This window comes from Netta rufina (genome assembly GCF_964035555.1).
Source record: "Netta rufina genome assembly, chromosome: 21".
Classification (NCBI taxonomy): domain Eukaryota; kingdom Metazoa; phylum Chordata; class Aves; order Anseriformes; family Anatidae; genus Netta; species Netta rufina.
Window position 1 is genome coordinate 10705104 of NC_140145.1, and position 128190 is coordinate 10833293.

A 128190-nucleotide genomic window follows, 5' to 3' on the forward strand; every position below is an offset into this window, starting at 1 on the left:
CCTACCAGCACTGCTTTTTCTATTTAATGCAGTCAAAAGCAGGCTTGTGCCAACCGGCCCTGTGGAGGGCAGTGGAGAAGTTACTTTATTACCTTGTAACCGTGCCAGCCAAAATCCTCAGAAGTATTGGAAAACAAAAGCCTGCTTGCTGGGGTGCTGCATGATTTACTAGCTAGCCACAGAGCTGGGCAGAAGCAGCTCATCTCCCTTAATAAGTTCAGCCAAAAAATACATTACAAAGCAGGGAAGTCCTGGAGTTGTTCTTTATCCTCAGGCAAAGAAGCTATTCAGCACGACAGCTTCTCAGTACTTCACAGAGTAAATTCTAAGCAGCATAGTGCTTAAGCTTCAATATGCTACTGGTTAGGGTCAGAAAACACTAAAATCAAACCCAGTCTGAGCAAAACATCTAGGTGAGAGCTGAAACTTTGATTTCATAACCAAATCCCCCCAAAGAGTCATCATCTTTCTACACAACTGGAATTACACCCAGCTAGGCAAGAAAAAGATGCTCATGAGCAAAAGCTGTTTTCCCTCTTCCCGCCACTACTAGAATAAGCACATGCATTATATATGTTAGCAGTACCTTTTCAAGCAATTTCTTACTCAAATTGTAATATATATTCCACATCCCATCTATCATCATTACCTTGCAGCAAATGACTTGGTATTTATGAGAACATATGACTGAAGTTTTAGTTAGATACACAGGCAAATTCATTCATAGATGTCAAAATGAAGGTGTTTCCTGTGTAACCCAAATATAAGGTGCAATCCTGCAGACAAAGTGAAAGCAATTTAGCTTTTCTTATTAAACTTTAATGTATTTAGCAAGCTCTGTCTGAATAAACAATTAAGAGTACTCTGCTATAAGTGATTTAAACAGAGCTGGAATCCATTTCCAAAATGGATTAAGTATGAGAAAACGACAATACTAACAGGACTGTTTGCTTAAAGAATTATAGTTGCAAAGGAGAAGCCATTCCTGCATTACTGGACTTCTGACACGACAAGGAGGACTAAGAACACAGATGAGGTAGGTGGAGCCTGACCTTTTTACACAGCAGAATGAGGAATAATGTATGCAGACTTGTCCCATCAAGGTTATATAAACAAGTCTCTGTATTAAAGTATTCAATGACCTTATTTATTCTGTTCTGAGGCTTAAATATGAAATAACACAAAGTTAGTTGGAGTTATAGGCACGTAAAAAACAAAGTCATTTTTTGCTTATTAGATATTTCAAAAGTAGTATGAACGGAGACTTTACTTCCACATGGTGGTGTATTTTTTTGTCTGTTTTATAAAAAAAAAAAAATGTTCACCGTGTCTTCTGCAAATTTATTAGGGATCACCTGACCACAAAACTAACAGTATTTCCAACTAGCAATGCAAAACTAAGTGACAGTAACGGATGTTATTTTTGAACTATCGTTCAGAAACATAAGGTATTTATGGCAAGACCACATTGTCCAGCTTCTATAAGAAGCATTCAGGAATCCTCTGCAGGCATTTCAGTAGATACTTTCTTGCATGTAAACATTTCCCTTCCCCTTTGCCATCACCTTCGTTCTTCTGTTCTTCAGCGTGGACTGGGGCATCAGTCCCAGCTCAAGAGCAGTCACTGCTCAGCTTTTTGAAGCAGTCTTTAACTTCCCAGCATCTGTAACTTGGTTAGCTTTCTTTTTTTCCATAATGTTCTCCTTTGCAGTTCCCCTACAAGAAACACATTGGAGATTAAGACAGCTGAACATTGCATATGGAAAAAAAAAGTACGTAGCGACATCCCAGACATCAGTCTTTTTATGTTTTACTGCAACTGAACATAAATCCTTCAGTTGCAAGTCTGCAGCACACGTAATTGTGCTCTTCACAACCACTGTCCACCACACTGAACCGCTGCACCCCAGACAGCCTAATTCTGGGAGCTCTAGTCATTACAATTTAAGATCTATTTTTTGTATTAACAATTCATGCACTAAAAGAAAGCCAGCCCTTAGCCAGAAGAGGAGCAGGTAAGGTCTAGCATTCTGCTAGGACTGCTAGTCTGAAGTCTGGCTTTACAGCCGGTGGTTGAAACTCAGCTCGTTACAGAGCTGCCTGAAATGCTGCCGCCTCATGTGGCACCACATAAGGTGAACTGATGGCATTTATCCAAGCTCCAGTAAGCAGATACTGACACTAAAACTTCACCATCACTACAAGCATTATGACTCAGTGGTGCGTTCAAACAAGATGTTGGTTACTGCGGAGGAAGCTCGCTTGCCTTTCCTGTAGAAAAGCCATCTTGAAAGGAGGAAAAAAAAAAAAAAAAAAAACTTACTTTTTACTTTTCTTCTTTTTTAAGAAGCACTGAGGAGTGGTACAAATTGCTTCTCTCGTTAGTGGTTTCTTAATGAATTTCTTCTTTTCTTTGCTGAGAACAATATTTAGTGAAGAAGGATTAAGTGTCTTCAACAGACAAACATTAATATTCAAAGTAAATAAAACAGACAATGAAAACCTGTACTGGTTGTTAGGGATTTACAGGTCTGAAGGTATTTTCAGTGTTTATTCCAAGATCAGTTCAGCTACTTATCCATGACATTTACCATATCTTCATTGATCCATGACTTCATCTCCATGATATTCCAACTTTATTTTAAGACACAGGTTTTATGTTTAAGACACAGATTTCTAACTTTGAAAACTATTACAAGTTAATCAGTTCTGCACAAAAAAAAACATTACAAAGCACTAATTATAAATCTATCTATATGCATACACCCCTACATTATTTTAAGGTAACTTTTTCAACGTGTCAGAAGTCTGATTCCTAACTGTGAGCCTAGGCAATCTAGGGCATATTTCAGGGAGCTCATGTTTTTCCTGGAGTTAACTGCTTAAAACACCACCCCCATCTAAAATTCCTTTTGCCGGTGAACTGTACCTTTTGCAACCCTTTTATCCCAAGCACCCCTCATGCAAGCTTTTGAAATGGACGACAAATCATAAACTACTCAAATGAACGTACCTCTGAAGTTTGGGAAAATGTTTTATGTAGCTGGGCACAGGACAGCCAGCTCGCTGAATAACGTTAGCTATACTGGAAAGGAAAGAAGGGAAGAGATTAACTCTGGCAGTAAGCGATTGGAGAAGAGAGAAGAAGGTCCCATGGACCAGACAGAACCCTACGGTTCAATAATACACTATACAAAACGTAACGCGGATTTTTGCTGTATCATTTTTGATTTACCTTCGTAATAAAGGTTTATCATCTTCTGTAAAGAAAGTGACTGCTTTTCCCGTGTGCCCTGCTCTTCCTGTACGACCTGTCAAACAAATTTAACAGAGTAGAAGAGATTTTACTTCAAATACCTTTCTTTATTCTATTCCTCTTCACAGCCCCAGCCTCCCAGCATATGATGTTAATATACTAAGCATACTACGAAGCAGCTGATCCCCAAAGATTGTTTCTACTGCACAAAAGCACACATCTGAAAGAATCAAGTGTCCAAGGTTCATAGAAGCTTGAAAAAAAACAACCTCAGTTTTACTGAAAGTTGAGGCCAGGTAAAACTAGCTCTAGTGAGCTAGTGCTATAGCAACAGAGGAGTCTTGGTTCTACGATTTTCACTTTTGCACAGGAGAATCTCCATTAAAGATTTAAGAACTAAGAAAAAGGACACACTCTGTGAACAAGCACTCACCTATCCGATGGATGTACTCCACTGCACTTGTTGGCAAATCGTAATTAATGACCATATTTACTCCTTTGAAGTCAATCCCTCGAGCTAGTAAGGCTGTGCAGATGAGCACCCAGATCTTCCCAGATCTGAAACCGTGTACTACGTTATCTCTCTAAGGAAAGAAAAGAAACATACTTGGGAACAGTCTGATTAGAAGTCCAAGAAAGGAGATGAATTTACTTCCTAAAAGGTGTCATGTGAACAAGCAAAACCAAACCTCTCAACCAAAACCTGCAGTAAATTACTGTCAAACTTACCTGCAACAACATTAGAAAGAAAGGTTAAAAAACAGGTGTTGTCAAGTATCATAAAAAATTAAAAAGAAAAGAAGTTATATCCTCCTACCTGTTGCTGAGTTTTGTCTGCATGGATGACATCCACATTGATGCCTTCATAAATCAGTTCATGGAAAAGCTCTTTAGCCCTCTCAATAGACTGCACAAAAACAAGTACTGGAGGAGAAAAACCCTGCAAAATAGTAAGTTGTATAAGGTTCAAGTCCTTTTTCTACTGTTCTTGGTTGCAGACTACGTCACTACAGACCTAGTTAGCCCCAGTATTTTACATTTTAGAGGATAACTATTTCTTTTCTAACCAGCAAAAATCTTTGGGAGTCAGATATAAGCACGTTCAACCCCAGTACTTTTGAATCAGTCTTCACTTAATCATCAGGCTGCATTTTAATCCACAGAAACTTTTTTTTGTTCCCCTCCCTAGGTAAGCAATCCTACTCACTGCCAACTAAAATTAAGCAGACCATTAATACAAAACGCTCCCAAGACTCAAACATATAAGCAAGAAGAGGGAACCCTCTCAGTTTTCACAGGGAGAGTAATTTCTATTCCTCTTATACAGTCTTGGATGCTCTTTAGCATATACCACATAGAAGCCTTTGACCTAGGGAATTACATGTTCCTGACAGACACATGGCTTGGCTCAGAAGTACGCAAGATGTGCTCGATCACTCCAAAATACCTTTTTAACAAGCTCTCTCATTGCCGTTAGTTTTCCTGTCTCAGATCCAACAAACAACAGCTCTTGTTCTACTGTCTCCGCTGCAGAGTTTCTGAAACCAGAAAACAAAATCATACACATGTATTTTACCTGGTGGGTGAGAAACACTGCATGGCTTATTTCACCAGTACACACTCCCAAAGTTTATTTGATGACAAAAGAATGGGCAAACAACATTTTCCCTAGTGTGCGAGAGAGATCTATATGCGTAAACAAATCTTGAGACAAAGAGCCTGTAGTACTAAGGTTAACAACACACACCAAGCAGGCTGGTGAGACGAAGAAAGGAAATAGGTCACCCAAGAAAGGAAAAAAGCATGAGAGAGACAGAGCACAACTGCACACCTACCTTGCTCCAACAGACACCAGAACAACACTGTCGAGGTGGAGTTTACACCATTCCTCCACATCCCGTGCAAAGGTTGCACTGAACAAGGCCCTTTTCACAACGTGGGACGTGCACGCCAGGAAGATAGAGGCCAGCTGGTCTCGGAATCCCGTCTTCCCATCTTCAAACAGTTTGTCGGACTCATCCACCACCAGCCACTCCACACTAGGAACAAAGAGGGTTTCTTTTCAGTAAGAGTCACTTGCAGAGAAGGCAAAAGTTCTAAACAGTCATCAAAGACACAAGAATTACGCACACATACACTTTTAAGTGGCAAAGCTAGCAGCAAAGCCGGATATGATAAAGATTCTCCCTACCTGGTCAAGTCTATTGCTGGAGGATCCTGTTTCAACAAATAAATGAGTCTGTTTGGAGTAGTAACTAGTATATCTAAAGGAAAAAAAAATAAATAAATAAACAACCAAAGCATTAGATGAGACGTGGACTTTAAAAAGAATGTTAAGAATCATTTTCCAAGCCAATCTGACAGAGGTTTGTTGGTTTGGGGTTAGGACAAGGCACTTCATTGTTGCAGTTCATTTGGGGGAGTATTTAAGCAGCAGAAGATATTGCAAAAAAGTCGTGGATTTTTCTCTCACCTCAAGACTTTATGTAAATGGTTCTTAAAATCAATCAGGAATAGTTTAGATACAAAAATCATTCTACCGTGCTCTCCTTCAGAGCCCTATATTCTGTGATGTTCGCCTTTTATTAAGCCTACAACTTGGCAAAGTTCTTCTGTCAGGCTCACTTCCTATTTCTTCCATGAAATCTACCTGTTTTTTTTAAGCATTGAGCAATGATTACATGACTTGGGTGGTATTAACCAATCTCCTCACAACCACACAACCCAGAAAAGTCAGGGACACTTCTTATGTTTTCAGAACGCACTTCAGTAGGGAAAACAATTACCAAATTTCTTAGATGACTTGGGCCCAAACTTCTTCGCTGCTTCAACTGCCTTCTGGATCATGTGTATCCTGAAGCCTGTCCCCTCAGCCAACTTCACCAGCTCCCGATGTGTCTGAGAAGACAGCAACACAGACTACATTTACAGAAGCTGATCAGCTTTGAAACCAGAAAAAAACAAACAAACAGGCATTCCTGAAGGAACAGTTTCAAACATCACGCAGATTTCAGCATTAGAGAGAGCTGTCCAGTCTTCTTAGCATAATAAACATACAAATACACAAATATGACAACCCTTTCCCCACAGCACACACCTGGCTAGCAAGTTCTCGGGTAGGCGCTATGATCAGAGCTCTGAATCCTTTGTTCATAGGTTGTTTCAGGTGTGTTAAGAGAGGAATACAAAATGCCAGTGTTTTTCCAGACCCGGTAGGAGCAGAAGCTAGGAGTTCCCGCCCCTACAAGAGAAAAGGGCGTTATTTTACTAGAAAAAAAAACAAACATAAAACCAAAAAAAAAAAGTCACATGCATGTAAAGGTTAATGCTACAAACCAACCCCAAATACCTTAGTAAAAGCACAAATAAAAAAAGTCTTATAACAAGGGCATTTTGAACCATGGTGCACTGGATGTCTCTTAACGACACGCGATACCAGAAGGCTTACATGAAGCATGACGGGAATGGCCTGCATCTGGATTGGTGTTGGGACCTGGAAGCCAGCAGCTCGGACGTTCTCCATGATTTTGGGGTGGATTTTGTACTCCTTTTGGAGTTGTTCAAACGTGGCAATTGGGTCAGGAAGATCTGTACCTTGAACATTAATCTTGTGCTGATTTCTGAAGCGGTTTATCTGAAAGGCAGGAGGCAAACTTTTTATTTTCACAGCATAAAACTAAATACATACGGATTAATCTTCTGATTACTTTCCCAGACTCAGTCACCCTCCTCCCAAGGGGAACTGCCAGAAGTGAGCACCAACTTCAGATGAAACACCCACAGAAAGCAGATAATCAGTGGCTACGTTAGAATGCTGGGGTCCTACCTTTTCTCTTCTCAAGCGCTCAAGCTTTTCCGCGGTAGGTTTTTTGTCTTTTGTGCCTTTGATTTTTGCTTCCAGCGAGGACATCCACATTATTCCATTATTTTCTGACAGCTCTGGAATTGACGCTGCTTCTAGAGGTTTGAAGAAACAAACTTTCTGTTAGTGAAATGTAATAAAAAAAAATTACATGGTAAAAAAAGGACAACTCAAAACCATTTTTGTCTAATTCGCACCTTAGTTAAAGAACAGTAATCACATCCCCATGCCTTAATATTGTAACATGGCCCAAACGATTATCAGCTCTGATACAACACAGCTGAAGTACCCTGAAGTCTCTTTTTTTTTTTTTTCAGAGTAAAGTGACTTACGGTACCTGCAGATTTAAAGTAAACTCAAACAAGAAGCACAAACTCTGTCAAGGCACTCCACCGCATGTATGCATACACAAATACCTTGCATCTTTTTCCTTTTTCTCTTCCCTCTTCCATTTTCTGCCGTTCTTTTTCTCTTCCCCGGCACCTCCTCGCCTTTCTCCCCTGCTCCATCCTCCTCCAGCAACCCTCCTCGCTCCGCAGACCCCTGAGGGGCTCCCTCCTTGCTCCCGAAGAAGTCGAGGCCCCCCTGCGAGCAGCCGCCGCCGCCGCCCCCCTTTATCACCTGCGGGCAGCAGAGGGGAAAACGCTGACGGGGCGCCCAGCGCCGCCAGGCCGCGGCGGGACCGGGCCCTGCCGCGGGGCCGGGACGGGCCGGGAGCAGCCCCAGGGCCCGGCCCCAACCCCCCGAGGCTCCCCCGGGGGTTCCCCCGCCGAGCCCCGCACCCCGAAGCGCCTCGCGTCGCGCCCGAAGCGCCGCACATCGAAACGGGCCCCGGCGCCCAGGCGGCGAAACAGCTCCTGCGCCTCCATGCTGCCGCCCGGCCGGAAGCACAAGGCACTTCCGGGGCGCGGGGCCCATAGCAACGGGCCCATAGCAACGGGCCCGGCCAGGCCCCGCCTGTTTTTTGTTTTCTTTTTTGTTTGTTTTCTTTTTTTTTTTTTTTTTTTTCTCCCATAATTCTAAGTGTGATCCAACCACATGCACACTTTCCCTCAGTATTTACAAGCACGACACAGCTTTGGGTGGGAGGGGGGAATAAGGAAAACTGTGCGAAACCCATATATTTACTTCCTGGAGCAATTTCAAGCATCGCTCAAGGCTTCAGTCACCTGCGTGATATGTAAACGGATCAGAAATACCGAATCTGGTATATGAGCCGTAAAACTGTTCTACATCTTTATAGGCTCATCGCGGCATTTTGTGCTTTTGTGTATTCCTGATGGCAAGTTAATTACACTGACTGCTGCACCTATTTTAAAGGCACAGCTCATTTAAATGAAAGGACAAAAGCTTTTATAAGAAGTTTTTGTTCGTGCGTGTCTGCGCTTTCATGATTTACAGTATCATTAGCTGGTCTCAAAGGGCTGACGGGGGAATCGCTCTTCTATCAATCACAGTGCCAGCAAGCACAGATTATCAGCTCCGCTGGGCACAAACACGCTGCCTCCCAGGGATGTAAACTTGGGCCCTAGGTATTTCTGAGGAGGAAAACCAGTGGTTTATTAACATGTTCTGACCTTTTCATTGTCAGGATCGTCCCTGGTTTTACATTCTCTTCATCAATTGACTGGGAAGTCCCTTTGTGATCTGCTACAAGTGGCTCTGCCTTGCTCTGTGAAAGTTTAAGAATGTTTCTCTTGGTCTGATTTAAATCCATTGCAGTCAAAAATATGGGGGGCTCAAATCTTCACTAGCCTCTTGATTTTAAGACCCATTTTAAGACCCACGCTGACAAAGATTTCTGTGTGCATTTGACGTGAAGCACCTCAGGAGTTCCAGTGACAACTAAACTGAAGTCAGGCACATGCAGGTTATTTGTTTAATCCTTGATGTACACTGATGCAATACAGCTTCACATGCATGCAACTGTGCTTAAAGAAATAATTTTAGAGGCAAAGATAGGAGCAAGAGAGCAACTGGCTCAGCTGTTCAGGACAATCAGAGAAAGATCAGAACTCATTTAATTAATCTATTTATTCATTATGATAAACTGAGAGGCAGAGTAGTAAAGGTAAGTCTCCTTGTACTCTGTATCAGATCAAACTACTGATACCGTGCCTGGTGTTCTTGAGGCAGAACAAACAAATCCAATTAAGCAACATAACATCAGCATTACAAAAACTATTTCATGTAATAAAATTCTCAAGGGCCAAACATCTACATTACCGAAGTCTGAGAGCCCCAAGACATACAGGCAACGGTTGTTCTTCCTGTAACATTCACTACTTTAATTACAAGCTTTGAGATGAAAAATGGCATAAACGAGATTCTCCCCACAGTCCGTATCTGCCTGATTTATAGCACTTTTCCTTTGCCAAACTTCTGACTTCCTAGCAGAGGGGATGTAAGCAGACGCACAGAAACTGCGGGTGGGCACAGAGCTCCACCACTGCTGTGTCCCTCGTTGGTGTCCATGTCCAGCCGCTGCCACCTGTGCATGCAAAGTGAGTAAAGCCAGCACAGAAGAGAGACGAAGCCGCGTCCTTCAGGGCCAATCCTGGGCTGAGGCTCTTGGTTTTCTGCTGGGAGAGGTGGCTAATGGTTGCTGTGCAAGGATGGGGAAGAATGTGGAGGAATTTGTGTAACAAAGAACTATAAATCACCTCCAGTATCCATCACTCCCCAAGAGATGCTGTCAGCAGATTCAAGAGTGAGGAAACGGGAAATGCTCTCTTCATCAATCGACTGGGAAGTGCTTTTGTGGCTGGGCAAAGGAGCTCTGCACCGAGGTGGGACAGGGACCCTCTGGCAGGAGCAGCACCAGAAGCACATTCCCAACTCCTGGCACCAAGCCGCCTCTCCACGAGGTCGATCTGCCCTGACGGCGAGGCCAGCACCAGGATTGGGGCTGCGAGGGGCCATGTTGTGCACGAGGGCAAAAGGGAGAAGTTGGTGAAATACAAAGTCAGAACAATCTGAATGAATGCAAAGCAAAAGTGCTCTTGTCACAGCAGCGGGCTTAGCTTTGCTTCCCTGGTGCTGCTCTATCAATTACTTGGCACTAATTGCCAAGTCAGCGCTGACAGCAGATGACCAGCAAGGGTTTTGCAGGGTGTGTGGGTGGGGTGTACAGGGTACTCAGCCCACTGCTGTTGCAGGGTTTAAGCATTTCAAGCAGCATCATGTACCAGGACAGTCCTGTCTTATCATCGGAGCTTGCCGGACTGGGTCTTGGCTCCACATAATTCTGTTCAAAACCCCTCCTGACCCCCAAAACTGATCCCATATCTGGCTCATGTAAAGCCACTGCAGAATAGGAGCATGGGCAGCCAAAGCAGCTGGCAGGGTCCCCACGAGTTCATCAGACGTCTCTCTTCAATGTCAGTCAGGGCACGGGGCCACGCCCCACAGGTAGGAACGAAGTAAAAACTACAGAATTTAGTTCTGTAGTTCTGAAACTGCAGTGATTTAGTTCACTGCATGCACAGTCAGGAATGGTCACCTATAGCTGTGGCATCCCTTCCAGAGGAAAGCCCACTGAGGCCAGTATCTCTTTTTTTATATGCTTTTTTAACTGGTGTAACACAGGACAGCATTTGTCAGTGGCACTTCTGCATATCTGCTCCCCACGTCCCACTATCCTACTAAATTATCATCACTAATATGCACATAACAGTCAATTAGCCTGGCTGAGCGCACTCGTGACCTCTGATCCCTGCTGTGTCCCCCAATCCATTAACAGGCCCTTGTCCTTTAGCTCCCAGTATGAATTGATGTTGCATCTATTCTCTTTCGGCAAAGAAACATGCTCCCTCATTCATCTGTCCATTTCCACTTTCTGTTCTTTTGTCTCCTCCTTCTGTTCCCTGTGTTGCTAACCTGGTCACAACTTCTTGACCCCACATCCTTGTCCCTCCCGAGGGTGCTGTAATCCCAGTCACTACCAAAAAACTTTTACTTTTTTTTTCCCCCTTTACCCACATCTTATTTAGCAAAAATGGTTTCCAGCAGTGTGGGAGCTTTGATCCCCTATTCAAGAAATCCTTGCAAAGTTTTTTTTTTTTAAAGGACTTTCTTTCTAAAGCAAATGAATTCTTCATAAAAGGGGAAATGGTGTGCTAGCTGGTCTCTGTTCATCTGAGGAAGACAAATGATCTCTTTTATTACTTGAAAAGCATAGCAGTTGAGTGTGTAGATTTGTGATTTATATGTAATTAAGAATCCATTTGAGCATCATATTAATTACAGAAAGGAGAATTAATTTTGCAGGATATACGAGTAAAAACCAAAGTTCCTGGAAGGAGAAGATAAAAATTCTGAGGTTCACATTTTGTGTGGTTCTGCATTAAAACCAATATTGGGCTGGGGCAGCTCTGTGGTGCACGTTGAGGTTTTTCACTTGTAAGTTTGATCCCTGGGTTGAAGAAATAAAGGCAAATGTCAGAGCTCTCCCCTGAAGCTGTAGTGCTCCCATTCCTGGCTCTGCTGAGCCCTTGGTGGCAGAGCAGACCTCTCCTTGGCCCTGTGCTGGACCTGCTGGCATTTCAACGCTTCCAAGGTGTCTACAGACCAAGGAGCCCCCGGATTTGCAGGTCCTCAGGTAAAATGAGCAATGGGGGACATGCTGGAGCAGCAGGGATTGATGTTTTCTTTGGCTGCTGACAGAGATCTTCACAACCTGTCTTTCCCCATCAAACCCTTGCACATTTTCACAGGCTTTGAAGACCTCCTGCAAACCCACTGCAGAAACTCCACGTTGGAGGGGCATGGGATCAGTGCATGCTGCCAGAGCTGCCTCCTGCCTGCCACAAAAACCCCTCGAGCTCTACATACCTGTGCCCAGGGATCCAGCAACGCATGCAGACAGCGCCGGCAAGCTCCACCGTCCTCCCGGTGTGCTCGACAAACTGCTGCCACCCAACCAAGTCCATGCAGGGACTTCAAAGGGTGGTGGCTCCTTTCCGAGCGTCACGCGGGGCGGCAGTGCCCAGGCTGCGGGGTTCACAGCCCTGGTTTTCCTGCCCAGGTTTCCAGCAGATGCGGCCGTCTGGCTGGACTGGCAGAGCAAGTCTGGAAAGACGGCACATTTTGAGCCAGGCGCTCTTGTGCAACCTGGCATTGCTTCTACGTGTGTGCCAAGCAGCATTTCTGGCGTTGCTGAAATAGCTTCTCTGCATTTCGGTGTCCATCCTGTTGCCTCTGTGGCCAGCAGCTCGGTGGCTCCTCTGCAGGGATGCTGGGGCTTTCCCTAGCAAGCCACCCGCTCAGGGCCAGGGGTCACGCACGTGAGGATTCAGCACCGGGGCACCCCGACCCTCCGGCATGCAGGCTTTGGCCATGGTCAGGGTTTCCCTGGCTCTGTCCTGCCCACGATCACAGGGGTGATAAGGGCCAGCAGCCCCGCTCCCCACCACAGCCCCACACAGAGGGCTCGTGCTCGCCATCTGATAAAGCCGTAACACGGCGAGGGCAGCACTAACCGGGGTATGACCCAGTGGCTTTGCAGGCAGCGTGCTGCAGTGCAAAGAGCAGGGGTCTCTGGCAGTTGGCAGCAGGCTGCGCTCTCCTCCGGAGCTAAAGGAGAAGCCACGCTCAATTACAGCCCTCCTGCATCCCACCTCCGCACCCTGGGGTCCCTCCAGCCCCATCCCTGCAGCCTGTGTGCCCTGGCCGGGAAAGGAGCACAAACACAGCAAGCGGTCCTCGTGCTGTGGAGAGCCAAAACAGCCTGGAGTTGATAGTCCTGGGATCAGGGAGGGAGGGATTTTCCTTTGCACTTTAAGTTACCTCCAGTGATGCGGCTTCACTCTGAGATGAAGGAGGCCGCGGGCTGTTACGGGTATGAAGCAGACCTGTAAAGCCTCGTGGCAGCCCATGGAGCCTCACGTGCTGGAATTCCCCTGTAAAACAGCTTTGGTCTGCAGGATTATCACCCAGCCTTGTAAAACTGCACTGCTAGTAAAGGAGCTTTGCCATGCTTCTGGTAGGTGTCTGCGCTTTGCTACATGACAACTGTCACCAAACACAGCCCCAACAGCAACAGGAGGAAAAAAAAAACGCCCTGCAGGAGCCTCCTTTGCCGTTAAGTGGCATTTCCCAGCCAAGTGGTACTTCCCAGCAGCACAGGGTGTAGCAGGAGCTGGGGCACTGGGCGAGGTGTGGGCCAGGCAGGGCTCCAGCCCCAGGCAGTGGCAGCAGAGGCTGCTCAGGGAGTTTGGGGCAATACCTCTCTCAGCTGGAGGTTAAACCCGCATCTTGGAAACCTTCCCCTTGCAGTGATCACATTTGTAAGAGCGCCCACAGCATCCTGCAAACCATCACGCTGCCTTCCTCCCGGCCTGTTGGTCCCCAGGGGTGGGGGACAGCACCCAAGCAGCTCTTTGGCAGCTTCGTGCATTCACACCTCTTGGGTAAACACTTTCTCTTCTTAATCATTTGTGCTATATTCATATTATTGACTTTATCCTGCCTGCTTTATCACACTCTCTCAGCTCCATGGTTGCTGCCTTCTCCATCTGTGCCTTTGTTTGGATGTGCCCCGTGCCCGTTTCCCAGTTCCTTTTGGCTTGCTCCCTCCTGTCACCACCCGGCCCCTCTCCCGTGGGGTTGTCCCTCAGAGCCTCCACCCCCTGAGATTTTCTCATACCTTCTCTGCAGGGCTTTCTGCAGAGCAGTGCTGATAGGAGACCACTTACCAGGCGATGCTTTACCCATATTGTTCACACCCCAAGCCCCGTGCCTCTCAGCCCACATCTGCCAGAGAGCTGAAATCACACCCCAACAGGCGCTGCCCCCTTGGAGCCTCAGCTCTCAGCTGCATCAAAAGGGAATTGCTGAGCAGGGAGGGCAGTGGGGATTTTAGAGCGTAAATCCTGCATCTTTTCTCTGCAAACTTTGCTAAAAGAGTGTCTCTTCCAGCTCCCTGTGAAAGGGACCACGCAGTCCTCATGCCTTCCATCCTCCTCCAGCTTTGCGCTTCCAGTTTTTGATCTGGGGCAGCAAAAAATCACAGAAACTCCAAATGAGGGTTTCTATTGGGGTGTCCTGCTCCGGCCCTAAACGCAAGCACCACATCGCTGTGCTGAAGGCCCTTCCCACAGCAGCCCACACTCAAATGATGAAAAGAAACAGGATCCGAGCCAAACACAGGCACTTCTGAACACAATTCAAACCGAAGCCCTGCACTGTGTCTGCAGAGGAGCCACCCTTTGCTACCGGTGTGCTCCGAGCCTCAGCTCTTGGCAGTCACAGACCCCCAAAAGCCTCAGAGCAAAACTCTGTGTACCCTCCTGCCTCCCCAGCTGGTGGGCTCGGCCCCCAGAACCGCAGGGAGGCAGCGGGGTGGCACTGCCCATACCGCAGGAGCCCCAGGTCCCCACTGCCCCCCCGTCCACCCCAGCAGCACCTCCCACTGCGGCAGGATTCACAGATCACACAGCACCGAGTAGGAAGAAATGGTGTTTAATTATGGTATACATTAAATTAGACGTCATTCTGAATATTGGTCTCCAATTCGTGGTGACTTATTCACCGTAGGGCAGCTCCCGTCAGTCCCAGCAAAGGGTCCCACCGTGCCAGACACTGTACAGACACACAGTAAAAGTCTTTCTTGCCCCAAAGAAAGCATCCAGTGTTTTTCTGAGCAGTCATCATCTGTCCACAGGCACCTCCTCTGCTCTTCACCTCTCTAAAGCACCCTCAGCGGTTGGCACACGTGGCAAAGATAAGAAAAAAAAAGAACAACTGGGAAGCATGAGATCCATTTCCGAAGGGATGTGTGCACGGAGGTGCTTCTGTCCCGTGGGAAGTGAGACGATGCCGTGTGCGGCTCCCACAGTTCTGGAAAGTTGGGCACCTAAACCACACCAGTGGGTGCAGAGCTGGGACGTGCCCTCGCTGTGGAGCTGGGCTGAGCCACAAGCTGGAGATCTTCCTTCGAAGCTCTGGGAGCCACCGCAAGCAGGGGGAGGCAGCCCTGGGACTGGCGGTCTGAGGCTGCCGGGGTGCAGGAAACATCCCGTGCCCTCAATCCGGAGTGAGCAGGGAGGAATTTGGGTCTGTGGGAACTCAGGGCTCTTCCAGCCTGCTTCTTCAGCACCTCTCGGAGGCGACGCTGCCACAGCGAGAGCACCGTGGTTACTGCTGAGGGGGGAGCCAGCCAGGCTCGTCAGCAGCAGCGGAAAATAAGGCACCTACACTGGCTGCTTTCTGGGCAGGAGACGAGGCAGTGACCGGGCACCCATCCCAGCAGCATCCCATGGAGAGGAGGAGAGGCAGAGGGTCTCCAAACCCCATCTGAGGACGATCCCACCAGCACCTCCTGCCGCCACATCCCCTCGCACAGCACAAGAGCCACGGGCTCCCCTGGCAGCCGCCGGTGCTCTGAGCTTCCCGGCAGTGTGGTTGTGTGGCTGGGGCTGCTGAGTGCTTCCCCACCCCACAGCAGCCCACTTTAGTGCCCCCCAAATCAGGCAGCCCCCGAGCTTTTGGGGTTGCCATCAGCAGCCAGCTGCTGGGGCTCTGCTCAGCACCAGCACCGTGCCGGGGGGGGGACACACGTGTGGACTGGTGCTGCTGGACCGGTGTCCTCACACAGGCACAGGGCTTTCCTTGTGGGCTGGCTCATTGAAAGGAAGAAGGGAAATACAAAACCAACAGCATACTCAGCTCTGACCTTTACCAAAAAAAAAAAAAAAAAAAAAAGGGAGAGAGGAGGTTCAGGACCAATATATACAGATGGGGGAATTGCACTTAATTACAGTAGTTTACATCCATTGGACAAAATTTACTTCTTTTATATAAATCTTTATGTATAGGAGTGGGGACAGGTGAGGATGGAGCAGACTGTACCTATATTTACAGTTTAACTGGCTCAGTTCAACAGCTCACACGATTCCTCCTTCCGAGCGCCAAGTAACAGACCCAAGTCCCTCTCAGTCCGTCGGGCAGAGGAGTGTAACTTAAATACGATCCGTCCTCCCCTGCTGCCACCTCTCAGGGCAGCTCCTTCCTATTTCCTCTGGAGATCCAACGGCCTCTTGGAAGGCAAATACTTCAGAAAAAAAAAAATTAAAAAAATGATAAAAAATAAAAAAAAAAAATCCTCAAGACACATCTCGGAAATACTGCGCGGAGGGGAGGAGAGGCGCGGTCCCTGGGCAGGTGCCCACGGTTGGGGCTCGGGCCGGTCCTGGCGGGGTGCTGAGCCTCCGGCTCCGTGTCGGGGCAGTGGGCTCCTCGCTGCGGCGCTGGGCTTCTCTGCGGCTCGGCGCGCGGGTCGCCCGCGGGATGTTGTGGAAAATAAAGTTCCCGTTGCTATGTGCAAAGGCAGCGAGGTGTGGAGCATCACCAGGCTTGCAGGGGACACTGGGGAGGGAGAGAGCAGCACGGTGACGGGAGGGTGAGGGCAGGAGGCTCCCCAGGGGGACCTCCTCCAGGCCCCCCGAGCTTGGTGGCACAAACCCCAAGCAAGCCCTGCAGCACCCCCAAAGGTAAAGCAGATTGAAAGCACATTGAGCCAGATATTGCCACCCCCAAAATAATACTCTAAGAGGAAAAAAAAAGGGGCCTGTTTCAGCGATTGTTCTAACAGCCCCTGCCCCGTTCCTGGGGTCCCCCGGTCACCGGTGGGGTGGGGGCCGGCAGCCGCGGGTGACCTTGTGGGCTGGAGCGAACAGCAAACATCGTAACGCGGAGATAAGGAGACGCCAGGAGCCTCCCGTGACATGTCATTAGGGACGGGCTGCGGCTATCAGGTGTTTGCTCACGTAATAAAAATGGTGGCTCGGCCTCGAGCGTTGTCAGAGGAACCGAGAGCTGCGCGCCCCTCTTGCACGGAGGGGACAGCTCGGGGAGGAGCAGCGCAAACGGCCACCACCAAAACCCAAACCCTGCCAGGGCTGGGTGCCACACCAACCATCGCTGGGGGAGTTTTGCACCCATCCCAGCCCCATCTCCCCGCTCCTGCACGGAGAGCCCTTCTCCTGCTTTAATTAAATCGTGAGGGCAGGATGGAGGGAGGAAAACGAGCGAGCCCCGGGCAGCGCCACGTCAAGGTAGGCTGACCGCAGCCCGGCGGCGGGGCTGCCCAGGCGCTATTCCCATGCGAGGGACATTTCCTGTGTGCGGCGGGCTCGTTTCGGCAAGCCGGCATCAAAGCCAGCCCGTGGCAGGAGAGCACGATTAATCAGGGGGAGTTCGGGCTGAGCGCACAGCAGATGGGCCGATAAGGCCGCGCGGAGGAAATGGAGCTCCCGAGGAGCCCGGCCGCGCCTCGCCGCCCCCACGCCGCCACGCGCAGGGCAGCGCTCGCCCCACGGAGAGCAGGAGCCTGCAGCGAGCCCCGCCGGAGCACCCGGTGCCATCACACTTCTGCCTTCCCCCATGGGACACCCCGGGCACCCCGAGCCCCCTCGGTGGCCCCAGCCCCTTCCTTTGCCCCCCGAGCAGCAAGCGGTGCCGAGCATCCGCAGGGAGGTCCCGCAGCAATCCCACGCTGTATTTACTCTGCGCTCATTGCAGGCATTTTTTTCCTCTCCACTGTCAAAGCTGGGTAAGAAAGTTTATCTGCATACAAGTTCAAGGCTCTCTCTTATTTATCTAGCAATCAATAAGGGCCGCATATTTCCCACAGTCCCCAGAGCCGGCTGGTAGAAAGGGGCCATTGTCTGAGGAAGGCCTCGCGCACCTGATTTGAGCCGGGATAAGTCCTGTGCCGGCACGGGGCAGATAAAGTTTGGGGCTGGGGCCGCCACGCACCCAGCTCCAACCGATCCCAGCTCACCCCGGCCACGAAGGGCTGGAGCCAAACCCCCGGAGGATGCCCCAGCCCCTGCAGCTGAGCGTGGCCTCAGCCAAGCGCTCACTATCCATCACGGCCACTTATCACACGTGTCCCCATCACGCTTGCCATCCGCAATAGGGTTTTTTTGCAGCCCACTGAAGGTGTTTGGCACCGCAGGGCTCGTCCTCAGCCAGGACACGCAGCGCAGGTGGGACCCGAGGAGCAAACACCCCGAATTACCCCAGCCCCGGCCATTACCTGCTTACTGGAAGACATGTTGGTGAGCGTGCTGATGCTGCTGGTGTCCGTCACCACCATCGCCGAGGGGAAGCGGGAGGTGTGGGAATACTGGGGAGGCTCCTGCTTGTGTGCATACACTGCGGAGAGAAGGGGGACAAGCGGCCGTCACGGAAAAGCCACCCAGAGCCTTGGAAGAGGAGCAAAGCAGGCAGACCCTGCACTGCACAGAGGGGTGCGTGGGGATGGATGCTGTGCGGACAGGGACACGATAAAACAAGTGGGAGGAAACTGCTGTGCGCCTCTAAATGGCCACTTTCTCGGGTACCAGCTCACCCAGGGAAAACACCGTGGACTAAAGGATGGGTGAAAAGGCCGAGCTCAGCACAGCCAGGTGCTGGAGCAGTGCCGGGACAACAGGGGAGCCAGAAGGGGAAGGTTTGGCTTCTGCTGACCACCTCCTCCAGCAAGACCGGAGCAATAAGCAATTCGTAGCTACATGAATCCAGAAGGAAAAATAATCTTTGCACAAAGTGCTGGCAGGGAGCACGGCCAGCCCGGGAGCAGTGCGGGTGATGCAGCACAGCGGGTGGCATGGGGGCAGAAGGGGACGGAGCAGGGCGCATACACCCCACCCCGGCTGGCACCCAGGGGAGCGAGCAGCACATGATCAGGGGCAGGGGCACGCAGGAGGAGGCAGAAACCCGTTTCCCATCAATTTAATCTTCCAGGTGCTCCCCAGGGCAGCCGCCCGGCCGGCCCCTTACTGTGCGAGTTGGGCAGCTGGGTGACGGTGGCCATGAAGGGCTGCTGGGCCATGTGGCTGGGCGACTGCTGCATGAGCGGCTGCTGGTGCGGGCTGTGCAGCTGCTGGGAGAACTGGACGGGCTGCAGGGCCGCCAAGCTGCCGGCCACGCTGTTGATGACCGGGACGCTCTGCGCCTGCGAGGTGTTCAGACCTGGAGGAAGGGACAGAGAGGGGACGGTGAGCGCCGGGGTCCCCAGCGCGCCGCGGGAGGGGGTGCGGAGGTGTCCCGGGGGTGTGCTTACTCTGTGCGATGGCCATGACTCCCGAGAGCGGCGTCATGATGAGGTTCTGGGACTGCTGCGCGTTGTGGTGGGACAGGCTGTGGATGTTGGTCAGGGTGCTCACCGGGGGCAGCCCGCCGCCCGACACGGAGATCTGCCAAGGAGCAACACAGAAAGAGACATCAGGCACACGGCGAGGGCTGCTCCCGGCTCCCCGACGCGACCCGGACGCAGCAACCCCAAAAAACAGGGATGGGGGGGGTGGAAAAAGCGCCTAAGAGCTAAGCAGGCTGTGGCCACACTGGGCACCTTTCAGTGAGGCACCCTGGGGCTGCAGACCCTGGCTGGGACTCCTGAACACCGCGTTAATAAATAGCAAAGCAGCAGCGGTGCAAAGCTCCCCTGGAAGCGGCTGCCAGCGCTCCAGCAGAGCACAGCGCCGGGCACAGGACGCGTCCCAGGCGTTTGCCATTGTGCTGGCCAGGTCCAAGTTCCTGCAGCTGGGGACAACTGAGGACTCTCAGCACTCATTAACTTCCAGCCGTCACGGTTGTAGAGGGAAGTGGGAAATATAAACCTGGGAATCTTACAAGAAAAGACAAAAAAAAGACCTGGGTGATCTTCTTAGTCATCACTTTTATGGAAAAAAATCCTGGTTTAGGGTCTGCAGCCACAGCGTGCAGATGGGCAGTGCAGGTGAGGTGGCCAGAGCCGGCTCCCTGGGTTTGGGGTTGGTGCGTGATGGTCAGACACACACAGAGATCCTTGGAGCGTGCTGGGAGGGCTGTGTCAGTCCCTGGTATAAACAGGGGCACAGCAGTGCTTAAGTATTGCTGAATTACTGAGTCGCTGCTTTACTGAGCTCTCCTAACCCCTCTGATGGAACCTCTTGCACCGAGCAGCTTCGATCCAGGTCTCGGAGCCATCCTTTGGGCTCTCCGTGTGACACTCCTCGACACCGGTCCCAGCGCCTTGTTTATTTTGCCCATTGAATTTGAGATAGCCTCATTGCGATTGAAACATCAATAAATTCCAGAGCACGAGGGTGACTCATGCTTCCTTATCCAGTACTTTCCACTTTCAGAGTTTCTTCAAGGCCAGGTCACACCACGCCGCGGTGCACGAGCCGCTCACCTGCAGCCTGGGCACATTTCAGGGGGAGTTGGGCAAAAGAGCTGCTCCCAAAAGAGGTCACCTGGAGAGGGCAGGACTGGAAAAGATCCGCCAAGCACTGGACCATTGCAGGGGGCTCTCTGGGGCTACAGGAGCAACACAAAAGCATGAAGGAGGGAAACACCACAGCTGTCTGCACCCTCCGTAGCACTCCTCCCTAAAACACGACTGCCTTCAGATGCAGCGATTTCCTTGGCAGCTTTTGGTTTCATGCGGGGTATTAAAGGCACATGTTTACTTACTAGAAACCACAGCCTACAGCATATTTTTATTAAATAACTTGCAAGCACTAGCTAGCCTTGCTTAAAGATCAGAGATAAGCTGGCAGAGCTGCTGGGGAACCAGAGCAGCCCCAGACGGCACTGTGCAGTGGGGATAATTCAGCAGGGCTCTGCCTGCCTGTGCCTTTAGCAGGCTGCTTCACCCCCCTGGAACCCACTGCACTTCCGAGCAGCCTTCTGCCACGCGAGGGAAGCTCCCCTCCCCGGGGGGCTCCTGTCCACCCCAAAAAAAAGGGGCTCCAGCAGAAGGAGCTGGCTGGGGTGTGCCGAGAGCTCTGCGTCACCGCGCTCCTCGCACGGCTTTGTCCTCTCGCCCCCCACCCTGCACTGTCGGTGCCTGCTGCTGCCTTCAGTCGTGACTCATTTTATGACTTCAAGGCTCAGGGTTACGAGGCTCAACACACCCCGAGGGAGGCATGGGTGTGCTCAGGGCGCATGGCAAGGGAGCGTGCTGCGGGGCTTGGGATGGCCCTGCAACGCTTCCTCTGCCTGGAGAAGGGCGCTCGGCGTCCCCGGAGCTGCACCCGAGCCGTGGGGCTGCAAGGAGCCCCTGGTGGGGGCGAGCAGAGGGAAAGGCAGAGCAGGGAGCTGCAAGAAGAAGGAGCCCAGGCTGCAGGAGGTAGCGCCCAGCCAGCAGGCTTGTGGGGACGCACAGCCGACGGCCCAGGAGGGACAGTCCTGCGAAAATGGAAGTGAAAACCGGGGCAGAGCAGGGCTGGCCCCGCTGCCAAGGGCCATGCGTGACTTTCACTTTCAGCAGGAAAACCTCCTCCCGGAAGAGCCGCAGGGCAGCCAGGCAGCACAAAGCTGCACCAGCCCGCTGCGAGGGAGCGCCGTGCTCCTGTCCCATCCCGTCCCGTCCCATCCCATCCCATCCCATCACATCCCATCTTGTCCCGTCCCGTCCTGTCCCTGCCCGCATGGCCCGGCACCAGCACACGGCCACGCACAGCACCGGGGGCTGGCACCGTCCTGGCACGGCCGGGCAGGAAAGAGCTTCCCAACAAAGCTCCGAACCCGGGAGGGCTTAAGGAAAAGTAATGAATGAGCATTTTATCAACGCCCGTGTCATCGGCAGGGGAAAGCAAACAGTGATCCACCCAGAGCGCAGCCAGTCAGCGAGGCATGCGATCGATGGGAGCGGAGCGGGCTCTGTCAGGTTTATGGGCTGTGTTTGGGGAACATGCGGGGCCACGGGGCCGCGCACCGCGCTCGAGGCGGGCGCTGGGGACGGGCACGCGCCCGCGCCACGGCCCCAGCCCCACAATGCCCCATTGTTCGGCGCAGGCCGCGTGTGAAACCCGGGGAAAGCGTGTTTGCTTTGCCCGCTGGGCCCTCTTATCTTATCAGCGCCGCCGCCACAATCAGCCAGGTGTACTCACCATTTTACCGTCGGGAGAGAGCAAACCATGGCCTGGGTCCAAGCCGGCCGGGGAGACCTGCTGCAGGACCGCCTGGCTGGTGGTGACCATGGCACCGCTGCCGTGGTGGCTGATGGCCCCCGAGGATGCCGCCTCGCCGCCGGCCGCCTGGCTGTACCGGACCCCTGCAAAACAGCATCAGGTGTTGGCATCACCCGCGGGCACCCCGGTGAGGGCACCCCCCGCCCGTGCTGCCCCCCAGCCCTCCCAGGGTGTGCAGTGCAAGGATGCAGCACACAGAGGTGCGAGCCCGCTGAGTGATGAGCAGGAGGGGGGCAGCAGGCGATGTGCCCCCTCCTCCTGTGCTGCTTTCCAGCCTCTCCCCAGCCCCATCTCCTGAGGTTGTCCAGGGAAAATGAAGCTGAGGGATACCAAGCGCCCAGAGAGTGCTGCAGCTCCCCGAGGAACCCAGCCATCCCTGATGCCCACGGGGCAGAAAGGGGCTGCCCCCATCTGACCCATCCAGCCCACAACAGGCACCCTTCTGCACCCATCCACGCCCCTCGTGCACAGTGCACACCCATGTGCAACCTCTGCCGTGCCCGAACGACGATTGCCCTCACTTTTTTCTCAGCCTCTCCTGCATCCCATTTCCCTCTCGACTTGCTCTTGACAAGTGCATGATTAACAGAGAGCCGCAGGAGGACAGAGGGACCAGAAATGCAAACCTCCAAACCAGAGCGCAGCCTGACACCGCCAAGGAGTGAAATCTGGCTTGAGCGCAGGTCTTCAATATAAATATATTTAATTTGGCTAAAAAGCCCTGCACTGATAACCATATGATCAGCCGTGTGTCATGGAAAGGCATCTACAGATCACAAATAATTAACCGAGGAAAACCCGCGGGAAACAAAAGCGTCTTTTACACGGGTGCCCTGACAACTCTGGTGAGAAGCCATTCATTACGAGGAGCCCAGCACCGGGCTCGCAGCCGGGTTCACTGAACTCCCCAGAGATCGAAGCGAGGGCCCAAATCTCTCCTGGGACTGAAAATCACCAGCAGCAACCTCTGTGAGCATCATCTGCCCCAGCCAGAGCCAGGCATGAATGGTGACCCCAGCCACCACGTGGGCACCTTGAGGACCTGTCCCCAAACTGACAGCTCCACGCGCCCAGGTCGAGGGTCTTTGTCCTGGGGTCTTGGGGCTCTTTCTGCCAGGTGCCAGGAGCCCTTTTGGCACGGTGGCCAAAGCCCTGAGGACCTGGAGCTTCAGAGGCAGCTCCGTGCAGGCTGGCAGGTTGCAGGTCTGCAAGGATGCTCCAAGGGCTGCTCTAAAACCTCTGAGTAAAGGAAGAAGAAACATCTGAAATAACCCATAACTTGAGTCTGGCCGCTTTGTGCACGAGGCCCCAAAAGCAGCAGATAGAGCACCGCAGGCTACCTGCTGCCATCACCAAAAGCACGGAAAAGTCACCCTTTAATTGCCTCCAAATTTTCAACGTCAGCTGGTTAAACATGTCCCGCAGATAGGAATCTCCCCGCGATGTCTGGTTCCTGATCATTTCCCAGCAAACCCCTTTATCCCTGATAATACAAGAATGTCCTCTGGCAGGTGGATATTTGCCGGTACGAGTGGACGTCCCAGCCATGAGCAGGGTAAACATTACTCAACCGGGGCACTGTCACCACATTCTTCCCCGCGGCCCCGGCCTCGTGCAAAGTGTGCTTCAGCCGCTGCCGGTCTGAGATCCTGCAGCGCTGCTCAAACAATGGGAGGGGAGATAAAATAAAGCCCTTTCTTCTCACAATGGTCTTAAAGATAGACGAGGAGCGCAGGCGGCTCCGGCTGGAGATTAAATTATAGTTTCTGCGCCGATGAAATAGTGATTGAATTGGCTACGGAAGAAACCCGAGGCGTGTTTGAGAAATGCAGGACCGGGTGAGACCTCGCCCCTGAGGGTGAGGGTCTGTAAGGTTTCAAGCAGTGACACCGCGAGGGAGGGATGCCGAGGTCTGCTAAGTGCCAGGGCGATCTTCCCCCCTTTTGGCTTTTGTGAAGCTTTCAGTAAGGACAAAATTTGACACCCCAAATCACGCCGTACCCACTTCAGCCAAGACTCACAGAATTACAAAGCTGTCTTTAAAAAGTAGGCGATGTTAAAAGCTGATTTTCTAGCTTTTCCCTGCAATCCTAAGGACGAGACTGCTGTTTGAGAAGCGATAACCACCGCCGAGGTGTCTGAGTAGTCTGGCGGCCGAGGCTTGGGCAGGGTAAGGGCTTTCCCGTCTGCTGCAGCTAACTTGCAAGGCTTTGGGAAGCCACCAACTATTTTTTTATTTTTATTTTTTCATTCCTAGAGCGGGATGGCTATTACTGCTGGTTGTATGCCCTCGCTGTCGGGCTGGATTTTGGCAGATTTTGGTTGGCATCGGGAGGCTCCCGCTGCTCGGTTCCAACAGCGCTCTGGGCGATGGAGGTGCCGTTTTGCTCTGCTCCCCGCTGACCTCCTGCCCAGTCCCACCTCAACCATGGCCATGGGGAGATGGTGGGGCCGTCCTGTGGCTCTGAACATAGGATCTGTCCCCTGACACCACGCCGGCCCCATTTGCTGCCCCCACTGGGGCGCACAGCTCCCTGCTGGGGGGCTTCACGTCCCGCCTAAGCTCAGGGTTTATGGCACGGCGGGCCAGGCGGCTGCACAGAGCTGGGCACGATTGTTGTCCTGCCGCTCTCCTGTGCTTGAAGCAGCCCCAGCACAAGATTTATTCCTCCTCAGCCTCTCCCCATCCAGCTCTGCGCAGCCGCCCCGGAGAGGAGCCTGCCCGTGAATCACTGTTAATGGGCCTGCCCGCGGAGCCTGCGCCCTTAAAGTCTTTTTTTTTTTTTTTTTTCCTCCAACTGGAGCTACAGCCATAATATAAAAGTCTGTTTATGGGACCCGGCTATTGTTTGGCCCCCGAGCTGCACAGCCCGTGAAACGTTTTACTGCTTTCCCATGTTTCCAGACAAACCGCGGGGTCTGGCTCCCGTAGCCTTAACCCTGTGTTTCAGCCCCGCGGCCGGCACCCCCGGCTCTGCGGGGTGCCAGAGCCCGTCCCCGAGCCAGCACATCCCGAGGCACATCCCCAGGAGCATCCCAAAGAGCATTCCGAGGCACATCCCGAGGCACAACCCCTGGCAGCAGCTCACACCGGCTGTGTTTTCACCCGGAGCCTCGCCGACACCCCGCAAATCGCCGATTTTGGGGCTGCCACTCAAATTGTCCCTAAAGTGTTAATCTTGCTCAGTTACAGAGGTGCATAGTTTATATCCATTATAAACCTGTTTATTGGGACTGGACCCTCCCATTTTGCTGCTGTCATAAAGCCCTAATTACCCCCCATAAAACCGGGAAAAGCTCCTAACAGCACACCGTACCCACCGAGCTGCACAATGAGCGCAACAGTAAAGAATTACAACGGCTGGCACCGGGTCCACAGCCAGAACCAGCACGTACCCCACGGCTATCAAAGAGCAACTTGAAAGATCCAGATATAAACTGATGTACCTCTGGACCAGGGTTTTATGGACAGGCTTTTCTTTAAGGAAAAAATAAAAATAAAAAATTAAAATCACCCAAATTGCCCTCGCGGTTCACCGAGAACCTGAGGGCGTGGGACTGAGTTATTTTTATATTTGTACGTAGGTCTGTAGAGATATCTAAAATCTGTATCGTGTATATTCAGATATATATAACATTTTTTATTATACGCATGCATGTGAAGGATGTCTGCTGTGTGGGCACTGCCAGACGGATGGGGCGGGCGGGGGAGATGCTGCGGGGCCGGGGCTTTGCGGGGCACCCCGGGGCCCTTTGTATGCAGTGGGAACACTGGGGAGGGGGGGGACAGCACGTCACCTAATCTCGTCAATGCACTGATTGTCTTTGGGGCTCTTGAAGATAAAAATGGCATAAGCCAGAGTCTATGGCATGGCACCGAGGCAGCGAGATAAAGCCCTGAGTGACCTTCAAGTCAAACAGGGAACCGAGATCACTGATAATGCCCTATAGGAAGGGAAAAGTCCAGAGTCTGAGAAGCCTCCGAGATAGGCTTGAAGTATTTACCTCCAAATAGTTAAAAACTCCGGCCTGAGACCTGGCTCGGGGTCCCCAGGAAGAGGCTGGGAGGATGCCCGACTTTTCCAGCTCTTTCCCCATGCCCCTGGCCGTCACCCTGCCCTTTTTGGCCGGGCAACCCCCAGGCGATGCTGGTGCCCGGTTTTTGGAGCTGTTCTGAGCTGCCCCTTGCAGCCAGCCCCACCGTTCCTTTCCCTGGCAGAGGGGCAGGACGCGGGGCAGCATCCCCACGCTGTCATTAAGCTGTTAAGGAGGCTCTGAGGGCTCCAGACAGCGCCACACAGGGTGCAAGGGCAGTTCAAATCCCAGCACGCGCAGCCACGGACGGGGCCAGCACCTCTCGGAGGACCCGGAGCTGCTTTGGGGGCTGCAAGCCAGCTGCCACGCAGCTTGTAGGGCCCGAAATGCCACCGGCTCTGATGGACCCCAACACAGGCACTGGCTGAGATCCATCCCAGCCTCCTGCTCCAAAAGCTGCCTGCAAAACCCCTGGACAGCCCTCGCCGTGCCCACCTCCTCCTCCTCCTCGGTGAGGCTGATGCGCAGCAGCGCTGGCCGCCAGCAAATCCCCGCGGCCGAGCCCTCCTGACCCCTCCGTGGCCATCACTCCTGCCCGGCTCAAAAGCCCCTCCGAATGGGCTGTCATCGGCCCTATAGCCGCGGCCGGCTCCTGCTGGCCCAAGCTCGGGTGGGAAAATAAAGGTTTGGGCTTAACGGCCCCGCAGCCCCGAGATAAATGCCCGCGGGTGCAATAATTGCTGTCCCCTAATAGAAGGAAACAAAGGCTCTCGCGGGGCGCCTGCATGCGCGCTGGCAGGACGGGGGCACATCAAAGGCAGCGGGGTTCGTTCAAAGCCCCGGCTTAATTGTCAATTAAGCATGCACGGGGGGGACAACGCCATGACAACGCGGGGCTGCATGCTGGTGCGGTATTGTAAAGCCCGGCGGCCGACACAGAAAACAGCTGATTTTGCTGACAATGTGCTTGTAGGGCACCTTGTAAGCAATCAGCCGGTGACAGGAGGGCAAACGTCCGCCCGGTCCCGCCATTGTGCGGGGCATTCCTGGGGCAGGGTCACGCCGTGGTCACCGCGGGGAGAGCTGCGCCGGGAGCCGGGGCTGCCAGCGGGGCAGGTGGGACGTGGGATGTGGGGTGCTCTGCGCCCCATGGGCGTCCCCACACGTGGAGCCTGCCTGGGGGTCCCACAGCACCTGGGACGGTCCCGTCCCCAGCTCTCAGCACCCTCTCCCCATGCCTGTGGGACTCTCCGGACACCACTTCATTTAATTCTGCTCCGGGATGAGGCTGGGGGCTTGCAGGGACAGCTCCAAGAAGGGGCTGGTTTTTGGCTCCCCAGCCGGGCTGTGCGGGTGCCACCCCAAGAGGGTGCCGGCGGTGTTTGGGGTGCATCGCCCCCAGCCCCACGGCCCCGCGCTGACCCCTCACCGCCCGCTCTTGTTTGCCGGGGCTGGCGGCTTTGGAGTGCAGATTGCAGGTAGCGGCACAATGGGGATTGTTCTCCCAACAATGCCTCTTGCCCCACGCTGCGGCCGCCGCCGGGCCCTCCCTGATTACCCTCCCGGCGGCGTTATCTCCTGCTTCAATCCCCCCGGCTGCACACACCGGGGGCAGAGGGGAGCCCGGCCGCGGGGCTTGGCGCAGACCACCCGTGCCATTAGCGTGCCCCCAGGGCGAGCCCTGTGCCCCCCGGGGCAGTTTTCCTCCCCCCAGCCCTCCCCGCCCGCATCCCCGCCCCTGCCCAGCCCAGCCCAGCCCGTTTGGGGACGCTGTCAAATTGAGCCAGCCAAGCAAACACCCATCTGTCCTCAGCAGGATGGCAAGCCAGCCCTCGCCACGTGGCTCGCCCGGCCACAGGGCTGCAGGGACAGCGTTCGCTCCTCTCCACACCCAGCGAGGCTGCGGAGGGACCGGGCTGTCCCCGTACCGGGTGCTGAGCAGGGTCCCACCCCACGGCCGAAGTGTCTGTGGCCCGTTTGCCAACTGGGAAACTGCACCAAGAGCTCAGCTACGTCGCTGCCCCGTGGCCAACGTGGGCAGCACGGACCATCCTCCCTCCGAGGCCATCACCACCGTGGCTGTGCACGGCCCCAAGGGTCCAGCACCCCTTTCTCCAGGAGAAACGGGGGCCAGCGCGGCGACTGCTCAGCGCCACCACCCCGGGGCTTACCTGGCATCTTGCTAGGGGGCGAGGCGCTGGGCTGGTTGTGGTGGGGGGAGCCGTGGGACAGCAGCAGGTTCATGCTGTGCGGGGGCTGGCCCGAGCTGTAGGCGTCCATGGCCAGCTTCTGGCGGAAAGCCTCCTCCTTCCGCCGGTTGGCGAACCAGTTGTAGACGCGCACCTCCGTCACCAGGTTGGAGCCGAGCCCGTGAGCCTTGGAGGGAGACACCCCTCGCTGCAGACACTCGGCCCTGCGTGTGCGAGGGGACACGTTGGAACAAGGCTGCTGCTGGGGAGCCCCCCAATGCACGGGGGGCCTCGAGTGGAAGGGTGAATTTGGGGGTGTTTGAGCCCTCCCTCAGTGCCTGCCCGCGCTTCCCGATTGCATCCACGGCACAAAAGCCACCCCACCTCCCTCTGACCTCGTGGCATCCCCAGCTGTAGCAGGGAGCTTTCTCAAGTCTGCACGCTGCCCCCGGGGGGGGCCAAAGCAAGGTGAAAACAGTGCTGGTGGCTCAGCGACACCGTGCCACTGGGGCTGCTGTGGGTCTGCGAGCCGTGAGCCCGGCACCACGCGTGGTTTTTGGAGGAGAGGCTGCGGGGAGGCAGAGGAGCAGCGGGCGGCCGTTACCTGTTGCACTCCTCCACCAGCGCCTCTCGCTCCTCCTTGCTGGGGTTCTTTTGGCGGTCGTAGGCTTGGTACAAGATTTGCTGGGAGGCCGGCCCCCACTTGAAGCGGTTGCGGCGCATCTTCTTGCTGGGGGTTTCGGAGCAGGCGTCGTCGAGCTGGCCAGCCCCCTGGTTCTGCTGATTGAACTCTGGAAAGAGAAACAGCAGCTGATCCTGACTGCTTTTGTCTGTCCTATTTCCACAACCCTGGACTGTCTGGTTGAACTCTGAAAGAGAAAGGAGCAGACGTCACCCGGCCTGTAGCCGCCGCTCAGAGTCACCGTCACGCGCGGCGGCAGCCCCCGGACCCCTCCCTGCTCCCCAGACCCCCTCCTGCCACCCCCAGCCCCCGGCCCCGGTGTTTTTTGGTGCCGGTTTGGGGCACCCCGGCACCGGCCATGCACGCAGGCAGGGGCAGCGGGGTTACGACCGACCCGGACGGGTGTTTAATGGGGAGGCATGCGCAGGGCATGCATATTCATGGTGGGGCTCTGCCGGCCTGCGCTTGTTCCGGGAGGAATTTTGCAAGCCAGGAGCCAGGCAGGGCACACCGAAGCCCCCCAAAATGAGCTTTCGGCCACCACAGAGCCCCCTCCTCACACGCTCGCCCTACCCCTGGCTCGGGGAGCTGGGGGCTCAGCCCTGCGCCCCCGAGGTGTGCGCCAGGGGTGACCTTCCCCGCGTCCAGCCGGGCACTTGTCACCGTGGCAGTAAAGGGAGATTAATGGCAGGGTTTTATTATTCTCAAGGTTTGCGGGGGAATTCTCCCTCTTTTTGTAATGGCTTTTCCCCTTGTGACAACAGAGTCCCAGGCTGGAGCGGGCTCTGTTTGCTTTCACATCTCCAGGTGCGCTTTCAAAGCGGCAGCGCTTGGTGCTGAACCCTTTTCTGCACTTTTTCTTGCTGCATTTTGCATCCTTTTGGAGGAGCAGGGCTGGCGGGGGGCTCTGTCATGCTGGACAGGGCCCTGGGGGATTAAAGGAGCCCTGCTCTGGGTGCTTGGTCAAAACGGGCTGTTTTAAGTAACTCCGACTGCCCGAGACCATGCTGCAGGTACAAATCATTTATTATTTTTTTTTTCTTTCCTCTCTCTTTACTTTTTTGCCAAGGAGTTGCAGAAAACGAGCGCGCTCGAGAAGCACAGAGAGGAAAAAGGGGGCAGAGGTGGGAAACGGATCGAATGGTGTGCGACCATCAGTCGCTTTCCCAGCTCTGAGGAACGCAGATACGCAGAAACCGAGACGTTCAGAGGAGCTCAGGGCAGCGTCACTGCGACCGAGGGGGGCTCCCACCCGCTTTTCCTGCAGCCCAAATGGATTTATCTCATAATAAACGTGTCGGGGAGGACCTGGCGAGGGTGGGGGGAGCCCAGGGCTGCCCTCTCCCAGCACCGGGGAGCCCCCCGCCCCGCGGCGCTCGCCCCAGCCCCGTCCCCGCCGGGTACTTACGCCGCAGGATCTCCCGCTGCTTGCGGACGTACCACGTGTAGAGGGCGGCCCTCTTCTGCGTCTTCATGGGGGTGCCCTTGTTGAGGTGCTGCGAGAGGTGCGACTGGTTGAGGCCCGTGACGTCCACCACCTCCCGCTGCGGGATGTTGTGCTGCTGCATGTAGCCCTTGATCATCTTCGCCGCCCGCCACGGGTCCTCGCTGCGGGGTGGAGGAAACGAAGGGTTAAGCTTCCCCCAAATTTGCCTTTTTTTTTTTTTTTTCTTCAACAGAAGCCTGTTATGATCACCACAAACCCACTGGTATTGGTGGTAGACAAATGTTCTTGCTGCTTGCCCTGGGCTGAATCCTCTTTTAGGAGGGCACAAAATCCCCCAGCCGTGTCCTTCGGGGGAGGCACCCACTGGCCTCCATCCCCCCCCCCCCCCGGGCTGAGGCTGAGGAGCAGAAAGCCAAAGCAAGAGAGCAAACCCAGGGGGCCCCCAGGATGGAAAACCCCAAGCGAGTAATTTTAAGTCAGTCTCGAATATTTTTCACCACTTGGATTTGGCTCCGGCACGATCCAGTTGCAAAATGGCTCTTCCCTAAATATGCGTTCCTTTGGTGTCCTTGTGCTAGCTGGCACCAGTTTAGGGAACAAACCAAATTATGGCCAAAAATAAAAATGCTGCATGCGTTCTTTCAGCTCCGATGAAAGCAAAATGCAGTGGGAGGCAAACAGGCCGACACACCTGCACCGAGAGCCCCGGGTTTAGGACCCCCGGGTTTGTCCTGCAGCCCTCGAGGACGCTGGGCTAAAAGGAACTGCTTTAAAACTGAAAAATCGGCGTGGAACCTAAACCTGGTCACAGTCGTGCACTCAAATAATGAGATATTCTAAGGCTGTACTTGGAATAACCGTCCAAATGCTTTTCCAATTCATTAGTTATTTTGGATCCTTCAACTTGTCAAGGGGAAAAAACCCAACGAGGAGATTTCTTACTTTTTGTCCCGAACGCGGCACAAAAACAAAGCTGTTTGGACCCAAAGCAAAAGCACCCAACTGCAAGCAGCCCGCTGGGTGGAGGGGCACTTTGTCGGCTCCCCGGCCCTGGGGCAGGAGGGCACGGACCCTTTTGGAGGACGTTCCCGTGCCCAAAGCCCATTGCCCCGCTGAGCGCAGCGGGCTCGGGCTGCGGCACCTTTTGTCCAGGTGCCTCCAGGGGCTTTTTCACCTGGAGGAGGACCCGGAGACCCTTCTCCTTCCCACACACGGTGTCCTCAGTACGGCCCTGGCTGCATTATGGACCCATGGAGCTGTAGGGGCGCACAGCGGCGCTGCCCTCGGTGGGCTCCCCCAGCACGGACATTACCCAGGTGGGCACGACACAGCCTGCAGCCCCTTCCCGCATTAAATTACCCACCAAGACATCACCAAAGCAGCACGGAGACAGGGCAGCGTGTTTTTTGGGGCCACGCACAAGGAGAACTCCTCTCACCGCAGGTTTCCTGCGGGCGCTCGGCCCCGCTCCCAGCAGGGAGCGAAGCAGGGCACGAGCCGAGGGGCTGCACGTGGGCTTCCCTCCCCAGCAGCTCACCATGCCCACCTGATCCTACTAATTACTGGTTACTAATAAGTTAATGGGACAGAGCTCGTCACCCTTTCAGGACAGCAGGCTGGCCCACGGCTGCACTGAGGGCATCGCTTTTACAGAGCTAAATCCTGAGCCAGCGCAACAGAGCGCACTACCAAAAGGGAAAGAGAGAGATTTTAGGTTACAGGCGTGACTTCCGAATTGAAATTAAATTTGGCAACGTTTTGGCTGAAAAAAAAAAAAAAAGATAATAATAATAATTACGTGAGCATGAGAAAAAAAAGTCCACAAATTTCCTTTCATTTTACAACTTCATTGAGGGCTTCCCTCGGGTATTTCTGGTGTGTTTCTCACTTACGCTTTCAAAGCAATTTTTCAGCTCTTAATTTCTGAGCAACGTTTTTCTTTACAAATCAATTTGACCGTATGCAAAAGGGTTAAACAACCTGAAACCAAACCCAAACATTTTGTTTCATGTTAAACAAAATGTTTGGACTTGACCCAAAATGAAACGTTTGAGTGTTTGTTTGCCTCTTTTCCCTTTTTTTTTTTTTTTCGGTTAACCTAAAAAGGCAGAGAGGAAAACATTTTGATTCAACACAAACCCTTTTTTTTTTTTTTTGTTCCGTCACCAAAATGAAAATCTCATTAATTGCCCAATCTTCATCAGGACTTTACACGCAGGAAAAACAACGACCCAGAAGCGCTTGGTAATACTGGAGAAGCAGTTCGTAGCCCTCGCTCCGCAGCCCTTCTCCACCCTGTGCTGCCCCTGGCATCAAGGAGAAGCTTTTTTTTTTTTTTTTTCCTGCCCAGAATTAACCAGGATGAAGCCCGGCTGCGAACGCCGACCCAGGGCAGGCACTTCCCAACCCAGCCTCGTGCCCGTCCCTCTCCCCAGGACCCCCCACCCGCTCGCCCTCTTTGTCAGCCTTGAAAACAGGTAAATACACTCAACATCCTCGGAGAAATATGCCAAGAATTTATACACATGGATTATAAACCCGGCTCCCTACATCGGTGATCTATCTAATCTGCATCTCCCTGTGCACACAGCGCGGAGCAGAGCTCAGAGGCGGGGGGTCCACAGCCACCCCTTCCCCTCTGCCCCGGGCACGTTTTGGAGAGGGTTTTGGCCTCCCCACCTGGGGGACTCCCCCCGGTTCCCCTGCGGCACCATCCCCATTTTTTTTCGGGTGCTGCAGTGATCGATCTCTTGCCCTGTGCACCCAGCAGGGCCACTGGAGCCTGGCCGGGAGGGAGCCGTGGGGCATCTCGCCCCGGAGCTGGGCTCTGCACCCCCGGCACCACTCTCTAGGCTCTGCGAGGAGCCAGGCTCGGTGCTGCCCTCAGTGCCACGCTGCCCCGGCACAGAGCTGAGGACATTTGGGCCCCCCGAACGGGCCGTAGGGACGCCCAAGCGAACGTGGTGCAGGTGGGCAGCCAAGCCCAGGGCACGCTGCTGTCCCCAAAACGAGCCCTGGGGCTGAGCACCCCGAGGGGCACGGGGACAGCCCGTGACCGAGCCGAACCCAGGGCCAGGAGGCTGGGGCTGCGGGGTGGCAGCAGAGCAGGGTTTCGCCCCAGCGTGGGGCTGAAACCGATGGCTCCCGACGCCTCTACCTTGGCTGCCTCTCCAAGTACAAAGGGCTCTCTTAGAGCAAACACAAGCTCTTTGCAAAAGGCTCCTCAGGGACATGTGCCTGCTCTTGTTTGCACCAAAGGCAAACTTTGCACAGGAACACCTGTGGGAGAGCAGCGACGCGGGGCAGAGCCCTCCCTGCGCCTCCGGTGCCACCCGGGCACCCCAGGGCCGGGCACAGCGGCAGGCGGAGGGGAATTGGGGACAGGCAGAGCACCCAGCGGCACGCAGGAGGGGTGGGTGGGTGCCCGGGTGGGTGCCCGGGTGGGTGGGCACCCAGCTGAACAGCCCTACAGTGCTGTGCCCCTCAGCAAACTTTGGGGCCAAGCAGAGCCCTGGCACAGGTGCCACCACCCAGCCCCGTCCCCAAAAAGCTGGGGGCTGCCCAGCCTCACACTGGGGCAGGCTCCGAGCACCGAGCACGGCACCCACGGCACCTCCAGCACCCACCACAGCGCTGGCTCTGTCCCGGTCCCTCCTGAAACACCCGGGCATTGGGGGCTGGCGGAGGGGCACACGGCGGCACAGCCCCCGGGGGGAAAGGCTCAGCGCGGCCCGTCGGGACCCCTGGGGACGGGAGGGACCCGGGGATGGCCCCGCGGGGCTCCCAGCGCGGTTCCACCGGCCCCGGGTGCGCAGAGGGGGCAGCCCCGAGCGGCACAGCCCCGCTGCCCCCCTCCGGCACGCTCCCTGCCCGTGCCCCCACGGGCCCGGGGCTGCTCCGCCGTGCCCCGACGGCTCGGCACGGCTCGGCACGGCAAGACACGGCACGGCTCGGCTCGGTTTAGCTCGGCTCGGTTGGGCTCGGCCCGGAGCCGCATCCCCGGGCCGTGCCGGGTCGGGTTTGGGGGTTTCCTCCTTCCCCCCTCCCCGCCTGGTTTACAACTCGGGCAATGAATAACCCGCCTCTCCGCTCACCCTAATCGCGGCCCTTTGTGTATCTTTCTGTTGATGATTTATAGAAATAAATTAATAACGCCCCGGGCTCCACGTGCTGCAGTTTATGTTTCATCTCTCGGCGCGGATGCAGGACGGAGCCCGGCACCCCCGGCCCCGCCGCTCGGGGCGGCCGCGACCACCCGACGGCGGCCCCGAGGTGTCCCCGAGGAGTCCCCGGGGGTGTCCCCGCCGTGTCCCCGCGATGTCCCCGCGCTGTCCCCGCGCTGCCCCCGCCCCGCCCGCCCCCCCGGCGGTACCTGATCATCCTCTCCACCTCCGCCCGCTGCTCCACGGCCTCCTCGGTGTTGAGCGTCTGCAGCTCGCGGAGGATGGGCGGCGTGTCGAAGTCGTCGCCGTCCTCCGAGCCCTCGTCGCCGGACAGCTTGCCCTTGCCGTGCCCGTTGGCGAGCGGCGGGTAGGCTGCCTTGCCGTCGGGGGGCCCGCCGGGGGACAGCGGCAGGCTCTCCAGCTTGACGCCGAAACCGGCGGCGGGCACCATGTCCTCCAGGGCGCGGATCAGCCCCTCCTTGGTGGCCCCGGAGCTGAGCAGGGCGCCCAGGAGCTCCCGCTGCAGGGCGCTCAGCTGGGACACCATGGTCCCGGGGGGCTCCCGGGGGCTCCCGCCGCTCTCCCCGCTTTCGGCCCGGCCCGGCCCGGCCCGGTCCGGCCCGGCCCGGCCCGGCTGCCCCCGGCACCTGCCGCTCCGCCGCAGCTCCGCTCCGCCCCGGCCGCCCTCTACCAAGCCATGCCGGCCTCCATTAGGCAATATACCTTATGCAAATCAGCGCCGGGAGGCCTCTCCTCCGGCAGCCGCGGGGGCGGCCGCCGCCCGGACCCCGCGTCCCCGCCCGCCCGCCCGTCGCGGCCCGGCCCCCGCGCCCGGCTCGGCTCGGCCCGGCCCTTATCGGCCGCGTTGGGACGGACTTTGCCCGGAGAGGCAAAGACGGAGGCCCCGGAGCAGCGGAGCGGCCGCGGGGAGGGCGGCGGAGAGGGCCCGGGGAGCCCCGACGGCGCGGCCGGCAGCGGGAGGGCCGGAGCCACGGCGGCCGTCGGGGTGCCGAGCCCTGTGCCCGCCGTCGGGGCGGCCCCGGCCGCGCTCCGCAACGCCCCGACGGCGGCCCCGGGCCCCCTCCGTCCTCGTCCGGGGCTCTGCGGTCTCCCCCGGGCCCCCCCCGGGCTGCGGGACCCCAGGGCTCTCCGCCGCGGGGGTCCCGTCGGGGTGCCGCCGGCCGGCAGGAGGGGCTGGGTGCGGACACGCCGCCCTTCTGATGGGGTTTTTGGGGGGGACCCGCGGCGGGTTAGCGGATGGGACGGTGCGGGGATGGGGTGCTCGGGGACACGGAGCCCCCACGGAGCCCTGAGAGCCGCGGGGGGAGCAGGGGGCAGGTCTGGGAGTGGGCAGAGGGGGAAACCCAAACTCCGGGACCTGAGCGCAAGGTGCTGTCCTCACCCGGTGAACACACAGTGCCAAAAGCTCAACAAATTCACCTAACCCAAAGCAGACGGGAGGGCAGGAGAGGCACCACCACACCACCGAGCACGATGTGCAGGGCTCCTGGACCCCGCAGGGAGGGCCAAGCAATGTCCCAAACCTCCCCCTGTCACCCCCTGCCCCACCAAAGTGCTGTCAGCCTGGTCCCTTCGGCTCTGGCTTGGCTGGGACCTGGACGTGAGCCCCTGCGGAGGAGGAGGGCTCCAGTCCCACCACTTCCAGCCCAGATTCAGACTTTTGCGGGGTGTGCAAAGCTGTAGCTGCCCTGGGAGTCCCAGAAAGCCCTGGCAGCCCCCAGGTAATAGCAGGGGGCTCTGCTCCCAGTGGATTCCACCAGGAAAAAATGCCCCTGGGAACTGTGTGGCTCCCAGCAGAGACAGGAGGAGGGAAAGGAGAAGCCCTGAGCTGGGAACGCGCCGTGCCCATGTCCAGGAGCGTGCACGTTGGGAGCTGCTCTGGTGCGTCAGGGGACGAGGCCGTGGGGCAGTTTTGGCCCCAAAGGTGCAGGAGCAGCCTGGGGGTGGGAGTCGGGGGCCAGGAGGGCAGCACAGCACCTTGGCAGCCAAGGGCTGGGGGCAGCAGGGCTGGGGGTCGAGGGTGTCCCCAAATGGAGCAGGAAACCTCCCTGCGTGCCTGGGGGATGTGTGTGCCATGGCTCTGTGGAGTTTCTCCGCAGGCACGCAGCACGCTGAGCACAGCTATGGAAGGGAGGACTGAAAAGACCCCAAAAGCCCCGTCCCAGCTCCAGGCAGCTCCGAGGGGCTCAGCACCCCACTGCGGGAGCCTCCCTGGCTTTACAGGGTGCAGGGACCAGGGGACTGGGCGACTGACCCCACTCTGCCCCACTCTGGGAGGTACCCGCCAGGTCTCCCATCCCAGGTTCTCATCACCAGGATTTGGGCTTAGACCCGGTGCCCCCAGCCAAAGGCTCAGTGGAGGAGCCGTGCTGAGCACCCAGGGCCGTGCCCACCTGCCCACGACCCAGACCCAGCCTGGGAACAGCCTGGCTCGGGCTCCGGGAAGGTCCCCTCATCTCTTTCAAGTGGGCTAGTGAGCTTTGACTTGGTCTTTGCACAGCTTCATGGCATCGCATGATAATAATGTCCTGTCACAGTGGGTGACCTGGACCTTGTCCTATTTCCACACATTTGGAAGCACCTGGCTAATGAAGTGGATATTGTTTTCTGGTCCATCTCTCTCACCCTATTGCTCTTCCCCCTTCCTCCACGCCCAGCTCCTCCGAGCGGTGTCAGGAGCCTTATTGCAATCGGCCCGTTCCCATCGTTGTCCGGCACAGCTCATTAACTCCTCTCAGCAGAAGATCGTGGTCATTACGGCTCGGGGGGCCGCCGGGTGCCCCGCGGGGCTGGGAGCACATAGTTTCCCAGCCAGGGGAAGGCACTGGCCCGGTGTGAGCATCACCCCGAGCTCTCACGTGGAGCTGACCAGGGCTGGGAACAGAGGACAGCTCTCCCCGCTGCAGCCCAGCTCCGTGGCCACCTCCACGCCATCCTGCACACAATTTTTCAAGCCAGCCACACCGCTCGGTGCCCACGAGCCCCCTGAAACCACCCACAGGCAGCCAGCCTGTGTGCCACAGGAGGCTCAGGGTGACCTGGGGGGGCTGCCAGCCTCGCCACCCGCTCCCCCAATATTTGCAGCACCACCCAGGCTCCCAGTATGGAGCCTGAAGCCCCACGGGGTCGGGCGTGGGCAGGGCTGTGGCACAGGGGACTTTGCTCCCGGCTCCCTGTGACCACGTCTCATGGTCCCCCCAGCACAGCCCCGCGCCCACCCTCGCCCACGCACCCTGGGGACGTGGGGGCTGTGCCCCCGGGACCGTCCTCGGTCCCCAGCGCCGCCGGGCGGGGATTTCTCCGACACGACGGGCGAGCCGGGCGCAGCGCCGTGACTCACGGGGCGCCGGGGGAATTCTGCCATGGACGCGCTTACGCATTTTGTATATGCCTCTCATTTTTTCTTCCAGTTTCATTTAACGCCTGAGCGCGTGCAGACACACCGCCTCTGACCTCGTGGGCAGTGGGCAAAAGAGTTCCCACCAAAACAAGGCCATTAAGTCCCCTCGCCGATATTTTTTTCTCCTCTGCCCCCACTTGCGCCGAGATTTTCGCATTCCCTGCCTGCCTCCGCCTCCCCCACAGCGAGGGTGACGTAATGTTTTGTAGCCTTCTCCCATCCCCACCTTTATTAAATATGACCCGCGTTTGATCCCCGCGCAGCGGCGAGGGGAAGCTGTGGTTTCGGGAGGGCTCAGACATGAAAGGCAGAGCTGTGCGCCCTGCCCGGCGCTGGGTGCTGGAGAGGTGCAGAGGTGGTGACAGCCACCGGGACGGTGGCACAGGCACTGCCGCCCCTGCTGCCAGCCTCCAAGGGGCACCCAGGGCTGCTGGCACTTTGGGTTGGGAGGGAAATGTGCTTGCTCCTCGTCCTCTCCCTCCCAGGTGGCCGATGAAGCCACCTCTGTGCTCACGCTTCCCTTTTGGGGACTGTGCTCAGTCAGAGGGGTCTGGTGGGTGCCCAGCTCCGCACTGAGCCCTGCCTGCTGTCCTCTTCCCCATCCCTGTCCCCTTCCACAGCCCGGCCACCAGCTGCATGCTCGTGGTCCCCAGGGCAGAGCAAACCCTGAGGCCACCAAGCCAGATGAGGGGAGCAGACGTGGCTGAGGGGGTGCTGAGCCAGGCGCCAGGTCAAGCGCGTAGAAATGATCCTGGTGCCACCCACGCACACCCCACTCCGAGCGGGGTCAGGGACCCGCAACCAACCCTCCCCTGCCTGGCTTTGGCTTCCACCATGGCCTTGCCTCTCCCAAGGGGGGAGCTGGGGACGTGGTGGCAGCGGGGCCACGGCCGCGAGCCCGTGGGCACGGGGAGGTGGCGGAGGGGTGGGCAGGGGGACAGCCGGCAGCAGCGTTTGTCTGCACTCCCATAATTAATGCTTCTCCCTTACGCTTTGCAAATAACTCGCGACTCTCTTTGTCTGGTGATAAATGGGCCCCTTTGAAGTTCTCCTTTCTCAAAAGCAAAGCAAAGAAACACTTTCATAATCCAGCTTCGCCCCCCTGTCCTTCGCAGGGGCTTTGGTGCTCTCAGGGGGGCACAGCGGCGCTCCTCGCAGACAGCCACCCCCCCCCGGCACTGCTCGGCATCCCCCCGTGCTGTGCCACGCTCACAGCCCGGCCACGTGCCCCCTGCCTTCTTTTGGGGTCCCCGGGGCTGGGATCCCCCTTTTTGGAGCCCAGGGGCTTCCCACAGCCTCCCCAGGGCTCGAGCTGGAGGTGGGTGCTGCATCTGAGCACCCCCGGGGGAGCGGGGACCCTCGGTGGCACGGGTGGGTGCGAACGTGACCGAGCACCCATCCCAAACTACACTCGTGTCCCCTGCAGCTCCCAGCCCACACTCGGGTTATGCTTCACTGGTACAGCAAAACAAGTTCTGCGGGGCTATAAAAAGACATTGAAACCGGGGCGAGCTAGGAGAGCTCGGAGCAGTGCAAATGAAATCAGTGCCAGAGCCCTTGCATATTGTCACCGGGCTTACGTGTCACAGCAAACAATGCTATCTCCCGAGGAATCGCGGCACAAAGAACACCACAACAGCGGCCTAAACCCCAAACAGGGGGTCACGAGGCTGAGCCCATGTCCGAGAGGCTCCCCAAGAGGAGCCCTGGCCCCGAGTGTGGCCGAGCAGCCCCGTGGTGTGTGGCACAGCCCGGCCTCGGCACGGCCCCACCGTCACGGCAGGGTCCCGAGACCCCGTGCCGGGCAGGGAGGCATCCTTGCTTCCCAAAGCACTGTGTCCCCACGCGGGGCACACATTTTGAGCGTGCCATTCTGCTTTATCGAGCAGCCCCTCGTCTGCTGACTTTTTATTAATTTTAAGACAAAGAGGAGGGAAGCGAGCTGGAACCAGCGCGGGAGGAGGGCTTGTTTGCTGGGAAAACAAAAGCAACGGCACCGTGCCTCCGCCGGGGGATGCCGGAGGAGCACCAAGGGCCCCCCTAGCCCGAGCCCCAGTCCCTGGGTGCCCCCGAGCCCCCCCAGCTGTGCCGTGCCCGTGTCACCAGCCCCTCGGCACATGCTGGTGGTGCCCCTTTTGGGCAGGCAAGGGTCCTGGGAGGAGGATGAGCGTGGCTGCGATGGAAAAAGGAAAATAAATCCCAGCGGCCCGTGGGCAGCGTGGGGAAGCACAGCTGGGGGGGCTGCAGCAGGGCCCCAGCCCGGCCACGCACCGAGCCCACCCCAGACCCTTTTCTCCCCAGGACGGGGGTGGCCCCAGGTCCCAGCCCCCAGCGGGGTCCGTGCCGGGCCGTGGGGGAGAGGGGAGGGCAAAAATCAAAAGAAAATTGCAGCGGTCAATGGCGCGGAACCGCGGCGGCCTCGGCGGCTGCAGCGTGACTTTGATTCCCCTATCATAACCCCGAATTAAAAATTCAAGCAATTACTTGCATGGCTTCCCTCCGATTAGGCTGGGCCTCGCGTTCATTAATGCGGGCGCACAGAGAAAAGCCATTAGGGCCGGCGGAGGGGAATGTTTCTCTGAGAACAGTTCCGCTTCAGGAAGAAGCCCGGCGAAAGCCGAATTTCACACATTTCAGAGGCCGCCCAAGCAAGGCCGGCCCCGTGGGGTCCCTGAAAGCCGCCTTTGTCCGCGGGTTTGGGGCCGGGGCTCGGAGCTGGGAGGGTCCGGAGCGCACCGGGGCAGGTGGCGAGCGACGGCACCGTCCTGGGGCCGAGGGCAGCGGCCTCCCGGTGCTCGGCGTCGCCGCCGGGCCTGGTGCTGAGCCCTGAGGCACCGCGACGTTTCCGGCAGCACCGAGCCGGGCTCCTCGCAGTATTTACCCAGCCCAACCCCGCCGGGTGCACGGCCCCGGGTAGCGGCGAAGGCAGCGGCTGCGGAGCGAAGCTCCTCACGCGAGCCCGTCCCCGGTCCCATGCGGCCCAGGCCAATGCTCAAGCAAGATGCGGCAAGTTTCCCACCCAGCGAGCCTGTTTTTATGAGTAGATTTCACGTTTCGCATAGTTTTCTCTCCCCCCTCTCGGCGCAAACCTTTCTCCTGCCCCCAAGGGAGCGGGCACCGGGCTCCTTGGTCGCTCCCTCTCCCGGCCCCCCGTGGCCTCTCCGCGTCTGCCCCCGGTGCTTCTGCCCCCACGGAGCCCCCACCTGGCACCGACCCCGTGCCAGCGCACCCGGCATGCCCGGGCCATCGCGGAAATCTGCGGGACTGAAAAAATGCCAGCACGTCTAGACTGAAATACCAGACTGGGCTCCCGGGGAGCTGCAGGACCCCCCAGGGCAGCGAGGGCTACCGGCATGTGGGAGAGGCACGGGGAGGAGACGTGGCCTCGGCTCCTCGGGGATCTCCGAGCCCTGCCTGGTGCTGCCCGTTCCCGGGGTCCCGGCTGCCCCCCTGGGGTCTCGTCCTGCTGGGGGCCATCCATCAGCAGCGACCCCGGGGCTGCCCCGAGGAGGACTGACAGAGGTTGCAGCAGGGCAGGGAGGGAGAGAAGGAAAAACAGACAGGATAAAAATCACCGAATTAGCGGGTCCCGGGGAGGGACGGCCTGCGAGATAGCACGGAACCATTTTTTAACAGGACAGACAGCGGGCGTGAACCGAGGACCAGCCTCTGCCCTTTGAGCCTGCCACTGGAAGCCACCCCGTTACCACAGCCCCCGTGCCCCACGGTGCTTGGCACTGCCGCTGTGACCCCACCACCCCGGCACCCTGGAACAACGGAGGGGCCGAGAGCCCCCTTTTCCCTCGCAGGGAGAGGAGCAGCGAGGCCACGGGCAGCCCTCCTGCTCTCGGGCCTCTCGGAGCACCCGCGCTCCCCAAGGGGCATCCTGGTGGCTCCCCGCAGCGGGTGCCTTCCTGCCGCCCCGTGGCTTGTGATCCCCGGGGCCCCGGCGATAAGGATCTGCCCCACCCCGGGGGTTTTACACGGGGAGAAGAAAGGTGCCGTTTATTACACGCGGGAAAACGCCCGCGCCCTCGCAGCGGCCCCGCTTGGATCCTGGCGTGCCCAGCGTGGGCCCCAGGGGGGATCTCCAAGGGGGGGGACACGGGCAAGCAGCACCCGCACCCTGCGAGGGGTCCTGCACCCTGCAGGGGGTCCTGCACCCCATGCACCCTACAAAGGGGGTCCCCCTGCACAGCCACCAGCCCTGTAAGGGGGACCCCTGCACCCCACGCGCCCACCACGCCCTGCAAGGGGGACCCCCGCGCGTCCCCATAGCCCCGAAGGGGGGACCCCCACGCCCCTCGTGCGCCCCCGGCTGCTGCCCGTGGCCGCGCTGCTCGTGCCCGTGGCGCCACCTCGCGGCCCGGGGGCTGGGGGGGGGGCGCGCTCCGGCCGCCCCCCGGTTTTTGGGAGCGTTGGGCACAGCCCCGCGGGGACCCCGGCCTTGGGAGGGGGCAGCGGTGGCCCCCAGGCACCCCCCGGGGCCAGCCCCAGGCGCGCTGGCACAGGCAGGATCCCCTCCGTGGTGCAGGAGGGGGCAGCTCAGGGGTTGCTTTGCTCTGAGGTTACTGGAAATGGGATAAAAAGCCTGAAAGTGGAGGGGAAGCCTGGCACAGAGCTCACGGTTGCTCCCCAATCAGCCCAGGGCAGCTGCAAGGAGCTCGGTGTGCCAAGGGCCCAGGGCAGACACGGGTCTGGTGCCACCACGGGGTGCCCGCTGCCATGGGGGCTGTGCAAACTCCAGGGCAGGAGGCTGGGTGGTCACTTACCAGGTAATGCAAGTCAAAAAAAATATAAAATTAAAAAAAAATAAAGGGGAGGGAAGGGCTGTGCTGCCTGAGCTGCACGCTGAGCTTTGAACGCGCTGGGTCGCTGCTCCTGGGGCACGGCGAGGAAAAGGGAAAAAAAAAAAGGTCCTGGTGCTGGGACTCAGGGGCTCAGGCACGGGAGGTCCCGGGGGGCTCAGCCCCTGGAGCCCCCTTGTTCTCCCCCAGCCCCTGACCCCGCGGCGGGTCACCTTTCAAACAGAGCCCGTGTGGAGCTCCAATGTCCCTCGCCACCTCGGCTGTAAATCAGGCTGCGTGCGATAAGGTAATTGCCTTCTCCTTGAAACTATTCGTAGGAAAACATATAAAGCGCCTGGCTTGTAAACACAACAATAAAGAGGCAGCACCATAAATCCCTGGCCCTGGTGGGGAAGGTGCTGCCTCTCGCCGGCACCGAGCACCTCGTGCTCTGCCAGGCCCTGGTCGAGGACCGACGGTGAGCAGGAGGCACAGGGCGAGCGGGGCCCTCCCCACAGCACCAGGGGACACGAAAGGACGCAGCGAGACACCGCTGACCTCTGACTGCAGCGGGACCCGGCAGGAGAAACCACCCAGCTCTGCTCCTGCACCCTCAGGGCTGCACCCGGGCACCACCAGAAGTCAAAGACAGCCCGAGGGGCTGGGGCCAGGCACAGCTGAGCCCTGTAATCAACCCCTGCCCAGCCCACACAGCAGCTTTTTAGCTGTTACCCACAAATTAGACCCAAATCCCTGCAGCTGCTCCACCCTCCCATTGCGTGTGCCTCCCCAGCTCCCCCTGGAAGGCTCTTTGCAGGTGCAGGGGGGATGCTCCAGCTTTTGCTTTGCCCCCATCGCTCGCACAGGGCTGCTCAGAGCACAAGTCCACGTCTCAGATGCCAGGAGGTGTTTTGGGATGCAGACGAACCTCACAATTTTTAATAAAAAAGCAAAGCTCTAGGGCTCCCACCAAGCCGTGGCAAGCAACCCTGCCACCACCCTGATGTCAACGGTGACAAAGCACAGCTGCAGAGCGCAGGCTCTACCACACTCCTCCTCAGCCTCCAGCCCAGGCTCCTGCTCAGCACTTCAAAGCACGGGGACTGCTCCTGCTGCACGGGGAGGAGCAGCCACTTCTCGGCACATCCAGTGAAAAAGGCTCCTAGACGGGGCTCCATTAATCTGAAGGGGTTTCAGATACTCAAATACTTGAGACCCACTGAAACCTGTGGCAAGAGCGAGGATGGAAAACACAAAGCGGACAAATTGTGTATCCCAAAGAGCTTTTATGACAGCTAGGGCTTGCACTGAACTCTGTTCAAACATCCATGCAGAGGTTAGGACAGCAGAGGCACTTAACTCTCCCAAGTGCCTCACAGACGGGCTAATTCCTGGAGGTATTGATTTGTCCCTGGCAACATCACAGAGCTCCGTCCTCCACCGGCTATCAGCGCAGTAAGCACAGATCAAACAAAGTCACATAATCCTGAAGGAAGGGGAAGAACAGAACTTCAGCAACACACACAAAGCCACCCGAGGTTTAGAACATCACAACACATCCCACAAAAAGGTGACAGACCCCGATGGTAGCTGGTTTAAGAGTGAAAACTCCAGCCTCTGATCAGCTCAGAGGAGCTAGTTTGAGTTTTCTGGCCTAGGCAGTGCAGTACCACCCACCTGGAGCCACGGAGCTGAGGTTTGGGAAGACAGGAGGAGCGAAGGCAGCAGGGAGGGGGAGGCCAGGTGTAAGACACCAGGAATAGACAGTTAAAGGCAAAGCGTGTTTGCTCTAAGCTGTTATTCAAATATTGGCGTATTCGGGTTTATTGCAGTGCTTAGAAAAACAAAATTCTGCCAGATCCCTCCCTTCCAAATGTGATTTTGAATATAGCAGCAACAGTAACAAAAGGCTTTCAGGTAAGCTCACAGAAGAGGCTGTTTTTATAAAACATACAAAGAAAGGACATTTGTTTCCCCAGAGGTAACACTGTAACAGGTACAAACAAAACCAAGTGAGGATGATTTCAAGAGTCCGTTCAAAACAAAAGTTTAAAAAATGTTTTATGAGGTGTTATGAATGAATAAAGTTCAAAACAAATTGTTTAACACCACCAACAGGAAACTTTTCTTTTGGATGACCTGTGCAATTCCAGCCCCTGTGTTTCTTCTGTGTGCAATCAGATGTGCAAGTTACCAGCCACTGAAACAGGTGTTCCTGTTTAGCTCTTTGTTAACTCAGTGGCATTGGCATGGTTCGTCAAGATGCCTTCTAGATAAACACACACTCTCAGGCCAGCTTTGCCCTCCACCTGTTTCTCTATCCCACTGAGATGTTCAATAGCTCCTTTTAACTTTCGCTCTCTCTCGCACAAGTCTGTGCGCGTTCCTGCTTCATTTTCTTCAATTCCACATTTCATATATTGCAAGACATAGGATTTGATTGCATCCCCGTTTTCTGTTATGGTTCTCCAAATTAATGGCAGGTCCGTGCTCTTTGCCAGACTTAGTAAGTGAAGCAGAGCCTGGCAGATCTGTGTTCTGAGGCTGGCACTGTACTTGAATTCCAGAAAGTCCTCAGTGTCTTCACTTTTCTGCAAGGCTTCCACCAAGGCATCCCAGATCTGGCAGAACTGCTCAGTGGGTCCGTAGCACTCCCTCTTGCTAGGGATGGAGAGGGCCATGGCTGATTTGATTCGGATTTTAAAATTCTTGCATGACTTCACTACTGAGGAAAGTGCATTATATGCTTGTGTAGTCCAAGGAGCCTCTCCTAATAGTAATAGAAATAAACACAACAACAACACAAACCCTTTTCAATCACTCAAAATACACAAAACTGTAAATATATCTCCCAAATATTTAATGGGCTTACATTTACTGCATTTATGCTGGTCTAATGAGAGAAGCGGGGCTTATGAAAAAGAAAATAGTTTTAGAAAAGTTAATCTGGAGTGTTAATGAAGAGGAAAAGCAACACTTTGCATCTAATCACAGCTGTAAACCTGTTCTTTTCCAACATGACACATCCAACTGAACACAGCACACTTGTGACTGTATCAGCACTTCCAGGATCTGAACCTATTTCACTGGCTAGAGGTCTGGGAAAGACATCCTTCTGGATATGACAACATGATTCAGCTCAGGTTGCTTTCTCCCCTCTTCCCCGGCACATTTCTAACAGAGACTAGTTAAAACCACACCTGCAGTACAAATCCAAACCCAGGGGACCAGTCTACTCACCAAGTGGCAAGGCAGTGTTCTTAAACACATTCCCCAGCGCGTAACAAGCATTCCAGCGCACCTTCATGGTGGCCTCACTCAGAACAGTAGAAATGAGGGCCTGAAGAGATTCCTCGATGGCTTCCTTAAACCTGGGGTTTGCTACATGATACGGTTGAAGGAAATGAAGCAGATTCCCAAGGGCCCGGACTGCATTGCTCTTTACCTAAAGGGGGAAAAAAAAAAAAAAAAAAAAAAAAAAAAAGTTCGCACAACAGCATTTTGGCTTGCAGTTTATGGGCAAAGCCTTTTGACAAGCCTGCTACGTAATCATGCACAGAGTCAACAAGGAACCCATCTGGAATTAAGCTGGTGTCTTTTCAGATGCAACTTGCTAAATACCATCAGAAAGATCATTCTCTGCAAATGATCATTCCAAAACAATTAACAATCCTCATGCTGTGGACAAGTACAAAATCAAGTGCCCTGCAGGCCACAGACATGGGAAACATCCCACACATCGACCCTCAAGAGAGGATGCTGACCAGCAGCTCCCTGTCTGTTGGGGCAGAACACCCTAAAAGCAAGTAAATGGTGCCTTTTCTTTAAATGAAAATGTCAGAGCTAACTACACCACAATCCTCTACCCTCTTTCCCCCTCCTACCTTGTCTTTGTCCTTGGATGCTTCGGTTGCAGACCGTAACATTTTCAACAGGAGAAGATCAGAAAATTCCTCTTGAAAACTTTGTCCCATTGTTTCCCTAGCAGAAGGATTACATTGTGAAAGACTGGCTCAGTTAATCCACTCTCAAAGATGTGATACAATCCTTTATAAAGTCATTTGAACAACCTTCACTCTTTAGAAGGCTAATATGTAAGGCAGACCTTACTACATGTGACCACTATGTTTATTAATTTAAAACCAAGCTATCAATGCAAGAAAGCCTGTTAGCAATGCATTACGTCTGTAATAAAAGACAGAGGGCAATGAATTGCTCAGAGGCAATTCATTAGCAGGAATATATGATAACTATTTCTCCTGTTAAAAATGTAACAGCAGGCTGGGCGTCCTCCAGCCTTTGGCTTGAGGAAGCGTTAAATATTTGTTACTCATACTTTTGTAGTATGTCAAAAGTAAAGTAACCAGGGAACATGCAATTACACAAAGTAACATACAAGAAAAAAACAGAAAACTGAAAAGTAATCTTGGAGCATTCTCCAGAATTAATGATTAGAAAGACCTAAAAATCAAGCAGTGAACTTGAACTCAACCTCAGCTGTGTACGGGATATTTGTAATACAGCCCAAGTGTCTACACATGCTGAAGAGTGGCTACAAAGAAGCATTCAGTTTTGACGCAGTGACCACAGATTTTGTCTATTTGATACTAAGTGCCCTCTATGTGCTACAGGAATACAGGCACTGAGAGGACCTCTGTGGGCCGAAGCCCGCTGACGTACATGTTGACAATCAGAGTGTCTGTAAGGTTGCCCAGGGACCAGGCTGCTTTGGCACGGACGTTCGGAGACTTGTCATGGAGGGAATTCAGAATTGCATTTGCTGTGTCTGCCACAAACATCACATCCTATAATAGAAAAAAAAAAAGTGACTAGAAAGTTTTAAAAATCTGCACGATTTCCTTAGTAACATACACATCTGGCCCTTCTAGGGAAAATGAGATGTGCACAGACTGCCTCTATTAACATATTCTTTCTTAGGCAAGAACTTTTAATGTGTTTACGGTGCTTTCTGTACAGGTTTGTTTGATCTTCAATTAACAGTCTAAACCACCATGGCGACCAAGCTCACCACTCTTCTAGGTAGCTTTTGCTGAAAGCTTTCACTGTATAATTTAATTCCATTGGCGCTTTAGTTACTTTGGATTTTAACATAATTACCTGGACTGTCAATTTTATACTCATCAAATCCCAATGTTAAGAAAGTAATTGCTTCACCAAGCTTCTTATTGAGCTGCTTGTTTAATTTTCTCTTCTATGGTACATTACATTTCATTTTCATTCCTTTGCTCACAATAAAGGATATTGCTTGCAAAATATTTGAACTAAAATTGCAGCATCAGCTACTGCATAATTTGTTTTTGTTAAAAATCACTCACTTATGGCTACATGGCAAAAAAAAAAAAAAAAAGGCTACTAACCCAACCAAGCTAAGATCAAATTGTTGTGGAAGCTAATCAGCATTTCTCTCAAAATGAGCTTTACTTGTCAGTTGTAAGCAAAACTGAAGCCCCGTCCTGTTAAATACTTTAGACCAAAAGCAAGAAGGAAGGCCAAGTCATTGCAAACAAATTCAGGTCCCATATCTCATGGTTTATCAATTCCATTCTAAAATGGTTCAAAATAAGAAAAAAATAAACAAGTTCTGACCTGACGAAGGCAAGAGAAGAGGATGTAGACTCCGAGGGCACGTGCAGCAGCAGCTTTTACCAGCGGGGTCTCACTGTGGTTCAGGCCAAGCAGCAGAGTGATGCACAGGATCTGCTGGTCATTCTGAAATGAGAAGCAGTCGTGGCAACAGGGAGAAACTGAAAAAAGTCTTAAAGACACCTGACAAATACTCTGAAAGACCACAATACATGGAAACTATAGAAGCTACCACTCAGAGTGCACTCTTTTCTTCAAGGTAAATTGACGGGCATTTCTGGACGCCACACAGAAAACCACAACACTTCCAGAAAAAAAATGTCTTGTTGCTATTAGATAATACCATGCAGGAATCAAAATATTATCTATCATCCAAATGCAGAAGGTAAATGGCCCATCAGAGGTAAAACAACCTGGATCGGTTGCTTTCTCCTGTCACTTCGTAAACAAGGACAACAAGGTAGATTAAGTTCATCCTGGACAGATTGCCAGTTTACCAAACCGCGACAAAGATCTTTGTTTCATCAGAGCAAAGGGTCAGAGTGGGCACTGACTTGACCCCACGTGACCACAGGGACAAGAGAGTGTACAGGATCAAAGTACAGCGCGATGAGGTACATGCTGTACTTGGAGAAACCAGATGGAGAATACCAGAGATACTGCTGTACTAGCAATTCTTGGGCAAATGAGATCTGGCAGAGCGCTCCCCATCAAGAAGGGCACAGTGACATAAAAGGAGCTGCACAATGCAATGGTGGTACACTGCCAAGGCTTTCATGTTTAGAAGCATATTTCATGTTGCAAAAGGAGAGGAGGGCCAGCATATTCGTTTGCTTCTGCCAGGGCAAACACTGAAGTTTAATGTTTTAAAAGCCAGCCAAAAGAAAAAACCTGCATGCAAATTGGTGAACATCAGTCCACGGCTGTTAGCTCAGCTCTCTTCAAATGCTTAACCAGCAAAACAGCAACCCTTCACCCCTCCCTCATGCGATGAAATTCTTGCCCTCCATCCCATGCATCAATAGCCAAGGCTGAGTATTCATAGCAGGGCCAAAAGGCTTCTTTGACCCACAGTTTAATTGGTTTGTGAGACTAATTACTCTCAACATTGCCTTCTCCAGTCTTCAATAGTCACAGCTTGTTCAGAACGCAAGAAATATTCTAGGTGGCTTCCCTGCCCTCTCCATTTAATTTTTAAAGGCTTTATATTAATACAATCTAGCAGACAAGAAGAGTTTCAGTAGGTAAAAATGCCAAGCTTATAGAAGTGCTCCATTACCTGCAGACTGCCAAAAGCTTCTGGCAAGATGGAGGACAGAGCATCACAGGCACTCGTCTGAAGAGTTGCATGTTGAGAATTCTGCAGAGCACCAGGTAGAGGGCCATTTAACATCATAGTCCAGAAAGTGACAACCTGCAGAAGCAGACAGGTTTACCTGTTAAAACTCAGCAGTTATGCCTAAGTTCTATAATAGTTTGTCTTTTTTTTTTTTTTTTTTTACAGTCATTTAGAAGACAAAGAGTAGGTAGCAAAATCACACGTGACAGCAATTACAACTATTTGGAACCCTAAAACAATTAACATCCAGAATGAAGTATTTAAGATATTTTAGTACTGCTATAAAGTACTTCTTGGCTGAGTTGTGTTTGTTCCTTCTCAGGGGGATACACCCACTTATACTGCATCAGGCAGAAGCACGATTCCGTTCTTGAAACCACGAAGCCGGGTATTTTCATTTACAATTTTACACTGACAATTTCCATTCACAACAAGTTACAGGAAACCACTACTACTGGACACGTTTCCCAGCTGGCAGGGTCACTGGTGACAAGCTTAGGATTTAGTGTACTCTAAATAACTTTTTCAAATTACCTGTTGTTCACAGAACGCCGTAACACTAGACGTCTACATCTAGGCTTTATGGAGCAGTAATGACACATGCAGTTTGGACTGGTCTTCCAGCTTCCTGACTTACATCAGGCAGGAAGAAGTGGGATGAGGAAAGGTAGAGGCACTGTTAATACCACGTAAAAAGATCACTTACCTACAGCCTAAAATAAATGCCAAAATAATGGAGGAAGTGTACACAAATCCAGTACCTAAAAAGCTGCAGGTATTTACTCCTGTTCCGCTTTCCTGTAATTGATTTGTTCCCATGCCAGTAACTTTGCAGGGAATTCAAGAAAGGAAGCTCTGAGTGCAATCTCAGAGGGAGCCCACACACTTACCGTGCTGACCGGTACTCTCTGCTCAGGGGCAACAGCTGAATCAGGTTTGTACTGCTGCACTATACCTGTGCCCAGCTCCTCCAGAAGCTGCAAGGAGACAGAAAGCAGCTAGGTCTTTATCAAGGATGACTCAAGTACCACAGAACTACAGTAACCTTTATCTAGGGCTATACTTATTTACCCAAGGAACAAAAATATGAGATCCAGTATTAATTTGGACTCTATTCTGTCCCTGCTAGTGAAGAAATTAGAGGAGAAGCCTTTCTTACATAAAGCCCCCAGCTAAAGCAGCATAACAGATTGCTGGGTAAAGAGATTTCCTTTGAGTAACAGGCCAAACATTTGTTAAGAATTCAAGACTAGAAGTAGAAGGTGCACTTCCCAAAGTGGCAGGGTGCTGCATTTCCAAAGAGCTACAGCAGGTACCAGCTCATTACAAAGTGCTGCTACATGAAAAACTCTCTGAATATTCAGCATTAGTCATCTGTATTTGCAAAGCACACGGAATGGCAAAACTGACTTGGTAAAACAATGTTGGTGTTTTCTCACACTCTTACTTTGGCTCCGTGAAGCTGAATGGATGGATCCGTTTCTTCCATGCATTTGCAAGCCACTTCTCCAAGTTCTAGCAAATAGGTCTGAGCCATAGAGAAATACCCTTTTACAAGAAGAGCCAATACCTAAACACAACCAAAAGATAAACTCAATTCAGCATTTTTTCCTTCTATTACACCAAACCATCCGAAACACAGACAGCATGTAAACAGGCAAACCAACACAGGAACCATATACTGAAGTCTGATGTAACAGACACACCTTACAGCACGACTTCTAGAAGAGTAGAGCTAATTAAAAACTTTCTGATTTCATGATCTTATTCAAAAAGGAGCCACAAAAGCACTATTGGGTAGCAACACAATGAATTATTTACCGTAAGTCAAATGAGGTGTCCTGTAGCAAAAAAAAATAAAAAAATAAAAGCAAGAGTGTCTGTAAGAGTAATACATCCTGCATCCCCTGCAATGCTGCTGCTGTGTTCTGCGAAGCTGGATTTAACAAATATCCACTGTTCCAGAAGTATGAGACCCTTGGGATGCACACTAAAAAATCTTATAGTTTTCTATGGTTACATGAAGAAAAACAGGGCCAAGACTCAATGTTCACAGGTGGTACTTTAGCCATGCAGCATCATCCTGCAGCTCTTTCCACTCTGTTCATTAACTGCAATGTTCCCCCACCCCATTTTCTGGCAAACCTTTACATTTAGATTCTGTACAGAGGAGTTAGCATGGGGGAAAACTTATAGCTTTCACCAGATGCCAGCACTTAAAGCCAAATAATATTTTAAAATAATAAAAGTACCAAAAATCAAGCCGAACTCACTGTTGCAGCTTTACTCTGGGAGGGCCTTGCTGCGGCCACAGGCATAGAATCAAAATGCTACTGCTCCTTCAGCCACAACAGATCAGAAACGCTGCTCTAGCAAATGCTTTCACCTCATCTCACTGAGCGAGCTAAGAACAAAGGCAACCCACGAGACTCAGCTGATGTGAGGCAATTTGATATTGTACCAGGCTGTTCATTTTACAAGCTCACTGTAGCGAACTGTTCATCATCACCTGCAAGGATTCCAGTCGAACAGGAGATGGCTCATAAACGCTCCCAGATGGGAAGTTCGCATCGCTGTCAGAACAGGAATCCTCTCTGGGCAGAACAACGATGGAAATACAGAGACGAATAAGCCAGCATGGTTCTGGAGACGTACATCCCGCTGGATTATCTGGAGACTCCCCTTCCAAGGGGGGAGCTTTTCTCCACTGCTCAGAAGAATTAAAACGATGAGGGGTTCCACTACCGCTACTGTTTAGCCCTGAAGAACTGGGCTGTTGCAAAAGTAACTGCACCTCTGGTAAAGGTGCTTGGGCAGATACTACAGCCCCTAACAACGTGAGGCTAGAAACTCGAACGTTAACATCTGCAAGAAAGAACAGGGAGGGGGAAGAGAAAGGCAGCTCGTTAGCATCTCATGGATACCTCAGAATTTTTTCAGACATTTTCAAAGGAGACTGATCATAACATATAACTTGATGGTGCTACCTTTACTTATGTATTTATAATATTGTATAATAACCAATGCTGAATTAAGGAATAACATGCAAAGAGACTCCAGATATACAGAACAAACCTTTATGACAGATGTATGGCTTTATCTGGTTCCAGACTCTTGTCAGCAACCCAGGATTTAAACGGCTGTATGGTGCATTTGAAACCAAATTTGCAAGGCACTGAAACACATAAAAGCATATATGGAGTGGTGGTTACAACTTCAGCCTGGCCTCCAATACATTCGTTCCTATGTTTGCAGTTTAGTCCATTTAGATAGCTAAGTATCTAAGGACACCTGAAAAAAAAATGACCCAGTTAGCTGCTCTTTGAAAACTGGCTACAAACATGGCTCCTACAACAATTATTAAAGTACTGTGACCTGGCACAAAGACCAATAGCCCACAAAAAACTTTTGCTTCTTAAGATGGCGGTTTGGATTCAAGTCTCAAAGGCAGGTTAAATCTCCACAATCATTATACAGGCTTATTCACCTCAAAAAAAGAATACATGAAAGAAATGCAGAACAAGAGAACTGCACTAAAGAGAAAAGAGACCCTAGGCCTTTGTAGAAAGTCTCAGTCATCAAAGCTCTGTGATATGATGACAGTATTTGCCCCTCTTGTCCCCTGGTCCTCAACAGCTACAAGAACTTCTGTGCATTCTTAATTCAAAAAGAAATCTAGATACCAATATCAGCTCTTGGGTAGCAATTGAAACACTGACAGTGCAATTACCTTGATGATTTGCGTTAGTGTTTGAAAAGATGATTCTGCCACCAGGGCTAGCAGCAGGCAGCGGTGCAGCTCCCGGATGCTAGAAGCAATAGTTACAGAAAAGGGTGTAAAAGCTCTCTTGTGATCATTAGCATCTTCAGCAACAGAAAGAAACTGCTTCGAACCTTCCAGAATGGCTGAGAGAACTTGAAGAGAACAGGCACGTGTCTGAAATGACAAAACATTTCTGTTAGCCACAGCAGATCTTTTGAGAAAACGCTATTTTCTCATAGCCCTTCTGGAATGATCATCTCAAGCACGTGATGAATATCACATTTTTACTCCGTAAGATTAATAACTGAAGATTAGTACTTGAAAAATACAATGCTTCATCTACTCAAAACTGTCTAACCTTTGGAGAAGGGTCCTTTAAAGCAATAGTCATCAGGGACACTGACTGGGGGCTGCCAATGCCAGGTGCATCAGGAACAAACGCTGACCAGTAGCCATAAAGAACTCTTTTTTCTATCGATTTGATAGTAGAGAGGAAACAGGCTAGAGCCCCTTGACGAACTTTGGCTTGATAAGACCTTAAAAACAAATAAACAAAAAGATTAATGGAATAGCAGCAGTGAAAAGTAATGGATTTAACCTCTTTCATGTTAGTGACTAGCTGTGAAAGCAGTAAGTGAAGTGTTTTAGACCAAAACAGGGAACAGAAAGAACAAGTTTACTTTCAAGCCAATATTAATTACTGCCTTCCATTTTTCTTGTACCACAACATAAATGGAAAAGTGATTTTTTCAACAATTTTGATTAAGAACAAAGCACTGGAATCCCCTGAAAGGAAGTCTGCACACTTGTAAAATTGGTACTAGACCCACAGGAACAAAAGGTATGATTTAATGTGATAAACTTAAATTGTTATAAAAACAGCACTACTGGCTACTACGTTTTATGATTACATGAACAATAACCTCGTTTTGCTCTGTATTCCACCTTCAGCATCAGAATATTCTGACTCACTGCTGCTGATTCTCTTCCAGCTAGTACAGTGTGAAGATAAGTGATCCTTTCCAGCAGGCACACATGCAGCATCCGATGCACAAGTCTGAGGATCTGAACAACGACTGTTCTGTGCATCCCCCAAGCGCGGTTTCAGCATGTCAACTCCACGGATTGATTCCTTTCCTGTATCACACAGATCTTCTCTTCCTTCTTCTGCAAACTCTCCTTTCTTTTGTTTCCCTTTGGACTTTTTTCTTCGGTTCTATTTAAAAAAAAAATAGATTTAAAAAAAATGAAGTAGTTTCTTTAAAGATGTGCGAACATTTTATAGTGGTAAATCTTTTACTAGGGGAAAAATCTCCTCTGAAAATAAAGCTAATTGTTAATCCAGACAAAAGCAGAGTTCAATATAATAAACCATGCCCTTTGTATAAGGGCATCGACACATAACAGTTTTAGTTTCTAAACAAGTTATGTTTAGATGAAATTTAGTTTTACTATGAGCTATCACAGCTATTTAGCATCTTCAGTGCAACAATACTGCGTGTATAAATGCAATAAAATATACAATATTGTACATGTCTAAAAAAAACCACACCATCAGCATCTGAGACTGCAAATTCTGCCTATTAATAACAGTAAAATCAGTGTACTAACGTTCTAATGTAAATAAACAATTCATATCTGAATACTCTCAAAGAAACCAAAGCTTAGTTTTTATCAGTAAAACAAAAGATTTTCAATTAAAAATTATATTTAAAAAACATATTTTGCACAAAATTAATAAAAACAGCCAGTGCTTTTGCAGTTCTGTTGGATTTATAGTAGTTATTTAACATCTAAGAAGAAATGAGTCAACATGACTACCTAACTTTGGATTATCAATTACCTGAAAGACATTACAGGGAAGAAAAAAAATTTACAGGGTTAAATAATAACCTGTATAAGAATTAAGCAGAACAGCTAGGGAGAGGAAAAGCAGAAAAAAAAAGAAATAAAATCAGTCCCTAAGTATTGATCTCTAGGTGAACCTGACTTTCCTTAGAAAAAGTCAAAATGACTGTGCAGATGTTAGGAGAGAAAATGCAATTTATAAAATAAAAAACTTTGGCTAGTCTGCAAGCATCAACTCCACCTCTGCAGGCCAAGAATTCTTGGCTACAGACGAATATCTGATGCACACAGCTTAAGTCAAGAAAACCAGCCTCTGCAGAGCCATTTGTTCTTGTCGCCTGAGTTCACAAAGCAATTTTATTCAGTGCAGAGATTTATAACCAATATCTTTAAAGAAAAAAAAAAAAGTATCACGTGCCCAAAATGCAAAGAGACCGTTAGCCACCAATACCATATCAGGCACATACAACCTCAACAAACAGGCACATGAGTACACAGGAGAATCAGTACGATTTCAGTTTACCCCTGTTGTCTTTGAGGCAGCTGGCTCTGGCTGTTCCTGCTTGACAGGCGACCTTTTGTCATACTGAGGTAACGGGGCTGGGTACAAGGCTGCAGGCACCTCTAAGCTCAGTCCTGGCAGGCCGTGAAACATGCACTTCTGGAAGAGTAACAGAAATGTTAGCGTTCTTTTCCTTTTTGATACACAAAGATTTGCTGTATGTTTCCTCAGGTGTTCATCAATTTTCCCTTTGGCATGTGATCCATCCTTCACGTCTTGCCTCTCCCCGTGCTATGTAACAGCTATCTCCAGAAGGACTTCAAGTAGATCCAAAAACAAACAAGCAAACAAACAAACAAACAAAAAAAAACAACACAGGCCTCCCATCTTTTTAATTTGTATTTCACACTACATCTTCCCCCCACACTCAGGCTTCTCTGCTCTGTCTTCCTCATCTTCCCATACTGTTTTGCACTCCATGGGCAACTGGAACGTGCACTTTCCAGTGTCTGTTTCCGTATTTACCTTTAATACTGCAAGAAGAGATCCAAGTTGGTCAGCTTGCATCAGTTTCATCTTCCCGCCATTTAGAAGTGACTGGATACCTTTCAGTGCATTCTGTAGCAACTGAAAGCAAAAAGCACAGAATTACTTACTTTTCCTTCCCAAAACACTGAAGGATCACATCTCTTAGGTGACCTTCCAGGCAGTTAAAGCTTTGCTCAACATAGTTACTTTGACAGTTATTTATAATATCCTGTTAAAGCAAAAAAAAAAAAAAAAAAAAAAAAGTCTATTTAAGCAAAATCTCAGTTGAAAACATTCCAAGTTTCAAATATTCCAAATTCCAATATTCCAGCAGCACAATTTCCTAATTAGAACATCCTAGACTCACACTTACCACACAAAAGGTGATGTCATCTACATCAGAGGTTTTTGAAGACTGCAGAACACTTAGGAAAGTTTGAAAACAGACACTTCGGTAGGGCTCATCCAAGTATGGCTGTCCAGGCACACTAAAATTAAAGCAAGACACAAATCATTGCTTTATAATCTGTCTCTTGACTTACTGTAGGAAGAGAGGGAAACTGCATCACTTTAATCTTTGCTGCCATAAGTACCATAAAGTAAGAGCTGGCCATTGCTGCAGTAGCTTTAGGGTCATTAAGCAAATTCCTTTCTAATGGATTCCTAAGCAGCTGTTTCCAAAACTTTTAGTTACTTCAAGCCACCAAAGCACGTTTGATAACATTTAGAGGACAGCCCTAATATTGCAAGTGATTTTCCTGAAATTAGTATCACAGAATAGCTGAGGTTGGAAGGTACCTCTGCAGATCAGCTACTCCAAGCCCCTTGCCCACAGCACGGCCGATGACAGCAGGTCACCCAGGACCACGTCCGTTCAAGTTCTAAGCACCTCCAAAGATGGAGATCTCACAACCTCCCAGCAATTACCACAGGACCAGACAAAACACTTTCTTTTCTTCCCTAAGCATGTCCCACAATAACACTATTTCCAGAAGTCTGAGAGTTCACAGTTTTATCTGCAGATTGGACAATAGCTTGGAGCACTAAAGTTTTAGACTTCAAGTTTAAGCATATCCAGCCTACGCGTCCCACATTTGCTGTTCCTAGCGCAGACAGAGCAGACCAGCTGCCCGTGCTGTCAGATGTACATCTTCTAAGGCATCCACTCCACCACCTGCAAAGGCTGGTACGCACCTGAGACACAGGTTTGCCATGCTGTGCAGTGCTGCTGTCCTGAGCTCCGTGTTGGGATGAGCAGAATCACTGAACTGCACCAGGAGTCCCGTCTTGCCCAGCAAATCTGGGAGATACTGAAACAAACCAGCAAAAGTCACTAGGGGTCAATGCTCTTCCCTCAGCCCGATGGCTCTTTTGTTTGGTAGCTAAATATATCCATGCTACAAAAAAAAAAAAGATTTGTCAGCTGCAATTTCAAATTCCAGAGACAGATTATGTTCACCAAAATGACCAGATAACGTGCATTTCCAAAGCTCTCCTATTTTGTATTAAAAAAGTACTGAGCGTGAGCATAGCTCAGGCTGAGTCACAATTTATGCCTTCTTCCCAGACATAAAGCTAAGTTAGTAACAACTGCTGTACCAAACTGCTGCAGTTTTCTAGGCTACAAACCCACACAAGCTGGCAGCTACAACACTGCCAGCATCACTACCCTGTGCTCCAGACAAACAGCAGAAACTGCTCTGCAAACTGCCAAGTGCTGGTGGTAGCAAGAGAATTCAACGTATCAACCACTATCAGTCATGCTGCAGCCACAAGGAGCTTCGTGCAAGCCCCAGACTGACACTAGAGAGCCTTGACTTTGAAGTGGCTTTGAGCCCACTGCACACCAAAGACCTGATCTGGTTGTGGGATATATTTCCGGATCCTCAGTGGAGCCTGCTGAGTAATGTGCAATTTGAAGCTCCCTACATCCTTCCTGCCTGACGCACAGACAAACCAGGGGGCTTAGTCTGCAGACTGAGCCTGGCACCCTTCTTTCACAGCGTGCCTTTGGCTCAAGCCAGATCCTAGATGGTCCCTACAGCTGCAGCCCGCAGGTAGGGCATCATTCAGCATGGGAAGAATCTTGTCATCTACTGATTGTTACAACATACACCTAACACACCTGAATGTCAACTTTTCCACAGGTACTATGCACAATTTAAATAGGGTCTAATATTAATCTAAAAGGTAAAGTGGTTTGAGAACATGATACATTTTCTATGTATCATGTTCTCAACATGATACACTTTTTTTTTTTCCCTACTTTCAAACAACAAAAAACAGTGGAAGTTGCAAGTTTTTCTTGGTTAGTTTCTCCTAGTTTGTAAACCCACCTTCTGACATTTAGGTCCATTATTGTAAACAAGAGCTGCTAAAGCTTGTAGAACTTCTACGTGTGTCCAAGAGCTGCACTGCTTAAGAGCAGAGATGCAGTAGGAGAGGAGAAAATTCAAGTTCTGTTCATCAAATGTCACCTGCCATAACAGAAAAGGATTATGGTCAAGAAAATTGCATCATCCTGTAGTGCTAAGATCAATATATCTACCCTCCTAATGGGTACAGACTCGTGTAATCTGGCTGTTAAAATTACACATCATCACAGAATCGGGCTACAATTAAGAAAATGATAGATTAACACAAATATCTTATAATTAAGAGTATTTCCTATGGCGTATTAGTTATGACTGGGAGCTGTTTTTTACACGAGGAAGCTGTCAGCCAGGCTAAAGCCACAGATCAGAACCTCAGCTAAGAGTAAAGGAACGACAGAGCAAAAATCCAAGTGAATTTGCATGAAGGCCTGTTCCACAGCCCTGTAAAAGAAACAAAAAGAAATAAAAGGCCTCTCTGGCCAAACTTTCTGTACCTGGAATCTGTTTAGCAAGTGGTAGATGAGCTGGCAGACTTTGCTGACAAGATGTGCCTGATCGAGATGAACCAGCTGGCAGGCTTGGACAAGCAAAGCACAAACATCCTGGAACAGAAAGCGTAAGTTTATGAATTAGAGGCGACAAACCTGGGGTGGAAACCACATCACCGGCTAAGGCTTGGCTCTCACAGGCGGTATAACACCGACATCGATGTATGTGGTGACTGAGGAAAGCTCCCGCTCGGGAGCCTTCCCTCCTCCTCACCCATCACCCAAACAGCGAACAGCAGGGCAAAACTAAAGCCGGTAACGATGGCCAAACCCAAAACAAAACCAAAAAAAAAACCACCCCGGGGAAGCTCTGAGCCCACCCGCACCGCTCACGCGTGGGTTTGCCCCGCGGGCTACCTGCGGGCTGGGCCCGGCCACCGCGGCGGGCCCGCAGCTGTCGGAGATGAGCTGGTCCAACAGCAGGTGCAGCTCGGTGCGGCGGCCGCCCGAGGGCTGCTCGGAGCCCGGCTGAAGGCGGAGGGCGCCCAGCCTCGCCAGGCAATGCCGGAACGAGCCGCCCGGCTCCGGCCCCGCCATCTTCGGCTCCTCCCGGCAGCGGCGTTATGGCAACGCCATGGCCCTTCCGGGGCGCCTATGGCGGCCGCGCCGGGCGGGGAGGGAGGGAGGCTGCAAAATGGCGGCGGCGGGAGGAGCGAGGGGAAGGGGGGCGGGCGGCGGGCTGTGAGGGCGGCAGGGGGCACTGCCCGCCCGCAGCCGGCCCGCAGCGATCGGGGCTGCCCCTCCGGGGGTGTCCGCGTTTTGTAGGTGGTAAAACTTCACGCAGAGCTACGCGATCGCGTCGTTATCGCGTGTTCATGTCGCGACAGGGCGACTCGATGGAGCTGCCGGTCCAGCCGTCGCCCTGTGGAGAGCTCGCTGCTGCCCGGTGCTGCGGGAGGCGAAGTGATGACGAGCAGCCCGTGGCCGCCTTCGCCGTGGCAGAATCGCTCTGAGGGGTTCTTCACCGAATGGTTTTGGTGTGAAAATGAGCAAAATTGGGGCCTCTGCCAGGCAGCGAGCGCTGGCGGGAGGTGCACCCTGGTACAGCTGGGGGCTGCTGGATGCGGCACAGCCCTGTGGGTTTGGCATTTCAGAGCCAGGAATGTCAGCGGTGCCTTCCCAGCTCTGCTTGGCGCAAATTTCCACCAAACCCACGCTCGGGGACCGTCTTCGGTTTTGTTCCTTTTGTCACCGCCTTATTTTGTGATTTATTATTTCGAAAGCTTCTTAATACGTACTTAAAGCTCGTCCTTTCTCGTTGCCCTTTGTTTTTAAAGTGCTGCTGAAATTTGCGTTTTGACAGCAGCCCCTGCTTTTGTTAGGCCCTAATAAATCTGGGACTGAAACCACCACATGGGTTTATAAAGCAACCAAAGGCAGAGCTCTTGAAGTAATTCCTCTTCACCAGAGTTTAGGGAGTAATTTCTCTGAATTTGTTGACATGGAGACACATCTTACCAGCACCTAGTAAGCCTTCACATTTGCTTGCCCCTCAAAAACCCCAAACAAGAGCAATCATTGCGCAGTATCCAGCAGTGGCCATGAGGGAAAAGAGCACAAGTCCGCCACTGTTAAACACGCTCTGCTACTATCATGCAAATACATCTGGTTCGACAGCACAGAGCCAGACTTCAAAGGACAGAGAAGTCATTAGAATCACAGTTCAAAGAAAAAAGTGAGCAGCTGGGTTAGGCCATCTGGTACGGGACATAAAATGGTCTCTTTCTTCCCCAGTCAGTCTATGAAATTTTCATTAATTGTAGGAACACCTTCCAACATTAAGCAACATAATATTGTTTAAACTGGAAGTCTTAATAAATCATCAAGGCTCATATCTTAGGAAAACAAAGTACCTGAAATCTGGTGGGTTCTTTCCTCACCTGCAATGCCATGTGCCATAATTACAATTTTAGCTCGGTATTTTCAAAGCAAATTAGTGGGAATTGGATTCCTCAGCTCCTTTGAAGGTCCCGGGAAAGAATGTGGAAAGGACGGCTCCCCGGGCTGCAGGGGAATCTCCTTCTCTATTGATTTCAGGAGCTGTGTTTGGCTTAAAAACATGCAGAGAAAGAAAGCGTCCTCCAGGCTGCATCAGCGGGGCTTGCAGCGGGGTCTGTGCTTCCCCAGGTGCCAGGCAAATGCTGACTGCCAGAAGGGCTGGTGCTGGGCACGATCCTCTGCGTGAAGCAGGAGCTGGCGCTGACAGTGGTGGGGAATCCACCAAGACAGTCCTCTGCAAGAACCCGTGAGAATATGTGGATAAATCCACGGCTGGAAAGGTTATGGCAGGGTTAGGGGTGCAAAATCACTGAGATGAGGTGAGCTGCACTGGCCCACAGACCTGGGAGAGTTCCCATGGGGATAACGTTCTGTGAACCGTGGCTGATTATGGCTTAAACGAAACCCACCTCCATGCAGCACCCCAGCGGATATCCGAGCCGAGAGAAATTCCAGCTCCGGCAGCATAAGCACAGCTCAGCAGAAATCCCCGTTTCAGATGCTCTTATCTCCAGGCCCCCAAGAGCTCCCGGAAATTGCTATTCCTGTTGAATATATGGATGAGTTCCTTGAAATTCAGGCAGGTGGTTTGATAATGCAGGGCTGGTGACAGCTGCCACGGGGAAGCCACACGGAACAGGGGCCATAGCAGAGAGCTCAAGGGAACGGCAGATACCTGCTGATTTTGATAAAACGATGACCTGGGAACTGCTACCATTCCTCCCTGCCTCCTTGCATTTCAGGTCTGTCAGCTGTGTCTGTTCCTGGAAAAGGCAGAACGGAGAGAATTCATCTTGATCTTATTGCCCTGGGAGAATAACTGGCCCAAAACTCAGATCAGAAATTCAGGGCGTTTCTTTGCCAGGCTCCCCAGGATGCCACTGTTGCCATCAGTCCTCCAAATTTCCCAACTTTTCACCTCTTACCAGCATAATTTTGAAACAGCTAGAACACCTGAATCTAGAAAAAATCCATGTGCCCAGGGAAGCAAGCACACACATGCAGATTCTCCATCCCAGGGACGTTCAGGAATGGAGATTTAGTGAGTGCCCCTGCCTGCGAGATGCTACACATTTACCGTCCCCCAAAGGCACGTGCAGATTCAGCGCAGCACTCAGCATTATCTCCGCTGGTGCCAAAGGTGTCTCCCACTGCACTCCCTAGCTGTTTTCCCAAGCTGCGGGCCAGCTGACGGACAAACAGCGCTGGCTCCGGGTTTGTTTGCCCCTGAAGGACAGACACGGATACTTGGAATATTTTCCTAATCTCGTTTTCTCATGCAAGCGACTGCTGGCGAAGTCGGGGTTGTTGCTGCACAGTGGGTTCAGAGGTGGGATGTGGGGATGTGGGGATGGGACGCGGCACACAGAGCACCCACAAGCAGCAGGGAGGTGCCCACCCACACTGCTGGGACCCCACTGCCCTCATCCAGCCCAGGCTGGGTCCCCCACCCAGCTCCCTGAGCCCTCAACCTGCCCTGGTGACCTGGCTAATTTGGCTAATTCCTCCTCTCCGGCGAGGGGCATTAAACCTCCTTCCAAACGGGAACGCCACGGTCTGAGGTCACCCAGCCCTCCTGAGAACCAGGGCTCAGGTTTCCAAAACTATTTCTGGGTGAAGGACTACCGGACTTATTTAGCGGCTTAACGTGGCTGGGCTGGGAACTGCAGCTGAGGCTGGCGCGGTGATTTGGAAGCACAGCTGGTACCGGTTGGCCCCTGCATCCCGCTCGTGCTCCTCACCCTGGGTTTTGCCTTCCCAGGCAGAGGCTGGGACGTTCCCGTGCCGCCTCCGCAGGAGGTGACGGGGACCCCGGGGACACCGGTGGAGCCTGGCTGGTGGCAGCGAGCCTGCGACACCTCCCCCTCTGCACAAAATAGCGCGGGCTGGTTTTTCACTTGTACATCTAAATCTGTTTTCATCCTTTGCACGATTTCAGGAGAGGTGCCATAAACCCGTAAACGAGCGCCGAGTAACAGAGGGGAACGCGGGGCCGAGAGCGCAGCGACCTGCTGGGACTTGGAGAGCGCTCTGCTGGCTGCCCGGCCGCAGCCGCCTGCCAGGGATGCACACCAAACATGAGCTAATCCCAACAAAAATAGGAGTGAAATCATAATTCATATGCATAATTCATGTGCATAATTTTATCTCCGCTGTGTATTCTCCAGGGATGTATTCTAGAAAATGCTTTCTTTCCCCTCCCCTCGACACTCTTGTCCTTCCAAAAAGTGCCGTAGATGCAAATCATTGGAGACAGCAAGGGGTAGTAGCTTTGCTGGGTTACTAAATAAATGCTAGATTTGTCTGAGTTTCTAGCCTACGTCTTGGCAAGTTATGCAGATTGAAGCTGTTGTATAGACAAGCAGGCTTGTAATAATCACAGGATTTTAATTGCTTTCATTGTGAACCCTGGCTGCTGATTGTATCTGCATGGAAAACTAACAGTTTGCACTTGCAAATGCTAAAAATGTTAAACAATAATGGCAATTAGAGATAATTATAGTTATTCTGAAGCAAGGATTGGAGTTAGACTCCAAGAAGACATCCAGAAAGAACGGAAAGCGTTGCCCTGTTTACTGCACAGACTACAAGCTGCTTTCCATAGGATGCGAGAACTGCCAGATTTAATTGCTTAATGATTTTCTATAAAATATTTAAGTAACACGGTGCCTTAAGCCAGCCCAGGCTCTGCCGGAATTGCAGGTGTCGGCGTTGCTGGAGGACGGTCACAGCGCCAAAGCCCTGGGCTGGCGCCCGGCGCCTGCTGAGTCACGTTGGGCTCTTCTGTGCCGTGCAAGTCACCGGGGCCACCAGCACCCGGGGACCTGATGGCAGGGGCTGGGTGGGTGCCAGGTCTCAACCCAGCCAGCCGCTGTTTTGGGGGAAGCCTCTGCAGCACAGGTCCAGCTTTGCCCCCTCCAAGCTGGCTGACGGACCCGCTCAGTCGCTCCCTGCCCGGTCAGTTGGGTCCCTTAGAGAAAACGAGCCCTTGAAAAGCACATCGAGGAAGAGGTTTTGTCCTCGTCGAAGCGTTTTGGGCTTTCCTCAAAACCAAAACAGGCACTTATTTATCCCCAGAGCCGCGCTCTGGGCCGGGTGCCAGCCACTGTGTGCAGGCTGCGGCGGGGGCACATCCTGCCCACGCACCCCACCTGCACGTCCCACCTGCGCATCCTGCCCACGCACCCCACCTGTGCACCCCTCCTGCATCCCTCCTGCACATCCCACCTGCGCCCGGCCCCTAGGAGGCTGTGGAGGGTGACACGGCCCCTTGGGAGCCCTGCGAGGTGGGCACGAGATCCAGCCCCGAGCCTGGAACGGAGCACTTAACCTCCTGCTCATGGAAAAACGCCCGTGTAAGACGGGATTTCCGTTCCTCTGACTCAGCTTAAGCAGCACAGGGCTAAAGCTCTGCTCGCGCGGGGCGTGCTGTGAGGCATTAAACTCTGCCTGTCCTTCTGCTGCGTCCTGGCAGCGCTCGGTGCTGAGGCAGGACAACGGGGAACGCTTTGCCCGGGGCCTGGCTCGCTGCCTCCATCCCCACAGCAGCACCCGAGCAGCCCCGCAGCCCCCAGCCCCATCCCAGACGTGCGGGTCGGAGGTGCCCGAGGAGCTCGGGGGGAACAAAGGCTGCTTTCACGGGGTCTGAAGGAGCGCGAGGGACTGCCCTGGCAAATTCCTTGCGTGTTTCTATGGGCTGTAACCAATGCAAGGAGGGGAGAAGCGCTCCCAGCAATCTCCTCCCACTGAAAGCACTCCATTCACAGCCGGGCTGGAAGGCGGCGAAAGGAAAGGCCGTGCAGATGTTGAAATGCAGGGGGGTGTTGTATGGGGTGCTTGCACCTCTCCTATAACCCCCTCTGCCCACCCAGCAGGGCCGGGCTGTTCCCCTGAGGCCCTGAGCCTGCTTCCATGGGCAAGGGACAAGGAGCCACAGCAGGGCCAGATGAAACCAAAGCTTAACCCAGGGCCAAATCCTGCTGAGCAGGACCTGGCGCTGCCCCTGCTCGGGCTGCAGGCACAGGGACAGGACGGGATCAGGCCCGGCGGGGCCGTGCCCGAAGCACAGAGCAGGCCTCGGAGGAGAGGCCGGAAAGAAGGAAGCCAGAGGCTCAAAAGCCAAAAAATACATCTGGATAGTGCCCAGGTCGACGTGGAGCTGACGTGTTTGAGATGGTCCGGATGGGGCGTGCTGCTTTAGGGCCGTCTGCTCCCCTCCCTGCACGGGGATTGAGCTGTGCAGGGGAAACCTGGCCCAGCACGGTGCTGGGTGACACCGCCGCCTGCCCTGCCCTCGCTGCCCTGCTCAGCACCAACACCCCGGTAAGCTCAGTGCCCGGGGTCACTCGCAGAAGGGCTGTTGGAGCTGCTGACCAGGACTAGGTGTTACTTGTCTGAATGGCACTGAGTCACTGCTCAGCCTCCGCTAGCCGCTGCCTCGAGGGAGGAAGCATAAACACGGCTGGCTCCTGCAGCTCCGTAGCCACAGGGGGCTTTGAGAGGCAAGCCTCATGCCCAGGCATCACTGCCGTGAGTCACCGCCTGGCAGAGGGTGTCCGAGTCACTGCTCAATAAATAGAACAAAGCCGGGAACCCCCGGGTGGGCAGGGACAGCACAGCCCCGCTTCCTTCAGCGAGCGCCAGCCGTCTCCTCGGGGTTTACCAGGAGCACGAGATAAAGGAGATTTCCATGTTTCAGCACAAATCTCCCACAAAAACACTGAGAAGAGGAACATGTCCTTTGGGTGCCAGGCTTACCGGCACAGGCTCTGCCTCCACGTGCCTGGGAGGATTAAGGCTGCGGTGCCGCTGCTGCAGAGTGACTTTGCAGGGCAGGAGGAGAGGAGAGCACGGGCACACAGCCCCGCTGCTCCCACAGGAGCAGGCTGCAGAGCCCAGCCCCTGCTTGGGCTGCCAGGGTTGGGAGGACCTCACTGTCACTCCGTCCCTTCCCAGAGCCACAGGTGGTCACAGCCCAGGGGGAAAGAGGAATATTGTGCCAGCAAGGCAGGCAGCAAGGCTGGCTCCTCCCGGCCACGGGAGTAACGCACCTCCTCCAGCTGCTTTACTCCTCGAAGAGAAATGAATCCCAGCTAACAACCAACACACGGAGCACAGCTACCAGAGAGGAGCCCCTTCAGCATCACAAACCGCTGCTTTCGCAAGGCCACACCTAGAAGAAATATAAGGAATTGAAAAACTCTGCCTGCAAGGAAATAACGTGACGCTCCCCAGCCATGAACCCACAGCGAGCGCGCACACGTCTGCAGGCACCGTCCCGAGCCCACAGGCAGCAGCCAGCAGCTCAGCCCGCTGCCCTCGGATGTTTCTGAACGCCTGGAAGGCAGCGTGGTAACATCCACTGAGCTTACACTGAAATAGCAGTTTGCCCAAACATCTGGAAGCAGTTTCTTTCTCCAGATGTTTCCCCCGCAGACACATACCTTCCACTTGGTGCCCCGGATCCAGATGTTTCCAAGCAGCTCCACGCTCAGCAGGCGCCCTGGGGACGCTGCCAGGCTCCCCAGCACGGCCACGGTTAACGCTCCGAGGCATAATGCGGGACACCTGCACGTGGTGGAAACTGGAGACAAAACACGGAGCCCGGCAATGGAAAAAGTTGAAGCCAAAAGCTGCGTCAGGCAGCTGCTGGGGAGCCCGGGGGGAAGGCAGCGGGGACACAAAGCTCTGTGTTAAAACCTCAGCTGCGCAGAGGGAAGTGCTGCTCGACTTCGGGCAGCTCGCGCCTTCCAGAGCCCCAGTGCTGCACAAAGGAGCATTCAGAGGGAAAGCTGCGGACGTGCAGCACCAGGATCTGCTGCAGGGGTTAGGGGCAGGTGAGCAGGGCTTGGTTTCACCGCCCAGCATAACACTGAAGGTGCGAGCTTCTGGTCCTCAGCCTGGAGCTCAAACCCATTTCCTACTCCGTGTGTGTGAGTTCAAGGCACGGTGTCCCACCAGGGCTCAGTTACACCAGCACGAGCCTGCTTTTCACCATACGTTCAGATGAGCAGCTTCTGGACATTCCTGAGCAACTTTTTACAAGGGAAGCCGGAGGGGGTGACTCCCCCAGCCCCACAAGGCTGCAGGTGCTCTCTTGGAGCTGCACCAAGTGACCCGCAGCCACGCCGGGAGCGCAGAGCCCCAGCACGGTTTAGGTTAAGCCCACACAGCCACGCTGCCAGCTAAAAGGCTCCCTGGGAGCAGAGGGAGGAGCAGCAGCAGCGCTCCCAGCTCCTCCCAAACATAGGAACCGCCTCTGCTTTTCAGCACTGTCAGGTGCAGGTTAGACAGACTGCCTGTGTGTAGCAAACACACTGCTGCTTATTTTGGAGCTCTGCTTTCAGCTCATTTTGTGGCTGCTCAACGCGAGCCTCGTGCTCATCTATGGCTCAGCTCACAGGAGCGGGGACCCCGGCTGCTCCGCTGCCCCCCTCACGCCTCCAGATCCAGGTTACCTGGCACAGCAGCACCCAGCAGGGCTGCAGGAGGATGCGCTCCCCTCAGTCCCCTCCTTCTGGCTCCCTGGTGCAGGGACAAGACGAGAGCAGTTTGTGCTTTGGACAGTAGGCAATGAAGACACCAGAGGCTGTTGAAATGTGTCAATTCACCTTTAATGTTTGAAAAAAATAAATGGTATTTGAGCCATTGCAGTTATGAAGGGAACGTATCTTGCTCCACAAGAGACCGTGAACAGGTTCACATTAGACTCATGCTTGGAAAAAAACAAATCCAAAACATTCTTCTTTCAGATCAAGAGTGGAGTTCCGAACAGACAAGACCACAAGAGTGCCCCAGACAGCCCAAGGCACATTACCCCAGTGCAGACATTTCCATCAACATGAAGTAATGACAGCTACATTCTTTCTAGTTACAACATTGTTCTATCAATATTACAAAATTAGGCATACTTTGGATTTTGCACAGAGACAAGGACTTTTACTTCAGGAAGTAGTCAACCTGGGTCACCAGAGTCATTTCGCAACGAAGAGCTCCCTTCACTCTGCCTTCCCCCACCCCAGCAGTGACTTGTTACCAACACCAAATTTGTCCTAGAGACACGAGTTAGGCTCCCAAGCCCAGTGATTTGTCTATGAATTAGTTAAACCAACAGATAGACTGTGACAGCACCAAGTATCCACCTGCCATCACACAGCCTTTGTCCTTCAGGATTCCTCCCACCCAGATACAGAACACTTCCTGCAGTTTAATCCGAGGGTCAGTACGTACTAAGACAACATCACTGCTGAACCTATTGGAGACCAAGACGTTTTTCTGCCATTGCAGCAGATGTCACATGAGTTTCCTTCACACAAACATCACATGTAAATTTAACTTCTTGGTACTGTGCTTTAAGAACAAAAGCAGATATCAGAACATGGAGGACAGGCCTCCAGAAATAGCTTATCAGCTACAGAAATAAAAAAAGGAGACAGTGGCCACTTACAAGTCTTCCACATGATTAGCTTGTTTTAAAGGAGAGCATCAAGTTAAGGCAGTGTTGAGACAACTGGCTACGAACATGCCAAATAGCTGTTGTCAGCAGTCACCAATTTGATATCCTACTCCGTTCAGGGGTGGGCCATGTGGCCAACTTTAGATCTCAGCACCAGGGTCTAAAGACTTCAGCCACAGCACGCTGCTTCCTGCAGCGAGCAGCAGCTCAAGGGGTGCTTGTTGAAGCCTTCTAGACCAGGCTGAGGTGCTTACAAGTCTAGGTCAACGCTTCAGCAGAGCCAAAAATACAGTGATGGGTACGGAAAGAACACTGAGGGTGCCAGCTGCACGTCTGGTTATCACAGTCCAAGGTGGAGTTCAACTTGTGTGAAAGCCACGTAAAGAAGAGCCACCCCACCAGCTTCCAGGTGGTTTAGGTACCTGCACTGAGGTTACTGGGAGAGCCAGCTCTCTACAGTCTGCAGGGTGGGTTCGGAGGCTCACACTGGCTTTGCTCCTCATGACAAGATTAACAGTCTAGTAAAACTCAGTAAGGAAGTCAGGGGCTTTTTGGCCTGCCCAAAGTTTTCCCAGCCTCAAAGAAGGAGTTACCACTGAGGGAGCTGTTGTGGAATAGTTTTATTTCTTCCCACGTAAAGGCCATTGTTTAAGCATTTACAGGTTTCCTAGTGCAATACAACCAAAAAAAGCAGTAACAAAAAAATGCCGCCTTCTTCCCAGGCAACTAAACAGAAGTAGAATTTTACTGCAACATATACACATTAAATATAGTATACAGTCCATGCAGCGGCATAGCCATGTTAAAGGGAGTCGTGGCTTCAGCCATCAGTGCATTACAGTCCGAATTTCACTTGCTCCTACTTCCTATCCAGACTTGAAGAGAAGAATTGCAACCTGACCCAAGTAAAAATAGATGAAGTGCTTTGTCTCGTGTGTTACATAGCTGCCAAAGTTTCTGCCAACAATGCAGTGCCAAGTTGGGTTGTATTTCTTGTCAAATTCCTGAAGAAACAGAAGAGAGGCGTTAAGGCCAAGAAAGCCCACATGAAAATAGTTCTAAGCACAAATTCTTTGCTGGTTCTGTTCGCACACTAACGCCCCTCCTCCCACCTGCAGCATCCTTACATTCCCTGCCACAAGACACCATTGTGTGGAGTGAGGCAGTGCCTGACGTGAGCCAGGCCTCTGCACTGGCTGCTCTGCAGGATCCAACGCAAGCAAATTATCTCCCGAGATGTGGAGCACACATCTGCCCTGGGCAGAGCGAGCAGACCTAAGTGCTCTCCCTGGTACAGACCTATTCAAGCCCCACGTATAGGCTAGCTGGGGGGAATATTTCTCCTCTCCCATTCCAAACCCACTCACAAAAAATAAAAAAAGGTTTTGGCATGTCTGCTCTGGCAAGGCATTTGAGCTTAAAGGTCACCTAAAAAAAGGAAGGAGAAGTCTGCCTTATGCTGTTTGGGATCCTTCACGGAGGGGAAAAAATGTGCAGTGAAAATAAGCAGGCAAATTCACAAAACAAAACCCTGAGGTCAGAGGTGAGCAAGGTCAACTCTGGACCCTCAAGAATTCTTAGTCTTCTACTTAGCAGGTAAGGGAGGGTTAAAGAGTTTTCTCCTCCCTCTACTACACAACTCCCAGGAACACCCTTCCCTCCCCCTCAGAGCCAGAAGAACAGACTCGATGTTCAAGATTAAAGCAAGACTCAGTCCTCAGACAGCAGCAAGACAGTTTCAGCTCTTTGCAGGTAACCTTTGAAGTAAGGAAAAGCTTTCTTGCCAGGGCTTGAAGGTGCATCAAATCACTTCCCTCCTCCCAACGCTTAGGAAATAAAGGGCAACTGTTTGGATTCCTTCTGCTGCATTCCCTCATTTTACAGACTGCATTGCCCCAAGTGCTTTCAGATAGGTCTTGCCTCATCAGATCAAAGTGATCTGAGAAGTCAGGAGACACCTCTGAATCCTTCACATTCAGGGTCAGGTTACAAGCAAGGCCCAGGAGCTAATCCTGGTGCTAGGGCTGCATTGCCTACATAATCACCTTCCTCCTTGAAAAGCACTTTGCCTGACCATTCAGAGAAGTGGCCACAGAAGAAACCAACAGGCTCCCCAGATGCTGACAAGCATCAGCCTGAAGCCAACAGGTTCCTGAGAACAGGGAGGCACCTCTTCACAAAACTGCCTGCACCGCTTTTACAGCAGCATCTCCACATCCCTGGCAGGCAGCACAAGGCTGCGTCCTCCTCCACACCCGCTGCCTCAGAGCCAGAACACGCAGACAGAGCTGCTCATGCAGGGCTGCCCACTTCTGAGGGAAACTTCGGAGCAATCCCACCCCGCACCAGCACTGCCAGTCCAGCAGCAGCTGCGGAGCAAGTCCTGAGGAAAGGCTGCAGCCAGCTCTAAGCTGAGAGATCCAGTGGGAGAGCACACAAGCACGCACTCAGCTCGCTCAAAGCTTGCCAGAGCAGCAGACCAGGCCCTGCTCTGCCACAGCCTCCCTCTGACCTTGGAGAAGTCACTCCTTTCTCTTGGGAATAGTGGCAAGAAGCAGAAAAAGCATCTCCTCTTTCCAAGAAGCATGAAGTCTCAAACCACTCAGGCTTGACACACACACACAAGAGCTTCAGCCGTGAGTCTCAGGTAGAGCAGCCCCCTCGCCCCTCCGTTACCTTCTTTATATACGCTGCAATGTCCTTTTCTATGTTGTACTTCTCCATTGCCTGCGTGGCACAGTCAACGGCATCCTGCTGCATGTCCTCGGACATGTCTGCATTCTTGATGACAGCCTTTCTGTCAGACATGGTGAACCTAAGGCAGAACATAAGATTTTGTTAATCCCTTCCCCAGAAAGGAGAAGCTGCCTGTGCAGAGGTTTCTCTCTGTGGCAGGCTGTGTCACAAGCTGATACTCCAACTCCCCCTGCTACAACCAGCAGGAGTTTATCAGGGTAGCCCACAGCAGCCCCAGGCCGAGATCTCCCTTCCAGCTGGAGCACTGGCACTGCCCTGGGGGTTAGATCAGGTAGTCCAACATCAGCACCTGCATCGAACAGGCAGGGAAAGCCGCGTGGGAGGAGATGAGATGTGTGGAGACACAGCCCTCCTAGACAACAGGCTACAGCCAAGCTTGCCTTCCAGGTGCACCAGTGGTTTGGGCATCTTAAGCTCAGAGCCTCACAAGCAGACCTCAGGCAGCCTGTGCCCAGCATGTCAGCACTAGCACTGCGTTCACCTCAGCCTCAACCAGAGCTACTGCTGCTAGCAGAGCCTGGAATGACAGGCGGAATGGGGAACAGCACTCGTTCCCTCACCTCACCACTGCTTTGCCACCGAAACCCAGACTTCAGCAGTTCTCACGGGACAAAGCCAGCCTGACAAAATAGAAACACTACACTGCAGCCTTGGAACACGTGGGGAAGCACAGCCAGGGAAAACAGCCTCCCATTTTCCTCCCCCAGCCTGTGAGCCAGAGGCCAGCATGCTGGTACTGCCCTCATCTCTAGGAAACCAGGGAGAGGTAACTTGAGCTGAGCATTTAACCCCTTGGCTATCACCCACTTAAGGTGTTTTGTACCAGGCAGTGAAACCATTCACTTCCCACAGCCCTTTTAGGGAAGCATTCAGCTTTGGGAAGTGTCCCATGTGCAGTTCATGTCATCCTAGAAAGCAGGGATTTGGCAACCCCAGCCCTGCAGCAATTCCCCAAGCAGAGGCTGACCCACACACCAGGAAAGGCTTCTGGGCAGCCCTGCTGTCAGCTGTCCCACTCCACCACCCCAAGCAGGCCCACCAGGATGCACACATTGTCTGGGGACTGTTTGAGTGAAGGCCTGTGCTGGCACCTTGGCAGCAGCTCCTACCAGAGAGCATTTAAACTGGGTGAAATTAAGCCTTTGGTGGCAACAAGTGCCTCCAATTAAGCCTGCAGAGCACCATTAGGTTTACTAATACCTCTACAGCACTGCAAGTCTGAGCACTACTACCAAGAATGTTTTGCAATAGTGAAACTACACATTCTTAGCTTTACCAGGGAGTGAAGAAAATCTGCTGCAATGATCGCTTCCTGGAACAGTCCCAGAAAACTGAAGGAGTAGCTTTGTTACAGCAATTAAAGGAGCCTGCTAGCCAGAGAGAAAGAGAATCCAGTTACATAATTGCAGCCCTACAATTACAATACTTCAATTCTTTACTCTGCACTTGAGGACTTCTACTGCAACCTTAATTTATACTGTTTAGATGCAGTGTTTAATAGAGCACCGCTATTAACATGCACTAATAGCATCAGGAGGAATGGCAGGAACTGAGCTCACACAGCAGAGAGCACACGCCTCTACCCCTTCTCTGGAAAAGGCACTTCCAGCCACTTTGTTCCCCTCTCTGCTGTGGTTTAAGCCAGCAGGTTTCAGGTTGGGGCTGAGAAACCCTGGCAGCGAAGACATTGCTCAGGAGAACCAAAATGCCTGCCTACAGGTTTAGCTCCACTATCCAGGGGCTTGGAAAGTCCTTTAAAGGATCTTCAGGGGGTCCACCCCACAGGAAATCACAGGAAAAGGGAAGCAGCAGAAATTCACTTGTGGGTTATTCTTCTAAGAAAAAGCCTCTTTAGGGAAGGAAGGCCAACAAGTTCTCATGGATTCCAAGGCCTTCCCACGCCTCCAGCACACACAGTTCAGAGGGCATTTGCCATTACATAAGCAGACACCGAATGACCTGCAGAAAGCATCTTCCCTCCTCATTGTTCAGGGAAGCCACCAAGGGCCAGCAGCAGCAGAGGAACAAGCCATTATCCTTCAGCAGGGCTGCAGGTGCCTGCCTGTCTGCCCTCCCAGCGCCACTGCTCCAGGGCACAGCAACCTCCAGGGGCTGGCAGCCAGGCCCCTGGTGCAAGGCAAGGCCAGCTCCCACCACCCCTCAGCACCCCACTGCAGGGCCCTGCCCCCACCAGAGGTCCACAGGCCCTGTCCCCACCAGGCCAGCCCCACGCACACGCCCTGTCCCTGCACCACGGAGCATTGCCAGCCTTCGGGGCTCTGCCACCTGCACCGGGAGGAGGGGAGACACAAAGCCCCGGTGCAGCAGTAACAGCCCAGCCCCAGCAGCTGGGAGCAGGATGGGGCTCCAGCCCAGCACCCTCCCGCAGCAGGGCAGAATGGGGCCCCGGGCAGCGCCCAGAACTCCCCTCCGGAGCAGGGGGGCTGCGGGAGGAGGCCCCAGCCCAGCTCCGCGGCAGCAGGAGGGGGCTGGGGAAGGGGGCGCGGTCCGGCCCGGCCTAGCACAGCACGGCTCAGCACAGCCCAGCACGGCCCTTCCCCGGCTGGCCCCTGCCGAGACTCTCGGGGAGGCGGCGGCGAGCGCAGGCCGGGCGCTGCGTGACCTTCACCGGGGGGAGCCCCGGGGCGGCGGTGACCTTGCCCGGAGCGAGACCGGCGGCGGTGCCGGGCGTGCGGAGCGGGCACCGGGACCCCCTCACCGGGACTCCCTCGCCGTGAGCCGCCACCACCCCCTTTCTCTCCTTCCCAGCCTTCCCCTCCCGCGGGCGGACCCCGCACACGGAGCCCCGCAGCCCCGGCGCCGCTCACCTTCACAGTGACGGGGCCAAGCCGGGAGAGCGCAGCGCGAGCACAGCACAGCAGGGCACGGCGCCGAGGAGTAGGAGGAGGAGGTGGGAGAGGCCCGGACCCGCGCGGCTCTGCCCGCTCCGCTCCGCTCTCTGCGCCGCGCCGAGCGCTCTGCGCCGCGCCGCCGCGCCGCGCTCAAATACCGCCCCGCCCGCTGCGGCGCGCGGCCCGCCGCGCTCCCATTGGCCGCGCCGCGCCGCACGCCGCGCCCCGATTGGCTGCGCCGCCGCGCTGCCCGCCGCCCCGGCCCGTCCGCCCGCGCTGCTCTGCCTACATCCTGTTTCATCCCACAATGCCGCGCGGCCGGCGCGGGGCGGGGCGGGGCGGGGCGGGGCTTTGCTGCGCGGGGGGGCGGGGCCTCGAGGGCCCGATCCGGAGGGTGCTGAGCCCGGCCCCGGGGGGTGCTGAGGGGCCGGTGTGGAGCCCCCGGGGTGTCCCCACCCAGCCGTGTCCCCAAGCACCCCAACACCCCCAGACCCCGCTGCCCACGTCTCCAGGGTGCTGAGGATGCCACTTGGCTCCCCAGCAGGGCTCAGCCTCGCTCCTGGCCCCGCAGCACCACGCTCGTTCCTCCGCTCCCCGCTCATTTATTGTTTTTTTTCCCAAATTTACACCGGCAGCGAGGCTTGGGGACCCATCACGGCCACCAGCACCGTGTCCCATGACAGTCGCTGCCTTTCCATGGGGTTTCCAAGCCAGCCCTGCCAGCTCCAGCCCCGCTTCACCTGCCCATATAACCCCAGCCCTCTTTCACGTGCCCATATAACCCCAAACCTCCTTCACGTGCCCATAAATCCCCAGCCCCAGTGCTGAGCTGGCCACAAAGTGTCCCCACACCAGCTCCTGGGGTGACCCGTGGCTGTCACGGTCCCCTGTGACGTTTGGGAGATAAAGGGCAGGGACAGGAGGGGACACGAGAGCCCTTTGGTAACACTGGTGGCCCGGCAGAGCTGCTCGCCCAAGGCTCCTCAGGTGTTTTGGCTCCGTGTCCCCGGAAAAGACACCGGGACACAAAGGCAGCAAAGCCCAGGAGGGCCACGTCACGCTCTCCTCGTGTTTCACGTACACACAAAAGCCAAGGTGAGGACAAAAGGGGAGAACAAAAACCCCGTTCACTCCGAAACCCGGGCTGAGGTCTGGCACCACAACGCCTCGCTCTGCACTTCTGCTTTCCCTGCAGGAAAGCCGCGGTGAAACCCGGTGAGAGCGACCCAGCACGTCCCAAATGGCGCTGTCAGCCCCTCGAAGGGCAGATCCTGCACCCGGCCGGGATGCTCTGCATGAAACCAGCTCCTCGGCCGCTTGGGTTCCCCCCGCGGGGCTCCTGCCCTCGATAAACGTGCCCGGGGCGTGCAGCTGCCCTCTGGGCAGCCCGTCTGCCAGGCTGGCCGCCCGCCAGCTCCGATTTGGGTTGCTCCATTTCATTTGGGCAGAGGCGCCAAGAAACCACCTGAGGAAAAGCCCAGCAGAAATAAAATAATAATAATAATAATAATAATAATAATAATAATAATAATAATAATAATAATAATAATAATAATAATAATAATAAAAACCACGGAAGGGAGTGAGGGTCCGCGCCGAGCTCCCATTTGAGGAGCATCCTGTGGCTGCAACCCTTCAAGAGCTTCCATCTCTCAGCAGCAGCAGGATTAAATACTTTTATGGCCGTGTTTCCAGAGGCTCCACGTGGCCGGATAGGGGCTGAAGCATGCTGATTTGGGGGCTGAGGAGGGGGGAAAGGTAGTGCCTGGTCATCTGCTGGAGCAGGGCCACTTGGAAGGAAGGGGCAGGAGGTGGGAGCCGGGTGTCCCCAAATCCCCATGTCCCCACGTCCCCCTGTGCCGCAGCAGGCTCCGGGGCCGCGTCTCGGTGAGGCTCCCGGGGGCGTCTGGCTGCGAGGGCAGCCGGCTCTGCTCAGGTTCAGTGCACGGTGCTTGGCTGGGCTATTTATAGCTCCGTCGAGTCTCTGTTGAGGCAGCAGACCTCGGAGTCTCGCGGATCTCTTTTATTAGCACGCCCGGCTGGGAGGCGTGGAGCCTCGGCTCGCCCCGTGCCGGGACGGAGAGGAGCAGCACCACGAGGAGCAGAGCCCGGCCACAGGGACATCAGCAGGACCCAGCCCTGCTAATGGGCAGGAGGCAGCTCCCTGCTTCATACACAGCTTCAGGGAAGGTCCCTGCTCTGCTCCAGGAGCCCTGAGCAAGCCCCAAGCCGGTCCCGCAGCGCCAAGCCGGGCCCGCGGGTCGGGCGCCACCGCCCTTGGTGGAGGCAGGTTGCCCAGCCTGTATGGCTGCCCCATCCCTTGCTAATGAAGGAGCTTCGTTAGCAGGCAGGGAGCTGAGCTGCGAGAGGCAGAGCTCCGTTCCTGCCCCTGCTGCTGCCATGAAGTTCTGCTTAATCCTCAGCTGCAGGAGAGTGGCGGCCGCGAGGCCGAAGTAGCTGCAGTTTTGGTATCACGTAAATCCTGAACTGAGGCAGATGATGGGAGCTGAGCTGATATTCAGGCTAGAGGCAGGTGTGGGACGATGCTTGTCCCGCACAACAGGAGCCCCAGATTTCACCCCAGACCCCTGTGCTTTAGACCTGCCAGTGTCCCCGTGGTGCCGGTGGGTGCCGATGCAGCACCCGCCTCCCCCTGCCCAGCTGGTCCCGGGGACACCCGCAGCACCTTCAGCCCCACAGGGCAGGAGCAAGCTCCCCACAGGGGTCCTGCTGCAAAGGGATGAGGAATAAAACCCCGGTCCTCGTCCCCAGGGGGTCAGCGTGCAGCCACCCGCTGGCGCCTCTCTGGGCACGGGAAGGAGCCCGGCCTCCCTGGAGGAAGTGCTTCAAATGCCACAAGGGGAGACGCGTTCCTGGATCGTGACAAAAAGCCTTTATTTATAAATTGCTCCGAGTGCACTATATAAGGCGCTGTGTGGAGATTAAGAGGAAAAGGGCCTGGCTGCGAGGAGCAGCTCGCCATCTAAGGCTGCGGCCTGGCTCTGCCTGCGGCCGGGAGCTCCCCGGACAGACGCGATTCCAGCCCCAGCCGTGACTCTGCCCCTCTGCCTCTGTCCTTGTCCCAAAGCCAGGACAACATCCGCGATGAAAACACACATCTGCAGGAGCCGACAGGACAAGTGTTCCCTTTGTCTTCTCTCCCTGCAGCATTTCTGTCTGCCCCACCTCCTCCGTTGTGCCTCCTGTACCTGCTCGGCTCCCTGCTCTTCCCCGGGCTCAGCCACCGGCTGCTTTGGTGGCCAGAAAGCTTCCATAAACACAGCCGCAGCAGCAAAGCAGAAGAAGTTCTCTGTCTCACTCATCACTGCAGTCCCAAACCTTCTCAGTCTGGGTCCTCCCCTGTCCTGATCCTGCCCGAGGCTGCCGTATGACTGATTTTTACCAGGAGTTAATGGTTTTGGCAGCTGTGCTGCCGGCCGCACTCAGGGAGGTTTGCTCCCAGTCCCAGGCTGCTTTGATCAATGTGTTTGTGAAGCAGTTTTCAGTGGCTCGGTTAATGTGGGTTATTATCTCCCCGGAATCCCTGCTATGGAGGCTGAATAAATCCCAGCGACAGAGAAAATGCCCCGTAAACGTCCAGAGGGGAGCGGCCACTGCAAATGCTGAGGGCTTCGTCGCTGTAAGCAGCACGCTGCCGTCGGTATCAGTGCCCCATTCTCGAGGGTTACTGTTCAAAATTTGGGACAACTGAGTGTTTCTACTACCTGCCTTTCTCGTCTGCACAAGGACCCGGCCCAGGCGCGTTTCTCTCTCCAGGAGCAGCTCTCGCAGCCACACACGGGGCAGCCTGGGCATTTCTCCAAGGCAAATGGTTTAAAAACTGTGATGAGCTATAGAAGGCTTCTTGTCTGAACACTGCTCTCCACCAGGTAGTGTTTCCTGCGATCCCGCGAGCGCGATAGAAAACTCTTTCATGCCAAACGGCGCGTGAGCCTTATTAATATGTATTCAGGTCATCTGCTCTCTGCAAGTTTGTGCAAGTGACTTGCGGTTCACGCAGGATCCATAAATAAAAACACCTATCGGGAAGCTGGGCAGGGTCACATTAACATGGGAACGTAACGAGCGCCCGTCTGCACGCTGTGGCTGGACATGCCAGCGGCTGGGACCTCCCTTTAATCTGCTCTCCCCGGAGGTGAAAGGCAGGTTTAGAAATGGAAAAGATGGAAAAAACACCTAAGGAAAAGTTGCCTGAGCCCCGTGCTGTGCGGCTGTGCTCTGCAGTGGTCCCAGTCTGACCAGGAGGCACAGGGGCCTCGGGACTTCGGGACCAGCTGGGTGCTAATTTCACTTCTTGCCTTCCCTTGAGTTTCTCCATTTTTCCCTTTTCTGCCCTCCCTTCCACTACAACACTTGGGATGGATGCTACAGCACCAGCCCTAAATCCAGCTCATTTTCTCTGGGATGGCCCTACCTGCACATCGAAGGCTTTCTACTTTTTTAGCGCAGTTCTGGGCTTCGACGCCACCCCAGGGGTGTCCTCACTCTGGGGACATGCGGTGGGCTCACGTGTGGGCCAAGCTGGCAATCTCCTGGTAATTCTGTGGGTGCTCACGCATGGAGACATTGAGCAGCCACGTGTGCACTCACTGGGCTTTAAAATACAAAATAAGTGGGCGCTCATGCACACAGGACCTGGGTGCTTCTGCATGCGTTAATTGGGTGCTCATGCATGTAGTAATTAGGCGTTCATGCACGCAGCACCAGGGCATTCATGCATGGGCTAACCCTGCAGTCGTGCACGACCCAGCTGTGGCTGTGTAAGCTCAGAGTGCTCACGCAGGACATTTTGGTTGCTGGCACGGGTGCTGGTTGGGCACTCATGCATCTTCTGGGCACTCACACGTGGGCTAACTGGGTGCTCATGCCCGAAGTCACCGGGTGCTCACACGGACATCAGCTGGGTGCTCCTGCGTCAACTGCTGGGATGCTCCTGCGTTAGCCAGGCACTCCTGCATGACCTGGCTGGGGGCTCTTGTGGGGACTCCTTGGCCACTCACACCTGGCTAATTGGGCACTCGTGCATAAATTAACTGGGTGCTTGAGTGCGAGCTATTTGGGTGCTCATTCAGGAATACAGCAACCCTGCAATTCGTGCCCCCACTGGTGCTGTGTCCACAGCCCGGCCAGGAAACCCCAGCCAGCCCTCTGTGGGCAACAGGCACAGGGCTGGGGCTGCCAGGACCCTCCAGAAGCTGTGGAAAAAGAGTGAGCTCCCCAGGGCACAGGATGGAGCCGCTGCCATCAGGTTCTGCTCTGGCACAGCGTGGACGCAGCTGCTCCGAAGGCAGGAGGTGAGGTCTCTGCCGTGTGCGGTGATGTAGGTCAGCCTCACTTCTGAGCTCCACTTAGGCTCCAGCCGCTCCTGAAAGAGGAGAAAGAATAGAATCGCCCATATTGACACTACTTTCCTGTACCGCCGATGTTGTGGAAGTTACAGCACCATCTGCCAGCCCTGTTTTAATCCAGGTCTGCTGCCGTGTGCGCTGCGCGCTCGCAGTCCTTAGGGTTCAGGCTGTGGCGGAGCACACAGACTCGCTTAGCACAAAGATCCCAGCTTGGAAAAGCTTTCGAGTTGTTTGCTCTTACTGAAAAGCAGGTCCCGTGTCTGCTGCTGAGTTCTCACCAGCAGCCATCCCACATTCCTGCACATTACAGCGTGTCCAAAGCGTGTTGTGGGCACCCAGACACAGCTCCACAAACCCGCAGCAGGCAGCAGCAGCGTGCCCACAAGGCCGGGGACGTGAGGCCCTGCAGCTGTGCACACCCGTGCAGATACTCAGGGGCTTGCTGTGATGCAGGTGCCTGTTTTGGGAGCCCCCTGGGCCAGCATCGGCGCGAGCAGTGCTCAGCCCCCCCTTTGCTGCCCTCCTCGCCAGCCGGGTCAATCGCGTATTAATGCTCTCACCTCGCTCTGCAGAAGGAGCTGCAACACTTGACCCAATCAATAAATATACATTTCATACAGCCCTTAAGCCTGTAATACCTCTCTGCATGGAAGAGCCCACGAGGGATTTGGTTTTAATTAGAGGAACGCTCCGGGCCGCTCTGCCCAGCGCCTGCCCAGCCTCAGCGGCACAGGGGGGGCCACTAAATGATGCTCCCAGCCCAGCCTCCTGCAGCAGCAGCCCCACAGCCCAGCCGAAGCAGGAGGTGGGGGGCTCAGTGTGCCCACAACCACCCCCCTGCTGCTGCGGGGAAGCCAGCGGGATCAGCAGCCACAACCGTGGCCTGGGTCCCACCGCCCCTTGGCCTTGGCTCCCCTCCTGCCGGCGTGCGGCGGCGTGCCAGGTGGCTGCGTGCTCTCTAGGCAGAGGGGATTTATTTTTAAACAGTTGGCTGAAATCCTGCCTGCACCTCCAGCAGAAGGGTGAGGCCGTGCTGCCAGTGGCGCGGCACTGTGCCGACAGCGATGCCCTGCGTGGAAAGGGCCGAGTGGCTCCCTGGCACCCCGTGAGAGCTGCAGAGGAAAGCAATTAACGCCGGGGCTGGGTCCTTCTCCCATTTCCCAGCCCTCTCCCTTTCTTTCAGCTGCCTGTGCTGCCCCAGCGAGACGCCGCTACAAGGCTGCACAAGCTGCCCCCCAGCTGGGTGGGCACGGTGCCGCAGCCAGTAAAACCAGCTCCAAAGCCCAGAGGTCCTTTTGGAAGCATTTCAGCGTTTTTGCCTAGACAAAAGGCAGCTTTATCTCCTAACAGAAGGGCTGAGGAGACGGGAAGAACGCTCAACTTTTGGTATTTTCCCGCTTGTGAATCCCACGCTGGCCTTCCCCATCCTCACCCCTCATAAGCAACACATGCGGTGTGAGCACCTGGAAGGGTCCGGCCACACGCCCCGAGATAAAGGGCATTATTTATCTGTGGCACAGAGGTGTTGGGATGCAGTTTGTGGTAAGGAAAGAGCAGAAGTGTCTGCCCAACAGTCCCAGCCCAGCTCAGTGCTTGGCTCGTGTTTGACTCCAAACAGGCAAGCGCCTGGCCAGGCGCACGGCTGCTCTCTGCCCAGGAGGAAGAGGAGGAAGAAAAAGGGGAATAAAAGAAGAAAAAAAAAAAAAAAGCCCTTGAGGAAAACAAACACTCACTGACGTCTTTTGTGCTCTCAGAGAGAACAAGTGGATGCAGCCACTGCTTTATGCTCGCCCCTAGGACTGGCAGCGTACGTTTGTTGGTTTTCTCCCTTCTGACAGCCAAAAAGCCTCGCAGGTGACGGCCCCGTGCAGGCAGGGCTGCGGGCACGAAGGAAAATCGGACAGCCCGTGGAGCGAGGCGCACACGGCCCAGCTATTCATCGCCTCCCTTCAAAGGGGAAAACAAACCAGGGCTGCCGACCCCGGGGAGCGAGGGGTGAGCAGTGCCCAGGCTCCGGCACCCCCCGAGTCCCTTGCAAGAGGAAGAGCTGGGTGTCTGAGCACAAAGCTTCTGTTTAAAGCTTCACTAGGGCAGGACGAGTGAAGGAAGCAATACAGCCCCCTGGCACGCCACAACACCGCCGGGAGCTGTGTTTATGGTTAGCTGCTTCCCGGGGAGGAAGCGCGGCTTCGCCAGCGCTGTGGCTCTGCGCCCTCAGCAGCACTCCTGACCCCACAAAGGTCCCTGCTCTGCCCCTGCCTGTCCTGCGTTTGGTATTTTGGGGTAGGAAAATGTTAATGCACTGCCTGGGAAACTATACAGGTAATATCCTACATTCCTAACCCTGATGTCCTACATGGAATGCAATGATCTCTGCTATTCTTCCTATTGATTACCCTCATGCAGCTGCAGCACAAAGGCATATCAGGAAAAAATTAAAAAATATAACGTTTCTTCTTTCTATTTGATATTCCAGTTGGGCTCTTGTGGTCCCGGTCACTCAGAAATCAAACCAGAAGTGGCAGTGTCACACCTGCTTTGCGCAGTGAAGAACGGGCACCGTCCATGCCAGACACCCCGCGTGCTTTCCCTCCGTACCTCCGAGTGCAGACACTAGCTTGCTCATTTAAAAGCAGTTGGTTTTGTACCTTGCACTTTTTTTTTTCTTTTTCAATTTTTATTTTTAAATCTGTTGGACGTGAACTGGGAAGTTTCCTAAGTGGAGAACATCTGGATCACCAAATGCTGTGGAACAGCTTCTGCTGGGAACAGAAACGCCCTTCTCCAGTGGTTATGTGAAGTTATGCAAGTCGATGAAACGGTTCCTAAAACTTGGGTTTAAAACATTCGGCTTGAAACTAATTTTTGATGCATTTCTGACTTGTTCTACTTCCTTGTATTAAAAAAAAATCAGCAAAACCACCTCCATGCTGCGGGGCTGCAGCCTGTCGTCTCCGAACGCCCCGAGCAGAACAGCGAGTGGAGACGGCAGCCGTGCTGCCAGCAGCCTCTGATGGAAAGCTAATGGAAAACCTCCTTTAAAAACCACTGAGGCCTGGCAAATTTGGGTTATTTTTGGACAGCAAAAAGCCTCGGATCTCCCCCCGCTCCCGAGCCTCAGCCGGGCAGCACGGCCACCCAGACCTGGCGAGCATGGGCTCGTTTCCAGCCTGTGCCAAGGGCTCCCCCAACGCGGTGTGTGGGACCCGAGGGGACCTGAAGTCACGGCAACGGGAAAACAAGGCAGGCTGCATCCCCAAACCTGATTGCTTAAATTAACCTTTAATTGCTACCAGCAAGGCAAGTGGCACTTGGAGATGTTACAGTCACTGCTCCTCTGAGTAAGCCGTGTTAACAGCTTCAGCGGTGTAGGTGTTATTTTGAAGAAAAACGATCACTGTTCCAGAACTTCTAAAGCCAGGCGTTTGCACGCAACGCACAACCCTTTGCAGTTTAGCTCAGCTAACAACGTCACATGCTTAAACAGCAACGAAGCCACGGTGCTTCGCTGAGCCCTTCACGCCGTGTCCCCTGCAGGCACCTCTGTCCCTCTCAGCTAATTATTTTCACCAGCTTTTAAACCTTGTTTGCAATCAGTTCGCTGTGACTCCTCTCAGGCACGGCCCTGGCTGATGTTCAGGGGCTGCCAAGCTGCTGGGTGCTGTGTCCCCGCGGGGGACCCAGCCTTGTCCTCCGGTGGCTTTTCCTGTTCCAATCTCTCCCCATGTGTGCTCTCTGGGGCTGGCTCTCAGGAAGAATTTGCTCTCAAAGTGTGCTGTGTTTCACGTCCCCATCAAGACACGCCACGGCATGTGCCCATGAAATCCTTCGTCTTATGCATAAATAAATAGAACGAGCTCTGCCCTCACGCACTTGGACAGGACGTATTTGCAGACTCACAGTCATTGTTTTGTCGATGCACTCAGAGATCCTCTGAAAAAGTTACGCGCTGCGTTTTTTGCACGTACAAGCTGAGAACCTGGAGGTGCTATTTAAAATTAAAGCCCCCGAACCATCAGCTCAGTATGCTGAGCCCCGAAGGCACTGGGTAGTTTCCTGTCACAGCCAAAGTGCCGAAGGAGCCCAGGTCCCGCTCAGCAGCACATCCAGAGCCACTGCTGTGGGAGCGGACCAGGAAGTTTGGACAATTGAGAGCAAAAAGCGTTGCAGTTTACGGTGGTGTTTTAAAAGTGGCCCTTTCCTCACAAACAAGCCGGGCTTTGAAAAACTGTTATTTTGCAACACGGTGAGATTAGTCAGAGCTAACCCCGGCTGGATCTCACAGCGCTGAGGAGGCTGCCAGCGATGAGGGGAAAGCAGGTCCTGTCCAACACCTGCCCGACACCACGGGCACGCGGCCAAAGCCCTCAAGGAGCACCCATGGCCCCGGCTGTGACGTGCCCTGGCTCTGCCGGTGATCCTGGGAAAGCCCCCGCGCCTCCAGCACCTCTGGTTTGTCATAAATACAGGAATATTGAGCCCTCCATAGAGCTTCAGTGTCTGCGTAAAGACACCACGAAACGGCCATGGTCACTGGAGCAGAGGGAGGGCAGGGCGCGTTGTAACCCCATGGGAAGACGTCTGAGAACGAAGAGGAGAGAAGGAACGCTGTGAAAAGGCCAGAAAGGGCCACACCAAGCCCGCTGGGTGTCTTTCTTCGTGTGGGAAGGCTGAGAGCAGGCTGAGGAGCGATCATCACGAGCTGTACTGCAGCCTGCCTCCAGCTGGACACTTCTTGTTCTGTTTCCTGGTTAATATTTGCGTTACTGATCAATACCCTCAAAGCCCAGTTGTTCACTACGCTCATTCTGAGAACCAAAGCCTGGCATTTTACAGGAGTTTCATTTTTTGCAAGACTACTTGCCATTTGTTTCCCAATAGTTTATTTTCTACGTAATTAATGTTTAATGATTCTCAACATATACGTTTTGCTAGAAAGCCAAACGCGACTCCGACAAAGCAAACAAATGCTCTGCAGCTTATCCACCTGCTTGAAGCACTCCGCTGATAACACAGAGCTAAAAAAGGTAATGAGAAAGAAAACATTCAATAATTCTATAAAGAGACACTTCATTAAGGTAATTAAGGCAATCGCTTAAAGTAGTTATGAGGATTATTAACACACAAAAGAAATGATGCAATAGGGCTTCAGCAAACCAGGCAAACTTACCATTATTTTATGATGCCTTTAAGAATAACTTCCAGCAGCTTAATAAGCCTTTGAAAATAAAAACTCATTCCCTGGCAAAGGATGGAACCTTCTCCATACCTGGGAAGGGTATATTTGGGGTCTTTAAGACTTTTTTGGGGAGACAAAGGGGTGATTTTATTTTTTTCCAGTATGCAATAAGTATTTTTACTGATCTGGCAGATAACTGAACTAGCTCATTAAATTATCCTGGTTCAAAACCCATATTTACTCCAAAGCACCTACAGAGCTCGTGTGCACAGCCCGGTGCACAGTTTTCAGCTTGTCCCTGGAACCTCGCGGGTGCTGCAGGCTGTGCCCCAGCGGTTTGTACAAAGAGAAGGGTGAAACCATTAAAACTCTTTAAAAATACAGAAAATCCCTGGGCAGTCAGCAGGTTATACCTGGGTAAACCACCGCTCCTGAAGATGGGCTTTCTCATAGCGTCTTTCTGTGATTAATAGCAGTCTTTATTTAAATCACCAGCAACCTAACACAGATATTACCAATGTTAAAAGTCAATAGAGCGGAGGATGTTACTTCACTTTAACCTACACAGGAGAGAAATAAAGGCATTTAAAACAGTCAAGCACATTATGCTGAAAATATTTTTCTAACTGCAAGTCATTCGGATTGCTGTTTTCTGGAGGAATACGCATTTTTAATTAACACATGAAAAATGAAGTATGCATGACAGCCACTACTAAGGAGGTATGACACATTTCTCAATATCCCTTAATTAACTCAGGAGCCCAGAGGGTTTTTCTGCTCGCTCAGAGGCTGCTTTAACCCCATCCCTGTGGTTACCGTGAGTCAGCCCTTCCCTCACCGCATGGACTCGCCTGTGCTGATATGAAAGATACCTGGGGCTCAGTGAGACACCCAGGGCAGAGACTGCAAAAGTGCAGCAATTTAAAAAATGCTTTAGCATCCCTCCCGCACCTGATGCAGCGTGCAGGCTGCACTACAAATTGTCGCTTCAAAGCAACGTGGGCCACGTGAAGTGTGAGAAAATGAACAGAGTTAGGGAGAGAGCGTGTCCCCGCAGAGCTGCCATGCTGCAGGGGCCTGGGGGCACGCTCAGCACCCCAAAATGTGAGCAAAATCCCCGTGCTGCCAAGGGGGGGCTCCCTGCAGCAGCGTGTTATCAGCCCTGGTCTCAGAGGCAAGGGAAATGCCCTACCCTCCAGAACTAGGCAAATTAATAAATAATAATAATAATAAAAGACGCTTGGGTTTTCATGTCACCTGGAGGACCTGCTGGCCGAAACAGCGCTAGTTTGAAAGCGAAGTTTGGCTCACTTAATTGCACCCTCATTAGTTAAAAGTAATTTGTACATTAAAAGTTGCACTTACTGCCTTAACAAATCTTCCAGGAATTTGTGACTAACTAAAATAATAAACGGGTGTTTGGAAGTGACTTTATGTAAATTACTATCCCATAAATGTTACATTGCCGTGTGTTATTTCCTTACACCCCTGGGACCTCCTCCTGGGGCTGCTCCCCCTCTGCTCCCAACGCCTTTTGGGGCCTCCACTTTTATTAACAAAGGCAGACACGGAGCAGGCAGCACGCTGTAAAGGTTTGTGTGTGTTGTGGTTTTTTTTTCTGCACTTTATTTTGATTCCCAAAATCACGTCAGCAGCTGCCATTGGCTGCGAGGTCTGTCTGATGCAAGAGCCGCACAGCTGCCACCAGCGGGAAACGGCGCAGATGGCCAGAAAGAAGAAAATAATTAATAAATTAATAACTAATTCATTAAACAAATACTGAGCATTTATTTATTCATTTTATTTATTTAACACCAAGTATTTACGGCCTGGGCCGGGCCGAGCCTGGATGCGCCCCCCGCACCCCCCCCGCGCGGTGCATTGTGGGTCGCGCCCCGCGCCTTGGCGCCAAGCGCCCCCGCGGCGCGGTGCATTGTGGGCCGCGCCCTCGCCCCTGCCGGGCCTTCTTGGCGCGAGCGCCGCACCGGACGTGACGCCAGGCAGGCCCGGCGCACCGACAGGCGGCGGCGGGGAGAGCTGCACGGCCCCACCGGCGGCACGCGGCGCTCGTTGAGGCCCCGCGCCCGGCGGCGGCGCTGCCGGCGAGGCCTCGCCTTCCGCGGCGAGGCGGCGGCGAGCGGCGAACGGAGGGACTACTTTCCTGCGGCGGCGCGCATGCGCAGGAGCGGGCGCTGAGGGCGCGGAGGGATACGCGTCCCCGGGACTCTCTCCGCGGAGCCGCGCGGGAGGTGCTGCGGCTCGGGGGTGAGATCGCTGCGCGCAGCAGGAGCGCGAGGGGGAGCCGCGGGCGCCATTTTGCAGCGGCGGTTGGGGGAGGCGGCGCGAGGAGAGCTCCCGTCCGCACGGCCCGGCCCAGGCCCCGGCCCCGACACCACCACCGCCCGCCCGCCGCCGCCGCCCGCGCCTCAGGCCCAGCCCCGCCGCAGCCATTGCCGACCTCGCCATGTCCGGGGGGGGCGTGATCCGCGGCCCGGCCGGCAACAACGACTGCCGCATCTACGTGGGGAACCTGCCCCCCGACATCCGCACCAAGGACATCGAGGACGTCTTCTACAAGTACGGCGCCATCCGCGACATCGACCTCAAGAACCGCCGCGGGGGGCCGCCCTTCGCCTTCGTCGAGTTTGAGGACCCCAGGTGAGGCCCCGCTGCTCTCCCCATCCCCCGTTCTCCTTACGCCGTCAGGCCCCGGGCCCTGCGCGGCCTCCCCCCGCTTGCTGAGGCGCTGCCCGGCTCCCGCCGCCCCCCCCTCTCCTCCCAGGCCTCAGGCGGCGCTAACGGGGCGGCGGGGAGGGGCCGGCGGGAAGCGGGAACAAAGGCGGGGGGGGGGGGGGGAGAGCGGCTGGGGGGGGGCAGGGCGCGGTGATAACGGGGGGGGGGGGGTGGAGGCCGAGCTCACCGCCACGACCCGGCCCGCAGGGACGCGGAGGATGCCGTGTACGGGCGGGACGGCTACGATTACGATGGGTATCGCCTCCGCGTGGAGTTCCCTCGCAGCGGCCGGGGCACCGGCAGAGGAGGCGGAGGAGGTGGAGGTGGAGGAGCCCCCCGGGGCAGGTACGGGCCCCCATCGCGACGCTCGGAGTACAGAGTGATCGTCTCGGGTGAGTCGTTGCTCTCGCTAGCCCAAGCGTTCCCCACCCTCGGTCCTCGCAGCTGTGAGGGGCGATGCAGCTCTGCAGCACTTCCTACAAAGCATCTCCTCGTGTAGCTTGCACAGAGCACTCCTCCTGGCTGCTAAGAGCTCCTCGAGGCAGCCTGCCTGCTTGCTGTGTAGCCTCTCCTGTCCGCTGTGCTGTATCTACAGATGATGCTAATACGCTGGGGTTGTAAAGCAAGGTGTTGCTTTTTTATCTAGGGCTGCCTCCAAGTGGAAGTTGGCAGGATTTAAAGGATCACATGCGTGAGGCAGGTGATGTATGTTATGCTGATGTTTTCCGAGATGGCACTGGTGTCGTGGAGTTTGTACGGAAGGAAGATATGACCTACGCTGTGCGAAAACTGGATAACACTAAATTTAGATCTCATGAGGTAGGTTCCATACTTACTCTTTTGGCCAGAATTGGATACAAAGGGCTTAACAGTAGGAGCTGAAGGTAAGGAATGTGTGGTGTTTGTTGTTTTAAAAACACAAAGCAGCTAAACTAAGTCTGTGGTCAGTTTGTCACGGAATAGACTTTATTAAGGCTTTGGTGTCTATTTCTGTGCTTTAGTAAACGATATCCGCAGTCTGTCAGCATGCCTAAAAAGATGGCCCTAAAGCCTAGACCTTTCAATCGAAAGTTCTGTCTATTCAATAGGGAGAAACTGCCTACATCCGTGTTAAAGTTGATGGTCCAAGAAGTCCAAGCTATGGAAGATCTCGGTCACGCAGCCGTAGTCGTAGCAGAAGCCGTAGTCGAAGCAACAGCAGAAGCCGCAGTTATTCCCCAAGAAGAAGCAGAGGATCTCCACGCTACTCTCCCCGCCACAGCAGATCCCGATCTCGTACATAAACGATCACTAGCTCTGATCTTTTTGTAGAACCCCATGTTGTACACAGTTTTCCTTTACTCAGTACAGTCTTTCAATTATTTTTTTTTTAATTCAAACTGTTTTATTCAAATTGGCTGAAGTGTTGAATTGCATTCTTGTGTAAAATCCCTAGTGAGTATTTGCTCCGTAACATCAACATTCCCCTCATGTCTTTGGTAAATTGTATTTTAATTGATGTCAGTCAGGATTGTTTCAATTTAGTTCTAGTTAAATACCAACATTCTGCAAACTGTGGTATTGCTGTGTAAATGTCTCAGTGTTCAGCTATGGTTTATACGAGCTGGGGATGTTGGGATGTTTGTGGCTAACTTGTCTCTTCTGGGGGATCTTATATTTTATCTTGCCTTTTCGTGTGTCTTTCTGTAGACATATCTGAAGAGATGGATTAAGAATGCTTTGGATTAAAGGATTGTGGAGCACATGTCAATCATTTTAGGATTGTCAAAAGGAGGATTGAGGAGGATCAGATCAATAATGGAGGCAATGGTATGACTCCAAGTGCTATTGTCACAGATGAACTTGGCAGTATTGACCTTATACTGAGAGACAGGTTAATTGAGTACGTGCGCCTACGTGTCACTTCTTCAGGCATGTTTTAGTTACTGCAGACTACAATTGCTCTTCTCCTTAAAACCTTTTTTTTGGCAATTGTGGCTAAATAACTTGCTTTTGTAATTCTCTATTCCATTCTAGTTTTTTAAAGGAACAAACCGGGACGGGGGTGGGAGTATTGGTTTACTTTGTCATGCAGCATTTGGTTACAAGTGTTAATGTTGCGTAGTATTTGTACACTTGTAGATGAAGGGTATCTTCAAATCAGAGTATAATATCAATACTGCTAAAATCTGCATGTCCTCTGTGTGACTGATACAGCGTTGCTATTTCATTTTTTTTAAAGTACCAGAATTGAAAGCGAAAATAGAAAACCTAGTTGGGAATAATTTAAGTCTCAGCCCTTCCCCTCAGACTAATTCACAATTGACTGACGAATATGCTTGAAAACTCCAGTTAGTTAATTTTGTTACCTTCCAGCTGGGAGTACTAGTTATAGCTTAGACATACAGTAGGCGGATAGCTTTAGCAGTAAACTTTTACAATTTCATAAACATTTTTTGCAACCACAAAACCTGTAGCACACCACCGTACGAGCAATGAGTATGTTGGCATTTTCAGTTGACATATGTAAATATTACGATGTTTCCTCCAAATAATTAACATTTCTGAAAAAAAAAAAGAAAATTAGCATCACCATTCAAAAGCTTGTTTTGGGGAATTGATAGTTATTAATGTACATCTGTATTAATTGATGGCAAACATAACTGATCATTCCCCAGAATCCTATTTTTTCATTACAGTATCTAACTTTTTGCCTCCTCTTTTTTGGTTTTGCTGGTTATAAAGGTTTGGATTGGAGAGGGCTCACTGGATCCCAATCCTTGGAGCTGGATCATTGGATTCAAATCATAATGTGGATAGGATAGGGAGGCTGAATTGCAAGGATTCATGGAGCGGGATCAGATTACCAGGAACATAGGAGTGGATTCCTGCCCCAACCAAACCGCATTCGTGTGGATTTTTTTATTCAACTCAATTGGCTATTCCAAAGATATTTTTTTTCCTATTTTTGACGATTGGAGCCCTTATGATGCACGATGGAGTTTTTCATTTTTTGGTAAAAGGAGCAAAGCGAGGACCTGGAGAGGTACGCTGGAGCAATCTCCTTGGAAGGATTCAGCACGAGTAGATGGTAAACGTTAAAGGGGAAAAAGGGGGGTTTGTTTAAACAAAGTAAATCAATAAGTCGTTTCTCTAAATTTAAAGTCAAAAATTGGAGTTAAAGATGAAGTAGGTTTTCAATTGGCTACTGCCTTTTTTTTCTTTGACAAATAAAATTTTTAAAAAAACATGCATGGTTGTCATCATTTGTTGATAACGAGTCTGCTTGCCACCAGAAACCGTAACATTGTTAAATTTCACATTTTCAGACAAAAAGCTTTTGTATGCAACAAAGATCTGCTGTTCCACAGGAAGCACTGGTGCTGGAGCTTCTGAATAAGGGAGCAGTACCCTGGGAAATGGGCAGGATTCAGAGTGGGGGAGAAGAAGGAATCCGATCTGCTTAAAAAAGGATCCTGGTAGTGCTGTTGGAAACAAGGAAAGGGAGCGCAGGGGAGTAATGGGAGGTGAATGGCACTCAGTCCCCTCTGCTAAGTGCTGGTTACAGACAGTGTGTGTAACATTTCCTAGTGCTCGTGCTCTCAATTTTTGGGGACTTCTGAGGCTCGTTGTGCAGGGGGTGGGCAGTGATGGGGTTACCAGGAGCTGCGTGCAGGTGCTGTGCCATGGGTGGTTGGGTCACGGCACCGCTGCCACTCGTGGGTGCCAGGTGTGTCTGCGGCACCTTCCCGGGGTGAATGTCCTCGTAGTTCAGTGCCAGCCATGGGGATGTGCCATTAGTTATCGGGGATAACATCGCTTGCGTTCGATTTAAGTTAAATGTGTGATGAATTGGTGTCAGCACTGCGGAAGACTTCTGCACCATCCATAACCATTTGCCAGTCTTTGAGCGTGCCAGTGAGCTAAGGGCAGACAGTGCTCAGGTTACGTGGGGATGGGGTGCTGCTGTCAGAAATTTTTCTCTGGGTGAGCTCTGGGGAGTTCGGCCCCAAACCACAAACCCTTGGGTTCTGATCAGTTCTGTCACCTGTGGTCAGGAAAGGTGAGACTTGGAGCAGTCACAAAGCGAGGCTTTAAAAACATCCAGCCTGGTCCTGTGGGCACGAGTGTCAAATCCCTGGTGACCGTTTGCTTCCTGATATCTCGGGGTGGTTTGCGGCAGCAGTAAAACATCGCAGCACTGGAAGGCCGGCCCTCCCCAGGGGGCGAGGAAGAGGAGAGCACCGTGTTTGTGCTGGCACTCCTGGACCCCTCCTCGTTCGTGCAAAGCTCCTGAAGTCTGATCTCGTAACGGGCTGGTGGCGGCGTCCCCCTGAGCGAAAACTTCTGCTCCTCCCATCGAAGTGGAAACGGCGTGTTCATTTCACCTGGAAAAGGGAAGGGAACGGAGCAATTCGGAAGTTTTCTCATTTTGGCTTCCCACGTCGAGGGAGAGCGGTCCGGTTCACCTTGTGCCGCGTGTGACAGGCGCTGCGCGGTGCTGTGACAGCGCCCGTGTTTGTCAAATGCTTTGGGATCCCCCAATAAAGCTGTTTGCAGTGCAGAGCTCTGCTGTGTTCTGTGCCTCTAGACCCCTAAGATCTTTTGTTATTGTGCTACCGTTAACAGCCAAACGTGCCTCTGATGGCGCAGGGAACTGAACTGGGGCAGATCAGGGCTTTCCCCAAGTGCCTTTTTTTTTTTTTCCTGGACCTGCCACGGGCTCTGCAGGCGAGGAGCTGGTGTCAGAAAGGCGCCGTGCACCCGCGTTGGCAGCACTGGAACTGCTCGGGTGGAGGAGGCTGACTTTGATGCTCTCTTGGTTTTAATTGCACCGCCTCGCTGCGGGCTCGTTAAGGTAGCTAGGGTGAGAGCTCCATGTCAGGGGAGCGGTGCCTGCCCAAAGCAGCGCCCTGGGCTCCGTGTCTCCCCCTGCGGCACCTGGGGCTGCGGGGTGGAAATTAACCCGAGCCAGCGCCCACTGAACTCCTCTCTCGGGGAATGTTCGCTCCCAGGCATGGGCCGGGCGACTCATCCTCAGCACTCATCCTGAGCAGCTGCTGCTGCTGGGCCCAGCTCGCTCGGGGTTTGTTTTATTGGCTTCCATAAATTAGCAGAAACAGGTTATGCTGGAAGGGAGGCAGCCAGACCGCGTTAGCTGTTCTAGCGCTCCTTCCAGGATGGGTTTGGTGGGATTTCAACCCCTCTCCGCGGTGGTTTTGTTCGTCCAAGCAGGGTGGAAGCATGCGGGGGGGTTCCTCGGATGTCTCTGCCTCCCCGTGGAGCTGGGCTCGTGCTCCTCATCCCCTGGGCGTTCCTGGCTGCTCGCTCCGTGCGCAGGGAACCTGCCCTTTGGGACGGCCTCGCGCCTCCGGAGCCGTAGTTTTGTTGGTACACTGAGGGCAATTGTTTGCCCTGGAGCTGTGTGGCCCCTCTGTTTTTTACCCTCAGCCTCTGCAGCTGCCTGCCTGCAGCGCCGCGGGAGACTGCCGGCATTGTGCGGGGAGGGAGGGAGGGAGGGAGGGAGCTGCCCTGCCCGATCCACGCCGATAGCGGGGCACTCAAGGAACCTGACGTTAGCACCCAAGTAGAACTGGTTAGAAAACTCGCGGTTTCTCCCAGAAACCACAGTTTGGGGTTTTGTCGTTGTTGTTGTTTGTTGTTAGTTTGTTGGGTTTTTCTGAGCAGAAACTTCTGCTTTAGGACAGCGGGCGCGTTCACGGCTCCGGCAGCATCAGTCGTGGCCCGAGATTTCTCACTCCTGCCGGCAGCCTTTCGTTTTTAGCTTTACACCAGAAGTGTTTAACGATTTCTAGCCCTGCCAAAGCCAGATGCAGATTCAGCGAGCATCCAGCTCCCCCTCTGCTGAGTGCAAAACCTTCCTGATTGCCCCCGCACGGGGAAGCACGGCTCGTCTTAACCTGCAGGAGAGGCTGAACTGAACAGCAAGCTGAACTGATGGAAGCTGCAGCGAGATTCCCAGTAGCTCCCTGAGCAAGGGCTGCTCCCCAAAACCTCTCTGCTGTGCACACGAGGGCGGGAGTGACTCAGGCTGCGGTGCCCGACGTACCCGAGGGGTTTGCTGGGTGCCAAGCTCTGCGCTCCCCCTCCTGCCGCTGCTTGGGGCCGGCACAGGACCCCCACGGGTCGGGGTCTCGCCAGCCCTCGCCGTGCCACGGCCCCAATTTGGCTCTGCTCAGTCCCGGGTTTCCAAAGCTCAGCCTCTGCAAACCGGAGGTCTGAGTGCCTGTGCAGCAGTTACGGGGCTATTAACGTAATTTTATGCACTAATTTGCGTGATCATTAAAGAGATGAGAGGGGCATTGTTCGCATGAGTAATTACCTCTGTTTTAATAGCTTTAATTCATCCCGTATGAGAGTTTCATATTTGTATGAGTCAGCTAAGGTTTCACGCTTTGGGTCTAACAGATTTTAAAAATACCCATTCCTTACACGAAGGGCTGTGCCCCGGGGGGCTGATGCCGTGATCCCCCCCCCACCAGACCGCAGGGACGTGCGCCCGGGAGCGGCCAGCACGGGGCTGTGTCACTGCGGGAGGAGCTGAGGCTGCAAAAAGCCCCCAGCACCCATGGGGTGGCACCCGTGGCCCCCGGGAGTGGGGATTTAAAAACGAAACACCTGCAGGAACTCGGCAGTTTGCTGAGCTCTGGGCGCGTTCCTTCCAGCGACGAGCAGGGCTGGCTTTTTCTGGTGACTTTTTGACGCTGTTTTAGGCTTGGAGCAGCACGAGGAAAAACTTCCTCCACGCTGCTTTGCATTGAATTTGAATCTGCCCCCTTTTGCCGCGGCGCTGCTCCTTCCCTCCACGTGTGCAGGTCTCCAAAGTGCAGGAGGAGCTGCAGGCAGCGAGGTGAAGCTGCGGCACCCCCGTGCTTCGTGCTGCATTTCTGCAGGGACAGGTAAGTCTTTAATCCCAAACGTCTTACGATTAATTATTGAGCAGGGGCTTGGGTGGTGAGCTTTCCTCTGACCGAGCGGCAGCAGCAGGGTGATGAAGAGCATGGTGCAGGGTTTTAGGAACGAGACATCGGGTTGGCAGCACGCGGCGCATCCCCTGCACATGGCAGCGCTCCGAGGCTCGGCCTCTGCCCGTGCTCGCAGGGCTGGCAGCCGCGGCCTCCCCGCACCCAGCCCCTGGCACGCAGCAGCTGCAGCCTCCTGGCCACACGTGAGCCCTCCTGGCATGGGCACAGCTCTGCGAGCACTGCAGGACACCCAGGCAGTCCACGCGGCAGGGTCCAGGCAGCTGTTGGAGCCCTGGGGCAGAGCCTTGTGCTTGGACGTGCCGGGTGCTCGCCCCAACAGGGTGGGCAACCGCACCGCCATCGATTACTTTGAGAAAATCCATCCCTCACAAACCAGCTGAACCCCCACCCGGCTCCGCACACCCGCAGGTCCTGCAAAAGCAAACAGCGAAGAGCAAACAAGCCGGGGCAGCGCGGGCGCGGAGGCACGCGAGGGGCTGGAGCCCTGCCCGGCGCCGGGGCCACCGCTCGCTGTGGGCACCGTGGCTCCGCCGCTCCCTGCCCTGCACCTCGCTGCCTCCGCAGCCATCCACTCGCCGCAGCCCTGCGGGAAGGTGACACGGCGTCACCCACGGCGTCACCCAGGGCCTCCAGCTGCGGCCGGGGCGGAGGGAGGCTCGCCGGAGCTCTGCCGTGTGCCAGCGAGAGCTCGGGGATTAGCGCTCGGATTTCCTCGCCGGCTCGGCTGCTCTAATTCAGGGGCTGTTTTTTTTTCCCGGACCTGCCGCGCCCGAGGAGCCGGGGCAGATGGTGGGAAGGGGAGCGAGGCAGGAGCGGATGTTTCCGTGCGGCCCTCAGCCCCTCGGGAATTATTACTAAAAATGGTCACTGGTGATTAACCGGAGGAGCACGCTGCTGAGGAGCTGCTGCGCGCTGCCTCTCCTGGAGCTCTCCAATCCAGCACGAAGCTGGAAGCAGCTTTTGCGATGGGCACAGCACGGAGGCCAGGGCAGGCAGGGTGGTGCAAACCCGCATGGTCTGCCGGGGGTCGGCGTGCACCCCAGAAGGTCTCTGAGCTGTAGGAGACGAATAATTCTGGCTCTGTGTGCATCCCATCTGTGCACAGAACTGAGGAATGACACCAGACCTGATGTTAAGTGCAAGTGGCTCGCACTGCTCGGCACCGGAGCTGTGGCACCGCTGGCACCGTGCCTGTGGCTGCCCCAGGGCTGCCCCCGGTATGCACCTTGTGTGCCGTGAGGGGCAGCCCTGCATGTGGGGCATCTGCAGGCGCTTTGCTTGTGCCCAAAGATAGGGGAGAAGCCAGCAGCCGGCCACACGTCCCCGTGGCGAGCAGCGGGAGGAGCAGCGCTTCCGTCCCGGTGCCAGGCGCGCAACGGATGACAGCGGCTGCCCGGTGGGAAGAAGTCGTGACGGAGATGACCAAAATAAAAATAAAAGGGCGCTTGCAGCGCAGGGCAGCTCCGAGCTCAAGGTGCCAGGCAGAGATTAGCGTGCGCACAGCTGAGGACAAGGAGGTGGGATGAGATAACGCCGCTTCCCGTGCGCGGCCGGGCTAAACTTAGCTGTGCTCTGCTCCGCCATGGGGACGGGGCCGGCTCCGAGGCAGCTCTGCGTGCAGGGCAGGGACATCCAGCTGCTGTGAGAAGCGCCTGGCTCGCAGCAGGTGGGTGCAGCTGGCACCCCGGTCTGCAGGGTGCTGGGGCGCTGCCCCGTGCCTCCGGGAAGGCAGGAGGGTGACCCCACTGCTAGGACGAGCCCCTCGGCCTCACAGCCCACCCTTAACGCTGCCCCAGCAGCCGCCTGCTTCTCCCCAGGTTCTCTCCCCATGCCGCTGCTGCGCACCTCAAAGTTTGGTGCTGGAAGCAAGGAGCGGAGGAGCGCTCAGACATCCCTGCTGTGGCCCGCTGATGAAGCTCCTTCCCCTTGAGTAGCTTCTCGCTGCTCCTCCATCGATCGCAGCAATGCCGTTCCGCAGCGATTCAGCCGAGCTGGCTGGTGATTTCCTGCATCCTCTTTTCCCCTTTTGAGAAGCGCAGTGATCCTTCAGATGCGCTAATTACCAGGCCAGGAGGATGCTCTGCGCAGAGCCCAGCAGGGCAGCTCCCTGCTGAGCCCTGGGGCCAGCACCAGCACCAGCACTGCCCTCGGGGGCACGGCCACAGCAGCCTCCTCTCGAGAGCTTTCCTTGCTTGCAGGCAGGTCGCTCGCAGCTCCTCGAGCCACCCGTGCGGCCCCTCGGTGCCCTCAGACCCCGCCGTGCTCCCTGCTCCTGCAGCCCGCGTCACGGGTGTGCTCTGCCTCCGTGTGCGTTTCCCAACTTCACATTTCACTGTCTCTTTTTAGCTTCCTGGATGAGTTTGAAAGGGAAGTTGAGGCTGCACGGAGAGAAAATAGAGAAGACACGGAGTTAGGAAAGCAGCAAAAAGGAAACTGCCCCCGGCGCGGTAACATCGTCTCTGCTTATTTACGCACCGGAGGGCTCCGCAGCCCCGCGAAGCTGTGAAATTCAAAGCACGCCGCGTCGCTCCGGGAGCAGAGCACAAACAGCCAGGGGCTCCTCCAAAGCCGAAATATTTGACAACATTTTCTATTCTTAGCAATTCCAGCACGCGCTCGCGCCGCGCAATCGGAGCGCTGCGTGTCAGCGGGCAGGCACGCTGCGGGGAGAGCACCGGGTGGGAGCGCAGCGGGGCAGGATCCCCCCCCCCCCGACCCCACAGACCCCTGCCCGGTGCGCTGAGACCCCTGCGAGAGGCGCGGGCAGGGCAGAAACACAAAGTGCACTTCCACCGCTCGCGCCCCACCGCAAGCCCTAAAACCCGGGGTGTTTCTGCAAGGGGGAGCGGGAGGAATCTGGCGGCGTTTGGCTCGGTCCTGCCCGGGGCTGGGGGCCGCATCCAGCTGCCGCCTGTCCCCGCAGGCCAGCTAATGGCGCCCGTCACACAGGCGCTTCCTTAACCGCTTCGTGGCTGGCCGCGGTGAAGGAAGCGGCTCCTCTCGGGGCGTGTGGAGGCGTGAGGTGGGTCTGGTGGATTAACCGTGGTCAGTTCTTCCTCCCGAGGCTGGTGTCCCCGGGGATACCATGTACCCAGCAGCGGGAGGTCTGCTGCTGCTGCTGGTGGCACCGGGGCTGCGTGCGGGCGCTGGGCATCGCTGTGGGCACGAGGCAGGGCTCCCGGCAGTGTCCCCGTCCCTCCCTGCCACGCAGGAAGCGCTAAGGAAGAAGCGGGGAAGGTTTTTGTTCTGCAAGGCATGGAAAGAGGCACCTCAGGACGGCGCTAAGTGGGGCACCCGGCTCCCGCTGCCCTAGAAATTCCCTTTGCATGTTTGCCGCGGGTACCCAGGCAGCAGCACGGTGGCTGCTGATGTTATCACTGTCCCAGCTCGATGACTAAGGCAGCTGGAAGGTATAAATTAAACAACATAACACTTCGAGTCACCTGTTATGTGGGTTTGTCCAAAGCAGTGCAGCTTTAATTAAGACGGAGAGTTTACAAATCTAACCTTTGTTTATTGTGCTTTGGGGCACGTAAAATGTAAATACGTGTTTTCAAACACTGTGGCTTTTTATATTTCCAGTTATAATTCTGGGTAAAGGAAAGTTCGTCAGGTTTGGCATGGACTTGCCCTTTATAAATTCAGCTCCTGCGAGTTCGTCCCCCCCTCGGGGGTTATCTGCAGCTCTTGGGCTCGCTCTGCTCCGCTCCGGGGGCTGCCTGCCTCGGCCGTCGCTCCCCGCTGCCGGTGTGCGAGGGGCCCGGGCTGCTCAGGGGCTGAGGGCTCAGCCTCGCTCCTCCGAGGGATGAGTGCTCCCGCTCCCCGTTTCCCCCTCTTACAGGTCAGTAAGGAAGTGCTGAGCGTCCTCCTCATTTCTGTTCCTGAAAGGTGCTTTCTGCCCCTTTGGCTCTTTAGCTGTAAAACCAACAAGAACGTCAAGTTTAGCCTCCTACGTGCTCATCGGGATTTCTTCGATGACTCAGTGACATGCTTGGGTAGGTTTCTTAGCCTTTAGCTGAGGCGAGTCGGAGCCTTTAACAAAGAGCACTCTCACCAGCCTTATTAATACGCGTGAACAAAAATATCTGACCGACCCGGAGAAAAATAACCACGAGCAGCAGTCATTTCCCCCCTAAATGTCTCTAAATGTGGGGTTTCTCTCTCGGCTTCCTGCAGCCCTCCCTGCCGGGGAGCAGCGTGGGGCTCAGCAGAGGAGGGAGGCTCTCGGCAGGGGCAGGTACAGTGGAGGTGTGACCGGCGGCCTCGTCACCCTGCCTTCGGGCAGAGCTTCTCCTGGGCACCAACGCGCTCCCAAGGCCAGCCACAGGTGAGCGTGGAGGTGCAGGGCTGGGAGGAGGCGATGCATGAGAGTTAAAAAACCCATTTGGGTGCTTTTTTTGGTTGTTTGTCCCAGTTCAGGGCTCCTGCAGCCCGGTGATGGTATTTTGCACGTTACCAGCGCTGCCCACTGGGTGCATCAGGGCAGGGGGCCACGCAGATGGTTTTTATTTGCAAGCAAGTTTTGACATTATCACTCCACTCCAGTGCTGAGGTTTTAAGGAAAAAAACTTGAAGATGCGTGAAACTACTGCAAGCGTGACTATTGGCAGAGATACTTCTGTATTGTATGAGCAGAAATACTCCTGTTTTGCAATGTAAAGTGAAGAAATGCTCAGAAAGGGCAGGGGAAGAGCACGCCGCGGGGCCAGGTGGCTTGCTCAAGAGTGCACAGCGGTGGCTGAGGCAGCAGGCCGGGACTCGTGGCCAGTGTCCTGCCCACCCCAGGACACCTCCACCACAGCCCTGAAACCCTGCTGTCCTCTGGGCTTGGTGCTTAGGGACTGTTCTTCGTGTTATAATTAATGTGATACTCAACAGGAGGAAAAAGCACGGGCATCCCCAGCGGGGGAGGAGGCAATACGGGGGGCTCCATCGCCGTGAGGCCCTGGGGACACGTCCCGAGCTGGGAGCCTGAGGAAACGGGGCCGGAGGGGGGAAAAACGGAGTCCTGCGAGGCTCTGGGTCCCCAAACTGTCCGTTTTATGTGCCCTGAGGTGCAGCTGTGCCCCCCCCGCCTTGTGCTGTGTGCTCGGTGCCCCCCAGGGCCGCTCGTGGAGCCCTAATTAACGGCGAGCGCCCGCTTAATTGCTTGCGGCTTCCATTTGCATCCAGGTGCCGCGTCCCACGCTCCGGGGCGTGTGTGTGTGTGAGGGGGGTAAAACCTAAAATTGGGGGGGGGGGGGTGGCGGCGGGGCCGCCTCAGGGGAGCTCAGCCCCGGGCCAGTGCCTGAGGGAACCTGAGGGAACCTGAGGGAAGCCCGGGGCCGAGCCGCCCCCGCCGCTCCCTCCCCGTTAGCGGCGGGCGGGGAAGCGAAGGAGGGCGAGGGGAGGGGAAGAGGCGAGGCTGTGGAAGGGAGGAGAGGGAGGAGAGGAGAGGGGAGGGCGGCGCGGCTCGGCCCCCGCCCGGGGCGGCGGTGGTGGCGGCGGCGGGAGCGGCGGCGGCAGCCCCCGTCCTCTCCCCCCTCCCCCCCCCCCCGCCGCCCTCCCGCTCCTCCATCTTCTCTCGCCACAGCCTCGGCTTCCCCAGGCGGGACCGGCCCATTGCCAGCCCCGCGGGGGGGGGGGAGCCGGCCGGGCTCAGCCCAGCCCAGCACCAGCCCCAACCCTCAGCCCGGCCCCGCCGCTTTGCTCCACCACGCGTCCCCCCCCCTTCCCCCCCCCCAATTTCCCGGTGCCCAAATCCCCACCGCCGGGACCCTCCAAGGAGCCACCGGGGAGAAGAAGAAGAAGAAGAAGAAGAAGGGGGGGGGGAAGGAAGGAAAGCAGAAGGGGGGGGGGGGGGGAGGCGGCGCCGTAACCAAGCCGGGCCCGCGCCGCCCCGCCGGGCCGCGGCGCCGCCGCCTCCCCCCTGCGGGCCGCAGTGGTGCAGCCCGGAGGTTAGCGGAAGCGGCCGCTCAGGCGCTGCCATGTTGAGCCGCCGCCGCCGCCGCCGCCGCTTTGTTGTCGGCTCCATGTAGCTGCGGCCCCCCCGGCGCTGGGTTTTGCACGGGGGTTGTAGGGCTGGGCTGGGCTGGGCTGGGTTGGGCTGGGCGGCGGGCGGGGGGGGGGGGGGGGGAGCGAGGCACCGCTCCGCAGCGCGCCGCACCGAGCCGCCTCCCACCCAGCCACCCACCCACCCCGCTGCCTCAGGCCGCGACGCCCCCGCGCCATGGAGGCCAACTGGACCGCGTTCCTCTTTCAGGTGAGGCCCCGCCGCGCCGCGCCGCTTTCTCAACACTCCCCCCCCCCCCCCCCCCCCCCCTTCAACCACCCCCCCCCCCCCCCCAACCACCACACCACACACAACAACCTCCGCCCTCCTCCTCCTCCTCCTCCTCCTCCTCCTCCTCTTCCCTCAGCGGCCGCGGGGCTCCCCGCTAGGCCGGGGCTGTCACTCAGCGCCGCCGCCCGGCCTCCCGCCCGCCTTCCCCCCCCCCCCCCCCCCCCTTTGGCTGTGTGTGTGTGTTATGGGGAGGGGGGGGGGGGGGATGTGGCCATCAGCAGCGTTTTGGATCGATTTAACTTTTTTTTTTTTTTTTTTTTTTTTTTTTCCCCTCCCCCGGGCAGACAAAACGGCCTTTATTTTAGTTTGTTTATTTTATTTATTTATTTATTTATTTTTTTGGCCTCCCCCCCCCAAAAAAAAAAAAAAAAAAAAAAAAAAAAAATAAAAACACGACAAAAAGGCAGCGCAGGGATGGAGCCGTCCCCCCCCTCTACCCCCCCCCCCCCCCCCAGCCTCGTTGTGTGCGAACGGGCACCGGGAGGAGAGGCCGGGCTCGGACACGGACCCCCCCCCCCCCCGGTGCCGCTTCCCCGAGCCCCGACCCCTTCCCGGGCTGTTTTTTTTAATTATTATTATTTTATTTATTTATTTATTTATTTTTACCAGCCCGCTACCGCGTTGTTTTTCACCTCTTTTTGCTCTTTTTTTTTTTTTTCTTCTTTTATTTTTATTTATTTTTTTATTTTTTTAACGTTGCAATGTGCGAGCGGGGGAATAAATAAATAAAGAAAGAAAGAAAAGAAAGAAATGAAGAACGGGAGCGGGCAGGCACACAGCACCTCTCCCGAGGTAAAACAATCCTCCCTGCCAGCGGCGCCCGGCTGCTTACTCACCGCCCGCCGCCGGGGCTGAGCGAAGGGATCGGGGCAGGGCCCCCCCCCCAAAAAAAAAACTCCCCCCATGTCCCCTGCTCCCTCCACCGGGGCTGAGCTGATCCTTGTCCCCAGCAGGCACCTGATTTCCCCCAGCCCAGGGCCTGATCCCCCCCGAGCAGGGCACTTTTGGCTTCCCTTTGGCACCCGGCTGAGCCGCTCGGGGCAGGATTGTCCCGAGGCGCTGCCCGGCCAGCTCCTCGCCGCCTGCCCTCGTTTTTTTTTTTTTTTTTTGGGGTGTTTGCTGTGTTTCCGAGCGGCGGGGCCCCGCTCCGCTTCGGTGGCGGGTTGTGCCGTGCTGCTTCTCATTAGGAGTCGGCAGCGCGCTTTGCCACCGCGCAGTTTTGTGCGGCTTGGAAGCATCTCCACGGAGCTGTGACGTGGAAATTTTCCTCGTGCCCCCCCCCCAGCAATAAAGCTCTCAGGCCTCCCGATAAATGCTGAGTATTGTTTCTCGAGTCATTTCATTAAAGCCGAGGATTTAGGATGGGAGCATCCTGATGCACCCAGCAGACAGCACTAGAAAGTGCTTTTCTTCTTTCCGCTCCTCAGCTTTTCTTCTTTCTATTCTTACCAACAGCGCAACAGCCAAAATCCAAAAGATTAGTTAAAATGAGTAACAAAAAGTGAATTTACCCCCCCCCTTCGCAGCCCTTTCCCTGCCATCAGTTAAATAACAAAACCAAGTGGCCGAATGCACACGCAAATTATTTTTTAAGGGCTTTTACTGATCGTGCTTTCCAGCTGTTGCAGGATTGCTAAGGGCAGGTTAATTTCCAGCATGTAAAACTGTAACTTCTGGCAAACTGCTTCTAGGGGAGGTTTCAATGTCTCAGTGTCGGTCTCAGTAGCGATGGGATGTGTAACTGTAAACTGCTCCTTCCAAATAAAGTTACTGGGTCGTGCTTAGGTGGCGTGCTGATGGATTGTATCTTCTGAAAGAAACGATTACAATGTTGAATAAGCGGTGCTTGTCCGGATCTTGCCGGTCCCTGAAATGCCTGTTTTGAAACCGCTTTTAGTATCTGCTCGGAAAGTGAAAGTTGTATCTGTTGGTGTTGGGAGGAATCATCCATCAAACAGGGTATTCAAGATATGACTCACGCTAATTTGTTGCTCTCGCATTAAGGCTTGAGTGCAAAAATCTTTTAGCCTCTGGCACTGGAAGTTGGTGGTGCCACGTCCTACCACTCTGGGTCACGAATTGCGGATTTCTTATTTACTGCCCCCCAGGAAAGAAAGATTTGGTGATAGACGAGGGTGTTTTGCATGAGAGCCTGTCCCAGGCGATCAGAATCTGGCAAAAATTGTTGACTTGACATTAGTGCTAGGTCAAGTAAAACTGTGCCGTGCCTGGATAAAAGCGGCTGGCGAGAGGCGTGCAGCAGGTGCTGCGTTCCCTTCTCGGGCAGCAAGATAAAAAAAATAAAATAAAATAATAATTAAAAAAAAAACAAACACCTGATCCTTTTTAAAAAGCCTTTCATGCAGGCCTCGGAAAGTGAGGAGCGGTGGTGTTGCAGAAGGGGTTGTTGAGAGCGCTGCTGACAAATCACCCCGCTGAGCTGGGACCCGCGCTAAGCAGGCTTATGTAAGAGCGAGCACGCAGCCGGGGAGCCCTCCTGGTCCCGCAGCCCTCCGGTGGGAGCGGGTGCCTCGGTACCTCCGAGTGCTGCCGAGACTTCAAGGCTTAAAAATACCCATCGACTGCACAAGTTTGAACCTTGTCCAAAGGATTTGGGCTCCCTATTATCCGATCTGCCAGCTCTCCGCCTTTGAAACTGTATCTCCAGAGCTATCCTTAGGTGCTCCTGAGTGCCGTCTGATGCAGTTAACAGCGTTGTTTAGTGCTTATTGAAAGTTGGCTGTAAAACATCTCACTTTTTTTTTTTTTTTTTTTTTTTCCAAATTAAAACTGTACCCAAGTACACAGCTTGCTTAACGCCGCGCCGCCGGTGTGTCCGGTGCGTGTTCCGCTCCTTCCCGTGCGACGCAGATGTCACCACCGCGCTCTAGAAACCCCGGCGGATAAAATCCGCAGCTGTCGCTTGAGCCAGGCAAAAGTTTACAGGAGAGGATGAAGCAAGAGCCGTGCCCTGCTCGGCAGCGTAGCCTCCAGGAGAGCTCTGTTGGGGTCTTTAGCAGTTGCTGCTGCAACACGGCCCCGTGGGCTGGTGTTTGCGGTGGCTGCAGCGGTGCGGCCGTGCTCCAGCACAGGTGCAGCCAGAAGTGGCCGGGCTGTCCCAGGCCGTAACGATTCCAGCAAGTCTTGTCCCACGTTGCCGTGCCGAACCCGGGCTGCTTTCCTGTCAGCCAGGCTCGCGGTGTGACGGAGCACATATTCCTGCCCACGTGGGTCCATGTTTGTAGCCACCGGTGGCTTTTATCCAAGGATCAGCAGCACTGTGCTCCCGAGAAAGGAGTAGCCGAGGTGCCTTGGGCAGAGCGGGGCACGACTGCCTGGAGCTGGGGCAGATAAAACGCCGGCTGGGCGCGCTGCAGCCACCGCTCGGGATTGTGAGAGGCGAAGGGACAGGATGGAACTGAGGACAAGTCCCAGAGCCTGCTTCGGGACATCCTGACGTCTCGAAAGGATGCCAAGCGTAGGGAGAGCCTGAGCTGGGGTGTGCTTCGTACAACTGCCCGTCCTCAGCCAAAATAAACGTAGACATGAAGGGGGTTGCAAGCAGGCAGTGTTTTACCCGGCTGTCCCAGCCTCACTGTGCCATGCAGCACATGGGCCTGGTGAAGGCAGCTGTAGGAAGAAGCCCTGGGAGGTGGTGGTGCTGCTCTGAGGGGAAGGCCAGCTCCCCAAACTCGGCTTCAGACCTGGCTTGCCCCGCTGACAGCCAGAGCGGGGTCAAACCGGGCTGCTGGGACCGAGGCACGTCTCGAGTGCAGATGCGCTGGAGGTGCTGGAGTGATTTATTTTAATGCTCCATTAGGCTGGGTTGGTCTGCGTGGTTTCTGAACCACTTCAAATGTGTTTCGGCCAGCATTTTGTCCCGCTCTGACAGGATGAGCATTCAGAACGGCGTTTTCTGTCTCAGAACAAGCAGCGCTTAAACCTGTGTGGCTGAGGGCCGTTTGCCCTGGTACTTGCAGGGTCTCCCTCTGCCTTTTCCCCGCAGCTTCTCCCCCTGCTCCTGTAGCTCCCAGCCTCTCCATATCAGCTGTCCTCGAGCAGCTTGGAGGTCCTCCCCGGGATCCAGACACCTCCCAGAGCTCACTGATCAGCTTCCCTCCCGTCCCAGAACCCTGCCGGTGGAGAGGAGACCTCTCCTTGGCTGCCAGACACCAAGCGGTCAGCACCCAGCGTGCCAGGGGCCTGCCGGGCGTAGAAGCGCTGCGTTAGGCAGCTCCCTGCCCGAGCTGCCTTGGTCTCGGTGCCAGCACGCTGCTCTGAGCACGGTGTTTAAATACGGTGGCTTATCGCATCCCGGCTCTGGGCGACTGCAGCCTAATCCCCGGCGTGCAGTAAGCCCGGGTTAGGTTTAGAGGCGGGGCGGTGTTTTGCAACTCCCCCTCGGTACATTCATAAGCTCCAAAGATAGCCCTGCCGGGGCACCTGATACGATCGTTAGTAAAACGAGTTATCTGTTATGTAAAGATCAGGCGATACGGGAGGAAAGATCTGACAAGCGCCTCCTTGTTTTCCATAAGAAACGGTGCCCTCCGGAAACTTCAGTGTTTGATTGTTCCGGTGTGCGCCTTGCCACGCTTGCTCGCCGCGGGATCCGTGCCGCGTGCGCGTCGAAAGCACGAGCGGCGTTACCCTCCGCACAGGAAAATCCCCTAACCTCGTGCAACCCCGCGTCGCTGGCTGTCGGGCTAGAGTTTGCTTTCCCGTAGCCTGTAAATGTGCTCAGCACGTCGAAGCAAGCTCCCGGCCATAGAATTTAAGTGTGAATGTTTGGTTTTAGGCACACGAAGCCTCACACCACCAACAGCAGGCAGCACAGAACAGTTTGTTGCCGCTCCTGAGCTCTGCTGTTGAGCCACCCGATCAGAAGCCGATTCTGCCCTTACCAATAACGCAGAAACCTCAGCCTGCAGCAGAAACGTTAAAGGATGCTATTGTTGGGATTAAAAAGGAAAAACCTAAAACCTCCTTTGTGTGCACTTACTGCAGCAAAGCTTTCAGGGACAGCTACCATCTGAGGCGCCACGAGTCCTGCCACACGGGCGTAAAGTTAGTGTCACGGCCAAAGAAAACTCCCACCACGATGGTGCCCCTTATCTCCACCATCGCTGGTGACAACAGCCGAAGCTCGCTGGTTTCCACCATCGCGGGCATCCTGTCCACGGTCACTACGTCTTCCTCCGCCACCAACCCCAGCAGCAGCGCCGGTGCCACGGCCATGTCAGTGACTCAGACGGTGAAGAAGCCCAGCAAGCCCGTCAAGAAGAACCACGCCTGCGAGATGTGCGGCAAGGCCTTCAGGGACGTGTACCACCTCAACCGGCACAAGCTGTCCCACTCGGATGAGAAACCCTTCGAATGTCCCATTTGCAATCAGCGCTTCAAGAGAAAGGATCGCATGACCTACCACGTGAGGTCTCACGAAGGTGGCATCACGAAACCCTACACCTGTGGTGTTTGTGGAAAAGGCTTCTCGAGGTACCATGTAGAAAATCCCAGGCGAGCTCAAGTATTGGCTTTTCACAACCAGGCAGGGCTGAGCTGTGGTAGCGAGGGGCTGGGAGGAGCAGACCCCTTAGGAGGTGGGCGAGGGGATGAGGAAAGGAGCCTTGCTCACCTCTAGGGCCGGGTCTCGGTCTGAGCCAGGCGGGCGGTGAGCAAGAGCATCCCATTTTTTGGTGACAGTGTTTTGAAACATCGTCACGGCCTCAGGACACGTGTCTGTGTCTCTGGTGGTGACGGCACAGCCCCTTCACCAGCCGTGGCAGAGGTCAGGGGCCGAGCGGGGCACAGCAGGCCAGCTGGCTCCTCGTCTCCTCGCAAAGTTGAGGCATGCTGACAGCACTGCAGGGAAGCTTGCACTGCTGCTGGCTGCGCCTTCGACAGAAAACTTCCACCTCTAGAGCTGTTGGCCTGTCATCTATACACAAGGTCCAACCAAATTTCCAGGTGGATAAGAACGTGGTTAAGTTTCAAAGTGCAGCTTGGGTCTCGCATGTGTTACTCTAGCCCAAAGTCACCGGGTAGGTAAGGGGGACGTAGTTCTGGCTGTGCAGAGGGCTGGGGGCTGCAGGGGGTCGCAAGGTCCAAAAATGTCACTGCTATCTGTTTGTAACAGTATGCATTTTCTTTTCTGTTCCTCTCTTTTGTGCAGGCCTGATCATCTAAGCTGTCACGTTAAACATGTTCACTCAACAGAGAGACCCTTCAAATGCCAAGTAAGGGCTACCATGATTTATTAAGAACCATGCCTCGTTGTGTAGTTAGATCCTCAGGGGAATCATCTTCCCAGAACCGTGTTTGCTCCTGGACTTTTCTGTGGAGTGCAAGTTTAGGAATAAAGTCTCATCTGAGTTACTTTTCAGCTGTGCCGTGGTGCTGATGTAGGTGCAGGGGCAGTTTAAGAGGATGCAGTGGCTACGCCCGTAGGAAGATTAGAGGCTTTTTGCTTTCTTGGAGAACAATGTAGTTACGCTGCTTTATGACGCGCTTAACTTAGCACGAGGACTGTAACGGTGTCCTCAGCTCAGTGCTGGCTACTGCAGAAAGGTGTGCAGTGTGTTTCTCAGTACAGCCATTAAAAATGGATTGGGATGGTTGATTCTGGATCCACCGTTTTGCTGGAACGTGAACACAAGTTGGTGTCAGTTGATAGCTTAGTAAAAGGGAAATAACTGGACTGCCCTCGAGCAATTAACTGTTTTGCTTGGAATATATATTCATGTTCCAACCTGTGTTTTTAGTGACTCATCGCATTAAATGAAAGTTTTGTGTGAAAAGAATGACATCAGGAAAAGGTTTTGCTTCCCTATTTTGATTTGGATAGAAACAGAAATAATCGAGCAATTTAAGATACCGAGTTCAGATTTGTGCAGTACAGTTGTATCAGATAGCAACTGTTCCTGTTCTGGGTGGTTTTTGTAAGCTACCTCTCAGTGTGCTAGGTAAGGTAACACGCTATTTAAGACCACTCGGATAGTCTAGAGTATGATTTTTGTCATCTCGTAAGCCAGCTTCCATTTAGCAACTAGATAACTTTCAGTCTCTGTTTAACAGTTTGATTTTGGTTTCTCATACATGTAAGTAGAACTTGGGGTTGTCAGTGTGCCTCAGATACCCTATGCACAGAGAGGGTAAAACGTACAGTGGGCATGCGATTCGTACTGCAATGATACTGTCTGCACTGCAAGTGTAATTGTTGTCCTTCATATAGACGTGCACTGCTGCCTTTGCCACCAAAGACAGACTGCGGACACACATGGTGCGCCATGAAGGAAAGGTATCGTGTAATATCTGTGGTAAACTTCTGAGTGCAGCATATATCACCAGCCACTTAAAGACACACGGGCAGAGCCAAAGTATCAACTGTAATACCTGTAAACAAGGCATCAATAAAAGTAGGTGAACGTTTTAAAAACATTTCTAATAACAATGTGTTTGCAAAGGGATTTGCCTTTGGTTACGTTAACGTGCACGAACGTACCCATCCTGTGGGAATTCACGCCTGTTAGAAATAGATATTGATAGCAGGATCTTCTTTAGCTCAAGGAATTGGCATACGTGGAATTGGTTTGCTGCTAGACTGCTATGGGGAATGTCTAAAATGCCTGATTGTTGAGCTTAATACAAAATTTGGATGTGAAATATTTTTCAAGGTATAAGGTTTCAGCTCTGGCTTCGCCAGCCAGTTCATACGAGGCATTTACAGCAGTTGGTAGAGGTGGAAACGATGAGCTGTAATGTGGCCAGAGGGTAATAACATGCTGTTCTGTGATGTAAAGGTAAACTGAAAACTTTGTCATACTTGGAATAAAAAGTAAAAAAGGCCTTTTAAAAAAGAAAAATGTAGCTGAGGTTTAAAAAAAAAAAAAAAAAGGAATTTGCTAATTGGCTTGAGTTCTAGAGACTCACTGTAGTCTTTTATTTCAGTCTTCCTAAAATACAAATAAAATAATGAGAAAGGAGGTTCATTTTTGGCAGAAACCAGATGTTCCTGATTTGCATTTTGTTTTTTAAACCTCGGAAAAGTAGTTTTATAAAGCGCATGATTAATGATACGGTTTTAAACATCTCTGTGATTTTCCTCTTGGAATCCTGCGAGATTCCACGCACTCTTTTTGGAAGAAGCCTTTGTCATCTCAGCAGAAAACAGAGTAACTTTTCAAGGTGAATTTGTGTTCTTACTTACTTGGCATAGCATGCATGAGTGAAGAGACCAGCAATCAGAAGCAGCAGCAGCAGCAGCAACAGCAGCAACAGCAACAACAACAGCAGCAACAGCAGCAGCAGCAGCAACAACAGCAACAGCAGCAGCAGCAGCAGCATGTAACAAGTTGGCCGGGAAAGCAGGTAGAGACCCTGAGATTATGGGAAGAGGCCGTCAAAGCAAGGAAGAAAGGTAAAATGAAACAATACTTACGGTCTTGGTTTTGTAGGATAATTGAGTTCACAGTTACGTGGGGAGTTTCAGGTGTCAGAAGAGGATGGGTTACGTGACGGTTTCATTCCCAGTGTTAGAAGTAATAGCTGCAAACTAGAAGGAGGGTAGCATTACCAAAATGAAGCTGTTAAATGAACTCTTTATTACTTACTTCCCGTTGGTCTCTGTGCTTAAATGTGTATGTAGCAGTCATCAATTATAAAGGGATGTTTGTATCTGCTCCAAGGCAAGAGTGTGTTTTTTTTGACTTGCATGTGGTTTTGGGCTGTGTTTATGCATACTTACCAGTTGTTAACTTGTGTGCATATATATATTTGTATGTATATATATACACACATACAACACCCTCTCTTTGCATCATCGCTGGCTTGCATGTGAATGCTTCCTGTGTCCCTTTTCTTGTTTCTCTCCCAGTTTATTCCATTCACTTTATCTGTGACTTAATTGCATTTGCATGAAGTTTTCTGAAACTCCTAGGACTGACTCTTCCATCTCTCTTCTTATCACAAAATTAGCTAATAAGCGATAGTGCCTTTCATTGTTGCTAGCACACAGCTTACATACGCTTATCCTACCATAACTGAAATCGAATAGCTTCCTTTTGTTGGTCAATGCGACAGTTTTGTAAAGAATAGATTGCTTCAGTGCAGTGTCTTGTTTGGAGTAGAGTAGTTTAAAGCTTCCCGCTACTGCCAGCTTATTCTTTTCACAACTGTTTGATTTCTAATGCCTGTCATGTGTCTCCTGCGGATTACATGTTCTAGAAGAAGTTCTTAGTGACCACTTGCTGCTTTTCACTAGCTGTTTTTAGTAATAAATGTTCTTGACTCACCTTTTTTTCTTTTTCTCCTAAACTTCCTTTCAGTTTCTTCACTCCTTTTTTTTTTTTTTTATTTTCTTTTCTAGGTCTTATTTGTGTATTAGGCTGCTAGCTCCTTTCTCCTTGATTGTTATTCCAATTGAATTCTGTGATTTGACAGTTTAGAAACAGTTTTAAAATGTGTTAAAATGTAGTAATAACAGACATTAGGTATGATCAGGCCACTAAATGGATAAAGCAAACGAGTGTCAGATGTAGAAAATCTCCGAGTAACTTTCTTCTGCCTGTTCCTTCCTATGTCTTGTTTGCTCTTCCCTTCCTTTCTTACTGAGGTTATTGAACGTACTTTAACAAAAACAGGGGGGTTGGACGGAGTGGTGGGCGAGGGAGGCGGGTGGGGAAAAGCGTTGTCAAATTGATGATATTGGTTTAACTTAACTGAAGTGGGGAAGGGGCAGGGGGTGGGGTGTTTCTTTGTGTGTTACAGTGCTTGGAAGGTGAAGCTAGCCCAGTCAGTGTCGTGCCTGTGTGCTGCTCTTTTCGTGCTGGTTCTCCTGTGCTAGTGCCACCTGTTGTTTTGGCTTTACAACATTATATGGGATTTTTTTTTTTTTTTAGTCTAATGCTATTTATTTTCACTTTTTTTTTTTAATTTTTTTTTTTTTTTTTTTTTTTTACTCTTTCCCTTCCTTCCCACCCCTCCTAGATATGGACTTTGAAGAACCAACAGTAACCCTTGAGTGGGGCTAATGTTGCTTTCAAAGTTAACTGTCTTGGTACATTTGTATTGCCCGAGTGGCAAGAGTGGACTCTTTGCTCCTGGCTTACCTCCTGAAACGTGGGTGTAGACTGAGCTTGGTGTCCTACCCTACAAATGTGGAATAAGACACGTCTTAGAAGTGCCGTAATGTTGACATAGAATATATTTTTGTCGGTTTCTCTAGCAGCCATCCCTTTCCTTTACCCACGTCCACCAGCCCGCTTCTGTTTTTGGAGCCTTCTAGTTTGGGTAGCCGGCAGGTGGTGCTGATGCCTAGTGATCCCTCCGCTGCGTCCCGGACCACCGGTGCCCGCTCCACCAGTGCCCAGCCCTGCTAGACCCCACCGGGACCAGGGCCGGGCACTGGCCACCTGGGTCTTCCTTGTTCGGCACTTAATTCCTGCTTACTGCAAAACAGAGTAAACCAAACCAAAGCTTGGTGTGCGACTGTAGCTTGTGTGAAAGCTGAGGAGATGATGGGGGTTGAAAAATCTACTGACTGGGTAGCCGTGAATATTGCTAAGTAGAAGTGCTGTGCTCAGTGGGACGACTTAGTAGGAGTAATTAAGACTGAAATAAGCAGGTAAATATTGAAACGAGCTTTGCTTATCAGTCCCTAATAATGACTTTTTAAAACCTTCACAGAATGTCAGTTCACCTTTGAGAAGGCTATAGAGTACGTACCATTCGGTATGTACACTCTCTCCTCTATTTATAATGTTCCTCTTGGGAGGATTTCTTTGATTGTACGATACTGTTTTTATGAACGTCGAAACCCTCTTTATAAGACAACCTCGCTTGACTTCCCAGGAAAAAAAAAATATTGAAATCAAATGAACTGCATGAGAGTTTATATTTCTTTAGGCTATAGAATGTTAACAGTTTTAACTTACTAATAATTCCTAAAGAAAATGATTCCAGAATTTGTATCTGTACTTGTTTGATTTTTGTTTTGTTCTGTTCAGTTTTTTTTTTAAATCTTGTCCATGGTTTTTTATGTGTTAAAAACTTTTTGTCTTTTTATGTCTCATTTTTAGAAGCTGCTAACTTGTGCCAAACCTCCACTGCTGCTACTACGCCTGTGACTCTTACTACTCCATTCAATATAACGTCCTCTGTGGCTTCTGGGACTATCACAAACCCAGTCACAGTGGCAGCTGCAATGAGCATGAGAAGTCCAGTAAATGTATCAAGTGCAGTTAATATATCCAGTCCGATGAACCTAGGGCATCCTGTAACTATAACAAGTCCGTTATCCATGACATCTCCATTAACGCTCACCACACCAGTCAATTTACCCACCCCAGTAACCGCTCCAGTGAATATAGCGCATCCAGTCACTATAACATCTCCCATGAACCTCCCCACACCGATGACGTTAGCTGGTCCGTTAAATATAGCGATGAGACCAGTAGAGAGCATGCCTTTCCTGCCCCAGGCCTTGCCCACGTCTCCTCCCTGGTAAAAAAAAAAAAATAATTCTAAACAGTATTAAAAAGGATTAAGGTGGAATCCTTACCAGCAGTTCTTTTTTGGGGTTTGTTTTTTTGTTTTTGTTTTGTTTTGTTTGTTTTGTTTTATTGTTTTTTTTTAAATAGTTAATAATAAATTCAAACTATGACACTGGGGCAACATGCACCATCAGAGACCATAGTAGCATCTTCCCCCGTTGATTTGGCTCACATGGTTCAACCTTGAGTTTCACTGGAGCACTTCATTTAAAGTAAGTTTTACCTTTTAGCTGACTGATGATGAATTAGAGCAGATACATATTTGCCAGAGTTTTGTTTTGTTTTGTTTTTCCTTAAGAAAGTCGTTAAAAAACAGTTTTATGTTTTGTCCCCCAAATAACTTAGGAAATTATTTTAATCTAAACACTAGCAAAGACCCCTTGGATGTGGATGGCTGATTTTAACTTGCCAGTCATTAAGTCCACTGTTTCTGGGCTAGTGTAGAATCTTCGTCTGTGTTGATGGTTTTTTTTTGGTTTTGTTTTTTGTTTTTGTTTTATTTTTTGTTCTATTATTTTTTTTTAAATGAGTAAATGCATTACAATGTTGTCATTTAAAAAAAAAAATGCATTTTGGATTAAATATGCATTTTACCTTTGGGAATATGATAATTTCAGGCAGCATTCCCTATGGGAAAGGTGATACCAGCTCTGATATGCAAAGCATATGATAACTTATCATTCTAACTTCAACATATAATAGGGATTGTGACCTGATATTTGGAGATGTAAATATTACCCAACATATTACCCTAAGGGAATATAGCATTGTAGTCAACATTTTTATAAAAAAAAAACTGTTATTGTTTGGTGAGAAACAGCCATGGCTGACAGAAGAGGAGTCGAAATGTATGTAAACATGGTCTCTGAACAGTCAGACCCCTATGGGACTCTTACCTAGGAGCAAAAGGAGTGCTTTGAAACTTAAGAAATATTGCTTTAAGCTGGAAGATTCTGGAGGCACTGGGTATGATTTTTATGCCCTCTGCTTCCCAATCAAAACCTGCTGGTGTTACAGCAGGGGACAGACGTGTTAGTTGTTCACTAGAAGTTTTGTCTTATATTAAATTGTATACAGTTTTTATTCTAACCACTAACTAGGTAGGATGCCCCTTCAGGACAAGCAGAGAGCGTCTTTTAATTTCTCCCCTATTTCTTAATCAAGTGTTGTGCAAATCTGTTCAACTTTGTAAATATTTGCAAACATCATCATTTTTACGTTATTCTTCTATTGTGTTAACACATTTCTATCAATTTGTGGGAGTTCTGGGATGATGGTTTGAGCTGTCCAGCCCGGAACTTCTCCACAAATGGTCACACATGTTTAAGCTACATGTGCTTTTTATTTCTTAACCTGTTTATCTGTACATAACGTAGAAAGCAAAATCTAGGGAAACAGATATACTTTCTAGACTATCATGTCACATATTCACGTTTTAAAACTTTGTTTTTAAAAAAAGGAAAACACCCTAAAACCAAGACTCTACATTAAAAAAAAAAAATAAATTACAGTTGAGATGTTTTTATTTTAATGAAGCTGAAAGCTATGGAGATTAGCGTGTGTGCATTTTCACAGAGTGCTAGCTGGACTGACTAGTCAAAATGGACTGCTTCCGTTTCTACCCTGCCGTGTCAGTACAAGCAGTGATTGCCAGACTTTGGGTCAGGTGACAGGTATCTGTATCATTACGTGAAACTGTTCTAGGGGCTTGGACTACATAGTAAAACAAAAACAACAAAAAAATAGAGCTTAGTGTAAAATAATTTTATAAATGATCTTTTGTACTTTAGGACATCAAATTGTACAACTTTTGTATATATAAAAGCTTAGGAACTTTCTGTTTAGCAGAAAGGAAACACATTCCTACACTTTTAATGTATATGTTTGTTATAATGTCCATGTAAACATATGCCCTATGTTTGTGCCTTTTAATTAGTTTGTCTCAATAAACAAAAATGTAGAGAAGAATATGTAGCTATGACTTTGTTACCACTGTTCTTACTCCAGATGTATAGAGGTCTTCGTTTTTGCACTGTGTAGAGCATTGCGTGCAGACAGCTGCATGACTTAGGCTGGTCCGGCCACAACGAGGCATGCGAGTTGAATGCACCCCGGCAAAAAAAATCTTCCTCCCTTAGCGTAGAGCAGCCCGCGCCGCGGGGCGATGCATGTTGGGCCGTGTAGTTCCCAGGCCATCTCCGTCACCCACGCCAGCGATGCCAACTTGCACCAGTTTTACACAGCAGGCATAGCGGTCTGGGTCTGGGCAAGCCGCAGATGACCCTTAGGTGAAGTTTGGGTGTCCCTGAGCTTAACAAACACAAGCGTTAAAAGCCGATGTGAAAATGTGTACTAGAAGTGGTTATCTATGAATTACTTACAATAAACAGGTGTGAGACTTAATTGTATGTTGTCAATTACTGTAGTATTGACAGGGGATCCTCCGCACAGCTAGCGGGCCCTGCTGGCGCTATTTTTATCCCAGTAGAGCAAACACATTAAACACCGGCACGGAAATTTGTCGGTGTGACAGAGACTTCCCAAACCACTGAGCATGGTGCTTTTAGCCGGGGATAGGAAAAGGGCTGTTTCCTTTCTATTTTCTGTTGGTTCTGCTCGACCGTACCTGGTTTATGTCCACAAAGCCGCGTTAGCTAATTGTCAACCTGTTTCATCTGTACTTGGGTAAACATTTGCATTGTGCTGTGCATAAACGGTTCCGAGGTGTGCTCCTTAGCTGTCTCAGTGCAGACGTTAATTTCGCTTGTAATGCCATCGTCTGAAATACATTAAGCTGTGCTCTGACAACCCGAAGCTACCTGGTCAAGTAGTTGGTACAGCAGGCGGGCCACCTTCCGATCCGTGCTTTGCCTGCAGCGCGAGGAGGCAGCGAGGCCAGCTGCTGTCGGAGGCGCCGTGCAGTTACACAACAGCACCGGGTGATTTATATGGCAACTCGTGTCACTGCAGCGCCGGGAAATGAAGGCTGTAAGAAAATGGTAGGTCTGAAGAACAGATGCTTCTGTTACACCCGGCGAGTTTCCGTGCAGCTGATAGGCTCAGCCTGGTTTATTTCTCGGAAACTTTGAGGCTGGATCTGGTCCAACATCCAGGGAAGCGTGTTGCCGCTGCTGATGTGAGTGGGCTTTATGTCGAGCCCATTCAGGTCTCCGATTGCAAGTAGCTCAATAGGGTTTTTATTTTTTTTTTTTTTCTTCTAAAGTTTCCATAAGCATTCAGCATGAGGGTAACGGCTTAGCATTGACTGCAAGTTTCAGAGTTGAGTTTTGCCTTGGAAGGATTTGTGCTGCGGAAAGGCAGAGCAGGCAGATCAGTGACACAAAAACCCAGCCTCTGCGCAAGAACCCGTGGGGTGAGCGCTCCCGGGGAGGTGGGCAGCAGGAAGTAAGTATTACAGCTCAGCTACCAACGCTGCCGTAAAACTGTGTGAACGACTCGCCTTCGGCCTGTTTGTTCTTTATTTGCAATGCCCGCAACTTCCAGAGGGTGTTTGGGGTGAGCAGAAATCTGGGATTTGGCCATTTACGTCTTGCCTTTGTGAGAGTTACAGCTGAGCGTTGTAACTTGGCAACTTCCTTCTGTTTAGCCCAAGGTAGATCACAGATGAGAGAGAAAAATGGGTGTGTTACTCTTAGCATATGAGTTAAATTCTATTTGCCATTGTACACAAAAGATCTTTCCCATCATACAATGACTCCCTTTAGAGTGCCAGAAGGAGTATTTAATGTTTGCGTTTTTCCAACAGAGGTTTAAAGAAAAAAAAAAAAAGCTGTTTAGTTGTACCAATCCCACATTACGTAAAGGGGCAGGGGTTGCCTGGGGATTACTTAGGGGCATTTAGTGGTGGTGATAAACCTCCAAATTTCTGCTCGCTCTTTGCTTCCTTTTATTTTAGAAGTGGTCACTGCATCGTATTTTGAAAACTGCTTGTGGGTAATCTTCAGAGCTGTCAGGGTTAGATCCCACCAAAGAAAGAATGAGGGAAAATGCGGATTTAAAGAACAGCCAGGTTTTTCAAAGCATCCAATACTCAGATTTTTTTAAAAAAATTATTACCTGGGATCCCCATGTGGGAGCTGAGTTCTTGAAAAGCAGACCACAGATTTTTGTTGGAGGGTCCTGACGACACCTGCCGTGGTTTTTCGGTGACTTAGTTTATCCAGCTCACAAACAGATTTAACAGTATTTGCAAAAGGCACCTACTAAAAGCACTTCAAATTTGTAAATGCCTCTGAGAAGTCCCTTTCTTAGTGCTGCAGTGGGCCTTTGAAGCAGTGCTCCTTAGGACAAATAGTATAAAATTCAATCTCTCATTATCATGAGGCAGAATAAAACTTAGTTTAGGTCCCTTTTTACCTATTACTAAATTCATCATGTTTATACCTACTGCTTATCCTTGCATCGCTCACCCTCAGCTTCCAGAGCAGCAACTGAAGGGAGACAGAGGAACTACGTGCTAATTTTTGTGTCAAAAATAGCTTTCACCTTTAAATGCACAAGGCTCAATGACTGCTTTCTAATTAGAAAAAGAATGCTTGAGCTTCTACTGTGAATCCATTTTATGGCTGTGTTAAAATCTGACTGTCAATTCCTGGTTAAAATTTAGTACTGAGGTCCTGACCTAGAAACAAACCTTTTTTTTTTTTTGGTATTGCATTGGAAAAAGTATTTTAGTGCTAAGAAAAACTAAGCCAGGCAGTCCAGCTAGCTCCCCCGTCGCCAGCTAGTGAGAGAGTTAACAGCGACTTGTTTCAGCTTACGTCGTATCGCTCTGAAGTCCAGGTAAGACTGCTGGGAAAGCTGGGCTTATGTTTTCCAAAATAATACATAGATTTTTTTTTTTTGAGTTCTTCAGGTCTCTGGGCTAATTTGATCCATTTTTAAAAGGCCTGGGTTTTTCTTTAAGCAGGCGTAAATGCTTCTTGAAAATCAGACATCTCGAAAACATTTCAGTGTGGGTACCTGAAACTGCTGCTTGCATCAGAGAGTGTAGACCTTTGCTGTCCTTACCTATAAAAAGAGAAAATCAATCAATCTAGTAAAAAATAGAAGGGATCTTCAGAACATGTGTTGTTCAGAACAGGCAGAAATACCCTGATTACCTTTTCATGTGGTTGTTACTGCCAGCTGTCAAACAAAAACTTGTGTTTTGTGTTTTCCATGCCAGGTTTTGTTTGTTTGTTTTGTTTGTTTCCCCTCCCCACGGGATTTATCGATTTAGTTGGAACTGGCTGAATTAAATTCACTATTTTAATTCTTACTAGTTGTGCATTTCTTTCCCCATTTCTCCTCACTTGTGTCAGTAGCAGCTCCGGCCCGTATCAAAGGCCGGTAAAGAAATCTCATTGCCCGATTCCTTTGAAGCGAGGCTGGACCAGAAGAAGGGATTTCAGCCAGCGAAGCTCGCAGCGAGGCACAGCAGATAGACCCAGCGAGCTGCATTTAGCTCTGTGAAGGCAAATGTTGCGGCATATGGACTTGTGCTCGCGGAAAGCCAAAGATTTGCCTCTGTTTTCGCTCTCGCTGCTGTCTGTGAGCCTTGTCAGAGCCTCGCAGCTCCGTACCCAGGCTACGACTGGCGAAGCTGCCAGACAGGGGTGAAATGATTTAGGCTGAGGGGGGGCGATCCCCGCACTAAGGCCGCCCTAAGGGGTCCTTGGGACCACCCCAAGGGGGTGTCCGGGCCCGGCACCCCCCTGTGCAGGGTGCTGGGGGTACCGGGGGGGGATCCCCAAAACCGGGGGAAGTCCCCAAAACCGGGGGAAGTCCCCAAAACCGGGGAGGGTCCCCAAACAGGAGGGGGTCCCCAAAACCGGGAGGGGATCCCCAAAACCGGGAGGGGTCCCCAAAACCGGGGGGGATCCCCAAACCGGGGAGGGGGTCCCCAAACCCGGGAGGGGGTCCCCAAAACCGGAGGTGTGGGGGGGGCACAACAGGGGGTAGGGCCCCGCGCCCCCCTCCTCGCCGCCCCCCCAACCCCGACCCAACCCCAACCCCGGCCCCGGCCCCGGCCCCGGCCCCGCCGCGCCGCCCCCAGCAGCCGGGCCCGGCGGCCGCCCCCGCCCCCGCCCGCCCGCCACGTTCCGTCTCCCGTCCCGGCTCCTTTCCATGGTTCCCGGTGAGCTCCGTGCCTGCCGCCCCCGCAGTGCCGGTAAGGGGGCCGGGCAGGGCCGGGCCGGGCCGGGCCGGGCCGGGGCTCAGGCTCCTTTGTGCGGCCACGGCCCGAGCCGAGCCCAAAGCGGGCGGCGCCTCCCGGCCTGCTCGGGCCGCGGCCCCGGCGGGGAGCGGGGAGGGGGCGGCCGGGGCCCGGGCAGCGCCGCTCGTGGACCGCGGGGAGGGGAGGCTGGGGAGGGGGCTCCCGGTTCTCCGAGGTGCCCGGGGGTGCCCGGGGGTGCTCGGAGGAGCCCCGGAGGTGGGCACGGCGGTGGCAGGGCCCCGGGGCTGGGGTCGTGCTGCCCCCCCCCGGGCTGCCCCCAGCACGGGGCTGGTGGTCCTGCCCCGGGATGCCGTCCTGCTCCGCAGCTCCCCACAAATCCAGCAGTATTAAATCCCCGTCCTGCTCCTCAGCTCCCCAAAAATCCAGTTAGTGCTCTGAAATCCCCGTCCTGCTCCTCAGCACCCCACAAATCCAGCAGTATTCCTAAATCCCCGTCCTGCTCCGCAGCTCCCCACGAACCCAGCAGTGCCCTTGCACCCCCTGACATCCCTGCCGGGCTCTGATCACAGCTTAGGAACCGCAGCAGGCCCCTTCCGTGCCCAGGTGTTCGTGGTTAGCTCCCGGCTCCGGAGGTGTTTGCGGACCCCAGGAGCCGAGCTGTGTCACCCTGCTGGGGACGGGGGGCGCGTGGGGCTGGCAGCGAAGCCGTCCTGGGCACACGGCGACGGGGAAGAGTCCGGGAGCTGCCTCGCCCTTGGGAATCACCGCTCGAAAGCAGCGCTCCCGAGTGCCGTCTGCCTCGCCAGGCAGTTTGGAAAGGCTCCTTTTTTATTATTTTTAAAAAGCAGCCGAGTCGCACCTCCTCCTCGCATGTCCTCCCGCTGCTGCTGCCACCGAAAATAAACGTGGGGGACGGAGTGGTGACAAAACCCGCGGGGGAAATCCTGCTGGCCTGGGCCGACCCCTCCGCCTCTAAGTCTGGGGGCACCCAAACTTGGTGGCCGGGGCATGTGGCAGCCAACGAAGGCTTTTATGCTCCTTGCTGCCTTCTCCTCCTCCGTGTTTGTCTTTAATGATGCAGACTGAAGCACCATGCACCGCACTGCCAAGCTGTTCGTGGTTTTCATGAAGATTTTCCCGTGGAAGCCCTGGCAATGGGGCAATGGGAACCTGCAGGAGCTGCGTGCCTCTGGGAAAGGGGGATCCGGCCCCTGCTGGTGGCAGGGGGACAGAAAAGGTTTCAGTGGTCATCACGGTGAGGGAGACGCAGCCTGTGGTCGGCTCACGGTGCTGTCACTGCTGCTTTGTGCCCGTTGTGGCCCCTGCTGCCGCGATGTCCTGCCACGGCAAGGATGTGCCTGGTGCCGGCGGAGCCTCACGCGCCATCCTCTGGGCCCAGCACCTCCGACTGCAAAAACCATTTGCTCCAGAGACAGGTGGAAGGCGTCCACCCCTTCTCCCGGCAGATAGCTTCCCAGAAGATCTTCGTTGTTTTTTTTTCTCAGCATTTCGTTAGCAAAGAGCTTCTAAATTTGAAACACAAACCCACAGAACGGCACCTAACCCAGGCACCAACACCCGGCTTTTCCCCCCAGCTGGATCTGCGGCATCGCTGGGCAGGATTTCCCTTCGCGGTGGCTGAAGGAGCTGCACACATGGGTGCTGTGTACGTGGGTGCCACGGGCTGCAGCTGCCGTGGGGCTGGCAGGAGCGTGCGGGGAGCTCGTGGCATTTCCCAGCACGATAGCGAGCCCTCAGAGCTTATCTGCCTGCACAAACGTGCGCTGCGGGGGCAAAGATATCGGGGTGCTGCGTGCTCCGGGCAGTCACATTCGGACGGGAAAGGTCAGGAGCAGAGCTGAGAGGTAACTCACGCTCGGTTGCTGTCGCCGTGAGGATAAAATCTGAGGGCAGGACCCGCGGGATGGGTGCTGCTGCTGTAACCCTCGGGCTGGCATCGCGGGGTGCCCCTGGTCATTGTGGGGAGGCTCCTGGGCAGCGTGAGCTGATAGGAATAACTTTATACTGTAAAATTGGAGTGCTTGAAGTAACAAGATGAATCTGCTTGCAGCTGTGAGAGGTGGTGACGGGTGGCACCGCAGGCAGGCAGCCTCTGCCTGGTGGGCTTGCAGCAAGCGGTTTGGGGACCGGGTTCTGCCGGGCTGTGCTCCTGGTTCATGGAGCCAGTGCAGAGGCTGGGAGACGTGCTGGCGTGGCAGCCTCTGAATGCAACAGGGAAACTGGGAAGAAAAAGAAAACCCCAACGACCCAGCTAGATGGCCAGCCAGCTGAAAATAATGGGAAACGAGAGGAGTGGGTGATATCTGGGTCTGGTTCTTGCACCGCTGCCTCCAGGTGTGGCGATTCGGCCCCTCCGTCGGGTTCAGCACCTCATTGCAGGGTTCAGCACCTCGGCAGTCAGCCCTCGCCTGCTCCTTGTAGTGCAGGGATCTGCCCAAGAGCATCCTAAATCCCCAGTTACTTGCGAGCACCGTGCCATGGGCGGCAGCCTTACGGTTCAGGTGGCTTTTGGTGGCTGTTTGTCCTGGCTTGCCCGCTACTTGGAGCTCCAAGCCCAGCCTCTTTCCTTCTGCCAGCTCGGATATCTGCGGGTTTGATTTGAACCAGGTCTGTCTGCTGCAGGGACGCAGCGTTTATTTCTTGTCAGCGCCCATGGCACGGAGTAAAACCTCCCAGGAATAGAAGGATCGATTGGTGATTGCTGTTGGGAACTGGAAAGAAAAAAAGCATCCTCCAACTCTGCTTTGAACCCATCCTTGCCCCTGGATTTTCTGCTGAAGCCTCTGCTGTGCCCACGATGTGAAGCAGGCCCTGCAGAAGAAAGGGGCCGTATGGCCTTACGGGGCACCGCACGTCCCTGCCAAAACGTGGCCATGAGCGGGGCTGGGGACGTCTCTGCCCCATCCCCCCAGGGGCTGCCAGGCTGATCTGTGCCGTGTGGACCTGTGGGACTGTGAAATTGGGGTGCTGCTTTTCTGGAGCAAATCCCCCTCGCTGCTAAACCTCCACCTGCGGCTCCGCTCGGGCGCTTTGCCGGCTGCGTGTGCGGCGGGGCCGGGAGAGGCCGCTGGCACGGAGCGGTTGCCACCGGGCTGGGTTCCACACGGAGTCAGGACAGAAGGTCAAGCAGCCATTCATTTATTCAGCTATTCGTTTCGTGTGGTGTAACTCTAGAAACTTGGGATCTGGTCAGTTGAGACACTTTGTTTAAATTTCAACTTTTTTTTTTTTTTTTTTTTCCCAAAACCTCTTTTGAAAAATCCGTGCTGGTTAGCTGTCCCTGACGCATGTATTAACCACTGAGACGCGCTGACTTTTCGACTGGAAAATGTTAAAACGAGACTTTTGGTTAACTTCCCATTTTTTGGAACGGGCGAGGGAGTGCCGGGAGGCTCTGCAAAGCCTTTGCTTGGGATAAATTGGAGTTGCCTGGCTTTGAAAACCATCAGATTTCAAAAAATAAAGTAAAAATCCGGAGCAGCCCCGTGGGCAGCACATCCCCGCTGCTGCCCTGGCAGCGCTCAGACCTCCCGTGTCCCGTGGGCATCGGACGTGGGGCTCCGTGGCGTGGCCCTGGCGGTGCTGGGGGGGATCCCCAGGGACCCAGGGCCCCGCGGCCGCCTTTGATGGCGGTGAGTGGCAGGTCCTTTGTGGCCCCTTTGTGCCTGCCTCGGTTCTCCCGGCCCGCACAAAACCTGCCATGGAAACCGAGCCCGGCCGATGTCCCGGGAAACCCGGAGGCGCAATTAGGAAATGCAAATACAAATGCAAATTCCTTCGCCGCCTTCAGGGACGTGGAAAGCTATCCTTGTGCCACCCGTGTCCCTGTGCCACCGGTGTCCCTGTGCCACCACTGACCCTGGCCGTGGGCAGCGGGACGGGGACAGGGCAGGCAGCCCCAGGGGCAGTGCCGGTGGCCGCGGGGCACCTCGGGCTCTCCTCCCGTTTCCCCAGGGCCTCAGCAGCATCCTGCGGGAAGGACGGGGCGTTTCGGCCCGTGCCGAGCAGTGACTCATAGGTGACAATAGGATATTGATATTTTTTTCCATCCCCTCTCGGTTGCCCAGCGACAAACAAACAAACAAGTGTCTTAAAATCCAAGCCAGCGCCGCGGCCGGCAGGCAGAGCCCCTCGTGGATCCCCAGCACCGTGCCACCACCTCCCACCACGAGTAGGGTGCCAGGGTGCTGCCACCCCGGACAGGAGCTTCTCCACGGCCCTGCCAGGCTCGGATCAGTGCCCCCAGGGATTTTGGTGGACTCAGGACTGACCCCAGGAGCTGGCTCTTGGTGGTGCTGGTGGAAACCCAGCGTGCGTTACGCTGTGCGCAGCACCGCCATCCTGTCCAGCTGCAGACCGGGTGCATTTTGTTGGAGTTTGAAGGTGTTCTGCGCACGCTGAGCGGCTTCCCTTGCCCTGAAAGAGTTCACCCGGGGCCGCACCGCGCTCTGCAGTCTCCTGATTGCCTTCCCATGCAAGGCACCAGCGTGCCCGGTGTCCTCCCCCTGTCTGCGGCGGGTCCTTCCCTGTCCACGGCTGGAGTTGTGCATGGGACGTGTCTGACCTGGTGCCCCCATTAGCCGTGCCGTCCCGTTGGGACACGGCCACCTGCGTGCAGCCTTGTGCTTTCTCCTAGCCCCAGTCCGCTGTAATTGCTGGGAAACGAGCCCTGGCTCCCAGGGGTGGTGTTTCTCCCTTCTGCCTGGCAGCTCCTCGGTCCCTGCCCTCGCTCGCGTCCCCGGGGCCTGGCTGAGGCCTCAGCGGAGCAGGGCCGAGCCGTAACAGGGAGAGCAGGTGGCTTGTCTCCAGAAAATGGGGCACGGCACAACTGCTGTTTAACTTCCTGGCACGTCCAAGCTGATTTTAGTGTTTGACTCAGTTACGGAGTCAATTATAACAGCGTGGTTTTTTCTTTCTTTCTCTACCTCCCCGTTCCCAGGCAGCCGTGGAGCACTGGCACGAGGGCAGCCTTTGGAGACTGGGAGACCGGCGGGAGCGCTGCGAGGTACCGTGTGCTGGGGGGATGCTGACCCTGCCTCTGCTGCCCGGGGGCCTGTCCTGCTCCCCCTTGTGCCTTTTGGGGGCCCTGGAGCTGCAGGGGCTGCGTGGGGTGGTGGTGACGGGAGGTGGAGATGGGGCACCTGTGTGCCGGGGCCGTAGCACAGCACAGGGCAGGGGACATTCCCTGGGGACAACTCCTGGGTCCTGGCACTCGGGAAGGGCTCAGAGTTGTGCTGGAGAGGGGATGTGGTGCTCTGGGGTGGCACGAGGGCTCGTGGCCCCTCTGCACTGTGGGCAGGCAGACGGACAGCACAGCTGCAGCGCTAATCCTCCTGCCCATGGGGCCTGGTGGCTCGTCCCAGCCCCACTGCTCCTGAAATCCTTCTTGCTTTTAACCTCCCTGGCTGGTAACTGCAGCTGTCGGGCCGGCCCAAAGCAACTGGGACAGCACAGCGACGGAGCTGGGTGTGAGTTAATTACCCAAACTTAAAAATAACGCAGGAGAAGTGAGGCTGGGGCTTTGAGGAAGAGCGTGCCCTAGTTCGGTGGCCGCGCCGCCGGAGCGCACAGCCCATGCGTGGGGGCTGCGAGCGGGGTCCCCTCACCCTGGGAGCGGGGTACTGTGCGGATGTGGGAGCTGGCAGTCCGGGTCAGCACCCCACAGCATTTCAGTATCAAATCCCGATGTGCTGTGGTGGAGCAGAGGGAACAGAGCGAGCACGGGAGGCTTTCAGGGGCTTTCATCTCCCCGCCGTGTGCCGGAGGATGGAGCCGCGATCCCTGCGGCGTCCTGAAACCTTCCTGGCGCTTCTGCGGGAGAGGCCTGATGGATCGGCGTTAATTAAATGCCCGTCCCTGGCGAGGTGTAGTGTTTCAAGCAGGTTCTCCTCTGCTGAGCAATGTCACCCGGCGCGAGGGAGGACAAAAGAGCAGCGCGATCACAATGCGGTGCCGTGTCCCGGGACAACCAGGGGACGGCAGTGCCCGAATCGTCAGCTCGGTGCCTTCCATCAGCCATATGGCTTATTGACTCATAAAAAAGGCAACTCCTCCATTTGCAACTTAATTACTCCCTTTCTCCCTGCCGGTGCCGGCTCGCAGTGGTGCTGAGCTGGCAGTGCCGAGGGCTGGGCGGCCTCGCAGGGTGCGCGGCTCCCGGGGGTGGTGTCGGATGGGAGCCTTTTGGGTGGCCTCATGCCGGGCATCGCCGTGCCTTGCAGCGAGGAGTGGGACAGGTGAAAGAAGTTACCATAAAAAAGCAAAACCAGGGCAAGGCGATGCCCTCACGTGCCTGCGGTTCTCTCGCTTCGTGCCCGGTTCTTCCTTCGTTAATTCTCTGCTCATCAAAATCTCTCTGCTTGGAAGCAGCTCGCTTTCTGGGCACCAGGGTTTGGGGCTGCCCGCAGGTCTGGGCACCTGGGGGCTCCTTGGAGGCATTCCTCGAGCTGCAGAGGGGGGCACAGGGACACAGGACCCTCACACGGGTCCCCAGCTGTGCCCCGGAGCGAGCCCGTGCTGGCCCTGTGGGTTTCACCGCCTGCGTGGCGTGGAAACCCCAAGTCTTTCCTCTTCCTTGCCTGTGGTTTCAGCGGCCTGAATGTAGTGGTTGCGAGCAGCCTGCGTAATGACCACTTTTAAATCTTTTTACCAGATCCTAATGGGCAGGGGCCTGTCCTGGTAAATAATTTACCGTGCCCGTGAGTGAGAGTTTTACTCTCCTCGTTTTGTTTCCATAGAAACTTGCGGGTCCTTCTCCTCCACGTAGCCCTGGGCGAATCAATGCTGCTTTTTTTTTTTTTTTTTTCCTTCACATGTTGAGCGATGGCCCTGAAATCCTGGAGGCCAGAGAGCAGCAGTGGGTGCTGGTGGCCCCGTGGCACCTCGGTGCTGGGGTGCCGGTGCCCGGTCGGAGCCCACGCACCCTCTGGCTCAGCCCCGTGTGTGAGGCCCTCAGCCCGCACTGCCCCTGCCTCTAACCCTTGGTTTTCTTCCCTCTGTGCCCCTGCACGAAGCTGCTTCAGGAATTGCTGCCCAACCTTTGGAAGCTTACCCCGGTGCCCAGGCTGGGGCAGGGGAAGTCTGGTCTCCTCCCAGTCCATCCCAGTCCATCCCCAGTGTGCTCCTGCTGCACCAGGAACAGGTTGGGCACATCCTGCACTGCCAAGGGACGGGGCTGGCGCTGCTCAGGCCCTTTCTCCTTTTTCCCCCTCTGTCCTTCAATTTCTTCGACCCTTGGCCGAAAATGGCAAATTAGCATTTGTGACCGAGCCCAGCGAGGCGCCATGCGTGCCCGGCCCTGCCCCCAGCACGGATTAGCTCTCACCCAGCCTGCAGTTAGGTGCCGGCCGCCCAAACCCAATCCCCAAAAAGCCCAGAGGTGGCTCCTCCGCCGGCCCTGACCTCCTGGTGCTGGCCCCAGCAGAGCCGAGCACCTTTGTCTCTGCGAGAGGTTTCCTTTTCCTCCCGGCAGCTTCCCGCTGCTTTTGTGCGCGCGGCCGGCGAGGGCTGGCGCTGAGCCGGGAGCACAAAGGGAGGAGAGGGGATAAGCGGCTCAGGACGGGGCCGTGCGACATATGGAGCCAGGGCTTTGTGGGACAGGACTGGGGTGCCCGGGGCTCAGCGCTGGCAGGGCCCCCTGTGGGTTTCCTCCCGTGAGGCCTGCACCGATGGCAAGGCCGTGAGCAGCACCAGAGCCCTTTGGGGATGTTGTTATGCTGCATGTGGATGGGGAAACTGAGGCACGGAGAGGGCGTTTGACTCAGGAAAAGGTCCCTGGGTTTGGGCTCAGCACCAGCACCAGCAGGTGGGGCCCACAGGGCTGTGTCTCCAGCCCCGAATTTGCTTGGTTGCTTTTCCTACTGCAGCGTCTGCCCTGCAGGGCCATGGGGCAGTGCTGGGTCTGCAACAGCTTCACAGAGGGGCCAGGATTTTGGGAGAGCCCCCAGCACCCTGCCTCACCCTGTCCTCGCTACCTGTCCCTCCTTCCTGCCCTGGGCTGGTTGCACGTCGGGCGGGTGCCGTCCCCCGGGTGCCGTCGCTGCTTTCGTCAGCCTCTTGCATCCCCTTTCCTGCACGTCGACACGGGATAGAGCTGAGCAGAGCCGCATTTAAATCATACAAAGGATGCTGGGTTACTTTAATCGCTCACACTTGCTTGACCCATTTTTTTTTAATCCCTTCCTGGAAACCTTGTTTCGTGTCTGAATTCCCTCAACTATTTTAGGAATGTCGTCCTACCAAGCTCAAATTACCTTCAATGAAGCCATTGGAAGGCAGCCTCGCAAGGCGGGCAACTTTTTGATTAAGATCTAGTGCCATCTCATTAATATAGGCTTAGTTTGGGAGGGGGGAGGCGGGGGGGAAGGACTGTGATTGTGGCCTGGCAAATGCGTGTGAGACCCGGGGATTAGTCACAGGGAAGCACCAGGTGCTCCGGGAGGGCTCTGTCCTGCACAACCCAGGGCTTTCCATCCCTTGCTCACATCGACCAGGGGGTCCCCGCACCCCGCTGCCACCCAGGGTCCCTGGGGAGGGCCAGGACCCCCCGGGAGCCCTCACCCTGCTTCCCCTTGGGCCGAGAGCAGCCGCTGTGTTTCGGCCTCTCGGGGCTGCTTTGCAGGCGGGCCGGGTGCTGCGGGGCTGACATCTGGTGCGCACACAAAGGCCCCTCGTAAATCTGTCGGGGAGGGTGGCACGGCGCGGTTCCCGGCACTGCGATCCCGCAGGAGAAGAGGATTTCCCTGAATCGGGTGGCCGGGGGCGCACGGTGCTGCTGGCCTCTGCCGGCCGCAGCCGCGAGCACCGAGCAGGGGGACAGGCACCCATGGGTGCAGGTCCCGACGGGGGCTCGGTTACCCTGACCCCCTCCTTGTGCTGCTGTGGCCTGGCTGAGCGTGGCTCTCAGAGCCGCTGGGATTTGGGTTTGCAGAGGTACGTGCTGCACGGGTTTTCACACAGGGCTATTTTTTTTTCCCTCCTTTTTTTTTTTTTTTCTTCTTTCCCTGATTGCTTTATACCTTTTTGAAAAGGGCTTAAACCCAGCCGCTTTAATTCGTGGTGGAACAGGCGTTAAAGGGAGCCCCGTGTGCCTGCTCGTGGTGTGCGAAAGGATCTGGGCACGGGCTGAGGCGTGTGCGCTGCCGGGGCCGGCGGAGAGGTGACGGAGGAGACTTGGGGCAGGCTGAACGCAGCCACATCCTGCACGTCCTCGGTGTGTGCTCTGAATTTCAATCTGCTGCTAGACACTACCGTAATTTCTGTTCCCCACCGTTTACTTTTCATCCTGCTTTTAATCCTATTACAGCCACCGCTGGCCAGGCACCTGCAGCCGCCGAGCGGCCGTGTCCCTGCGCTTCTTGCTCCTTTTCAGCGAGGTCCCTCCGAAGGGGCCCGGCTGAAGGCAGAGCTCCGAAAACCTGCCCTGGCTGAAGCACTTCTTGATGTAACGTGTCCGGCGTGAGTCTTCCTCTGAGAG

At 53.7% G+C, this 128190-nt stretch overlaps 6 protein-coding genes across 11 annotated transcripts; 2 read left to right on the forward strand and 4 right to left on the reverse strand.

Moving 5' to 3' along the window:
• Positions 1-978: 978 nt before the first annotated feature.
• On the reverse strand, positions 979-7987 carry DDX52 (DExD-box helicase 52; the record flags this gene model as incomplete). Of its 2 annotated transcripts, none has more annotated exons than XM_084299739.1 (15): positions 979-1716; positions 2324-2416; positions 3014-3085; positions 3236-3311; positions 3690-3840; positions 4074-4196; positions 4704-4794; positions 5092-5295; positions 5448-5520; positions 6043-6154; positions 6354-6497; positions 6705-6890; positions 7083-7213; positions 7535-7739; positions 7901-7987. In XM_084299739.1, 15 exons carry the CDS (start codon positions 7985-7987, stop codon positions 1629-1631), a joined length of 1836 nt encoding a protein of 611 aa, XP_084155865.1. In that variant the 3' UTR covers positions 979-1628. The 2 variants fall into 2 exon arrangements, with proteins under 2 accessions (XP_084155865.1, XP_084155866.1); XM_084299740.1 differs by having other exon boundaries at positions 7937-7976.
• Positions 7988-16463: 8476 nt separating this feature from the next.
• HNF1B (HNF1 homeobox B) lies at positions 16464-35147 on the reverse strand (the record flags this gene model as incomplete). Of its 2 annotated transcripts, none has more annotated exons than XM_084299832.1 (9): positions 16464-16484; positions 18160-18278; positions 18906-19097; positions 19189-19321; positions 22004-22167; positions 28291-28532; positions 28913-29099; positions 30399-30598; positions 34810-35147. In XM_084299832.1, the coding sequence occupies 9 exons, from the start codon at positions 35145-35147 to the stop codon at positions 16464-16466; spliced, it is 1596 nt and encodes a 531-aa protein (XP_084155958.1). The 2 variants fall into 2 exon arrangements, with proteins under 2 accessions (XP_084155958.1, XP_084155957.1); XM_084299831.1 differs by having other exon boundaries at positions 28913-29177.
• A 9692-nt stretch (positions 35148-44839) lies between these two features.
• Positions 44840-59919, reverse strand: HEATR6 (HEAT repeat containing 6). The gene is made up of 20 exons (XM_084299464.1): positions 59673-59919; positions 59262-59369; positions 58729-58869; positions 57587-57702; positions 56766-56880; positions 56390-56491; positions 55886-56023; positions 54438-54730; positions 53873-54050; positions 53482-53688; positions 52827-52926; positions 52261-52616; positions 51199-51321; positions 50642-50728; positions 49692-49826; positions 48416-48538; positions 47489-47613; positions 46693-46789; positions 46049-46253; positions 44840-45578 (listed from the first exon to the last, which is right to left on the reverse strand). The coding sequence occupies exons 1-20, from the start codon at positions 59850-59852 to the stop codon at positions 45028-45030; spliced, it is 3480 nt and encodes a 1159-aa protein (XP_084155590.1). The 5' UTR covers positions 59853-59919; the 3' UTR covers positions 44840-45027.
• A 7986-nt stretch (positions 59920-67905) lies between these two features.
• Positions 67906-74517, reverse strand: DYNLL2 (dynein light chain LC8-type 2; the record flags this gene model as incomplete). 2 transcript variants are annotated; one of them, XM_084299460.1, is made up of 3 exons in its annotated part: positions 67906-69773; positions 71446-71584; positions 74355-74517. In XM_084299460.1, 2 exons carry the CDS (start codon positions 71575-71577, stop codon positions 69636-69638), a joined length of 270 nt encoding a protein of 89 aa, XP_084155586.1. In that variant the 3' UTR covers positions 67906-69635. The 2 variants fall into 2 exon arrangements, with proteins under 2 accessions (XP_084155586.1, XP_084155585.1); XM_084299459.1 differs by lacking the exon at positions 74355-74517 and having other exon boundaries at positions 71446-71598.
• Positions 74518-87157: 12640 nt separating this feature from the next.
• On the forward strand, positions 87158-90888 carry SRSF1 (serine and arginine rich splicing factor 1). 2 transcript variants are annotated; one of them, XR_014619030.1, is made up of 5 exons: positions 87158-87584; positions 87867-88051; positions 88306-88478; positions 88748-89468; positions 90384-90888. XR_014619030.1 is itself a non-coding variant. In XM_084299465.1 (4 exons), exons 1-4 carry the CDS (start codon positions 87391-87393, stop codon positions 88940-88942), a joined length of 747 nt encoding a protein of 248 aa, XP_084155591.1. In that variant the 5' UTR covers positions 87158-87390; the 3' UTR covers positions 88943-90888. The 2 variants fall into 2 exon arrangements, 1 of the variants encoding a protein (XP_084155591.1); XM_084299465.1 differs by having other exon boundaries at positions 88748-90888.
• Positions 90889-100762: 9874 nt separating this feature from the next.
• On the forward strand, positions 100763-114021 carry VEZF1 (vascular endothelial zinc finger 1). Of its 2 annotated transcripts, XM_084299626.1 has the most exons (7): positions 100763-100886; positions 105766-106463; positions 107140-107203; positions 108199-108382; positions 109183-109383; positions 111651-111695; positions 112043-114021. In XM_084299626.1, the coding sequence occupies exons 1-7, from the start codon at positions 100854-100856 to the stop codon at positions 112468-112470; spliced, it is 1653 nt and encodes a 550-aa protein (XP_084155752.1). In that variant the 5' UTR covers positions 100763-100853; the 3' UTR covers positions 112471-114021. The 2 variants fall into 2 exon arrangements, with proteins under 2 accessions (XP_084155752.1, XP_084155753.1); XM_084299627.1 differs by lacking the exon at positions 111651-111695.
• Positions 114022-128190: the final 14169 nt, after the last annotated feature.

What these genes read in the sequence shown, in the direction of transcription:
- HEATR6 (XM_084299464.1), bottom strand. Translation starts at nt 59,852, where the DNA reads ATGGCGGGGCCGGAGCCGGGCGGCTCGTTCCGGCATTGCCTGGCGAGG. An exon ending in ATGGCAAACCTGTGTCTCAG is followed by an intron (nt 56,881 to 57,586) that starts GTGCGTACCAGC and finishes CTTTAATTTTAG; the next exon opens with TGTGCCTGGACAGCCATACT. An exon ending in TTCGACTGGAATCCTTGCAG is followed by an intron (nt 51,322 to 52,260) that starts GTGATGATGAAC and finishes GGTTGTGTTTAG; the next exon opens with GTATTGGCTCTTCTTGTAAA.
- SRSF1 (XM_084299465.1), top strand. Translation starts at nt 87,391, where the DNA reads ATGTCCGGGGGGGGCGTGATCCGCGGCCCGGCCGGCAACAACGACTGC. An exon ending in GTCGAGTTTGAGGACCCCAG is followed by an intron (nt 87,585 to 87,866) that starts GTGAGGCCCCGC and finishes CCCGGCCCGCAG; the next exon opens with GGACGCGGAGGATGCCGTGT. An exon ending in CTAAATTTAGATCTCATGAG is followed by an intron (nt 88,479 to 88,747) that starts GTAGGTTCCATA and finishes TCTATTCAATAG; the next exon opens with GGAGAAACTGCCTACATCCG.
- VEZF1 (XM_084299626.1), top strand. Translation starts at nt 100,854, where the DNA reads ATGGAGGCCAACTGGACCGCGTTCCTCTTTCAG. An exon ending in TGTGGAAAAGGCTTCTCGAG is followed by an intron (nt 106,464 to 107,139) that starts GTACCATGTAGA and finishes TCTTTTGTGCAG; the next exon opens with GCCTGATCATCTAAGCTGTC. An exon ending in AGAGACCCTTCAAATGCCAA is followed by an intron (nt 107,204 to 108,198) that starts GTAAGGGCTACC and finishes TCCTTCATATAG; the next exon opens with ACGTGCACTGCTGCCTTTGC.